The sequence below is a fragment of the Lepidochelys kempii genome, chromosome 10 (assembly GCF_965140265.1).
Source record: "Lepidochelys kempii isolate rLepKem1 chromosome 10, rLepKem1.hap2, whole genome shotgun sequence".
NCBI lineage: Eukaryota > Metazoa > Chordata > Testudines > Cheloniidae > Lepidochelys > Lepidochelys kempii.
This window is the reverse complement of record NC_133265.1, coordinates 1,610,163-1,751,723: the sequence shown is the minus strand read 5'-3', so window position 1 is coordinate 1,751,723 and position 141,561 is coordinate 1,610,163. Positions and strand designations below refer to the sequence as shown.

At 54.7% G+C, this 141,561-nt stretch overlaps 1 protein-coding gene across 1 annotated transcript; it reads right to left on the bottom strand.

The window, feature by feature from the left end:
* Nucleotides 1-46,902: 46,902 nt before the first annotated feature.
* HS3ST2 (heparan sulfate-glucosamine 3-sulfotransferase 2) lies at nt 46,903-133,054 on the bottom strand. Its single transcript, XM_073361597.1, has 3 exons — nt 132,214-133,054; nt 89,836-91,756; nt 46,903-52,555 (listed from the first exon to the last, which is right to left on the bottom strand). Exons 1-2 carry the CDS (start codon nt 132,726-132,728, stop codon nt 91,138-91,140), a joined length of 1,134 nt encoding a protein of 377 aa, XP_073217698.1. The 5' UTR covers nt 132,729-133,054; the 3' UTR covers nt 46,903-52,555; nt 89,836-91,137.
* Between the last annotated feature and the right edge of the window lie 8,507 nt (nt 133,055-141,561).

Below are 141,561 nucleotides of genomic sequence, written 5' to 3'. Positions count from 1 at the left end.
GGGGCTTGCTGCTGGTCACTACCAAGGCATTGTGACAGACAGCCCAGGCTGGAGAGAGTTCAGGGGGCCCAGCGATTCCACAGTCCCAGGCTGCACCCTGGGGATCCCATCACATGTTTAATCCCCTCTCCCACTCCAAAGAAAGCCGTCTGCCTCCCTGGAGCAAGCGCTGGGCCATTCACATTTCCCTCAGGATCACGTTTTGTCTGGTTTGCAGATATTTACACTCCTGTTTCCTCACTGGTTCGGAGGGAAAATCTGCTCCAGTTTGCTTTGGGTGAGGCTGGAGCCTTGTGCCAGGTCTTGGGGCTAACCTGGAGAACAGAAGTTTGGACTTTGTTCCGGGGCAGGTGCTTGCTTCTTATAGGGCCATGGCCTGCACTGTAGCTGGTGTCAACTTCGCAGCCGCCCTACCCTGGTAGTTACATGGAAGCGGGCGGTGCTCTGTGTGACGAAGTGGGCCTGTTCTTAATGTTTCCTCCGAATATTGTGGGGGTGCCTCAGTTTCCCCTATGCAGTTCTTAAGTATCTAGGGGGTGGGGTAAGGGTGTATGATCATTGCAGAGCCCTAGAGGGCCGGTGTGTGCAGGAGTCTGGACACAGAGAATGGCCGACACCCTGTTTCCTGGCAACTGATGGCCTGGGCCCTTCCCCCCTGCGAGGTGAGAGCTAAAGGGTTGGAGAACAAAGGAATCAGGTGACCACCTGGCCCGGGAAAGGAACAAAGCCCAGAGGAGGAGGGGCTGGAGGGAGTTTCAGTTTGGGGCTGGCTGGGACATGGAGTGAAGGGCAGACGTGGTTGTCTGGCTCACTGCCCCCCCAGAATGGACCCAGCTGAGGGGTCCCGTTCTCTGCACCTGCAAGCTCTGTTTTAGACCATGTTCCTGTCGTCTAATAAACCTTCTGTTTTACTGGCTGGCTGAGAGTCACGTCTGACTGCGAAGTTGGGGTGCAGGACCCTCTGGCTTCCCCAGGAGCCCTGCCTGAGCGGACTCGCTGGGGGGAAGCACACGGAGGGGCAGAGGATGCTGAATGCTCCGAGGTCAGACCCAGGAAGGTGGAAGCTGTGTGAGCTGTGTGTCCTGAAGACAGGCTGCTCACAGAAAGGCGACTACCCCAGAGTCCTGACTGGCTTCATGGGGAGCAGTTCCAGAGCATCGCCCGGGGACTCCGTGACAACTGGTGGCAGCGGTGGGATGTACTGCACCCCGTGGATGGCACTTCCTGCAGTAAGTGACTGGGGAGCAGTAACACGAAGGGGGATTGCCGAGGACCAGGCCTGCTGAAGGCTCGGAGAGGAGCGGTTTCGGGGGGCGGTTAACCCCTGGGAGTGTGTGACCAGCGAGAAGGACTGTGCAGTAACAGGGTTCCCCTGGGGATTGCAGCGAGCAGTCCAAGGGGCGGAGGAGTCTGCAGCTCGACCCTGGCAAAGAGGTGGTGACCTCGAGAAGGGCTGGCACACTAGGGGTTCTCCCTGGAAACCGTGGGGAGCTGAGAACACACGGGCCTGTGAGTCCACAACACCTTGGGAGGAGCGGAGTGATGGTCTGTCCCCGTCTCCTTAAGAAGGACATTGTAACCCTGTGCAAAAAGAGAGGGTTGAGCGTTGGAAAGTTCACCAAAGCACAGTTCATCGTGCGGCTGGAGGAGGATGACCGCTCTAAGGAACAGATTCCTGACCCCCAATGGGGCTATAGCAGGATCTGGGAGCAGCTGGAGTGGTAGCCAGGCATCGCCAAGACTCCTGTCCCCGACCAGACGGGGGTCTTCACGATCGGGTTCCCCATCGGGGGATCGGAGATGGACGGGATTGGAGCTGAGTCCGAGGGAGCAAGAGGACTGTGGGAGACAGCGAGAGCCCGAGAAAGAGCTGCAGAAGCAGCAGCAGCATGAACTGGCGGTGGTGGGGTGGAGAGGCCTAGGGGACCTCCCCGGGGTGAGTGGGGATAGACCCCGGGGAGCCAGTTCCGCAGGGAACCTCGAGACTAAATTGCTGCCCCTAGTTAAGGAGGGGGGGGTGTGGATGCCCACCTCACTGCCTTTGAGCAGGCTGGCGATTTGAACCAGGGGGACCCTGCGGAAAAGCCCCGGTGTCTAGCTCCCTTGCTGGGTCCCAAGGCCACAGACTCCATCAGCCAGATGGGTGGGGAGGTGGACACGCTCCCACTCCTGACCCCAACCTATATGTCTGTGTGGAGTTTCCTGGGGCCAGGCCCCTCGGACCCCCAGTGGGAGCAGAAGGTGATGGTCAATGGGGAGACAGTCCTGGGGTGGCGAGATCCTGGGACAGAGAGAACTGGTGTCAGACCCTGGGTGGTGCAGCCTCAGATGCTGAGGGGCTGCGTGAGCTGTGTGAGGGTCCCAGGGACGAAGCCCCTCGCCTTCCCTATGGTTCCAGATCCCTGTGCAGACCCAGGAGGGGTGGGGCTGGCTGGTCGTTGGGGTGCCCCAGGACACCAGCTGCGAGACCCTGTTGTGGGGTGACTGTGTCTCTTTGGGACAGGATCCAGGCCCTGTTCCTGTAACTGCCAAGGGTTTGAATTTGAATCCAGGGAACCAATCGGCGGAGAGGGAAATGGTCAGTGAAAATGCAGATGACCTGGCTGGCAGCAGGGAGGAGCCGCTAGGCTCAGGATACCTGCCTGCCTGTAACCAGACCCCTGGGGCTGGGTGGGACAGAGAGATGCTCCCTGCCCCCTTGCACACCAGAGTGGGGACTCTCGCTGGCTCTGATGCATTGAGGAAAGCAGTGGCCTGCCCCCACTGGGACAGCAAGGGCAGCGCTGAGCACAGTGGGAGCTGAGACCCCAGCAGAGTGGGGGGAGACACAGGCAGGGCAGGGGATCTGTGGGGAGTGGCAAGGTGCTTGGTAAGGAAAGTTTGGATGAGCCTAGGCAGCCTTGTGATCTGATGGCTGTGTCCAGTCAGCAGGGTGGGAAGGCGAGGAGAGTGGAAGATGAGTGTCCCTGGACCTTACCTGTTAGCTGGGTGGAGAATTGGGACAGTGAAGGAAATGGGTCTCTGTCTGTCAGGGGTATTGACTTGCCTATGGAGGGAGCTACCCTGATCTCCAAGCAGTTGTCTGTGACCAGCCTTGTGTGCTGGGACAAAGGGAATGAGATCCCAACCTGTGTGTCTGGTAAAGGAGAAAGTGTGTCCGGCTCTTCTTTGTCTGTGGAGCAGACAGAAGGGGCCTTTCAGCCTGTGATGGTTGAGGGTCGTGCAGTTGTCTCAGAGCTGGTTCTGGATTCAGCTAAAGCCCAGGAAGGGAAGGGTCCTAAGTTTCTGTTTGCTCGGGAGAATGGCCCTGTAACTAGGTCGCATCCAGTTAGGGTCTATGTAAAATCCCAGAGACCAGACAATTCTGGTGCTTGTATTTTGCCTGTTGCTAGTGTGTTGTTGGAAAGGGTGGAGCAACTCTGTCTAATCAGGGTGAGATCCTAGCCAGGGCACAAGGAGAGCATGAAGGTGTGTGATTGTGTTACCTACTGAGGGTGTGGAAACCTGTAGCAAGAAGGAAAAGATTCCTGAACTTGTGTGTGGCAAAGGGAAGGAGAATGCTTCTAACCTTTTATCTAGGAAGTCTGTAAGTTTGCCTCAAAGGGGATTATGTAGGAATCCACCGGATGGGCCAGAGGTGATTCTGGATGTAAGGGAGACCCAGAAAGAGTCTGTTGTTGCTCAGGAAAGTGTTCCCCTAGAGCAAGCCCTAGGTAAAGAGGGTAAGAGCAGAATTTCTGGGAGGGGTGAATTGTTGCATAGAAAAGCCCTTGGGAAAGGAATCCTCATGGAGTCTTTGCAAGCAGTTTACTGCAACTGAAGGGTGTGAAAATGATTTAATCAAGAAAGTTTCAGTTCCTAACAGCCAGAAATTTTCTGTTGTGAATGGATCCACTGACTTTCCTGTTGAAAGATCCAGTGTGGATAGCTTTGAGAAGGTCTCAGATGGAGTGAAAGCTGTTAAGAAAGGTACACCGTCCTATAACCAAGTGGCTGTGTTTGGCCAGCTTGTTGGGGAGACAAGGTTGTGGAGAAAGGGATGTCTCCATGCTAGTTCTGTAAGTGAACAGTATGTGGCCCAGGTCAAGATGGGGGCCCTTAACCAAGAGAGCCCGAATTGCAGCCCTCCAGACTGGAGCACTCGGAGAAAACCCAATCCCAGTTTGACCCCCTGGGGTTTTGGGGTGGCCAAAGGGCATGGGCTGCAGAAACCTTACCACATGCAGCCTGCTAGTGCTATCGACCACCCCCGACCTAAGGGAGGGCGTGAAACTGGAAGGGCCTGGTGTAACTCCTACCAAGGAATGGGAGAGATGCTGGGGCATCCATGGGAACATTGGTGGCTTCGAACTTCCCCAGGTCACCGGGTAAAGTGACCCCGCTCAGTTCGATCTCGAAGGGGGGAGAGATGTGACGAAGTGGGCCTGTTCTTAATGTTTCCTCCGAATATTGTGGGGGTGCCTCAGTTTCCCCTATGCAGTTCTTAAGTATCTAGGGGGTGGGGTAAGGGTGTATGATCATTGCAGAGCCCTAGAGGGCCGGTGTGTGCAGGAGTCTGGACACAGAGAATGGCCGACACCCTGTTTCCTGGCAACTGATGGCCTGGGCCCTTCCCCCCTGCGAGGTGAGAGCTAAAGGGTTGGAGAACAAAGGAATCAGGTGACCACCTGGCCCGGGAAAGGAACAAAGCCCAGAGGAGGAGGGGCTGGAGGGAGTTTCAGTTTGGGGCTGGCTGGGACATGGAGTGAAGGGCAGACGTGGTTGTCTGGCTCACTGCCCCCCCAGAATGGACCCAGCTGAGGGGTCCCGTTCTCTGCACCTGCAAGCTCTGTTTTAGACCATGTTCCTGTCGTCTAATAAACCTTCTGTTTTACTGGCTGGCTGAGAGTCACGTCTGACTGCGAAGTTGGGGTGCAGGACCCTCTGGCTTCCCCAGGAGCCCTGCCTGAGCGGACTCGCTGGGGGGAAGCACACGGAGGGGCAGAGGATGCTGAATGCTCCGAGGTCAGACCCAGGAAGGTGGAAGCTGTGTGAGCTGTGTGTCCTGAAGACAGGCTGCTCACAGAAAGGCGACTACCCCAGAGTCCTGACTGGCTTCATGGGGAGCAGTTCCAGAGCATCGCCCGGGGACTCCGTGACACTCTGCACCAGGGGCTCTGGGACCGAGAGCTCCAAGGTGCTGATAGTCACTCCTGAGGGAGAATGGGCCACTGCTCAGCTCTTCTGTCTCCCCCTGGATTGTGCTGATGGGCTATTCCCTCTGCTAGGTTCCTGTCTCTGTTCTCTCTCATGTTGGCCTGCCTTTGACAAGTGCCCACGGAACCCCTTTCAGCAGGCGTGGCAGGTGGCTTGGCTTTTCTGGGTTCCCCTCTCTGTGCCCGGAGCTAACAGCTCTTCCACTGTTATGTTCCACTTAATTCCACTATGGGCCCCTCCAGAGGAAAGCAAATCTTCACTCTTACCAAAGTGCTCCCTGTCTCAGTTTGAAGCACCCACTCTAGGCTCCCAGCTCCTTGGCTGTCACCAGTCTGGGCAGAGACCTGCGTCTCTCTCCCTCCTGACTGGTTTTTTTTTTTTTTTTAAGGCTGCACAGTTCGCTGCCCACACTGTGATATTCCCAACAAGCCAGGCCACCTGCATGGGCCAGCCTCTGTCCTTTGCTCTCTCTCTGAAGGCTAGGCCCAGTGCTTTGCCCCCAGTAATAAGTTACCACATAGCTCCTTCTAAGCAAGCACATTTATTCTTAAGGGGAAAGCGTTACAGAGAAAACATATTTAAACAATAAAAGAACCTACATACAGACTCAAAGCTCACCGGGGGTCACCCATGAGTCATATGGGCCCCTCATAGGTCATGTCCTTCTGCAAAGATTGGGACCACCCCGGGACAGAAGATCCTGTCTGTTAGATGGGTTAGAAAGAAGGCCCCGCGTCAGTTTACATTCAGGCTATTTATCCTGAAGTCCTTTTCTTGTCTGTTGCTCTCTAGATAATCTAGTTTGAACCAATACATGTGAGCCTTTCCAGTTTTGCCAGAAGCTGGGAATGGGTGACAGGGGACGGATCACTGGATGATGCCCTGTTCTGTTCATTCCCTCCGGGGCACCTGGCACTGGCCACTGTCGTTAGACAGGATACTGGGCTAGGTGGACCTTTGGTCTGACCCAGTATGGCCGTTCTTATATTCTTATGTTCCTGTATGGACAGACCATGGAGGCCAGGCAGGAGGGGAAATGCGCTCCCCCTGGAAGGTGTGGAACACTGTGCAGCAGGTGCCTGGTGTGAGGATGGAGCTGGCCTGCCTGGCAGCACGTGAGGTTTGGGCTATTTTCAAGAGGGCGAAGTCTCTGACTATGAGAATCACTGGTGAAAGTTTGAGGAAGCGGAGAAAACTCCCTCCTCAGCGAACATCATCTGCTCAGGATGTTTTGTGTCCTTCTCACCCTCCGCCTCTTACACGTTGCCCTAGGAATGGGCAGCAGGCACGGGAGGCTGGAGCATGGGACTCTGGTGTGGCTCAGAGCTTGGAAAAAACTCATCAAAATCTATTCCAGCCTTTTAAAGAATAGCAGGTGCCCAGCTCCCAGACAAGTCTTTGCTCAGACTACTGTTCTGATCATGTGTGGAGATGGAGCTGATCTCTGAAGAGACAAGAGCTTCAGGAATCCCCATATACGCGTGGTGAGGATGCTCCGTATTTAGGGCAAAACTCTCCTTTCAGTTGTGCAGGGCAAGATGTGCCCATAGATCCTTAAGCCTGTGCCCACTGGGTCACGGTTTCTATTCCAATTTGTAGCTTTCTGCCAGTTTTTAGCATCTCTCCAAGCATTTTTCAATGTCAGTGGTAAAAATAGCTCCAAATTTGCATTGGGTTTGATTATTTAGAGGCTGCTGCTTGGCCCAGTGACCTTTGATTCAGCAGCTCAGTTGTGTGTTCAGAGGTGGAGATACACAAGACTTTGCCATCAGACGAAGTCAGGTTCTGTCCACCAGAAAAATGACTCTTTCTTCCGCATGGGATCTCAAACTAGGAGATTATGGCAAGTGGACAAAATTTGAGGAAATTGAGCAAAATTACATCTTGCAAATATTTTTGCAACACTTGCGACATTCTGTGAAGTGTCGGTGGGGTCGTGCATTTCACCCAACCCTACCCAAGACTGAACCACTGAAAATTAGAAATGAGGTATTAGAAAGATAATAGAAAACAGTAGGGACTCAAAATGGTGCCCCGTACTTATGTCAGATCCCTACAGGGAAGCCAGAGCTGTAGCAATAAACTGACAGGGTCAGTGCAGACACGATTCCACCGTCTAGCAAATGCCACTCAATCCTCCCTGCAAGGGCCCTGGGGTTCTCCGAGAAAAACAATTTGGCCTCCTGGCAAGCAAAGGGCTTTTGGAAACGGGATGACAGTTTGCAAATGCCGGTGTGAGGCTGAGCTGCTGTGGGATAAACGCTGCCAACTTAATTTGTGGTGAAAAGTCAAACAGCTCCTCAGAGCAGCAGGAAAAGGACAGGAGTGGGGCTGCTGCTTCTTCCATCCGTGCCGACAGAAGGAATCCGTCTCACTTCCGCCCACTGGGCAGGGCTTGAGGAGCTCTTGGCTGCGCCTTGGCCTGCGTCCGCAGGGGAGCTCTGCTCCGTGCTTGTTCCCTGGTGTGGTTGTTATACGGGCTCTTGTGTGGAAGTGTTGCCCATAATGACCATTAGACGAGCTCCTTTTCTACCCTTCTCAGTGAATTGCAAAGCCTCCACGCCACTTAACGCTGCTGATTAGGAGCCTCCTTCCCGGCGCACTCGGCAGCAGCCCTGCAAGCTGCGGCCACTGAGCACTTAATATTCCGAGCTTCCCTGTGTCCCTGCAGGAACAAGGCTCTGGCTAAACCCTGCAGCCTCAAGTGGGGGTGTCAGAGCATTTGTAACAGGCTGACAATTCGCCGGGGCTCAGATTAAGATGTTGCCAAGTTCGTAGAGTGCGTTGGGTGCCCGGCTGGCTGTTGGGCTCCGAGGCTGTTGAGCAGGGGTGGGGAAGTGAATATGTTTAAAGTAACAGTGTTTATTTGACTTTTGTTTGGGGTCCAAAGGCTGGTCCTGGCCCCAGCTGGGCAGGGGAGATGGCTGCTTTGCTCTCCTGGCACCCTGCACTCCACTGAGCCCCTGGCCTTGCGGTCTCTCTTCTCTCCTACTCAGGGCTTGGAGCCATTACACGCCAGCCCCTCATCCTGTGCACTGAGTGGCCTTGCTCTCCTCCTTCAAGTCCGGGCTTCTCGGCACTGGTCTCTGGCCCAGGCCAGTGAGAGCCAAATCTCCAGTAGGGTTGCCAACCCTCCTGGTTTGGCCGGAAGTCTCCCGGAATTAGGCTTGATCTCCTGGAGGCTACTGAAGCCAATCCGGGAGATTTTAGGCCACTAAAAGTCTGGTGGCACAGTGGGGCTAAGGCAGGCTCCCTACCTGCCCTGGCTCCGTGCTGCTCCTGGAAGCGGCTGGCATGTCCGGTAGTGACTCCTAGGAGGAGGCGCGACCAGGGGGTCTCTGCGCCCTGACCCCACCCTGAGCGCTGACTCCGCAGCTCCCATTGGCCAGGAATGGGGAACTGCGGCCAATGGGAGCTGCGGGGACAGTGCCTGCAGGCAGTGACAGCACGCACAGCCACCTGGCCTCCCTGGCCTAAGCCTAGGAGCTGCTGCTGGACATGCTGCCACTTCTGGGAGCTACTCGAGGTAAGTGCCACCCGGACAGAGCCCGCATCCCGAGCCCCCTCCTACACCCCAACCTGCTGCCCCGGCCCTGAGCCCCGTCCTGCACCCAAACGCCCTCCCAGAGCCCTCCCCCCTCCCTCCTGCCCCAGCCCTGAGCCCCGTCCTGCACCCAAACTCCCTCCCAGAGCCCTCCCCCCTCCCTCCTGCCCCAGCCCTGAGCCCTGTCCTGCCCCCAACCTCCCTCCCAGAGCCCTCACCCCCTCCTGCACCCCAACCCCCTGCCCCAACCCGGTGAAAGGGAGTGAGGGTGGGGGGCTGGAGTGAGCAGGGGAAGGGGCGAGGCAGGGAGCGAGGCAAGGGTGTTTGGGTTTGTGCGATTAGACAGTTGGCAACCCTAATCCCCAGACACAGCGGAATGACAGATCAGGGATCCAGGAAACACACCCCTTAAACCTCCCAGCCCCTGCCATTGAGAAACTACTGCTGGAGAACTCTGCCCTGTTCCCCTGGGCCTGCCGCCTCACTCCCCCGCAGGGAGGCGGGGGGTGGTTCTTGGTTACTGGCCGGCTCCTTCAGGCAGGGACCTGGTCTCTGCTAATGTCTGTAAGGCACCCGGGAGCCTGCTTCTCCTACAGCTCTAACTGATTGCACCGGACTCGTGTCTTCTCAGCCCTTCTGTGGCACCAGCCCTTCCCCCCGCATTGCTCTGCAGCTCTGCCCATGAGACCTGCTGGGAAAGCGCTGGACGAAGCTTCACAGACGGGTTTTGCTCCCTGGGCAAAGCCGACTACATAAAGGCCCCTCCACGTTTGGAGTGGGGGACGTGATCCGCAGCTCATGCAGCCTCGCAGAGCTCACTCCCACTGAGCGAGCTCACTCCCACTGAGCGAGCGCACTGAAAATAGTCGTGTAGCCGCAGTAGCCCAGGGAAAATCAGGGCGAACCTCTCAGGATAGGTGGTGCAGGGCAAGACTTCTGCATTGGCCTTGTGCATGAGGAGACCTGGGTTTAGAGGGGTTAGGTCAGGAGGATGCGGATTTGAACATCTCTCTCCTGCCCCTAGTGGGACTCTGTACATCACAGATCCCTCACAGAGGCTGTGAGATTTGCCGTGTCTCTCACTGATGGGATGCAGAAGCCCGGGAGTGGAATAGCTGCGGGTGCGGTGGGTCACTATCGAGGTGCACTAGTAGGGCTGTGGGTGGGTGAGCGATGGGCAGGGCTGAAAGAACAGGGAGTGCCACAGATCTGGTGTCTCGGCAGAGACACCTCCAGGCCAGGATCGAGGCACGTCGGCAGAATTCTGCGGGCATGTTTGTAGGCCCAGGACTGGAATAATGGCTGCTACAGACCAGCTTAGGGCTAGGTTGGCCGCACGGCGGGCTCACAACTTGCAGAGCCGTGGCAGCTGCTGGTCAAAATTGGTGCATGAGCAGCGCTATCGTGGAGTGTCCAGAGCAGCTGCCTACACTGTCCCTGAGATGCTACCTCCTGCTTTGGGCTTTAATGTCGTTAGCAGAAAGCTTCACTTCCTGCCCTCCGCCCCAGAAGCTTCCCCAGACTATTCCGTGCAGACGGCCCAGTGCTCACTCTGCTTTCTGACGCAAGGCTCACTTTGGCTGGGGAGGCTGATGGCATTACAAGGGTGTAAGGAAAACCTGGAGCAGAGATGCGGGGATCCAGCCTCTCAAATGCTCTCAGGAAGGGCCTGGCATCTCTCTTCTCACCACCTGTGCTGCTAAGTATTGGATTCCTCGCTGCCTGATCACAGTGTAAACCAGCCACTTCGGCTGAGACTCAGACACCTGCCTGTGAACTCCTGCAGTTAACTCCGTCTGCCCTGTTCATGATGCTGGCTCACCGATCAATGAAGCCCTCAGTGGCTTGTCAGCTCTAATCTGCTCTGCCGCTTCCTCTGTAGGGTTTTGGGTTTTTTATAAAACCTAATCAGTGCTACTAAAAATTTCCACTAACAAAAACCCTGCAGCCTGCATTATTTATTCCTGCAGTTCAGCTAAGCTGCAAGCGGGGGGAAATTATAACTCCTCTTATTTCAGTGAGGCTCTTTCCTGTGTGAGTTTATGAAACAGGGCACCAGCCTAATTGGGGCTATTGCTGGCTTTGTGGCTAATTCTATTGTTTTACAGCAACAGGGCTGTGTTTCCCATTGATTTCATAGGTTGCTAATGGCTTTTTTTTGTACAATAAGAGGCTTTTGTGGCAACAACTTAATCCAGTCATTATAGCAGAGTGAAATTGCGCAGCTTACTGCTTTGATTTCCAGGACGTGATTTGCTTTAATAGGAGAAGTAGTTTTATCTAATACCCTTAATGCTCTGATATTTTTATGGCACACAGGATTCTAATTAAGCTTTGCGTCTGTATCGGAAATGTGCCGGGCAGGGTAGCTGCTGTGTGTGCATTTTACACAGTCAGGCGTGGATTCTGCAAGCTGCCCCCTGGCGGGCTTTCCTACAGGAGTGGCACCTTTGCTGACTCTCATGCAGCCCCGAGGGAGGTTCAGCACTGCACCCCACGCTGGCAAAACACAGATTTGCTACAAGAATGGTGACGTGTCTTGGCGCAAGTAGCAAATTTCTCTTTTGTGCAGAGTCAACACTTTGTTCCTCCAGGGGTTTGAATTTCCACTTTTCTTTTTCTTTTATTTCTGTTGCAAAAAACCTCTGCTTGTCAGGTGAAATGTCCAGTGCCAGGACTCAGAAAGTGGGTGGAATGTCCCTGCGTGGGGCCGACTAGGCAACCGCTGTCACCTGGGACACCCAAAACGTGTCTGGCGAAAGCCGTTGGAAAGGTGCGATGGGGCAGATCTGCCTGCCACAGGGGTGGCCTGGCCTGGATGAGTGAACAGGTCCAGACTCTGAGCTCTGCTGCTGTGTGATCTGTGCTGTACCCAAAGAGGGGGGGCACCTGGGAATGCACTGGCCAGTTACTGAGGTGGTGACACCAGGTTGGAGGCGCGAGTCCCACAAGAGTGTCTTGGGGCAGTGTGGGGCATGGCGTCTGGCAGCGGGACGTGTCTGCTGGGGGCACTTGCTGAGTTCTTTTCAGTCTCTTGAAAGTAGCAGACTGACCTTAGAGCTGATGGCTCAGTTGTTGTAATCCTGCTGCTTTGCCTTCCTCTCTCCTCTCCCTGCACTTCCGGGGCCCCTTTTCTTCAGTTCCCCACAATCCTGTCGCTGCTGGTCCCATGGTGCTGGCTCTCCAGGGCCTTTCTCGGCAGTGAAAAGCTGTTCTTCACACCCTCTGTCCTCGCTGTTGGCACCACTGGGCTGGGGGAGGGCGAGGCAGTGCAATCACGCAGCTTCTCCTGCGGCGTCGGCGATCCCTTGGTCTCACTGCCTGGCTGGAGGCCAGCGGCTCTGTGGTGTGGCAGTAGACGGTCCTGCAGGGGAAGGGAGTGTTTTCTGTCGCTCTGCAGAGACCCCCTTGGCCCGTGGTCAGAGGGGCAGCGACTCTCCTCGCTGGGGTCAGGAACACTGCAGGCAGGCTCTGTGGGGCTCTAGGTGCCAGCTGGCCTTGCTGCTTCATCCAGGTGGGTTTCTGCATTTATGACGGGCAGGGCATTGCAAGAGTGAGTCCTGTGGGTAAAGTCAGGCTTGGAGCAGAAGAGTCGTCTGAGGCCCTGGGCAGGGAGCGAAAAGAGAGCACAGGTATCCGCTCCTTTAAGCAGCACTTTTAGAAAGAGGGAAGCAGTTGGAAGGATCTTCCTGGGTCTAGAAGACTGAGAATGGGGAGTTCTGTGATGGCAGCCCGGAGGGGGAATTGGGCTTTGCATGTGCCTTTGAATTAAAAGTGCAGGAGATGTCTAAATGGATTGTGACTGGAAGGATTAAAGGTTAGGAAATTTCCCTGTGTATCTTATTTAAATGAGGACTAATGAGGTTTTCATGATTGCCTCTCATTAGCTTTACTGCATGTAGAGCGGATTTATAGCCATACGAGCTTGGACAGATGACGCGCACGCACCCAGGGTCTTGCCGCCATTAAAATGGGATTTTTTAATGAGTCTGCAGTATTCCAATTACCTATGAAATGTTTAATAAAAAGATTCTAGGGGGAGACAGGTACAAACGTAGTGTCGTTTGTTCAGTCTCGTCCCCCTCTGCAGGGATCCTTCCTGCTCAGTAACCCTGGGACTTGGCCTGAAGACGCCTGATCCCGTCACTTCTGCCCGTCGACGAGGAGTCGTGCGCTGGGCCCAGGGAATGGTGAAGCTGGGAGTCACAGACGCTGGATGATCAAACCCACGGGCCCCTCCCTCCATTTTGCTGGGAATTACCATTGGTCTGGGGAGCGGCTTAACGAACCCCCCCACAAGTACAGAACGTTTAAACCTTTCGGTTTTAATCAAACCAACGGCTGCGTTAGTGGCGGGGAGCTGCTCGGTCTCTCTGATGTTCGTTAGGGGCCAGACTGTCAAGCGTTAGTGGCGGTGGGGATGGTGTGGGGTTGCTGCAGCTCTCAGGGCTGGTGGGGTTGGGGGGGCACGCTGCTGGGGGCTGAGCACTTCTGACAGCCTGGCCTATCACTGTCACACTGACTGCCCTCCATGGGGTGTGGTTTTGCAACGGGAACACTGGCCCTGTCGAAACTGGTGGCTTTCCCCATGGGCATTACTGTTGTTCTATTTGATTTCCATGAATCCTTTCGCTCTCCTGGTTCAGCTCGGTGCATGGTACGGGACGATCACAGTCAGATTCTGCCCGTGTGGGCAGCTCAGGCATGACATCCATCATTAGCCGACGACAAACATGCCAGAGCTCCCCCGTACAAAGGCAGAAAGCCTGGCGTGACCTGCCTGGGGAAGCGGAATAAAGGAATGTGCAAAGCAGGACACTGGCTAGACCTCAGGTTAAAGCCCCTTGTGAATCGAAATGCTACAGGTGCGGGGGATCACTGAGGAAGGGCCTGGCGGACAGGAGAGAGTCCAGATACAGCTAGCGGCGTGGGTGTGGGCAGGGAGGGTGTCTAGGAAATGCTAATCAGAACTACAAGTGCAAACAGAGGAGAGAATCAACAAATAAAGAAGTCAGAAAATCCACAAAGAAAAGCATTCAGGATAAATGGGTACGGACCCCCACGGAGAGTCCAGGGGCATTTGGACAGAGGTGTCACAGTGACACACACTTCCCTGGATTCATGGGCCTGACGGTTCCCCCTCTGCCCCCAAACACCTCCTGTTTGCAGAGGGAAGCAATGTTCCTAGTGCCCCAGCTCCACCGCCTGCAAGGCCACGCCCTGCGTGCTGCCCGGGTCCCGGGGTGCTCTGACTGGGCATGCTCGGAAGGAGGGCTGCTAGTATAAAAGAGCCGCGTGCCGCCTGCCCCGGCCTGGAGCCGGGCCAGCAGGTGCACGGAGAGCGGGAGGCTGCAGCTTTGGTGCAGGCGCCGGCTCGGACCTGGCTCCCAGGGACGCGGCGTTAGCGGGGTGCTGGCTCTCACGACCCCGGTCGGCACTGAGCTGGCTGGTTGCCAGTGCCCAGGCGGGTCCTGATATTCTGCCTCTGCAGTGGATCCGGGTGGTGCTGTAGAGGCTCAGTTCTGCCTCTCTCCTCTCAGCTGTGAGTCCGCTTGATCCTCCGGGGAGTTCAGGAGGGACTCTGGGGAGAGCTCTCCTAAGCCCTACCAAAGGCTGCAGTTCCTCTTGTGCTGTGTGGGGCGAGGTCGTTCTCGTTGCTCCTCCGAGTTAACCTCCTGCTGGCTCCTGATCCCGCTGGCCAGGCTTTAGCAGGGGGCTGCGTGTGGGTAGCCGAGTCACTGAAGGTGCAGGCCTGCGTCTGCAGCGGGGGCGGTTGGCTCTGGGAGACTCTGCTGCACGCCCAAAGCAGGAGCTGCATGGCTACAGTAAACCCTTGGGTTGGGGGGCTTCTCTGTCGGCTGAGGCGAGCTGTAATAATGGCTGACCCAGAGAGCGAATTGTATTCTCTAGCAGCCTTGTGAGCTGGTCTCAGGCCTCCATCCTCACAATCAAATGACTTGCAGCTGAGAAGTGACGATTTGCAGCCTATTAATCCAAAATGCAAACCTGCTTCTTGCTTGTTGGGTTCCACAGGGATCCCCAGTTACTCCCTCTTCTCCCTGTCCTGCTCACCATCCTCAAAGGCCCTGGCCAGGGTTGCCCCCTGCAGCTGCCTGGACTGAATGGGGCTACAGTACTTCACGCCCTGGGGAGACAGCCTGTCCTCTTGCAGAGATTGGTTTAATCTAATTGCTCCTTGTTGTATTTTCTTGACCCCCAACCTGAGCAAGAGGTGAGTTGGCTGAGTGGTTCAGGCATTTGACTGCACTCCGGAAGGTTGGGGGTTTGAGTCCAGCTGGGTCTCACACTGAAATGCCACCTCCAGTTCATGCAGCTGCAAAACGGAGACCTGATCCGTCAGGCTAGGGCCGTGGAACCAGGCACCTGGATGTGGTGCTGGCCGTATCACTTCCTTACATCGGCTGCCATGACAGTGTCAGCTGGTGAGCAGTTGTGTGGAGTCCAAGTCCCCCTGCATCCGTGCATCACTCTCCACGGCGTTACCGATGGGTTTAATGGCTGCTTTAGCAGTCGTTTGGCAATCCCCATAGGGGTAGGGGGGAACCATCACTGACTAGTGGGGTTCTGCTGGCATCAGTACTAGGCTCAACGCTATTTAATGTTGTCATTAATGATCTGTCAGGATGAAATCATTGCTGACCCAGTGATGGCTGGATGACCCAGAGGCTGGGGCAGGCGGATGGGAAACGACAGCCCTACAGAGCGATCTGGGTCACTTGGCTAACTGGGCCCATTCAAACAAAATGTGTTTTAGTACCAAAGCCTTCCCAGTGCTCCTCCAGCTCTTGCTGCTGGGCTCTGAAAAGTCTGGGAATCTTTTCTGGAGAGAACAGTTTTGTTGAACCTGAAATGTTTTTCAGAAACGTGTTGATTTTGATGTAACTTTTGATGGGAGAAAGTCTAAATGAGGCATTTCATTACCAGTTTGTTTTGACTTTTACATTTAAAATATTGTGTGTGTATATATATCTCTGACGTGACTGAGATGAAACATTTCAGTGTTGTTTGAATAACCTCTTTGGACTTTCCATTCCGCTGGAAATGTTGAAGTACTGACTCGGTTCTGGTCGGCAAACAAAGCTCAGAATAGCTGTTTGGTATGGAACGTAAATTCCGTTTTCATCTCTAATGAGGAGAGCGCCGGTTACCAGGCTGCCTCCTGCGACCTCCTAGCACGGCTGGTATTTACTAGCGCCGCTGCATGGGGCTGAAACTTTGCTTCTCTGCCTTAACGTGCCTCCTTGCCCAAGTGGCTGGAGGCCAGGCTGGCAAAGAGGAGAGAATCACTAAGACTATTGTTTGTTTAATGTATTTACGTCAGGCCCACCAGGCAGCATCTGATGGCTGTGCAATAAAGTATCCTAAAATATTACAATCCAAGACAGAAAACAATCCCTCTGAATGGACACCCACAGGTGATAGAATCACAGAACCATGGGATTAGAGGTGGGCCACAAGAGTCATCTAGTTCTAGTCTGACCCCCTGCCCAGGTGCAGATCAGCAATTCTGTCAAGCGACCCCCACCAGACAAGAGCACCACATACCCAGTAGGGAACAGAAGGCGTTAGCCACATGCTGGCAGCAAGTGCAGATTCTCCTTCAGCTTGTGTGTGTGATGGTTTTAGGGTGCCCGGTTTGAATGCTCGCGGTGGTGGAATCTCTCCTGCAGGAAGTCCTGGCTTAATCCTGCTGTTTGGAGAGCTAGAATATTAACGTGCTCCAAGAAGTTCTCAATCGACTTCCTTAGGGCAGAGGTTCTTAACCGTTTTCTTTCTGTGCCCCCCTCTCCCTGTTGGGGACACTGGGGCATGGCCACTAGGTAACTCGAGGGGATGGAAGACCACGAGTGTTGATGAAGCCCCCTCGCACTAGGCCCAAGTGTCCTTGGCCCCCCCGCCTGGAGGCACTCGCAGCAGTTATGCTGAGGATCTGCAACAGTATGTTGCAGAGTCAGATTGCCTGAAACTAAGCAAGGCCAAACAGGGCAGATATGGAAGAACAATGCTGAATAAAGCAGCTTTATGTATAGTTTAACAAATGATACAGAGAACCAGGGAACTAGCTGGGAACTGGATTGGCTGGCTATATGGATACTTGGGGCAGCTTGCTATTGGATAAGTATGCTGGGAAAAAGGATGTATAAAAGCCTGTGTAACTTCCTGCTGTGTGTGCAGGATTTGAGATTTTATTCTCCCTGTACCTTTTTGCAGCTGCAAATAAACTTTTCTGCTTTTCCACCCCGTTGTGATTATTGGGTGTAGCACACTGGGTAACGAACCAACTCAAGCTGTTGTTCAGCCTCTCGGCACTGGGTGCCAGCAACATCCCCCACATGCTATAAAAACTCCACAGCCCACCTGTGCCACAATAACTCGTTTTCTGCATCTAAAACCAGGGCCGGCATTAGGGGGTAGCAAGCAGGGCAATTGCCCAGGCCCCACGCCATAGGGCCCCCAACAAAGTTAAGTTGCTCAGGCTTTGGCTTCAGCCCCGGGTGGCGGGGCTCAGGGTCCCGGGCTTCAGCCCCATGCGGTGGGGCTTCGGCTTTCTGCCCTGGGCCCCAGCGAGTCTAATGCTGGCCCTGCTTGGCGGACCCCCTGAAACCTGCTCATGGCCTGCTAGAGGACCCTGGACACCTGGTTGAGAACCACTGTCTTAGGGGACTCCTTCTGCGACTGCTCCAGGGGGTCTGAGGGCTTCCCAGTTGCAGTCTTGTCTGCAGCTCCATCAGAGAGCTGGAACTGTGACTTGCCGAGCACTAAACACACTGGCTTTTATGAAAGCTGACTTAATCCTTTCCTCTTGCAGAGGCTTTCTGGGGAGTGGAATAACTCTCTCTGCCTGTACTGCTGAGGAGAGGAGCTCTTAGGTGGTGGTGGGGGGGGGGGGGAGTGCGGGGGAGGGGAGACCGTCAGCACTGCCCGCTCGTGTTCAGCAGTCATGAACGAGGCCTCAAATCGCGAGATTTTAAAACAGTGATAAATGACTGGGTTCGTTCTTCTCGCTTCTGAGCTGGGGGGGTGTATTGGGGTCACACTTTCAAGCTCTATGGGGGCTAGAAACAATCTTCAGATGAAAGCTGAGATTCTCACGTAACCCCACCTCCTGGAGTCAGGTGGCTTTAAGAAAAAGCACCCCATATTGCAAGCCATGTGCTAACATTGTGAGGGTTGGCAGACTAATCATTTTGGGGGCTATATTTGCTGTATCCCTTCCCCCCCATCCCCGCCAGGTTACTGACATGGCTGGTCTGAACTCTCCCTGCGTGTGGAGCTGGTTGCAGGCAATTAATGCCTGTTCTCTCCTGAACAGAGGCGACTGGAAACTGGAAAGAATTTTCTGCAGTTATTTGTTTTTAATTCCAGAGTTAACTGTGTGTCTCCGGGGTTCCCAGCTGGCATTCTTTTCGCTTCCCGCAGACCTGCTTGAGGTCTCACTTCACCAGCACACGTGCTGAGTGTGAACTTTGAAAATAGTCGCTGGAAGTGACTTTCAGGTTTTAGCTTTGATGATGCTCTGAATGTGCAATTAATCAGGGAACAGAAACCTGTCTCAGGACAGCACCTAGCGCAAGGGGGGGCTGGTCCAGGGCCCGCCCTACAGTAACACAAACCATCTGTGACTGAGGTTGCTCGCCAGGCCATTGTGAACAGACAACTGAACCTTTCCACTGAACTGTCCTGGGGGGAGGGGCGGGGGGGGGGAATAAATCTTCAACAACTTTCAAATGATTGATTTTAAATGATGAATACACTTGTGGCTGTCCCAGTCTGCTCCTGGGCATGTCACAGACCGACTGAAGAGACATGCAGTGAATCCTTTCTTGGTACATATGTTTTGCTTGACTTTCCATCAGGAAGATGGGCTTGGTATAGTGTGGGAAGAAGGCACCAGGATGGAAACCGGTTCTAGAAACAGGATGGAGGAAATGGAGAAGAGAAAGGCGGAGGGTGAGATGAAGTGGATAAGAGAGGGGGGATATGTTGGGGAAAGAATTGGCTATGAAGCTTCAGTTTGACAGTCCGCTTCTCTGGCAGCGGCACCAGCTCTGCTGTGTCCTGCATAGGAGGCTGCTAAGAAACGTATGGTGCAAACACGGTAGGGCCACTCATCCCTGTAGCAAGGTGGCTCCACTCTGAATATGAATGGGAAGAGAAATGAGTAGCATTTGAGATGTTCCTAGAAAGTGAATTGCCCGGCGCTTATCAGTGAGTGCACGCTGCCTCCCATTAAATTATGCACGGGCTGTCAGGGGAAAATGCACATTTCAGAAAATGTCAAGTTTGCTTTATTTTCCAAAACCATTCTAGGAAGATGATTCTGAGCACAGCAAAGCTACGGAAGTAAAGCCAGAATCCACCCAATTATGAATGGATTTAATTAACCAGCATGTTCTCTTTATCCACGCTCTGGCAATGGACAGATTTACGTAGCTCTTGTCTCATTCCTCCTGGACACTTTGGCACATACTTCAAGGTGAAGGAAGAGATCGCTTGTTAGTGTGGCACCTCCTTCCAAATCCACCAGGCTAAGACTGCTGTTGTCTCCGATATGAATTGGCAGGAGGGTGTGGCTCAGCCCGGAGAGGAGTTCTTAGACGAGGGGGGCTAAAGAAATGCTCCAGAACTAACTGTCCCCCAGGTGCACAGCTGTGTGTGTGAAACCAAGGCACCCTGTTGGCTGAGCACAGGACTAGGATCAGAAACTCCGTTTCTTTCACTGGCTCACAGCGGGCCTGGGCCAAATCACTCCACCTGGCTGGGGCAGCGTCCTCCTTGGTAAAATGCGGATGCTGCTGCTCTGGGCCTTGCACGCACCTATGGGGGATTGTTTGCGACGTGCCGAAGAATGAGTGTCGGTGTCCGAAGAGCTTCGTATCTGGGCCTGGCTGGGAAGCAAGAGTTCTGTTCCCTGGAAAATGTTGGGGTTTGGGACTTTTGTTTTTGATTGTTCTCCATTGGAACAAAACTGAGCCCTCCCCCCCAAAAAAATTCTGGGGGAAAACCAGAGAGTGAAGGCTCCCCGTCCTAGAGCAGTCAATAACCCAGTGGAGAGGGCACTCACCTGGGATGTGGGAGGCCCTCCTTCAGAACAGGGACTTGAGCCTAGGTCTGCCCTTCCTGCTGAGTGCCCCAGCCACTGAGCTGTTGGCTGTTCTGGGGGAGTGTGTGTCTCGCTTCGACCAGAGATTCCACCCGGGACTCTTGAAACTGAGACATTTCTGCAAAAAGTTTGGGTTTCAAGGAACTGCTGTTCTCCCACTAAAGCTTCATGGGAAACCTCCTGGCCTGCTTCGCTCGCCAGCCCCGTGCGCTCTTGGGAGGGGAGTTGTTTTACTCTCGCGCCCCCCCCCAGCTGCTTCGTGCTCAGTGTCTCCGGAGGGAGCAGCGCTGGGTTGTTGGCTGTCTTCTAAGGTATTCCCTGGCAGCTGCCACCTGTCCTCAGGACCGGCGTAGCCGAGGCAGCGCAAACGGGAGTTGGTCAACGTGGCCCCTTCAGTCCAGGGCCTCTCTTCTGACCATGACCATTGTGATGTTGCACTTACCTAGCCGGAGCTGGCTTGAGAGCACCAAGGCACTTCACACACTTCACTGAAACACTGTCTGGGGTTGTGAGTGGCCCCTGCTAAACTCAGCTGGGTTTGAACTGTCAGCTCAGGTGTGTCAGGTTCCCGCCCCCTCCCCCCCCGCCCCCATTTACGGCTCTCGGCGCCTTGTTCTGGTCTCGCTGGGAGTTCAAAAACTGCCCTAAAAGCTTCAAAAACTGCTGGCCACGCGTGTCTGAAAACGAGACGAGACACAGCCTGGCTTCCACTGCCCCAGCACGGCCCCCAGCACTCCCCTCCCACCTACGCCACCCTGGGAAGGGCAGCGCTGGGGAGAGAACTGCTGCTTGGCTTCAACCAAATCTGTAACTACTAAAAATTTAATAAGGAACTTGATACTGTGCTAGTTGCCAGAGAACATTGTGCTTTCGAAAGCACTTTATTGCTGCCTTATAAATACCATTTTTCTTAAAATATAACAACTGCACAGCAGTTCTGACTCTAATTGTAGACAGGTACAAATTACAGCCCGCACTAAAACGTCTGAGGGAAACTAAGCAGGCAAGCAGCGGAAAGCAGCAGGGACGCAAGCGTGCACCGAGAGAGGTGACTTACCCAGCAGCTTCCAGAACCTTCGAATGCATGAGCTCGCAGAGAGAAAACGACTCACAACCTCTAATGGGCACGTGACACCCCAGGAGGGTTAAGTTGCCTGGAGCAGCTCTGCAGTTGTTAGGTGAATGTCTGTCCCAGGATCGCTCGCTGGCCCAGGAGTTTGTTGGCTGTTGTAATATTTGCAGGTTAAGATCCAGTGGTCTAGAGGCTAGGCAGAGGTCCGGGTTTTCCATTGAAGTCAATGGGGGCTGTCACCTCTCCCCTCCTTGTGTTAAACTCTGTTAATGGAGAGCCCATTACCTCTCTCACGCGCCGGTGGCCCCTTGGCCATTGCTGAAAACCCAGCCAGGTGACTGTCGATTTGGAAGCCCTGCCATTGGGTTACTGCTAGATGTGACATCACCTCAATGGCCAATCAGGGCGAACCAAAACTGGTGTCATGGCAGAAAGATCCATTTTTATGGATTTGCATATTTAGAAAAATTGCCATTCACAATGGGGGTGGCCACTGGTTTAGATGTGGGGGGCGGTGCCATCCAGTGGGTTTTCCTCGGGGATTCTGCATGCACCCTCCTCCAATGCTTGCCTGCTTGGGACATTTGGTTCAAGCCGTTGCCAAAGGCACAAACTTCCCACCGAAGTGTGACACGTCCCCGTTGTGCTGAGAAATAGGAGCTGTCGTCCTTGGCATGTGCGTGCCTGGGGCCGTGGTCAGTAGGCACCGTCCCTACCTCACACTCACTGAGCTCCCACAGGTCTGGTGGTGAGAGGTGCTGTGGGCACCTCCCTGCGCTCTTTGGGTACAGGGCGAGCTCCCTGAATGACTGGAAGTGATGTTCTTGGCCTCCCCCGGCCCCTCCCGCTCCTTCCGGGGCAGAACCCTACCGGGTGGGCACAGGTCCGCAGGCCGCACTGAGGTGAGGGGTGGCTGTCTCCGACGTGTGGACTGGCTGGCCGGAGATGCTGTGTGAATGAGCCCGCTCTCGCCAGAGCACATCACTGTTGTCAGGCGTTCAGAGACACCGTGTTGAGCTTCCTCACCTGTGTGTGACACAGACCCTGCTGGCCCTGCAGGCCACTGCTGCGGAGCAGGTGTGGACGAGCTGCCAAATCCCACTCAACAGATCTCGCTTCTGTACAACCTACCCCGATGCCACCTGGTAGCGGGAGGGGCGTGCTCTTGTCTTGTAAGCCGTGAGCCATAAGCCCTGCCTCCCGAGGGATTAGCGGCTCCAGGCGTGCCATGCGCCTTGAAAAATATCCCATAGACGTGACATGAGCTTTCACCAACCACTGAGCTGCCACAGTCGCTGTCTTCCTATATATTTAAATCCCAATGACTCAAATGTCTGGCAACTCCTGGAGACCGATTCCCACGGGTCATGCTGCCCACTCGGGATTGTCTTTCCCTGACTGGAGGAACTGCTGCCGTATTATTCCACTTGTTCAAACTAACCTCACTAGTTTGTGTCTCTGAACAGCTAGAGAGTCACTGCAAAACGGGGCATGGGCCTGGAGATGCTGGGCTGATGTCCGGCTATCTTTTCTCAGCCAGTTCCTCCTGTGGCTGCAATAGCATGCAGCAGCCGTTCAAAACCCAGCTCGCTGTTCGGTGGCTGATCTCAGTGCAGGCTAGAGCTCTGCGCCCGATGCGGACTCCCAGCACTGCAGAGGTGGCCCCGGAGACCCGCGGCAGGCTTGGTGCTCCAGGTTAGCTCTGTGGACTGAGGCAGTCGGCTCTGTCTGAACGTGGGCTGGGGTGTGAGTCCCCTGCACGAGTGTGCAGAATGCAGCTCGTTCCCACCACACTGGCGTAGTGACACTTAGACCTCACTGGTTCAGGAGCCACAGCAGCAGCCAGCATTACCCAAAAAAGCGAGAGAAGTGTGAATTTACCATTTTTATAGATAATAAAAATATCTAATTTATATATAAATAAAACAGTTATACAATATAATCCCCAGCACCCTGACTGGCCCAGTGTATCATTAACGACAGTTGGTTAAAAGCTAGTCCTACTGGGGGACTTTAGCCTCTAGACCCGTTCAGTCCGTGGTTTCCCTGCAGTCTGACACAAGGGGGCCGGCTCATACCAGGCTAGTTGTGATGGCTTCTATGATGTGGATCAACTTCTCCTTGGACAATGTAAGCACCCCAGCCAATCATTCCAGCTCCAGGCTGCCAAATAGCCCTCAGAAGGGAACGGCTGTCAGTCAGTATTGACCAGGGCCATATTTGAGCTGATGCCCTGGAGGTGAGAGGACCTGTGTTTCACCAAGCCATGATCTGTGATGGCTGGGGCAGATAATCTAAAATTACGAGTACAGAAAGCGAACTGCTATTATGACTGTCCTGGGGTGCATCACTTGGTACCTGGCTCTTTCTGCTTTTGCTGATCTAGCTTTGATTGCTCCTTGCTAGTTGCTAACCTGCCAGATGGTTGCAGAATGTAACTTCATCCCCTTTCCCTCCTCCGGGGCAGGAAGACACCCCCGCAGCTGGTAACACCAGGCCAGTGGTAGCTGTGCGTCTCCGGAGTTCATCTGCATTCACACATTGAAAATGGTGCAGTAGCCCGTCACTTGTGCGCAGTAACATGTTGCAATTTACATTATGGATACAACACCTGATGAATTTTCATGATCAGGAGCATGATCCAAAGAGATCCGACCCAGGAATAAAAGAATTCCACCCAGACCCTGGTCCTGACAGCCTGGTCCTCTCTGGGGAGGCTGAGCTCATGAGAATTAGACCTCACCTGGCCGTATGCAAAGCAGACTTCCAGCAGGCTGACGCTCTGGCCTGTGCCTGTCCTGCGTCCGCGGTGGCCGACGTAACTGCACACAGGCTGCTCAACCCACAATAAACCTTAGAGCACGTGGGTGGGTGCGTTTCACTCGCCAAGAATTCCATTCAGGTGCATTATTAAAACAGGCCTGATGTCCTTTTCTCTCAAATAATAAACTTCTTTCAAGAGCACAGCCATGGAAATGTGACTGCAGACAGCTTGGCCGCCCGCAGGCCTTCTGAATCAGCTGGTTCTCAGTGTAGCGCCCACACCCACCCTGCAGGAAATGTTAGAATGCTGAGTCAGTGTACACACACGCACACAACACACACACCCAACGCACACCCAACGCACACACGCTCTCTCTCTCTGCCTTCCTAAACGGCGCGTGTGATGCAGTCTTTTGGGTAGCCCCGGTGCGGCAGTGGCTGCTGGGAGCTCGATAGAGCGTTCTCTCTCCAGGAGCAGCTCAATGGGCCGGGAACCAACGGTCTGTCTCCCAAACCTCGTCAGCTCTAGAACTGGCCCAGGCTGCGCTCAGGGCCTTGGCTAATCGGGGTGGGGGGACGTCTCTCAGAGAAGAGGTGAAGCTGGTGGTTTTTGTCTTCCAGCACCTGAGCTTTCCAAGCTACTTTTTTCAAAGTCAGAGCGAGGCATTGCCCTTCCGGCTCGCAGCTCACACAGGGGACAGGTGCAGGGCCCTAGAAGTGTGTGGGATGTGTGGGGGGGGGCGGGGGGCGGGTGCGTGCCCATGCTGGGGCAGGGGAGGGGGTTGCGTGTGCCCGGACGGTGTGGGATGTGTGTAGGGGGCGGGGGGCGGGTGCGTGCCCATGCTGGGGCAGGGGAGGGGGTTGCGTGTGCCCGGACGGTGTGGGATGTGTGTAGGGGGCGGGGGGCGGGTGCGTGCCCATGCTGGGGCAGGGGAGGGGGTTGCGTGTGCCCGGACGGTGTGGGATGTGTGGGGGGGGGCGGGGGGCGGGTGCGTGCCCATGCTGGGGCAGGGGAGGGGGTTGCGTGTGCCCGGACGGTGTGGGATGTTTGTAGGGGGCGGGGGCGGGTGCGTGCCCATGCTGGGGCAGGGGAGGGGGTTGCGTGTGCCCGCACGGTGTGGGATGTTTGTAGGGGGCGGGGGGGCGGGTGCGTGCCCATGCTGGGGCAGGGGAGGGGGTTGCGTGTGCCCGGACGGTGTGGGATGTTTGTAGGGGGCGGGGGGCGGGTGCGTGCCCATGCTGGGGCAGGGGAGGGGGTTGCGTGTGCCCGCACGGTGTGGGATGTGGGGGGGGGGCGGGGGGCGGGTGTGTGCCCATGCTGGGGCGGGGCAGGGGAGGGGGTTGCGTGTGCCCGGACGGTGTGGGATGTTTGTAGGGGGCGGGGGGCGGGTGCGTGCCCATGCTGGGGCAGGGGAGGGGGTTGCGTGTGCCCAGACGGTGTGGGATGTGTGTAGGGGGCGGGGGGCGGGTGCGTGCCCATGCTGGGGCAGGGGAGGGGGTTGCGTGTGCCCGGACGGTGTGGGATGTGTGTAGGGGGCGGGGGGGCGGGTGCGTGCCCATGCTGGGGCAGGGGAGGGGGTTGCGTGTGCCCGCACGGTGTGGGATGTTTGTAGGGGGCGGGGGGGCGGGTGCGTGTCCATGCTGGGGCAGGGGAGGGGGTTGCGTGTGCCCGCACGGTGTGGGATGTTTGTAGGGGGCGGGGGGCGGGTGCGTGCCCATGCTGGGGCAGGGGAGGGGGTTGCGTGTGCCCGGACGGTGTGGGATGTTTGTAGGGGGCGGGGGGCGGGTGCGTGCCCATGCTGGGGCAGGGGAGGGGGTTGCGTGTGCCCGCACGGTGTGGGATGTGGGGGGGGGGCGGGGGGCGGGTGTGTGCCCATGCTGGGGCGGGGCAGGGGAGGGGGTTGCGTGTGCCCGGACGGTGTGGGATGTTTGTAGGGGGCGGGGGGCGGGTGCGTGCCCATGCTGGGGCAGGGGAGGGGGTTGCGTGTGCCCAGACGGTGTGGGATGTGTGTAGGGGGCGGGGGGCGGGTGCGTGCCCATGCTGGGGCATGGGAGGGGGTTGCGTGTGCCCGCACGGTGTGGGATGTTTGTAGGGGGCGGGGGGGCGGGTGCGTGCCCATGCTGGGGCAGGGGAGGGGGTTGCGTGTGCCCAGACGGTGTGGGATGTGTGTAGGGGGCGGGGGGGCGGGTGCGTGCCCATGCTGGGGCAGGGGAGGGGGTTGCGTGTGCCCGCACGGTGTGGGATGTTTGTAGGGGGCGGGGGGGCGGGTGCGTGCCCATGCTGGGGCAGGGGAGGGGGTTGCGTGTGCCCGCACGGTGTGGGATATTTGTAGGGGGCGGGGGGCGGGTGCGTGCCCATGCTGGGGCAGGGGAGGGGGTTGCGTGTGCCCGGACGGTGTGGGATGTTTGTAGGGGGCGGGTGGGCGGGTGCGTGCCCATGCTGGGGCAGGGGAGGGGGTTGCGTGTGCCCGGACGGTGTGGGATGTTTGTAGGGGGCGGGGGGCGGGTGCGTGCCCATGCTGGGGCAGGGGAGGGGGTTGCGTGTGCCCGGACGGTGTGGGATGTTTGTAGGGGGCGGGGGGCGGGTGCGTGCCCATGCTGGGGCAGGGGAGGGGGTTGCGTGTGCCCGGACGGTGTGGGATGTGTGTAGGGGGCGGGGGGGCGGGTGCGTGCCCATGCTGGGGCAGGGGAGGGGGTTGCGTGTGCCCGGACGGTGTGGGATGTTTGTAGGGGGCGGGGGGCGGGTGCGTGCCCATGCTGGGGCATGGGAGGGGGTTGCGTGTGCCCGGACGGTGTGGGATGTGTGTAGGGGGCGGGGGGGCGGGTGCGTGCCCATGCTGGGGCAGGGGAGGGGGTTGCGTGTGCCCGGACGGTGTGGGATGTTTGTAGGGGGCGGGGGGGCGGGTGCGTGCCCATGCTGGGGCATGGGAGGGGGTTGCGTGTGCCCGGACGGTGTGGGATGTGTGTAGGGGGCGGGGGGGCGGGTGCGTGCCCATGCTGGGGCAGGGGAGGGGGCTGTGTGTGCCCGGACGGTGTGGGATGTGTGTAGGGGGCGGGGGGGCGGGTGCGTGCCCATGCTGGGGCAGGGGAGGGGGTTGCGTGTGCCCGGACGGTGTGGGATGTGTGTGTGTGATGACTGCTGGATGCTGCCGCCCACCGGCTGCACGGGGGGAATTGCGACGTGCGTACCGTGGAATCTGTCGGGCTGGCAGGCCCCACATCAGCTGTGTTCTTCCCTTCTGCCAGGTCCCTCCTGTGGGGTCGGCGTGTGACGCTTTTGGGAGCGGGGCTCTTTCCAAGGGGAAGGCGAAGGGAAGGGAAGGAAGTGGGGAAACAACAACGCAGTCCTAAGACCTCAATAAAACGGCAGTGAATCATGGCCCAGTTGCTGTTACCCTGGACTAACTGCCATAAAGTGCAATGAGGCAGCACCGAGTGCGGCTTTTATTAGCTCCACTCCGCCGTTATTAAGACGTTGAGATAAAGACCATCGAATTCAGTCTCTCCACGTTCTTTAGAGAACCGAGCAGGGTGCAAGCAGCCGCCTGCTGGGGGGCCGTGCCGCTGGCCTGTTTCCCGCAGTTCGCCTGTTGCCTGGGAGCTGGGGGAACGGTCCCCGGGGCAGGAGTAGATGGAACAGTTCCTCCAGGCTCGACTGCACCGAATGCAGCTGGGGAGGCGTCAGGTTTGATGGAGTTTAAACGTAAACAAGTGTGGCTAAGGGACATTCCACCCCAGTCACCCCTGTTCTGGTGACACCACCTGGGGCTCGGGAGAGCTACCGCCATTGCGCAGGCTTCAGGAGCGCCAAGGTATTGACCTAGTGGTGTCAGCGGGGGTCCCGATCCTGAACCTGGCTTGGGTGGGGTTGTCCGAAGTGCCCGAGTGAGTTAGGGGCCCAAATCCCACTGGACTCTTGGGCCTCACGTAGTCACTCCTGCAAGCTGCTAGAGCAGAGGGGACAAGCTCCTTCCAGCACCGTGACCGGATGCAGGACTGACACTTGCTCCCTAGTGTAGACGGTACCCTGCTTCGGGCTCTTTGTTCCCTATTAACAGAATGAGATCTTTATTTATCAGGCATGAAGCTCCCTTGGCTTAGGTGATAAAATGATGAGCAGTGACTTGGTGCCTCCTTTGCAATGGGCAGCCTTTGGCAAATGCCGAGAGATGGCAGCATGCTCCAGAAGCGGGCCTGAGGCCTGAGCTGGCAGGAGTGTGCAGAAGCAGTGAGGATGGATGGGCAGGGCACTGATCGGCTCACTGGGGCATCCCTTAATTTAACTTTTTTCTTTTTTTGTTCTGTGGAGGGACAGTTCCTCTTTCCCAGCAGTGCAAACAGCCTCCCCTTCTCTCTGCGCGGGAGCTGGGTGCATGGGGCTTACCCCAGAGACAGGAAGACCAGGCCCTGGGGTGACCTACTCCTTGGTGGAACAGGATGTGGGGACGCATTATAAAAGTGAGTGAAGGACTATGGCTGATGAGTGCCAGTCAGGGAGCCAGCCAACTGTAGCCATACTTGGCCCCAATAAGGAGACCAACTTCCGGCTCAGTTCTCAGGGCTAATGATTCTAATGAGATGAGAAGTGCTCTCCCAGTGTCCCAGTGCTGAGGTCCAATTGGTACTGACTGCATGGAATCAACGTGCGGGGGGCAGACACACACTGCCCTGGCCCCACGTGGCTTCCAGACTGAGTTAGACTGTACAGGTCAGACCCGCTGCTCCAGTGACCACAACGGACCATTCGCTAAGCAGTGCTGGGCTCTTTCTTTCCCCCTCTCTCTCCTTTTCATTGTGTAGATTCTCTGAAAGCCTGCCTGGTAGAAGTGAGCTTGAAGGAGGGATCTGAGAGATGAGAGGGAGATAAAAGCTGACAGTACAGATGGAGGGTTTTGAGAGACGGGCGGAAGCCTTAACCTGGGGCTGCTGTCCTGGGGTTGCTTCTTTCGAGAGGTAGCATGATCTCCTCAGGTTTCCTACATGCATTCCAAGCACAGGGCTGGGGAATAAACTATCAATTCCCACAATGACTGTACAGCATGAAAAATTCATTTTTCTAACATCTTGAAAGTAAGAATTTCTAGCCCCATGTAAAGTTTCTTACTGGTGGTATTTAGAAATGGTAGAACAAGGACCATTCTGTGTGTGTAAGAGACAAATTAGAGGCAACTGCTAGCGAAACGCACCCTAACTTCCCAAAGCACTTGGAGTAGGAAATAGACACAGGGTCATGCAGACGTTTAGCTGCTACAGTCTAACGTTCAAAACTTCTCAGACTCCTAAGTACTCAGTTGTCAATTATTTTTAATGCATTTTTTTTTAAAGTTCCCTTCATCGTGTTCTGCAGGGAAGGCACCGAAGCCATTTCAAAGCAACCCCTGCTGCAGGGACTGTCCCGCGAAGCAGAGTGTCTTAAGGAAAATCTGTCTGTCTTGAAAAAGCAAAGTAGATTAAACCTTTTTATTTTTAAATTTCCACTTTCGTTGGACAAATGTCCACTGAGCTGACGAGCAAAAGGTAGAAGAGATTCAGCTCCAGCATTCACTCAGGCCATCGGCCGGACTAGCCAGCCAAGGAATTCCCGGGAAAATGTCTGTTGGCTCAGACCAGGTCTCTTCCAGCAACTCAAGGAGCCGGGGTCATTCGTTTGACGTCTTCGTTCCAGGAGGGATAGCTCTTGTAACGCCAGACCTTCTGTTATTTGCCCCAGATAGTTAAACTGTGTGCAAAACGCTAACCAATTCAGAAGCACTGTGGAAGTTCTGCCCTCCTGTTGTCCAGGGCTGAACTCCGCTGGCCTCACCCACCTGGCTGGCATAAAAACAGCGACAGTATCTGGTTCTGTGGGATCTGACTGTTGGGAGCGAGGGAAGTGCGACAGGTGCGAGACAACCAATACATTAGAACGAGCTATCTAGTGGTGGTCCTGTGGCACACCCAGGCTCCTGTGTGGGCCAGAACCCCTTGGGCTAAGCTCTCTACAGATACCCGATGCAGTCCCTGCCCCAAAGACCTCCCGCCCCTCCCTTGCCACCCTCCTGCAGCCAGGAGCAGAAGCTGAATTACTTTTCTGAAGTACCATCTTCCTGGCTCAGCCGCTGCCCTGGGCAGTCTGGGGGCTCTGCCTGTCCGTCTGCACTGCATTACCAGTGCCCATCTTGAGCGCCTGCCATCCAAGGCACTGTTCAGACCTCAGCCACCTTCTGCTCCCACGCTCCTCTGCAGCTGGCCAGCCGTTTCCCCCATTTGACGGGGGGGAAACATTAACTTCTGCTTTCTGAAGTGCTCACAGTCAGTGGGAGGTAAGCGGGGGACATCTAGAAAACAAGGCAGCTGGAGGGCTGAGCACCTGCAGTCCACTTCACAGCAATAGGAGCTGTGGGCGCTCAGCACCTCAAAATCCAGTGCTAGTCTGGCGGCCAAACCTGTGTGAGGGGTGAGCTGCCCATGGCCACCCAGTGTGTCTGCAGCAACCTCAGGAGGAGTCTGCCCTCACCTGCCCCTCTGCACTAACCGCCTTGCCTGCCCCTGCCCCGGCCTTCCACTGCCGGAAGTGAGCTGACTGGTGGGACAGAGGAGCGACCCCCCATGCAGGCTGGGGGTTGCGTTCCGGCTTGGCCTACCTGCCCCGTGCTAACGGAGGCCTAGAGAGCAGAAGGCAGCTCTGCACCCCGTCCTGCAGGGCCTAGCTCTAGGCGTTGTGGAGAGCCGTGAGCTGCTCGCTCTGTTTCCCGAGTGCTACGAGTGGGGCGCTGGTACCCCAACACGCGCCCTGGCTGGCTGCACTGAGGGGGTGCAGAGCCACGTGGGGCGGGGGAAAGGCAGGGAAGGCCTCACACGGGGAAACGCCATTGAGCAGCACTTGATTAACTCTAGTTCCCTGCCATTCCCAAGTGTCCGTGCTGCGCTGTCGAACGCCGGGGACCGGGTGCTCCGCCAGGCTGCCCATGGGCCGGCCAGACATGGAGGCTGCCGGTGAGGAGAGACAAGCAGCTAAAAGGCACCGGGGACTGAGATCCAGAGCAGCACTGTGGATTATGGACCCCCACACCCCCCCAACAGCTGCAGCTGGCGGGAGAGACTCATCCCTTGCTGCAGCGGGCAGAGCAAGAGGAATGGAGCCAGCTGGCCCTCCGGAGCAGCTGCCCCCTTACAGGTGAAGCAGGCGCTGGCCTGCCGTTCCCTGTCAGCCTGTGCATCAGCATCCCTGAGGGCTTGGGGTCCCTTCCTAGGAGGTCAGGGACACAGAAGCGGCTGGGGCCTCAGGGCCGTCTGAGCAGCTTGGGAGCGTCTTTGCTTTTCTCTTCCGGGGCAGTTTGTACGGAATGGGGCTGATGGTCCTAATGCAGCCCGAAGCTGCGCCGGGGATCAAGTGTCTTGTGTCCCCGGAGTGCAGGGCTCCGTGGGGAATGTGGCCAGGTTCTCTTGGCACAACAAGCCCTCGCGTGCTGTGGGACTGCTGGATCTACGGCCGGGCCTGGCCCTGGGCTCACAGAGTCCGAGCTGGGGGAGACCTCAGCCATGCTGGCACCGCTGTTAGGGCCAGTGCAGTCTTGGTCCCGCTGTAGTAATCTCGGCGCTTTGTCTGCATTAGCACTTCAGAGACTGCAGCCATGTTGGCCTAACTTCCCTGGCAGCGTAAGGGGTAAGCGTTCCACAGGCTGGCCCCCCTCTCTCTAGCAGAGTGGGATGTGTGGCCCCAGGCTGGCCCCTCCTGCGTTTCCTCCCCGTGGGGCCTGCCTGGCTCTTGTGGGAAGTGCTGGGGTTTGCAGAGGTTTGAATAATGCAGAAGTTCTCTCTGAGTAGCAGGTGGGGATGGAGCCTAGTGCAGGGTGAGGCTCGGCTGCCCCGCCGCCCGGTACAGTGAGCCTTAGTGGGAGACCCGGGGTCACAGCCGGGCTGCCTGTCGCTGCTTGTTCCTTTGCTATTATTATTTGTTTGCCCTGTCCTGTAGCAGCACCTGGGGCAGTTTCCAGGCACCCTTCTGAGAGCATGAACGGGCAGCAAATAGATTTGGGCCACGATACCACACGGAGTACAGATCTGGGCAGGATGCAAGGCTGGGTCTGCAGCTCCACTGAGACACTCCTACTGGGCCCAGCATGGCCCCGTGGGCACACAGTCCCCAAGCACCTTTGTGATAACGGCTGTCCCGCAGCTGGTGCCAGCTGGAGTTGAGGGGAGAAGTCCTGCACTGAAGAACTGCACCGGCTGTGACGATGTGACTCAGCAGGGAGGGGGGAGTGTTGACCTGGGAATGTGCCCTGGGGATGGGAGACCTGAGAGCCTGTCACCTGAGCCAGGAGGGGGAGGGGGAGGTGACACCTCTGCCCAGGAATGTGAACAGAGGCTGCAGCAGGGAACCTGCTGGGTGGGTTTAGTTTCAGTTTGGGGCTGGGTGGAGAAACACAGGGAACCCCAGGGCTGGGGTCTAAGCTCCCTGCTCCCCCAGAAGGACTTGACTGAGGGGTCCTGGTTGTACCCACAAGCTCTGTTTGGGACTGTTCCTGTTGTCCAATAAACCTTCTGTTTTACTGGCTGGCTGAGAGTCTCAGTGGATCCCAGGAAGAGGGGTGCAGGGCCTGGACTCCCCCACACTCCGTGACAACTGGTGGCAGCGGTGGGATGTACTGCACCCCGTGAACGGCGCTTCCTGCAGTAAGTGACTGGGGAGCAGTAAAACGAAGGGGAATTGACGGGGACCAGGCGTGCTGAAGATTCAGAGAGAGACGGTTTCGGGGGGCGGTTAACCCCTGGGAATGTGTGACCAGAGAGAAAGACTTTTGCAGTAACAGGGTCCCCCAGGGGATTGCAGCGAGCGGTCCCAGGGGCGGAGGAGTCTGCAGCTCGACCCTGGCAAAGAGTCGGTGACCTCAAGAAGGACGGGCACACGAGGGGCTTTTCCTGGAAACCGTGGGAAGCTGCCCGGCCTGCGAGTGGCCAGCAGGGAGATGTACGCTAAACGCCTGAAGAGCGACCTGGTGGAGCTGTGCAGGCAGAGGGGGCTGCGCATCGGGAGGTCCACCAAGGAACAGCTGATTGCCCAGCTGGAGGAGAGGGATCGCTTGGATGACCCGATCCCTGTCCCTGAGGGAAGCTGCCCGGGGGACGCAGCGTGGGCCCTGGGGCCTGACCGGGCTGGGAGGGGTCAGACTGCTGCTGAGGACATCCCGAGACCCTTCCTACCTATGTCCGGGGGAGGGGTTGGGGGAAGCCCAGCGAATACCGAGGGCACCCTGACCCCGGCACCCAGCAGGGGATCCTCCCGGCGGAGCTCCCCATCCCTGGAGCGGAGGCGGCTGGAATGGGAGAGGGAGATGAAAATGAGGGAGCTGGAGGATCATGAAAAACAACGTCAACATGAGCGTCAGGAGAAGGAGAAACAACGTCAACATGAGCAGGAGGAGAAGGAGAGGGAGCGTCAGGAGAAGGAGAGGGAGCGTCAGGAGAAGGAGAGGGAGCGTCAGGAGAAGGAGAAACAAAGACAGCATGAACTGGAGCTGGCCAGGCTGAGGAGCAGTGGGGCCCCGGCTGCGGCTGCGGTGAGTGAGGGGGGACCCAAGACGGCAAGGAACTTTGATAAGTGCTTCCTGGCCCAGCGGAAGGAGGGGGAGGACATGGATAGCTTCCTGACGGCCTTTGAGAATGCCTGTGAGCTGCACAGGGTTGACCCTGCAGACAGGCTCCAGTTTCTCACCCCCTTACTGGACCCCAAAGCCGTGGAGGTGTACAGCCGAATGACAGGGCCGGAGGCAGGGGACTATGAACTGTTCAAGCAGGCCCTGCTCCGTGAGTTTGGGCTGACCCCCGAGATGTACCGGAGAAGGTTCCGGAGTCAGCGTAAAACGCCTGAGGTCACCTACCTACAACTGGCCAACCGGATGCAGGGGTATGCCCGCAAGTGGACAGCTGGGGCCCGAGCTAAAGAGGACCTGCTGGACCTAATCGTACTGGAGCAGCTGTATGAACAGTGCCCTTCCGACCTGAGGCTGTGGTTGGTGGACAAAAAGCTCGAGAACCCCCAGCACGCAGGGCAGCTGGCCGACGAGTTTGTGAACAGTCGGTCAGGGGGTAGCCGGGAGGAGCCCCAAAAGAACAGGCCCCCCCCCGATGCAGAGAGAGAGTCACCAGGGGGCCTCCCAGCGGGGAAATAGGGAGAACCCCCTCCCAAGGGGAACGCCTGGCGTCGGGCCCCTCCGACCTGCTCGAGGGGACCAACGTGACCTGAGCTGCTATCACTGTGGCCAGAGAGGCCACGTACGGTCCCAGTGCCCCGGGCTCAGGGACAGACTGAGCAGACCCAACCTACCCAGGGTTAACTGGGTAGGGACCCAGCTGGACGAGGGGCAGACGACCCAGGAAAGGGGGGCTGCCAGTTTACCACCTGCTCAGGAGGGAAGAGTACCCCAGGCCAGCTCCACCAGAGGGCTGGAGGCTCTGGACTCAGGGTGCTCGGTTTACAGGGTGGGCGCGGGGCTGTCCCTCCGGAGAGAGTGCCTTGTTCCCCTGGAGGTGGATGGGAGGAAGGTCAATGGATACTGGGATACGGGCGCGGAGGTGACGCTGGCCCGGCCCGAGGTGGTGGCCCCAGATCGGGTGGTGCCCAACACCTATCTGACCCTGACAGGGGTGGGCGGGACCCCATTTAAGGTGCCCGTGGCAAGGGTACACCTGAAATGGGGGGCCAAGGAGGGCCCCAAGGATGTGGGGGTACACCACCATTTGCCCACTGAAGTTTTGATGGGGGGAGACCTAGAGGACTGGCCAAGCAAGCCCCAGGCCGCCCTGGTTGTGACGCGTAGCCAGAGCCGGCGAGGGGCACTGCGCCCTGACCTCGGGGAGGGTATCACACCGGAGGCGCAGGACCCTACCCTGGTGGGGAGGGAGGGCCGAGGGGCACGGCTTAGAGAGGCGGAGGCCTCAGACCTGGCCAGCGAGAGGGAACCGGGCCCCGTCCCTGCCCCAGCTGCTGAGTTCCAGGCCGAGTTGAGGAAAGACCCCTCCTTGCGGAAGCTCAGGGACCTGGCCGACCTCAGGGTGGTACGGACCATGAGGAGAGGCTGCCAGGAGAGGTTCCTGTGGGAGAAGGGGTTCCTGTACCGAGAATGGGCTCCCACAAGGGAAGTAGAGTCCTGTGGGATCAGGAGGCAGCTGGTGGTCCCCCAGAAGTATCGCCGCAGGCTCCTGTACCTGGCCCATGACATCCCCCTCGCAGGGCACCAGGGAATCCGGCGCACCCGGCAGAGGTTGCTACAGAACTTTTACTGGCCCGGGGTCTTTACCACGGTCCGGCAGTATTGCCGATCCTGTGACCCCTGTCAGAGGGTGGGGAAGGCCCGGGACAAGGGGAAAGCGGCTTTGAGACCTTTGCCCATCATAGAGGAGCCTTTCCAGAAGGTGGCCATGGACATCGTGGGGCCTCTCAGCAAGACGACCCGGTCGGGGAAGAAATACATTCTGGTGGTGGTAGATTTTGCCACCCGCTACCCCGAGGCAGTGCCCTTAGCTTCCATTGAAGCAGACACCGTGGCCGATGCGCTCCTGACCATTTTCAGCCGAGTGGGGTTCCCCAAGGAAGTCTTGACAGACCAAGGCTCCAACTTCATGTCGGCCCTGCTCCGGTGCTTGTGGGAGAAATGTGGGGTCCGGCACGACTGGGCCTCAGCTTATCACCCCCAGTCCAATGGGCTGGTGGAGAGGTTCAACGGGACGCTAAAGATGATGCTGAGAACCTTTATGAATCAGCACCCGCAGGATTGGGACAAGTACTTACCTCACCTGCTGTTCGCATACAGGGAGGTGCCCCAGGAGTCTACCGGATTTTCGCCTTTCGAACTGTTATATGGCAGGAGGGTGAGGGGCCCCCTGGACCTGATGAGAGACGAGTGGGAGGGGAAGGCCACTCCCGATGGAGAGTCAGTGGTGGAGTATGTCCTGATCTTCCGAGAGAGACTGGCTGAACTCATGGGCCTGGCCAGGGAGAATCTGGCCAGAGCCCAGAGGAAGCAGAAGGTCTGGTATGACCGCACGGCACGGGCCCGTGCCTACGCCACCGGGGATCAGGTGATGGTTCTCATCCCAGTGAGAAAGAACAAACTACAGGCCGCCTGGGAGGGCCCTTTCAAGGTCGTCAAGCAGCTCAATGAGGTAAACTATGTGGTGGAGCTGTCAAACCGGGCGCACCACCGCCGGGTGTACCATGTGAATATGATGAAGCCATATTATGCCAGGGGGAATGTGGTGTTGGCCGTGTGTGGACAGTGGGAAGAGCAGGGAGATGACCCTTTAGTAGATCTATTCCCTGGGACCAGAGCTGGTTTCCCCCTGGAAACAATTCCCCTCTCGGATCAGCTAACCCCTGCCCAGCAAGCTGAGGTCAGGGAGGTGCTGCATCCGTACCGACAGCTGTTTTCCAACCAGCCTGGACGCACTAATCTGACTGTCCACCGGGTGCAGACAGGGTCACACCCGCCGATAAGATGCTCCCCCTTCCGAGTCACAGGGAAAACTGCTCAGGACCTGGAAAGAGAGGTCCGGGACATGCTGGCTTTGGGGGTGATCCAGCCATCTGCCAGCCCTTGGGCCTCGCCGGTGGTGCTGGTCCCCAAAAAGGACGGGTCGGTCCGGTTCTGTGTGGACTATCGGAAGCTCAATGCCATCACTGTATCTGATGCCTACCCCATGCCCAGGCCTGATGAGCTCCTAGACAAGCTGGGAGGAGCTCGGTACCTCACCACCATGGACCTTACAAAGGGCTACTGGCAAGTGCCGCTGGATGCAGATGCCCGACTGAAATCGGCCTTTATCACCCCTCTGGGGCTCTATGAGTTCCTGACCCTGCCTTTCGGCCTCAAGGGAGCGCCGGCCACCTTCCAGCGCCTAGTGGACCAGCTCCTGAGGGGGATGGAGAGTTTTGCCGTGGCGTATATTGATGACATCTGTGTCTTTAGCCAGACCTGGGAGGACCACGTGTCCCAGGTTAGACAAGTGCTGGACCGACTCCAGGGGGCTGGGCTGACTGTAAAAGCGGAGAAGTGCAAGGTGGGGATGGCGGAAGTATCTTACCTGGGCCATCGGGTGGGGAGCGGCCGCCTAAAGCCGGAACCAGACAAGGTGGAGGTGATCAGAGACTGGCCCGCTCCCCACACCAAAAAGCAGGTCCAAGCCTTTATTGGGATGGCAGGATACTACCGAAGATTTGTGCCCCACTTTAGCGCCATCGCCACCCCCATCACGGAGCTATGCAAGAAGGGGAAGCCAGACAAGGTGGTCTGGACCGAGCAGTGCCAGGAGGCTTTCCGGGCGCTGAAGGAGGCTCTGGTCAGTGGCCCAGTTCTGGCAAACCCAGACTTTGACAAGCCCTTTGTGGTGTTCACCGACGCCTCAGACACGGGACTGGGGGCGGTGTTAATGCAGGAGGATGAAAAGGGGGAGAGACACCCCATCGTGTACCTGAGCAAGAAGTTGCTACCCCGGGAGCAACACTACGCGGCCATCGAGAAGGAGTGCCTGGCCATGGTGTGGGCCCTCAAGAAACTAGAGCCCTATCTCTTCGGGCGACACTTCACTGTCTACACCGACCACTCTCCCCTGACCTGGCTGCACCAGATGAAAGGAGCCAACGCCAAGCTCCTGAGATGGAGCCTGCTCCTGCAGGATTACGACATGGACGTGGTCCACGTGAAGGGAAGTGCCAACCTGATAGCGGATGCGCTGTCCCGGAGAGGGGGCCCCGAACTTCCCCAGGTCACTGGTCAGCGTGACCCCGCTCAGTTCAGTCTCGAAGGGGGGAGAGATGTGACGATGTGACTCAGCAGGGAGGGGGGAGTGTTGACCTGGGAATGTGCCCTGGGGATGGGAGACCTGAGAGCCTGTCACCTGAGCCAGGAGGGGGAGGGGGAGGTGACACCTCTGCCCAGGAATGTGAACAGAGGCTGCAGCAGGGAACCTGCTGGGTGGGTTTAGTTTCAGTTTGGGGCTGGGTGGAGAAACACAGGGAACCCCAGGGCTGGGGTCTAAGCTCCCTGCTCCCCCAGAAGGACTTGACTGAGGGGTCCTGGTTGTACCCACAAGCTCTGTTTGGGACTGTTCCTGTTGTCCAATAAACCTTCTGTTTTACTGGCTGGCTGAGAGTCTCAGTGGATCCCAGGAAGAGGGGTGCAGGGCCTGGACTCCCCCACACTCCGTGACACCGGCCCCGCGCCCACAGTGTGGATCCTGCATCCTTGGCAGGCCTGGGTGAGCCGGTCTGAGGGCGGGGGCAGCCCTGGGATTCACAACTGCTGCGGGGCCTTGGGATTTGTTACTGTTAGTGAGTGTGTAGTGGGGTGGTCAGCCTGGGGAGAGGGCTGCCCTGGGGAGCCAATAGTAAAAGCAGCCCTGCAGTTGGCTGTGGCTGGGGAAAAGCAGTGAGAGCACCTGAGTGAGTAGCTGACCACAGGTGTGGCCAGGTCAATCAGCTGGCCCTGAGAAGAGGGCTGTGGGCAGGAGCCTCACTCTAGCCCTGGAGAGGGAAGGACCTGGCTGCCTGGGAGTAAGGTACCTGAAGCAGAGCAGTGCTGGGGAAGGGCAAAGGGAGCGCCAGCCTGGTGAAGGCCTACTGAGGTCCTGGGGCTGCAGAGGCAGCTGGTCCAACCCCCTTGCCAATGATGAGTGGCCATGAGCTGCGGTCTGCCCCAGGGGAAGGGGTCTAGATGATGGCTGGCAGTAGCCACTGAGCCAAGGTGGGCTTAGAGGGTTGGGGGTTCCCCTGGGAGGGGAGATCCAAAGTGTGGGGGCACTGCCAGGGGGCAGCACCCTGCAGTAAAAGGGCACCGGGGACTGGGAGGGACAGGGGGGTGGGGGGAAGGCAGTGGCGGACGAGACGCTGTCCTGCAGCAGGCGCTCTGGAGCTGGAGCACTAATTCCCGAGATGAACAGGAGGAGGTGTTGCACTGGTGAGCCTCCCATTGCTACAGGGTGAAATGGAAACCACCCATCTGCATCTCACCCTCTTCGCTGCTATTTGCCACAGCTGCTCCTGTTCTCCCTTTGTACTAGCCACTGGGCTCGGACCAGCCTCCCCAGGGCGTGCAAGCATCTCTAAAGCAGCTCAGTCGTGCTGCTTGCTGGCATTGGTCCCAAAGGTGCACCAGGTCTCTTACATGAGAGGTCACTACCCCAGGAGGCCAGGCATGGACAAACAAGCCAGTGTGAGAGCAGAGGGGAGAGGGGCAAGGCAAGAGCCACCAGCCTGTGGGGGCTCCCTTTGTTCCTGTCCGTGTGCAAGTGATGTTTGTTCCAGCCTGTTAGCAGGCATGGGGCAGCATTCAGTGGATGAGTCTCTGGGCTGTGCAGGGGGCTGGTGAGATGGACACAGGGTCCCTCTGTGTGGGTAGAGCCCTGGGTCTGCATGGCACTCAGGGGAGCGCTGGGTCTAAGTGAAGAAGGATTTCTCTCTTTTCTCCCCTCCCACCTTTTGTTTTAATTTCATATTGAACTTAGCTCACGTTTATTCTCTGTGTGGCTAATGTCAGGTGCTCCATGCATACAGAGGGTCATTTCCCTACGTGCCATCACATCGCTGTTATTGCAGGTAATTTGCTCTGAAACACGTGACCGTGCACTGCATGCAGCTTTTGAAGTAAGGGGGACGTGTGACTGTTTACAGCCCTTTCCCTGGCAGTCACTAGCCAGGGCTAATGTCGAGCCCAGGCTGGCAAAGGCTTTAGCTCTAAGCAGCTTGTGCAGAGTCCCTGGGCTACTGGCTTTAGCCTAGCCATTTGTTCTGGAGCTTTGGCATTTCCCCTCCACAGCGCCACAATGGATCAGACTCCAGGCAGCATCATAGAATCATAGAATATCAGGGTTGGAAGGGACCCCAGAAGGTCATCTAGTCCAACCCCCTGCTTGAAGCAGGACCAATTCCCAGTTAAATCATCCCAGCCAGGGCTTTGTCAAGCCTGACCTTAAAAACCTCTAAGGAAGGAGATTCTACCACCTCCCTAGGTAACGCATTCCAGTGTTTCACCACCCTCTTAGTGAAAAAGGTTTTCCTAATATCCAATCTAAACCTCCCCCACTGCAACTTGAGACCATTACTCCTCGTTCTGTCATCTGCTACCATTGAGAACAGTCTAGAGCCATCCTCTTTGGAACCCCCTTTCAGGTAGTTGAAAGCAGCTATCAAATCCCCCCTCATTCTTCTCTTCTGCAGGCTAAACAATCCCAGCTCCCTCAGCCTCTCCTCATAAGTCATGTGTTCCAGACCCCTAATCATTTTTGTTGCCCTTCGCCGGACTCTCTCCAATCTATCCACATCCTTCCTGTAGTGTGGGGCCCAAAACTGGACTGCATCTGCACTTGTAGATTATAACACGGTCCCTGTGCTGCAAACAGCATATGACAGCTCAAAGCGAGTGCAAACCCGCTCCTGCTGCTTGCTGCCCCTTGCCCCAGATCCGTAATGACTTGTGCTGCACATCAAAGGAGACTGGCAAAGGGTCGGGCGCTCTCCTCTCCTTTGCTCTTTAGAGTGAGAGAGCTCCCCGGACTCCTGGTGGCTGGAGCTCACAAGGCAGGAGCCTCTGCTGCTTCTCCACCCCTGCTCGCTTTCCCCCTGGAAATTGTTTCTGTCAATATTTTAATTTCATTTGGGCTCTGGAAGAGGAGGTGGAGTTAGTGCATTGTAAGCAGGTCATTTTTCACCAGCTCCAGAGCTCTGCGGCATCCGTTGTACAGAGCCATGGAAGCAGCTTTGTGCTGTGTATAATTCCGCTACAAAGCATGATTGTGCAGGGGCAGGATGCTAACAGGCTTTTAGAGGCGTAGCCAGCTCAGGGGACTGGTGAGTGGGTATGGACCCCGTCCCCTCCAGTTGCCCAGTCAGATGTGATCCAGGCTAGCCAGTGCCATAGCTGTGTCCAGTTGATAGCAGCTTGGAGATGCGCATGAGGGGGTGGGGAGAGGTGGTCAGTTTGGTCTCTAGATGGACAGGTGACCTGATGGTAAAAGGAAGTACCAGGGTTGGCATTAACTGGCACCTTGGTTGGCAGTCTCAGCAGGGACGAGGGGACTGACTGTCCCTTACATACTGTGACTCTCCAGTGGGGGTTCCCCTGAAGTGGGGCACATCACTGGGGCAGTGACTGGTGGTAGGGTTGCTCCAGGGGGTGCTACCAATCGTGTCTCTCAGTCAGAGGATGGCTCTCTGCAGCCCCGCTCAGCTGGTACCAGCCACCAGCAAGAAACACATGAGAGAGCCCGCAGGCAAGTCACAAAATGCCCTGAGATGTGTTTCTCGTTCTGTCTCATGTCACCCATGGGTCCCCAGCTGTGGAACAAGCAGGTGGATCTATGCAAAAAACCCTCCCTGTCTCTTTCACGTCTCCATAATTCCAGCAGAAGGTATTTTCAGCTGGGGGGAAGAAATGAAGCCTAAGCATATGGTGGGCCTAATAAATGACACCGGGGAAGCAAGCTTGTGTATGCAACCTGCATTCCCCATCACATCCACTGCAAAGTGCCAGAAGAAATCTGTCTCCAGACTCATTTCAGCAGGCGAGATCTATTCCCATTTACTCCTGCATGTTAGAAGTTGCTTAAATGCATCCAGTTGGTTATGAAAGGCAAGGAGCAGCCAGGAGCTGCCATGAACCACAGGCACTGAAAGAAAATAAATTCGCTGATTGCACTCGGCCCTTCCCTTTGCTGGGGAGCCACAAGTGAGGAGGGCCTCCGCCGTTAAGTAACAAACAGAGTAGTGAGGAGAAGACCCACAAGGGGACAGCACCTCAGGAAGACAACTCTCTCCCTTTTGAAGTTGGGTCTCTGCTCTGCAACTTGGTGCGGGGGAGACCAGCCATTGCTGGTAACGGGATCCGCGGGCGCTGTTCAGCCAGTGCAGTGGACCTGGTGCTGGCGGGGATCCTGGGAGAGGTGGGGGAAGAACTGGGCTGTGCCGCCTCCGACATGCTGGCCATGATGCACTCTCTGTGCCAGGCCCACGCAAAGCAGTCACTTCCTAGTACTCCCGTGGGTCACCCCTCCAGCCACCTGCCTCCCAGACCCACCGAGCCCAGAACTGCTGCCTCATCAGGGCTCTTGGCAGCCCAGAGGCCCTGCCCCATCACGCCTGACAGCTGCTGGGCATCGCTAAGGAGCACAGGCCTTTCCCCCGCCCGGGCTCCTCCTGGGCAGGATGAGGGCACTGGAGCCATGAGGCAGAGGCATTCAGCTAGCCCCGTGGACATCCCTGGACACTTCTCCCAGACAGGATGACGGTCAACACAACCAGTTAGCTCCTGGTGGTGTCCGGTGCAGGCCAGGCGTGAGGAGGGGTGCTGTCCGTCAGATGATGGTGATTGATGGTAGCTACAGAAACCAGCCCCTGCTCCAGGTGTCCGTGTTCTCGGAGCACCGTGGCCTGGCCGCCAGGCCTGTCTGCCGCGTGGGTGTGACTATGTGCTGCAGGGCGTGAGTCCTGCAGGCTAATATGAAGTACCCTGATGTGCACAGAATAGCTCTGCTCCAAGGGCCCGGCCTCCCGCAGTAGTGTGGGAGACGAGGACGTTTGCAAGTCAACCGAATGTGCTGGCCGAGGAAAGGGCCTTTCCTTTGCTCTGGTGTGGAAGGATGCAGCCAATTTTTACCAGGTGGGCCCTTGTGATTAGCAGGGACACGCAGCCCCACCAGGCACTTCACAGGAAGTGCTGAGCCTCGGGGGCTGTAAACTCCCGTTGTTGGCCTGCACCGGGCCGGGGCAGAGAGGTGACTGAGCAGGAACCATAAATCTGTGGCAGGCCTAAATGTAAGTGAGGAGCTGCAGCTCCCAGTCTGGGCACAGCTTCCGCTTCCAGCACATGCCGCTTGCCATATAGACGGGCTAGATAGCCATACTGAGATCTCTGGCTCTGAAAACCTCTAGGGCTGTCAGGGGGAGGGACCCTACTTGGAGTCGGTGGGGAGGGGGTCATCCCTGAGTCAGAGGAGCAGGGGTGGGGTTCTCCCCTGCCCCCAGAGTCGGTGCGGGGCAGGGTTCTGGGGAGCATCCTATTAAACTAAGTCAGCTACTTCCCTGCTGTGTTTGCAGCTGCATCGCTGCCTGCTCAGGCTGTTACTCTTTTCTCTCCCCCCCAGCTGTGCCCAGCAGCCTCTGCGACAATGAAGGCTCTTTCTGAGGGTGTTTGGCCTGAGGGCTCCAAAGGCCTTTCCTGTTTTCTCAGCAATTAGCAGGTAGAATAACCCGGGGCAGAGGAATACACCAGCTGGCCCAGCTCTGCTCCTGTTTCTTCCCCCCACCTACACTTGGGAGCAGGGAAATTACAACGAGGCCAACTTGGTTTGGCCGCCGGCTCTGTGCCTGAGGTCCGGTCAGGACTCTGCTGGAGCCCCTGCTCTCCAGCGCTCAGAACTTCCTAATCCTTTCTCCCTGTCAGCCGAAATCTGCCAGGCTCCATCCCTGCTGAGAGGTGACTTCGTTTCCCCCTTTGGAGAGGCTGAGGGAAGTTTAGGTTTCGTTTGGAAGTTATGTGCTGGGGGGGGAATATTGAAAGTGGTAAAGAGACCGGGCCAGATCAGCAGCCAGCCACCCACCCAGGGGCAGCAGGTGTTGTCCTGCCTGGGGATGAGAACAGAACAGGACTGAACTGGGATCCTACTTCCCCCTCCCTGCAGGGGGATCTGCTGTTTTAGCCCCTTCCCTGCCCCAGCTGACGTCTCGTCCAGGCTGGCTTGGTTGCCCTGGCTGGTGTCTGGTGTAGTGGGGTGGCTCTTTCCACGTGGGGCACAACTAAAGTGAAGATCTGAACCCATCCTGCCACCCAGCCTCACACAGCGCCGGGAACGCGGCTGTTTACTGACACTTGCTGGCAGGCACCTGGGAGTCAGGACTCTGGGTTCTTTCTCCTTTCAGTTGCTGACGTGCTGTGTGATCATGGCCAGGCCACCTACCCACCCTGGGCCTCGTTTTCTCCCTGGTGCAATGTGGAGGATGATGTTAACCGACCCACCGGGCCATTTCTGAGCCGTGACAAAGCCTGGGGAAGTTCTTGGGGGAGACCCGAGAGTGCAGCTGCTGAATGTTCCCCTCCTGTGCCGTCACTGCAGCCTGGCCTAGTCCCGGCGCGCTCGCCTGGCTTTGCTGTCCCTTCCCAATCCCATCCTGTCTGGGGCCAGGCACAACTGCACAGCCTCCCCCCACTGCACAGGGTGCTTCCAATCCCGGCGTGATTCCACTGGGCAGTCGACTAAGTCACTGCTCCAGTGCGTCTCCCGTCCCCTCGCTGCGTGCTGGAGCGAGGCCGGGCTGCAGGGCTGCACCGGGTATGCTTCACCCACTGCCCCGGGAGCTCACCCTCCTGCCGCTAGCCTCGGCTGGGAAAGGACTAAGCCCCATTTTTCATTCAGCCCTTTTCAAGCTGGCCCGTAATGAATGCCAGCCTCTGGGTGGTTTTTGTTTTTTTAACCTCATCCGAGAGCTGCTGTGCCAAGTCCGTGGAAATGGAGTGGGTACCATTGTTTGCTTGGTCCAGAGCATTTCACTTCCCATCTCATGGGATGACCCACCGGGCTCTCTGGGGTCTGACTGCTGTGTCTGCCACCCACAGGGTGTGTAGTTCTTAGCTGTATTCACCACGCTGGTTGCTTGGTAGGGTTCTCTCCTCCCTGCTTCTGTCTCCCTCTCCCTCTTCTCCTCCTGGGGGTCTGTGGCTGCCATGTGCCCAGGCTGGTTTCCAGGGTGTGAAGCAGGCACTGGTATTGTCACTTTCAGACATTGGTTTTTACCCCCCAAATGATGCTGAATTAATCCATCACATCTTTCTGTATCTGCATGACTGCCCTGGGCGAGTGGGACTCCGGAGAGTGGTGTCATGTAGCCAGGGGACTCTGCGCTTTCAAGTGATCTGGAGTTCAGGGAATGAGAGGTGGGCCATTCCTGCTGGGATTCCAGCTGTAATTGGACCAAGAAATTGCTACGGAAATAATGTGACCATGAAAAAGGTTTCATTGAACCAAAGTACTGGACTGACACTGCACCAAAAAATGTCTGCCAAAAAGACAGCGAAGCTCTGTCTGAAATCTAGGTGCAGCATGGTACCACTTGCTATTTACAGTATTACTGGGCTGGCATGTCTAGTGCACGTGGCACTGGGGACAGATCAAATTGGAGAGGTTTCCTGAGGCTGCTAGGAATGTTGCCCCTTCCCTAGGGTCCTGTAGCCAACAGGAGTTTGTTCTGAAGATGTAACTCTCCTCGCTCCCATTCTGCTGGCCAGAGGAGTCTCCCGGGGGATGTCGTGCTGCACGTTTTGGGATGGAGCGGTCAGAGGGTGCCCCCCAGCCCAGTTCAGCTTCTTGTTCTTTCTTGTTCTTCTCTTGACTCAAGCGGTGGGGATGGGGATGAAGTCCCTGGTGGTTTAGAGACATGGAACATAAAGAGAACATGGCTTGTTGCTCCAAAGGCAGAGCAGGCTGTTCCCGCTGCCCGCCTGCAGTGCTGTGCAGCCTCCGGAGCAGAGCTTCTCGAGCTATCTGAAGTGGGGGATGGGTACTTCCCCCACCCCCCCACCCCCCCGTGTGCGCGCAGACCGGCAGCCGATGGCTCGCGGACCACCACTTTGAGTAGCACTGCTCTAGAGAATTGTCAAGTGGTTAGAGTGGGCGACAGGTGTCAGGACAACTGGGTTCTGTTCCTGTCTGGCACTGACTCAGTGTGTGGGCATCCTTGGGCAGGCCACTGCCCCATCTGTAAAACAAAGAGATGAAGAAAAGCTGAGCCCACGATGCAGAGCTGGAGTATTGATTTATATAAGACTGGGGCCTCCCAAAGTTCTGGTTTGGGCCATTCCAGAGATGGACTCAGCCCAGGATGTTCTGTTCTGGCTTGGAACCTTTCAGTAGTTTGAGGGTGTGGGGATTTGGGTCCATGGGCCCCTGCCCCAGGTGGATGCTCTAGGATAGGAGAGTGCAGAGCTGGCTGCAAGTGGGTCAGGAACGGGGAGGAGGGCACATCTAGGGCCCCCAGGCAAGGACGATGTTACAGCAACAATGCTGTAGCTACCGCTTGGGGCAGCAAGCCTGGCTGTGGTGGAACCGCGGCTGCGGAGCAGGAGCTGCAGGTCCCTGAGAGTCCGGCGACTTTCTGAAGCTACTGTGATCACACCTGCACATTTCTAGAGCGGCCCCGGCTGCCCTATCCAGCCTGAAATGTGTGAGAAATCACTCCTGGCCTGGGGGTGCAGAGAAGCTCCAAGAGGCAGCCCCTTGGTGCTTCAAAACAAAGATGTCGTAGTTTTTTTTTCTCGAGTATTAAATTGGTTTCTGTGGTTAAATGCTTCCTCAGTGAGCCATGCCTTTGGAAAAGATGTCACACACCATTATGTCCGAAGTGCAGTGGGGCTATGCAGGTCACTCAATCCGTGTGGCAGGCTCAGGAATACAAGTTACTGGTGCTGTCATCTCATCTGTGCCAAGCAATAGATTTAAACTCGAAAATCTTTTTTTCCCCCTTTACCCAACATCACCTAGACTTTTAGGAGTTAAGATTTTCTTCTGTGCCTCAGTGAAGCATACACCATTGCCTGCATCATCCACTAGGCCTAATATTCTGCTCTGCATGGGCTTTGTTAGTGCAATATTAAGAGCTAATAGGTAAATTAATTAAACAAACTAGGGATACGTTAGCCCAGAGAACCCCTGCCGGCTTCCTCTGGGAGGATGCTATACCATTGTGAGCAAACCTCTGCTGGATCTGACAATGAGTCACTTTCACTGCTTTGTCTAGCCTTTCCCAAAATCCAGAGAGTGTCCCACCCTTCCCTCTCTGTCCAGGCCACATAGCGTGTCTTCAGCTGTGAGGCTTCTAAGGGACAATGCAGCACATTGGAGGAGGGACCACTTCACAAGTGTGTGGTGTACCCACACCACAAACGCTCTAAAATCTACAGGAGCAAGGGCCCACTCTAGGATTATCCAAATGGAGGGCCTGGCAGGGCACTCTGCTGGAGAAGAGCATTTCTCCACTGCATTTAGCAGAAGGAGAAGACTGTGTGGGTAATGGAGAGTCCTGGACCCAGCCTCTGTTCAGCTCCCAGGCAGCAGTAGGGAAGCCTGTGCACTTCCAGCCCCAGCTCTTCCCTGCACTAACCAGTATTGTGCATGGTTCAGAGGAGCAGCCGTGTTAGTCTGTATCCACAAAAGAACAGGAGGACTTGTGGCACCTTAGAGAGTAACGCATTTATTTGAGCATAAGCTTTTGTGGGCTACAGCTCACTTCATTGGATGCATAGAATGGAACATCTAGGAAGAAGATATACACATACATACAGAGAACATGAAAAGGGGGAAGTTGCCATACCAACTCTGAGACTAAGATGAGTTATCAGCAGGAGGGAAAAAAACTTTTGTCGTGATAATCAAGCTGGCCCATTTCAGACAGTTGACAAGAAGGTGTGAGGATACTTAACATGGGGGAAATATTCAATTTGTATAATGACCCAGTCTCTAGTCAAACCCAAGTTAATGGTATCCAGTTTGCAAATTAATTCCAATTGAGCAGTTTCTCGTTGGAGTCTGTTTTTGCAGCTTTTCTGTTGCAGAATTGCCACCTTTAAGTCTGTTACTGAGTGGCCAGAGAGGCTGAAGCGCTCTCCTACTGGCTTTAGAATGTTATGACTCCTGATGTCAGATTTGTGTCCATTGATTCTTTTGAGTAAAGACTGTCTGGTTTGGCCAATGTACATGGCAGAGGGGCATTGCTGGCACATGATGGCATCTATCATATGGGTAGATGTGCAGGTGAACAAGCCCCTGACGGCGTGGCTAATGTGATTAGGCCCTATGATGGTGTCCCCTGAATAGATATGTGGACACAGTTGGCATCAGGCTTTGTTGCAAGGATAGGTTCCTGGGTTAGTGTTGTGTGGTGTGTGGTTGCTGGTGAGTATTTGCTTCAGGTTGGGAGGTGTCTGTAAGCGAGGGCTGGTCTGTCTCCCAAGATCTGTGAGAGCAAGGGATCATTTTTCAGGATAGGCTGTAAATCTTTGATGCACTGGAGAGGTTTGAGTTGGAGGCTGAAGGTGACGCCTAGTGGCGTTCTGTTATTTTCTTTCTTGGGCCTGTCCTGTAGTAGGTGACTTCTGGGAACTCTTCTGGCTCTGTCAATCTGTTTCTTCACTTCTGCAGGTGGGTATTGTAGTTGTGTTTGTCTCTGTCTGAGGGGTTGGAGCAAATGCGGTTGTATCGCAGAGCTTGGCTGTAGACGATGGATCGTGTGATGTGGTCTGGATGAAAGCTGGAGGCATGTAGGTAGGAATAGCGGTCAGTAGGTTTCCGGGATAGGGTGGTGTTTGTGACCATCACTTATTAGCACAGTAGTGTCCAGGAAATGGACGGCTTGTGTGGATTGGTCCAGGCTGAGGTTGATGGTGGGATGGAAATTGTTCTTGTCAGGTGTAGGCCTCCAGGGTAGTCTGTGCAGAGCCTGCCCAGGGAGCTCTTAAAAAGCTGCACTCCAGACAAAATGTGAGCATACAGGGAGCTATTTAGGGCTGCAGCCTGCAGTCCTTCCACAGGCAAAATTACCAATAGGAGCTTTAGGTGAACAAGAGCTACAACACTGGGCCCTGGCAGCGTAACACCTGGGAACCTCCCCCACCCCGAAGTGAGGGCTCTGTCCCTGGTGCTAAACTAGACAACGCATGTTGCCAGAACCAGGAGGACCAACTTTAGCTGCACTTCTGCCAGACCCCAGGGTGCTGGAGGCTTGCAGCGCTCCCAGCCCCAGTCAGCTCTGGGTTCCCCTCCTATCTCTAGCCGGGGCAGTGAGTTCATTTCTATGAAGTGCTCTCCTGTTGCAGCGCTATGGAAGCCTTTGTGCAGGGGGCAAATAACTTGGCCCCTTGTCTTAGTTTCAAGTAAATATCCCCCTCACACCATTGAGGATTCCCTTGTAACATACCAGCCTGGCTCTTCATCTTTCGCTGCAGATCCCAGCTAATCTGGAAGGGACCTCATGGGACTTGCTGGTCACAGAGATCTTGCTGGCAGTTACACGCTTTAGCTATTTATAGTCCTATAATACCTTAATCACGGGCTCTGTAATGCACAGTCTGAAAACTAGCAAGCTGTCTCCTCTCATTTCTCCCTTTGCAGCTCATGTTGCTTTAGCTGTTAGTTTGACTAATTGTGTTGAATTGATTTCTGATCGGAGGCAAGTCGGACTTTGGTGCTTTCGAAAGTCTGAGTGATTTCTGTCAATGCTGGTGTCAAGCTTGGGTGACAAGGGAGTGATTTTTTTCAAATGATCTGAAATTCACTTTGTTCACAGTAAGGCAGCACCTACACCTTGGTGACTAAGTGGTTCCTGGAAGCGTGTATTCATGGCAAAATGCCTCATTATTTCACACTGTAGCTTAGTCACCATATCTGACATTATCCAGTGAGGCATCCAGAGCGGCGTGTGTGTCAACTAATTGTTAGTGTCCGTTGCACTTTCCACCCAGTCTTCAAAGTGACTTTTTTCTGTGCCTCAGCTTTTGGGGGCCCAACCTAAGACACCTCAAATGGGCCTGATTTCCCAGAGATTGCTGGGGACCCACCCTCAGGAAATTCAGTCCCATTTAAGGGGTCTCAAGAACCGAGACACTGTAAAATCACTAAGTGGCAGCTGCTGATGGAGGCATGCTGTTCCACCTGGCGGGGGAGCATTCTTCCCTCCCTCCCTTGTTGTCACTTCCCAGTTCTTCTAAATAATCGCTATTTCTGGGGGGCCCCAGTGGGTGAGATTCTCTGCTCCTGCTTTTACTAAGCAGCTGAACCTGGACTGTGACAGCTGGGAAGGCACTTGTATTTATGGGTCTAAAGCAAAATATCCAGAATGACCTTCCCTGCCTGACTCTGCTTCCTCTTCGCTCTGGAGCCATTAACCTGCATTCCCAATCACTGGTTTCTGTTCAGAATACAGCAGTGGCTTCCAAGCAGGTGCCTCCATGGTTGTCCATGCTAGTTTAACCTTTATTCCCTTGTTTTGTGTCCTACATATAACTGCAGTGTCTATTTTAAAGCCTTTGCCAGACATATAGCTCTGTTGCAGTCTAAAGGCCTCCTCCACAGCCCACTGAAGTCAATGGAAAGACCCCTGCTGTCATCAGTGGGAACAGGAGCAGGACTTAATCCTATTTTATGTCATTTCTAAGCATTCTCTGTCATTTAGTTCCTTACAACCGTCACTTCCATACATCTCCTGGAAAACCTTCTTTGAAATGAGCCTGGAAAACTACGGACGGTTTCAAGTGTGGGGTCAAATCCCTGCACTAAGTCGGGGGTGAGAGATTTGCACTTAAATGTGCTTTCTGAATCACTCACTGTTTGGAAGAGGTGTGGCTGACAGGTCTTCTGGTGCTGACATGCTGCGTCTGCCCAAGTCTCATGATTGTACCTAGCAAGTGGGTTTACTGATGCCCTGTTTGACATGTACACTAGCGACTGTTCCCAGCACCACAAATGGTGTCACCCAGTGCCTAAACACTGACCTCTGTGGCACCTCCATTTAGGGAAGATGGTTTGTCAGATGTACCACATGCCACCTTGTGTCGCTCTGCGGGACTAAACGAAGAGTTCCCTCAGTACTGTGCGATGCCTAGGGCCCACCAAAGTCACAGCCATGAAAACACACCATGGACTGTGAAATCTGGTCTCTTGTGGGCTTTTACCCTACACTATAGATTTCGTGGGGGGAGGGTCCTGACCCAAAAGGGAGCTGCAGGGGGATTGCAAGGTTATTGTAGGGGCCTTGCAGTATTGACACCCTTACTTCTGTGCTGCCTTCCGAGCTGGGCGCCCGGCCAGCAGCCTCCGCTCTCCGGCCGCCCAGCTCTGAAGGCAGCGCCCTGCCAGCAGCAGCGCAGAAGTCGGGGTAGCAGTACTGCGACCCCCCCCCCAACTCCTCCTTTTTGGGTCAGGATCCCTGCAGTTATGACACTCTCTGAAAGTTCAGATTTAAATAGCTAAAACCATGACATTTACAATTTTTTTTAAAATTCTGTGAGCAGGAAATTGAACTTGGTAGGGGCCCTAGTGAGGTCATACACTCCAGATACACGAAATACCCCTGAGAAATCGCAAATCCAGGAGTGTCGATAGTTCTAGGGACTGGACCAAGGTGAGGAAATACCTTTTACTGGACCAACTTCTGGTGGTGAAAGAGCAGCTGCTGCATTTACACAGAGCTCCTCAAGGCTGGGACGGGTACTCAGAGTCTCTACACTTTAAATGCTACAGCGGCACATCCCCCGAGATATAGCTATGCTGGTCTAAATTCCCAATGTAGGCCGGCCCTCCAAGTGTCACAGCGAAATACACGATGGAGCAGATTATTTAGCATAAGGCGTTTACACGTATTGTAAGAGACCATTCCAGGTGAAGCAGGCAGCCCTTACCCAGAGGAGAAAGGAGGGTTAGTGGGGTATAAAACCAGGGGTTGTTTAGAGTCCATGATTTCTAGTGTCTAATAGTTATGAATTGACGCTCCCAGGCTCCTCCTTTCTATGCAGGTTTCCTTTGAGGCTGAGGCCTGAGAGATTTTTGTCTCTTATCATTTTCTTTGTGAGTTTACTGGAGAGCAGAGTGAGTGTCTCCTTTCACCCACGTAGTAGTTGTTGGGGCATTTATTGCACTGGATGAGGTACAGCACATGTTGTGACAGGCACATGTAGGACGCATGGATCTTGAAAGGTGGGCTGTGTGGGGCATGGATCATCCTAGCAGTGAGTAAGTCTGCAGCTTCGGCGTCTGTTCTAATAGGATCTGGTGCCGCTTTGAGTTGACGTGTCCTGGTCTGTGGGGAGCTTGCTTCTGATGATGAGCTTGGTGAGGTCGGGGGGCTTAAAGGTCAGAGTGGGTTTGGGAAAGATCTTTCAGGATGGGATCCCCAGTGAGTATGGGCTGTAATTGTTTAATGATACCCTCTATGGGTTCCAGTGTGGGAGAATAGGTGACAACTAGGGGTAGCTCTGTGTGTGTGTGTCCCCGTCCCCTGTATTGAAGCAGGTTCTCTTAGGGTATTTGGTGGCCCATTCCATGACGCAACCTATTTCTCTGGTGCAGTGTCCTTGTTTTGGTGTAATAAATATAATTTGTAATGTCTCCCTTAAAGCCTTCACTAGCCTACTGAAGTCAAGGGAAAGACCCCTGCTACCATCAGTGGGAACAGGAACAAGACCTAATGTCTAATTATAATGATGACTTTGGTGGGACACTTCTGAGTGTATCAATTCAGGACAAATCGCTTAGAGCGGGGCAGTTACAGCCCAAGGCTGGAGTTTCTCCACTTCTAAGGGACCAAACCAGCAGGACAGAGAGAACTTTTTTTGGTTTTACACCACTGGCTAACCACAAGTGTTACAAGCAACCCTTAGACACTCCAGTTTCCCAGTATCCCCACCAGTGCCACTTGTTATGGGGACAAATGGTTATGAAAACCAATACCCCAGTAAAAGGAAAAAAGGGTCTTTTGATCCCAAAGGACCAAGCTCCAGACCCAGGTCAATATACAAGTCAGATCTTAATAACAAATCATGCTGTTGCCAATCCTTTAGAATCTAAAGGGTTATTCTTAAGAAAGAAATATAGATGAGAGTTAAAATTGGTTAATGGAATCAATGACATCCAGGAATGGCAAAGTTCTTGGTTCAGGCTTGTAGCAGTGATGGAATAAACTGCAGGGTCAAATCAAGTCTCTGGAGAACATCCCCAGCTGGGATGGGTCCTTCAGTCCTTTGTTCCCAGAGCTTAAGCTTGTAGCAAGGTTCCTCCAGAGGTCAGAAGCAAGGTTGAAGACAAAATAGAGGGGTTTCCAGGGCCTCTTTTATTCTCTGACCTGTGGAAGATCACAGCAGCAAGAGTGAGTTTGGAGTCACATGGGCAAGTCCCATGTCCATGCACAACACTGTTTACATGTTAGTTTGAATGTTCCCAGGAAAGATCACATGTGGATTGGCGTCTCCCAAAGTTCATTATAGTTAAGTGTTTCTTGATTGGGCACTTATTGAGAATAGTCCTTTCTCAAGAAGCTGACCCAGTGCTTCCCTGAGGCTACTTAGAATCAAAGCACATTGAGATACAAGTACAGAGCCAATATTCATAACGTCAACTACAAAATGACAGGTTTCAGAGTAGCAGCGCTGTTAGTCTGTATTCGCAAAAAGAAAAGGAGGACTTGTGGCACCTTAGAGACTAACCAATTTATTTGAGCATGAGCTATTACCAGCAGGAGAGTTAGTTTGTGTGTGTGTGTGTTTGGGGGGGGGGGGGGTGGAGGGTGAGAAAACCTGGATTTGCGCTGGAAATGGCCCAACTTGATGATCACTTTAGATAAGCTATTACCAGCAGGACAGTGGGGTGGGAGGGGGTATTGTTTCATGGTCTGTGTGTGTATATAATGTCTGCTGCAGTTTCCACAGTATGCATCCGATGAAGTGAGCTGTAGCTCACGAAAGCTCATGCTCAAATAAATTGGTTAGTCTCTAAGGTGCCACAAGTCCTCCTTTTCTTTTTACAAAATGACACACACACATACACACAGATAGCATCATCATAACCAGCAAATCATAACCTCTTTAGAGACACCTCACACAACAACCTTTTGTACAATATTTGCTGCAAATATATAATGGTGGTTGCAGCAATGATCTATATGGTGACCAGTAATGTCACATTAATGGGCTAGACATACTGTCCTGATCCAGTCTCAGGACCTTATTGCTGGCTATTTCTGCCTGCCTACAGTAATACTGGTGTGTGAGGTTTGAGAACCACATCACTTCACTGTGTGTAGTTAACTGTTGGAAAAACCTTACCATTAACCAGGATGTCAGATACTTAGTGCAGCCACTCCAGCATACAGGTGCAGCTGTTCTCGGGAGTTTATTTGCTCCCTTTCTGCAACGTCTCAGGAAAAACAGAGCAATTCTTTTGTTCAAGGGAACATCTTTCTGGATTACCATAATGTTCCTCTCACACCCCTCTTGTGCACTCTGTGCACTGCGGGAATGGGCAGGAAGAAATCCTTTTCATTGCTGATTTTTCCCCAGACAAATATCTGGCTCCCTTCACCTTACACATCCCCGGGCATGTAATTAATCCGTTAAATGCTCGGTGTTTAGCAGGTTGCTCTGCCTCCCTCTGCAGGACTGTAAAGTGGGAGATTGGTGCAGACATATTAACCTGTGCTTTCAGGTACAGTAAATGTCTCTTTGCACAGTTGTTTGTTAGGGCTGTGAGACTAACAGATACAGTAATAGCCAGTAGGACAGGCCCTTTCATCACAAGTATTTATGGTGAGGTGTGAGGCAGAGACTGTTACCACCTTCTAATAACTGTCTGGTCAGCTCAGCACTTCGTCCCATTGTTACGATTGTTGTTTATATTATGTTTGCGTCCCAGGGTCCCAATTGCAATCACGGCCCCATTGCGTTAGGAGCTGCACTAACCCCGGTAAGACTGTCCCTGCCCCAAGGAGCTCTCCGACAACAGAAGCAAAGGGTCGGAGAAAGGAATGAGGTGAAGAACTGAGGCATAGAGACACTCAGTGACATGCCCTTGGTCATGCAGGAGGCCATCCCAGTCCAAGGCTGTAACCCAGAGCATCCATCCTTTGGAGGTAGGTTGACTTGGTCCCTGCGCTTTCTTTGTGGGAGTCTTGGGGTGAGATCTTACAAGTGATTTTAGTTGGGGATTGGCCCTGCTTTGAGTAAGGGGTTGGACTAGATGACTTTCTGAGGTCCCTTCCAACCCTGATATTCTAGGATTTAAGTGAGGTCCCTATTTTTTCCCCAGACAAGTGGAGGCGGTGGAATGGCTGCCAGAGGTAACAGTGGTGGGGTGGGGGGAGTGGTACTTTCAAAACGCAGCATGGACTGGTGCAAAGGATGAAATCCTCAAATGCCCCTGGGGACCTGGCTTTCACGTGTGATTGTGGCCGTTTCACACAGCTGCCCAAGCCAGCCCTCCGGGGGGGCAGGAGTTCACAGTATTTGAGATTCAGAGGCGTGTCAAATACCTGGACCGGGAGCCACATGCCTCTTCGTTCGTACACATTCTGCAGCTGCCCTGAGAGCGCTGGGAAGGCCGCGACTGCAATCTCCTGGCTGCTCATGTGGCCAAGCAGTAGGTGTCGGTGTGCATATTACCGATGCAAACACTCGCTTCTGCTAAGCCTTGCCGGCTGTGTTGCCCCAGATTCATGTCAAAATACAATTTTCTTCCTCTTAATCCTCCCAGCTCAACAGAGCTCCTGTGACTCCACCTTCCTTCCCTTCCCTTTGTGGCAAGGTCTCCACCAGCTGACACTGCTATCTGGGACCACGCCATCCGAGTGAGGCCGCCTGGGGGTTGAGTCAGCCTAGGAACACAGAGGGGCAGGAAGGGCCTGTTCACTTTTGGGGCCCAGGTCAGTTCCCATGGAAGTGGCTCGGTGCAAGGGCTCAGTACTGCCTGGCTGAAGTCAATGGGAGCCCACAGCACTCGGCACTTGCTCTGCAGGGTAGATCTGTTGGTGAGCAAACAGGACAGTTCTAGACTTCCTGGTGCTCCTCCACCCCCATCCTGTGAGAGGAAAGGTGCTAAACCCATGGTGGTGATAGCTGGAGAGGAGGGGCAGGGAATAGGCTAAGACATGCCCAGCAATGCCCCAACAGCTCTGGCAATCCTGATTTGTCCCTGGGAGCTGCCTTTTGGGATTGCTCTCCTAGAAGTGAAGGCACAAGGCGGCAAATCAGAGTCTGTGCCTGATGTTGGCCAACCCATGGATGGGAAAAGGGCAGCAGCTCTTGACATGTGGTTCTGTGAAGCTGACACAATGCTGCCCTTGCTAGCTGGCATGTAGGCCTACTGTGACTCTCTAGACAGGGGTGGGGAGGAATCGTAACATTAACAGCACAAAGAGTGCTTCAGGGCCTTCCACTGTGACCACACACGAGCCCCATATAACAGCTATGGCACTGTGCCCCAGTGGTCATCCAGAGGGCCATGGCTATGGCTCCTGCTGCCTGTTCCAAGAGCAATGACTCTTGACGACCCCTCCGCCTCCGTAGGTGGCAGCCGGAGCAGCAATGGCATTAAAATGCTGGTGTTGATTTGACACGGGGGCACCTGGAGACATTTTGCTGGGAAAAAAGGAAAATGGCAAAGCTCCCCATCAAAATTGTTATTACAGCACCATCCCTTCATGTCAACAGCCTGCTCACGAAAGCTCATGCTCTAATAAATGGGTTAGTCTCTAAGGTGCCACAAGTCCTCCTGTTCTTTCTGCAGATACAGACTAACACGGCTGCTCCTCTGAAACCTTTCCCAACAAGGGGAGTTTTTAATACAACTTGATGTAGTTCTGGCAGAAAGGACGCTACTAGACACAGAGCTTGGTAATGTGCGGGCTGTTCATGCTAATTACACGTTGTTTCTAAAATTATGCTCCCAGGCTGGGGGGCTGTGGGCTGGGATCAACATTAAGAGCTTTCTGTGATCAGATTATTTCTACTGTGATACACATTCGAATGAGCCTGTCAACTGAAATTTTCTGTCTGGTTAGGAATTGATTTTTCTAGCTTCTTGCTCATATGTAAACATTTTTAGTGGTCCTCAGCCAAAGCAGGAGCAGGGAAAGCAAACATCAGACCAAGCAAACTCGATCCCTTTAGGGAAATCACTGGCCACAGAAGGAAACAAAATGCATGATGGCTTCAAAAGACATCCATTAAACTGTGTGCTGAAATGATTCATAGCATGGGTACTTAAAGGTTTAATTAGATCTTAATCACATAATTTTATCTTTGTTTTAGAAATTAGTGCTTAATGACTGTATTGCTCTCATAACAGCACCGTGACAAATACGGCACTAACCCACGGGGCAGAGATGGGACAGAGATTGTGAGCTGTTCCTCAGAGCAGGATATTAAACACCCCTAAGCCAATCAGACCTGGCAGCATTTAGCAAGGACTCTAATAGAACCCTCTAAAAGTGGAGAGGAGGCAACGGGATCTACATGGCAGATACCCGGCCCCCTGTACTGTGGCCAGGTGCAGGAGCTGGCTGCGTTCTCTTGGCCAGGCCCTGAGGAGCACTAGCCTGGATGGACAGAGCTCTCTGCATGCCCTGGGGATCTCTGCTCAGACGCCTAAGCATGGACTTGAGCTCTGGGCTGCTGAGCTTTGCCCTTTGTTTCCATTTGGGCAGTTGAAGGGTGTGGGGAGCCTTCCATGGGGGGTGACACCTGCAGACCTGGCTTGAGGCAGCCAGCAACTCTGTGTTAGACTTAAATCTGGGCCTGGAAGGGAAGATCCGCCTCCCCAGAAGCTGCTGCCGAGAGCCAAATGGCCTTTGCTGTGCCCCATTGAGACTCTGGGGCTGGGGAGAGAGGGCCCCTCCAGCGTGCTGGAGGCCTGATGAGGTTGTGTAAACAGAGCTCTCCTTACAGGAGAACAGGGTTTGCAGCGGGATAGGAGAGCTCAGGCCAGCTGGCAGCAAGAGCCCGCTCTGACTCTTGCCCAGCCTTCCTCCAGGCCCAGGGGTGCTCAGGCCCCCCGCTCTCCCGACCCCTTCCCCAAAGCCCTCACCACCTGCTCTGCCTCTTCCTGCCCTCCCCTTCCTCCCGGAGCCTCCTGCGTGCCCCGAAACCACTGATAGGCGCTGGGAGGGAGGGGTGGAGCGGCCGGCAGGTGGGGGAGCCGCGAGGGAGAGCTGGCTGTCTGTGGGTGCTGACCACTCGCTAACCTTTTTCCATGTCGGTGCCCCTGCCCCTACCGAATAACAACCTAGCGACACCTGAGCTGCAGTGGAAGAGGAGTCACAAGAAGCCTGGCACCCACCTGGCAAGGTTCAGTCTCCCATGAGCCCAGGGGATCACTGTGTATGGGCAGAACTAAGACTCGGGAGTTTCACCCATCTAGGAAACAGGCCGATGTCCCTCAGGCCAGCGTGAGTGGGAGGTGGTTTAATTGAAATCTAGCTAATGAGCAGAGTTTCTTGAAGGTTGGTTAGAATCTGTAAGAAAACAGGATCTTACGTCTTCATCTCGTCCCCGGTTCAGTGCGATGCTCTATTAATGATGTCAAGAACTGTCACGGGGCAGCCAAAGGGCAGGGGCCTTGGAGGAATGGGATGAGGGGAAGGAGCCGGGGTGCTCTGGGGCAGTCTCCCAAGGGAAGTGGTGCGAGGTCAAGTCATTGTGGGGTATCAGAAGAGGGCTGAGCAAAGCACAGGAGTAGCTGCTGTTGGGGGGTCAGTCCTGAACTGGCCAAGAGAGGCGAGTGGTGACCTAATGGGCTCCTACATCTCAGCTTTGAGTCAGTGGATCGTGGCCAGATGGTGTGAGTGACAAGAACAAAACCCACAATACAATTCTTCTGCAGCTTCCCTTCTGGCGTGGCTGCCAGCCCAGTGCTTGGCTGGCCACGGGTTCCCCTGTGCTCCTTTCTTGGAATTGCCCCAGTGCGTTGCTCCTGGCTGCCCTGCTCCTGGGTGTGACCCGGTTTTATTTTCAGTGGGACATCTCCCCAGGAAGGGGAAGAGACCCCTGTCGCTTCTGGAGGCTGTGTGTGTGTGTGTATGCATGTGCACGTTAGAAGCATGTGTGTAGGTGCTGATTGATGCTGAGGGACTGGGGTGTCTGGTCCTGACATGCTAACTTCACGCATTGCATTTCCACTACGCGGTGGGAGCTGGCTGGCGTTTAGGTCTCCCTGCTCTTTCAGGTAGCGCAGCAGCTGTCCGATTGCACCAGTTCGGGGATGTGTCCGAGTCAGCCCTGTTTGCTGGGGATGCAGAATGCCGGAGACGGTGACATAGATTGGAGTGAAAGGCTGCATGCAGCAGGTTGGACCCTTCACAGAATAGGGCGACTGTCATTAATCTCAGTCACTGCTGGGCACTTGTTCTCCCAGGCTGCCACTTCAGGCACCAACAGAACCTTCAGTGCCATCACCGATTTTTGCATGCTACAGAGGCTGTGTTTGTGTGCCCAGTAATGTGGGGTGTGGTCTGCCTGGCATTTGCCACACGTCCACATGCTTGGCCAATACACACACAGACCCAGGACACTTGCGTTATGCTGCTCTGTGGAGGATCACGTTGGCAGTCTTCAGATATGTTAAGGGTGTTTATAAGGAGGACACTGATCAATTGTTCTCCATGTGCATTGAAGGCAGGACAAGAAGCAATGGGCTTAATCTGCAGCAAGGGAGAGTTAGGTTAAATATTAGGAAAAACTTTCTAATTATAAGGGGAGTTAAGCTCTGGAACAGGCTTCCAAGGGAGGTTAGAGTCCCCGTCACTGGAGGTTTAAGAACAAGTTAGACAAACCTGTTGGCCCTGCCGTAGCACAGGGGCTGGACTTGATGACATCTTGAGGTCCGCTCCAGCCCTACAGTTGTGTGATTTGTTGGGGTTTGGGGGTTTTTGTTTTTGTTTTTGTTTTTTTGCTCCATACTAAGGCTGGTGTTTCGTTTATACCTGCAGCAAGAGGAGTGTAGCCAGAGCTGATCCACATGCGTCTAATGCCTGTCTATTTTATTTCAATTCGTACGCAAAGCCTAGTCATATGCACGGGGCACCCTTGGCTGCAGTTTTAAAGTTTTATGCCAGATTTGTACCCAAATGTAACTATTGTGAAATTCCAAAGAGCTTGCTAAACACAAACTGAGCAAGGTGGCGCTCCAGTCACCCGCCCCGTTCTCATGTACCTGGGGAAAAAAAGACAAGCCTTGACTTTCTCCAAGTTCTGGGCCTGCGTATCCTGCAACAGCAAGATCGACAGGTTAAGTTCACATTGTGTCACGGGTTGTTTCCTTTGGTCAGTTCTTAAAATTGTTGCCTTTTAAAAATTCCTTGAGTTTGCTCTTGTCCCTGTACAGGGCAGGATGTAGAGCAGGTGCACGCCTGGCCCTTTCCATCCCTCAGAGTGGCCCTCATGATCTCATTTCGTGGCCCCGTCCTTTAACTTTATCCTCCCATGGGGGGGTTTTCTCCTGACAGAAAACAATGTTGCTGTGACTGAAGAACCCCTTAATGCCATCTGGCAAGGGGATTCCAGGAACCGATGAACCGGAATCGGCCCAAGAATGTCCTGGGCGGTCTTGACTGGGAAATGCGTGTACAAGTGCAGAGTTGGGAGCTATGTTCTTACTGCAGATTTGTTCTTGGAGGCGGTATCAAGCTGTGAATCGCCAGGAGAGGTGAAAAAGCAGGTTTTCAGTCAGCCAGAGCCATTTATTCACCTGTCTGTCAGATGTAAATGGAGCACTGCGAGCTGACACAATGGATGGCCATTTACATACAGAGTCAATGAAGAGATGTGACCCCAACAGGGAAGGATGGACCATGAGCTGTGCAGCCTAAGTAGAAGGCAAAGAAGCCACTCCTTATCCTGCACCAAGGCAGTAACCGGGCAAAGGAGGGGTGTGAGAAGAACTTCTGCAGACAGGAGCTTAGCCTGTTGGTTAAGGTTAGTCTCTAACAGCCATGTTATAATTGGAAACAAGAGGCAAGGAGATCGTAATTTATATGTAACCAACAATTCAAGTTATAACCAGTAATACACTTGTTGACTTCACTACAAATCTATCTCAGGGCTGTAATATTGGGCAAGGTGCTGACCCTGAGTTGCATCGCATGAGCTGCTGTGTACACAGGGTCTCTGAGGACAGCAGAGTTGGTATTTCAGTGGAGAAGGGGCTGAACATGCTTTAAAGGGGCTCGGGGCCTGGGATGCCTCTGTTGTTAACCAGCAAGGCATGGGCAGGCTGGGCACCCCTACGTGAGAGACCCAGCCTGGAGCGCTGCGTTGCATGCACACCACTGTTACTCGTGCCCCACGGGAGAGGGGCGTGCAACTTGTGCGTTTGATAGGAAGCACTGAATGTGTTTTATTAGACCAGATCGCTGCCCTGTGACTCCTAGCAGTGCAGCCTGCCCCCTCTCTGAGCTCTCGGGTTTACGACCCTGCCTCTCCAGCTGACCCATCTTGTTATTCCCAGCAACAGCCCTCTGACCATTCTGTTGATACGGCTGCATTAATACAGGACTTGCCTTTGATCCGCAGCATCTGGGAGGCGCAGGGAGATGCGTGCCCCTTCCTACAGCCGTATTTTTACTGGAGCAATAAAATCTCTTTGCAATTGAAGTGACTCTCTCCTTTATCCTTGAAATCCACGCTGCCCTTGCTGCCTATGGAGGCGGTGCCCTTCCCCACCTTCCCTGTCTGGTTGTCCTGCCAGGTGACCCGCTCGCACTCCTCGCTGCCCCAGAGTAGGGGCCCTAGGTCATAAAGCATCTTTGGACAATTACGAACCGGTTCCCTAGCAGGAATGAACTCCATCGAATCCCTTCAGTCCCTGGGTAAATATTCGTGCCTAAACTGTTCCAGTCTCCCTTTCATGTCCTCGGCTCGTGCAGCCCTCGGAGCTACAGCCGCAAAACGCCAGCGGCAACAGAGATGGCTGGCTGGCACTGGGCAGGGCTTCCTGAGGTGTAGCAGGGCAGAGAACTGGGGGGCTAACTGGGAACGCCTCTAAACCATGAGTAGGTCAATGGGGCTCTGTGTGTAAGGGAGGCCAGGACTGGGCCTGGGGTGTTCAGGGCAGCCAGGTGGGTCACCTTGCTTCAAAACCTGGGCGTGTGCGAAACTGTGAACAGGCAGAACTGTAGCTTGTTGCCGTGCATGGTACTCCCTCAGAAAGCCGCTGAGACAGGCGGCGGATTGTGATCAGTGCTGTAGAATTAATCTGAACCCCAGGTTGTCCTGAACTGAGCTGAAATCTCAAAATCAGGAGAAAACCAGAGCCCTGAGCATAAAAACTCCTGACCAAGGCTGGTGACCTCAGGATGTAAAAGTTCCAGCAGGGCTTTCTACCCCCCTGTGTGCCGCTGGGATCCGAGATCCCTTGGGATGTCGCTAGGGTGTCTAGTGCTATTTCCCTGCATCCCCTAGTTCTAAGCAGAGAGAGGCCTACGTGCAAAGTCTGATCTGAACTTTCCAAAGTTTGAGGTGTTTGGAGCCAGGGGTTTGGCTCAGACCACTTTCTAGATGTAGGGGTCAGCAATGGAGCTCACAGCAGGAGCCAAACTCTGCTAGCATTCTGGAGTGCTCGGATCTGGGTCTTGGGTTCAGTCCGGTTGGGTTCTGGGCCTGATCTCAGAATTTCTGTCACTTGGCAACATGGAGGCACCATCAGTCTGAAAAGGTATCCAAAGGCCAGTGCTCTGCTGGGCTTGGGCTCCGGGGTGGCAGTGGGTGTCACGGCCCTGCTAGGGAGGTCTGAACTTGCCTGATAGTCTGGCTTGTCCAGACCGTCCTGTCCTCGCTGCCCGCTGAGCCGCCCCGTAGCCGCATGCCTGTGTGGGTGCACTCGCGTGTGCAGCTTCCAGGGGCCTCCGCATGACACGGGACATCAGGACAAAGCAGCTGTGCTGCCCCTTCCACCAGTTCTGTGGCTCCCTGCCCCCAGGCCGGTGCCTGGCACGCCCCCCAGCACCCACCCCCAGCTAGCCATTGAGCCCAGCCTTGCACCATTCGCCTCTCCGGTGGAAAGAGCAGGTTTGCGTGTGGAGGGCCTGGGTGAGTCCTGCGGGTGTGTTTTGGGGAGGCAGCATCTCAGCCGAGTTTGGCTGCCCGCGCCCTTTCTGGTGCCGCCTGGCGCTTCCCCCTGCGTTGATCGCTGCAGTCCCACAGCTCCGTGCCAGGGGTGCCTTCAGGGGTCTTGCTGGAATTGCTTCTCTTGCAGTGATAAGAAGCATCGCTTTGCAGTCAGCGCTAGAATGTATTTGACAGGAGCCTTCACAGCCATCACTTCGCATGATGCCCAGCACCATCTGTCCACAACCCTTGGAGTAACTGACATCATTGTTCCTGAGCTGGACAAAATCTCAGCGAAGCTGCCTGCTTGCAGGGATCTGTCAGGGCTCTCCCTCCTGGTCTGATCTGCTGCCTGAGCTTGGCTGCACAGGTCACCTTAATTGGACCAGTCCTTTGATTAGCTGTCAGACTGTGAATTATGGGCAGATGCCACAAGTTCAGATCAGTGTCGATACGATCAGATCTTCCAAAAAAGGATAATGTAGGGATTTTTTTACTCATCTATTTTTTTTTTTAAGACGCGCACTCTCTCCAGATCAGTAAACTCAAATGAGGCTTAAAGGTGAACTCCAAAAACTTTTTAGAAGCAAATTAAATGCATTAACTGGCTGTGTAAGATCCTAACTTGGTGAGAAGACAGACGGGTGGACTCACGCAACTAATAACACATCCAGAAGCCTAGGAGGCGAAGATCAGCTCCTCCTTCATGTAGCTGCCAACATGGGCTGGGGGCCCAGCGTCTCCTTCACAGCAGGAGACGAAGCCATGGGCACCTGAAGTACCTCAAGATGCTGCACTGGCTCTGAGAGGTCTGGGCTCTGCAAGGGATGGTCACAGAGATCCTGGGCTCTGTGCCAGACCCATTGGCCTGGAGCTTCCCTCCTGCAGCGGGGGAGCCTTCCCACGCTCCTTTGGGGCATAGCTAAGGGAAAGGGGTTGTAAGCAGAGCCACTCTGCCTGCCAAAACCCCCTCTTGGGGCCTTCAAACGGCTCCCCTGCATGCCTGGGGACCAAGCGGGGAGTGCAAAGGACAACTTCGCATAGGGCTAGCAGTGAATGCGCTGTAATGAGAACCTCTGACACCCTCATCCAGTCCTCCTCCTTCCAAGTCTTGACCCCTCATGCTCGCCTCCACTGTGATTTCTCAGGGCTTATGGGGACTGTGGTCTCCTCCAGCCAACCCTGCTGGGATGCCGTTTCGCCAGTGGTGCGCACAGCGGTGAGTGACCTTTCTGCCGTACGCTCCCCTCCCAGCCAGGGCCTGATTTGAAACCCACTGATGTCAATAGAAAGACTCCATTCCTGTGGATCAAGCTGTTGGTGACTGACCAGTAGCCCTGCCTACGCACCCTGCTCGCTGGAGTCTGCCGTGGCCATGTCCAGGAAACCCTTCCGACCTTGCTGCCACAGGTATGAGTCATGCTTGTATTAGGAGCTGTAACATCTGTGCGTCTTCCTTGGAGAGTGGGCAGGGGCCAGTCAGCCCTGAGGACAGGGCATTTCTGTGCCTTAGTGCAAGGTCCTAACAGATTGGTAGGAAACGTGACCTCCCTGGACATAGCAAGACACCAGTGTGCAGCCTCTTGACTGCCGGGGGTAGAGCCTCAGGAAGGTTTCCCGCAGGGATGATATTTATTCAGGTGGGTGCTTTTCTAACCGACCTGCTCTAGGAATGATTTGGGTGAGGTTCTCTGGCCTGCATTCTGCAGCAGGTCAGGACGAGATGGTCACAGTGGTCCCTCTGCCCTTGGAATCTCTGACTCTGGGGCACAGCTCCTGCTGAATGGAAGGAGGTGGCGTATTATAAATATATGAAATCAGCGCAGAGGAGCTACAGAGAAATGGGAATCCTGACAAAGAAAGCTACAGACCACAAACTGCTGGCAATGAGAAGCCGAAAAGCGGGGGAAGAGACCTCCTCTGAAGTTGGGAGTCCAGGGAATCTGGAAAATGGGGTTTTATGATCAGAGTCCAGCTCTGAATCTGTCTTTGCAAATTACTTGGTTCTGAAGTGCCCTGAAAGCTAAAGGAAGCTAAAAAAGCATCAAAAAGGGGCCCTGAAATTGGATTGGGAATGTGTGGATTGTTTTAAAATGAATGAAACTGTACAGAACATCTGAGCTTTGGAGAATCTTGATTAATTTATATACTGTACCACGGCAGCTTAAATAAAAGAAAAATGAGATTTGTTTTTGTAACAGGACTCTGAGTTCCGGCGAGCGAGGATCCCAGGAGAGGCTCGGGTAATTATTGGGTGTACGTGTGATGCCAGTTGTCTAGCTACAGTGGTGCTAGCTTGTAATGGAAACACAGTGAGGAGCACAGTGAGGGGGAAGGTGGAGAGGAGGGAGTGAGAATGGGGATGGAGAGCAGTCTCTTGTGGCTAGGGAAGGCCAGTGAAGAATACCTGGTCCTGGTGACAATGTTAGTTATCGGAGCCTCCAGCACAGAAGGCAAGTTACCAGCCACCCTGTCTAGCCAACCATGAGTAGGTCTAACACATCACCACAAAGACCTGCCACTCACAGCCATTTCCATCTCCTTTTGCTTGGCAAGGTCTTGGAGTGGGGGACGATGAATAAACCAACCACTGCTTGGGCTGGAAAGAAATGTCTCTTACAGGCAGGTTCTTCTAGAATTTCCTATTGTGGGTGTTTTTTTTGCAACTTCCGTTGAAGCATTGGGCACTGGCTACTGTGGGAGGCAGGATACTGGCCTTGTCTGACCCACAACAGCAGTTCCTGCCTTCCCACAGGGAGAACAGAAGAGGGCTAAGAACAGAGCCTTGGGCCTGACAGAACAGAGGAGATTACATCAAACCTCTATGAGAAATGGAGCAAGGAGCAGGTCGAGAGACATCGGAGCTGGAGCTACCCTGGCTTCTTGCTCAAAAAGAATAGAGTGAGAATATCAAGAGCTGTGTGGAGATCAAATACAAGGAGAAGAGAATGGGATCTGTCATCGGAGGCAAAAAAGCAGAGACCTGTAGGCCATTAGCACCTGGCAAGGGGCAGAGCCAGCTTTAGGAAAGAGTAGGATAATGTTTGAACTAATGATAGGCTGGCCGTGAAAGGTTTAGTGCAGATGAGAACAGAAAGTCTGGGTTCTTATCTGCACGGTACCAGCCTCGCTACTCTGCAGCCTGGGGCTGGGAATCCAGTGAGATTTCAGCCATTTCCTGCATCCAGCTGCACTAGAAATACCTTGAGAACAACCTTCCTTAAGGATTTTGTCACTTGCATTTCCAGTATGACTTCAATCAGGAAACAGGCACTTGAATTGAACCCTAGTAGTAATAATTTAGTTGAAATTTTTTCACAGCTTGGGAAGGTGTGTTCCTGGCTTGGCTTGAGGGAGGAATGAAGCTGCTTATTCTATTGAAAATGCCCCAGTTTAGCTAACGTTTAGACCCAGATCCACAGTTAGTGTAAGCTGATGAAGTTCCATTGATTTTTATACAGAGCCGAGCCTTCATACCAGCTGAGGATCTGGGCCTTAGCTTGCATTATTAATAACTGTATTGATCTTTATTGGTCACTCTAAGATTTTAATTATAAACAGATTATGAAAGATTAATAAATAGTTTAAAAAAAACAGCTAATCTGAGTCAACCAGGTAAATAGGCCGCTTATCCCCTTCTAGAGCGTAAACCACTCATGTTTACAACATGCTTCTAACATGTACTAACAATGGATAAAGTTCTGTTTATAAAGAGTTCAGTATAAAATCTGACTGACCTATTTCTCAGGAGATGTAGGCTGACACAGCCCCACATAACAGGAGCCTTTCCCAGAGAAGTGCTGGGAGCCTTGTCCCCAAGACCTACAGTCTGAGGATACAGCTGGGACAGAAAAACCCGAAAGAAGTACACAGGAAAGGCGCAGGGAGGGGCATTGCAGTGGGAATGAGCCATTGCTGGGTTTTCAGGCCTGTTTGGCAGGAGGAGCGATGGCTCTTGTGGTCGTAGGAATTGGATTTTATAGTTACTCTCCAGGGGGAGTTGCTGCACGGATTGCAGCAAGCTGTTTAATTAGTTGATCCAAATGCTGCGGCTGGTGTGTTTAGAGACTTTGAAATTCCATGCTGCCAAGGACACAGACTGGTCGTTTTCTGACCATGAGAAGGGGTCAAAAGATGACAAAGCAGAGCCTTTACGGTTCTGTTCTGAGTATTCAGGAGGCCCTGATCCTGCTGCCCTCAGTAGCGATGGCAGGCTTGGGCCCTAAAAAGGCTTGCTTTGAACGGATCTGGCTCAAACTCTTACGGGAGCAGAACCCACTTCAGTTTACATTTATGCTGATTAAGTATTGAGGAAATGATGAATATTAAAGACCTTCCTGCTGGGGGTTCAGGCTTGAATGAACCAGTCTAAACATGGTGCACGCAATGGCCATGAACAAGCAGCTCTGCATGACTCTGGGGAGTGTGGGGATGCTCCTGGCCGTGGGCTGGGCGCGTTCAGGGGGATGGATGGTGGCAGCTGAACGAAGGGGTGCGATCCCAGCAGACACTGCCTGCCCTACCCCTGAGGTAGCTCAGCGCGAGCAGGTCACGCAATGCGCTTCACGTGCTTCCAACAGGCTCTCGGAGCCTGGGAGCTGCTGCAAAGGCTCGGTTTGGACTTGAAGGCGTGGGGCCGGATCCGTCCGGCTGAGCAGGAGAGGGGAACAGACGCTTCATTGTTCGTGTTTCAGCGCGTAGCAAGCGCTGCCTGCTGGTGGGACTGGACACCCCAAAGAACAAACCACCCTAGTCACAGACCACGCCTAGCCTGGTGTGTTCTCAACCAGGAGTCCAGAGGCACCTGGGGGGCCACAAGCAGGTATCAGGGGGGTCCTCCAAGCGGGGCCAGAATGACACTCACTGCGGCCCAGGGCAGAAAGCTGAAGCCCCACTGTATGGGGCTGAAGCCGAAGACAGTTTGCGGGGGCTCCTGTGGCATGGGGCCCCAGGCAACTGCCCTGCTTGCTACCCCCTCACACCAGCGCTGGATTTTATATGCAGAAAACCAGTAATTGTGGCACAGGTGGGCTGTGGAGTTTTTATAGTATTTTGGGGCAGGGGCGAAGGGAGAGGCTCAGAAAGAAATAGGTTGTGAACCTCTGCTCTAGGAAACCAGCACGTCTAGCATCTTGCTCAGGCTCCCGGCCCTCTCGTTAACGGCTGATGTTCTCTAAGTCATTAGAACAAACCAAGACACACTGTGCTACAGCATTCCCTCTAATAGCTGTTAGGTGTGTTCTTGCCGTTGTATATTTGCGTGGCTTGTCTAGCTACACGTGTCTCTTGTTTTTGTGGTTGTCTGTGCTGGCCTCGTAACTCAGAGTTTGACTGTAGCGTCAAATCCCAGGGCTGCCCCTGGAGCAATTGTTCTGGGGGAGTGATGACACCCTTATTACCACTGTCCCGCCCCACCACTCTAACGCCAGCACCCTGATTGAATCTGTCTCTGCTGCACTGTGGTTCCCGACGTGTCACGCCACTCCTGATCTGTCTACCCGTGCCCTGCTAACTGCTCCCACAGGCGGCTACCCCTGCTCCCTGGAGTCTTTGCATTGTGGTTACTGCTGTGCAGTAGAGGTCAGAACAATGTTCTTCTACTCAATGGTACAGTGAAGCAGAGTTGCCCCTTGTCCGTGTGCAGGTCTTCACACAAGGCTCTAAAAGATCCAGCCGTATCCAGCCAGCTGTGCTCCATCTGGGAGGTTTAAAGTCAGAGCTACTGTGGGTGAAAACTAAGCAATGTCTTGTGGGAGGAAGAAATAACAAAAGGTCTCGGACTAATTAGAGCTGGCAAACGTTTCCCAGGTCTGACTTGCGAACCTTACAGTGTTTACATGGAGATCACATTTAATGTGCAGCCAATGCCCTTGATAAGGAGGAGAGAAAACTTCTTCATTTAAACAGGTTTCAGAGTAACAGCCGTGTTAGTCTGTATTCGCAAAAAGAAAAGGAGTACTTGTGGCACCTTAGAGACTAACCAATTTATTAGAGCATAAGCTTTCGTGAGCTACAGCTCACTTCATCGGATGCATCCGATGAAGTGAGCTGTAGCTCACGAAAGCTTATGCTCAAATAAATTGGTTAGTCTCTAAGGTGCCACAAGTACTCCTTTTCTTTTTTCATTTAAACAAAGGGCCGAGTGTCTGTCCCTTCCTGGCTCTCGAAATATTTCTTAATTATACGTCTCCTTCTCTAACCTTGTGTTCCAAGTGCCAGGTGGAGGAGATCAGCATAATGAAAACCATTAAAAACACTCTGGTTTCCTTTGCGAAGCAGCACAGGGTCCAACCGGAACAGCCGTGCCCATGTGTGCTTTGTGTCAGGATGATGGCACGCTGCTCTGTCTGTTCCAAAGCACTGGATGGGGTGGAAGGAGAAACCATCCCCGGATGGGAGAGCCCTTTCTTCTAGGGGGATGTGTTGGTGGCATAGAAGAATACGGTGGTGCCATTTCGTGCTGGGGTACATAGATTTTTCAAGTCTTTGTTTTTATGTGTGCGGTGGAGCGTGAGTTGATGATGGGGCGGGACAGGTCACCGGTACCTCCATTGCGGAGAGTAATATTGTGCTCGTGTTAGAGCATATTGGGAATGGACCCTTTGAATAGAAAAGGGGAGTTGACTCTCTCCTGATCATTTTGTCAGCTTGCGAGGTGTTTGCGGGATGAACTTGCAAACACAATGAAATGAGATGGGCCCACAAAATAACCAGGAGGGGTTGAGGCAGCGTCCTTACAGATCAGCCCAGGAAGGGCATTGCATGCGTAGGGGACAGCATGGAAGAAAGTACAGGGAGGGTGTGGGAGAGGTGGACAGCACAAAGCCTGGAGGCTGGTAGTGTTGGTGGAGAAGCAGGGAGTGACAAAGGACAAGGCTGGGAAAGTGGGAGGGGCAGGGCCCTGGAGGTGAGGAGGAGAGGGTTGAATTGGATGTGTTGGAAAAGGGGGAGCCAGTGACTCTGTGTCAGGATTTGTACAGGACTCCTGAGCAATGTGTGCTCTGGGGCAGCCGAGTCCCAGTGCTGCCGTGGGGCAGGTCAGGCTCTGGGGCCACACTCACTGGGTGCAGGGGAAGTGAGCGCTTGGCACTACTCTCGGGAACCTCTGTCCCTCACACCCAGCCAAACGGGGAGGGGCAGACCAGGGCTGGGAGAGCGAGTGTGTCTGGCATTGAGCCTTTGAAGAAGAGATGGCGTCCACCTGACCAAGAAGGGGAAGGGCATCTTTGTACACTGATTAGCCAACCTAGAGAGGAGGTTCAATAGGTGGTCAAAGCACAGAGTATAAATGGGTGACCCTAACAGAGGGTTAGATGTTGGGGGTACACATGGGATACTCTAGTAGGGTCAAAGGAACAACAAGAAGATCAGTGGGGGAATCTGATCAACATTTTAGATGTCTGTACACAAATGCAAGGAGAATGGGGAATAGACAGGAAGAGCTGGAAGTACTAGTCCATAAGCTAAGTTATTATTTATTTGGCATCACAGAGACTCGGGGGTGGGGGGGGGGGAGAGGAAGAAGTCTCATGACTGGAATAGTGGTAGCGAGGGGGATAGCTTGTTTAGAAAGGACAAGCAGGATAACAGGGAGGAGGGGTGCATTGTACATAAAGGATATAGACACTTCTTCTGTGGTCCAGAAGGAGGTGGGAGGCAGACCGGGTGCGAGTCTCTGGGTAAAGATAAAATGATTAAAGATGGGGTGACATCAAGGTGGAGGTCTCCTATGACCACCCAATCAGGAAGAGGAAGTGGATGAGGCATTTCTAAAACAAATAACAGAAATATCCAAAACACAAGACCTGGTACTAATGGGGGACTTGAACTTCCCAGACATCTGTTGGGAAAGAAATATGGCAAAACACAAAATTTCCAATCATTCTTGCAATGTGCCAAGGATGACATTTTGTTGCAGAAAGTGGAGGAAGTAACCAGGGGGACAGCCATTGTAGATGGGATTCTGACCAACAGGGAGGAATTGGTAGCAAATCTGAAGGTGAAAGGCAATTTGGGAGACCGAGATCATGAAATGAGAGATTTCATGATTCCTAAGGCAAGGAAGGAGTGAGAGCAGCAGAACAAGGATAATGGACTCAGCAAATCCGACTTTAACAAAATCGGAGAACTGGTGGGTAAGATCCCATGGGAAGAAAATCTAAGGGAAAAAGGAGTTCAGAGGAGCTGGCAACTCCTCAAGGAGACAATATTAAAGGTGCAACTGCAAACTATTTCAGTGCAAAGGAAAGAGCAGAAGAATAGTAAGAGGCTCATACGGCTCCATCGGGAGCTATTTAATGACCAGGAAATCAAAAAGGAATCCTACAAAAAGTGGAATCATGATCAACTTGCTAAGGAGGAGTGAAAAAGAACAGCGCAAGTATGTAGGGACAAAATCAGAAAGGCTGAGGCACAAAATGAGTTATACCTGGCAGGGGACATAAAGGCAAGATGAGGAAGTTCTTTAAATATATTTGGAGCAAGAGAAAGATGAAAGAAAGTATAGGCCCTCTACTTAGTGGGGAAGGAGAGCTAATAACTGATGACATCGAGAAAGTGGAGATACTTAATGCCTATTTTGCTTCAGTCTTCACTAAAAAGGTTAATGATGACAACACAGTGTTAAGCAGGGGGAATAAATGCAAGCTGAAATAGTTTAACCTGTTCCTTCCCTATCTTTAGATAAATTAGAGGTATTTAAGTCAGCCGGCCTGATGAAATTCATTTGAGGGCACTTAAGGAAATAGCTGAAGCAATCTCAGAGCCATTAACAACTCCTGGAGGATGAGAGAAGTCCCAGAAGACTGGAGAAGGACAAACACAGTGCCTATCTTTATAAAGGGGAACAAGGAGGACCTCGGGAATTACAGACCAGTCAGCCATACTTTAACACCTGGAAAGATATTGGAGCAAATTATTAAACACTCAGTTTGTAAGCACCTGGAGGATAATAGGGTTACCAGGAAAAGTCAGCAAGGATTTGTCAAGAACAAATCATGCCAAACCAACTTAATTTCCCTCTTTGGCAGGGTTACTGCCCTAGTGGATAGGGGGGAAGCAGTAGACACGATACACCTTGATTTTAGTCAGGCTTTTGACACAGTCCCCCATGACATTCTCATAAGCAAACCAGGAACTGTGATCTAGATAAAACTACTATAAGGTGGGTGCACAGCTGGTTGAAAGACTGTACTCAGAGAATAGTTATCACTGGTTTGCTGTCAAATTGGGAGGGCATATCTAGTGGGGTTACAGGGGGGTTAATCCTGGGTATTGTACTAGTCAATATTTTCAGTAATGATGTGGATAATGGAGTAGAGAATACGCTTATAAAATTTGCAGCTGACCCCGAGCAAGCACTTATGAAGACCAGGTTTAAAATTCAAAATGACTTTGACAAATTGGAGAATTGGTCTGAATTCGAAAAGCTGAAATTCAATAAAGACAAGTGCAAAGTACTACATTCAGGAAGGAAAAACCAAAGGCACAGGCTGGGGAATGCCAGGCTAGGCCAGGCTGTAGTACTGCTGAACAGGACCTGGGGGTGTTAGTGGATCACAAACTGAATGAGTTCTCAGTGTGCTGCAGCTGTAACAAAGGCTAATATTCCTGGGAGTATGAACAGGAGCGTTGTATGTAAGACACAGGAGGTAATTGTCCTGCTCTGCTCTGCTCTGGGGAGGCCCCAGCAGGAGGATCGGGTCCACTTCTCGGCACCACAGTTTAGGAAGGATGTGGACAAATTACAAAGAGTCCAGAGGAGAGCAACAAAAATGACCAAAGGTTTAGAAAGCCTGACCTATGAGGAAAGGTTAAAACAACCAGGCATGTTTAGTCCTGAGAAAAGAAGTTTGAGGGGTGACCTGATACCAGCCTTCCAATATCATAGGGGCTGTTATGAAGAGGAGAGTGATCAATTGTTCTCCCATCCACTGAAGGCAGGACAAGAAGCAATGGGCTTAATCTTCAGGAAGGGAGAGTTAGGTGAGATATTAGGAAAAACTTTCTACCTCTAAGGGTAGCTAAGCTCTGGAACAGGCTTCCAACAGTGGTTGTGGAGTCCTCATCATTGGAAGTTTTTAATAACAAGTTGACAAACATCTGTCAGGGACGGTCTCGGTTTACTTGGTCCTGCCACAGCGCAGGGGGCTGGGCTTAAGGCCTTCTCGAGGTCCCTTCCAGCCCTGCATTTCTATGATTCTATGAATAAAGGAGACAAAATTGCAGAGGGTTCCAACCCAGCCCTCCCTTCCCTGATCCAGCCAAATGTGAGCATTTCCTTGGCCTTTGCTGCAGTTAAAACGTGGTAAATAAAACCATTCTTGGTCATTTTCTGCCCTTCCTGCAGACAGCAACAATGGGACCTTGACAATAGAAGCAGATGGTTTTGCACAGGATGTCTGTTTCCCATCTAATTGACGATTAGAGCGAAGAGCACCCCGCCTTGTCATTTGCATGTTGAAAAGCAACACCGATGATATGAAATCACACAATTCCTATTCGTCCCAGGGCCTGGATGTTGCTCCCTGGTTGGAGCAGTGCCGTTTGGGCACCGCTCCAGATTCTTTATTTCAAATAAGCCCCTGAAGTTGCAGTGTTTCTTGGTGGCCACCCTCGCTGTGACAGATGTCTTTCCGAGCACTGTTACAATGACGTAGCTCACCTCTTTGCAGTGCAGGCTATTTCTAGCTATCAAAAGAGAGGCCCGTGTTTGTGAGACGTGGGTGCAGATGAGGGCCTCTGTTGGGATCTTGAACTCCAGGGCAAAGCAGGCTGTCTTGGCATCTAACGGTTTCCATTATAAGCCAGCTTTGCAGAGCCTTTGAAGCTGGCTCAGTGTAAAGTGACTCCAGGTAGAATCATGGAGCCAGAGGGTTAGAAGGGCCCGCAAGGGTCACCTGGTCTAACCCCTTGCCAAGATGCAGGATTTGCTGGGTCTAAACCACCCAAGACAGATGATTTCCAGCCTCCTTTTGAAAACCTCTAGTGAAGGAGCTTCAGCAACCTCCCCAGGTGTCTGTTCCATTGTCCGGCTGTTCTTACGGTTTGGGAGTTTTTCCTGAGATTTAATCTAACTCGGCTGTGCTGTAGTTTGAACCCATCACCTCTTGTCCTGCCTTCTGGGCCGGAGAGAACAACTTTTCTCCATCCTTTTTGTGGCAGCCTTTCAAATATCTGAAGACTGCTCTCATATCCCCCCTTAATCTCCTCTTTTCCAAACTAAACATACCCAGTTCCTTCAGTCCTGGCACAGATGGCTGTACCTTCAGGTACAGCCCTGGCTGTCAAGGGCCCACCAGGCAACTTTAGCATGTAGACTCATGGACTTTAAGGCCAGAAGGGACCGTTTTGATCATCTAGTCTGCCCTCCTGCACATTGCAGGCCACAGAACCCCACCTACCCACCCTATAATAGACCCCTAACGTCCGGCTGAGTTACTGACGTCCTCAAATCATGGGTTAAAGACTTCAAGTTACAGAGAATCCGCCATTTACATCAGTTTAAACCTGTACATGACCCAGGCTCCAGGAAGGTGGAAAAACCCCAGGGTCTCTGCCCCTCTGACCTGGGGGAAAATTCCTTCCTGACCCAAATATGATCAGATCAGTTAGGCCCTGAGCATGTGGGCAAACCATGCCAGGCAGATACCAGCATCTCTCTGGTTCCTACAAAACATTTCTCTCTTCCCAGTCAGTATGGGGGTCTGGAGCTTCAGGTGAGAGCGAATCTAAGGGAAGCTCAGCCCAGACCTCAGGGCTCCAGCTGGCTTGGGCTGGAACCATGTGAGCTCAGGGATTTGTATAATGCCAACTCACACATCAAGCCAGGTTTGTCTGAGACTGGGACAGGTTCCAGTGGGAGACCTACTGAGAAAACCTTGGGATAAAAATGGTCCCAGACCCAGATCTGTGATGACCCCTGAAGCCAGGTGAGCTCTGTGAGGCATCGGGCTTGATCTCAAACATTTTGCTACAGCTCAGCATGCCCCTTGTCCCTCTGTTAGAGCCTGGGTGGCCTCATGCCCATAGGTAGCACTCTGAAGGTCGGTCTCTCTTGCAGAAATGACCCATGGAGAGTCTTTGGTGATGGAGGAGTCACAGTCCATGGATCCGGGGTACCAGCCACCAGCTCAGCAGCTGCTGCGAAGTCTTTCTTACAGCTTGAACTGCTTGGTTTTTAAATGGATATTTTCCTCCTCTGTTTAGCACCTATAACTACAGGTCATAATGAACTGGAGGAAATGTTAATCACGTTAAGGGACTGCTCTAACACTGCAGGCGAATTAGCAATGGGGCTTAAACTCTTTGCCCTCCTCCCACCAGTGCCTGGCTACGACGTCTAGCTGTCCGCAAACCCATAGCAGAATGAGCCAGGCTAGGGATGGTGTTTGAGTCTTCACCTCAGACATCCCCACTTTCTGGTCAGAGCCTTTACACACACTGTGCATGTGGTTTGCTGAGGTTTAATATAACTCATGGCCAGCGCAAGGCAGCTTTGTCAAATTCCAGCGGAGCATGTGTTCATACCCATGTGTGCACCGGGCAGCCCCGGAGGGAGGTAGCTGGCTAGTCTATATTACAGTTACAAGGGCAGTGCTATTTGACTACAGGCTGAACTTTAGTTCTGACATCCTATTACTGAAATCTCGTCCCCCCTCGCTGTGCAATCGGGCGTTAGCATTTTGGACTTGGCATGCACATTAATCACGTCACCGAAAGGTCTGCCTTGTCACCATCTTTGGACATTTTCATCAAGTCTTCACAGTATATTGGAGCAAAGCGCACTGTCTCCCTTACCAAGTAAATAGATGGCTTCAATTATCAGAATTGTACACTGGCCATTACAATTTATATGCTAGCTTATAAAATCCACACTCAAAGAAAATATTTCCCCGAAACTATCTCAGTAGTTAAACAGCGGGGAAGCTGTTTGGGGCCGCAGTGTCCTACCAGAGGAAATACTGAACAATCAAAAATAATTGGCTTTGAAAAAGGGAAGCCCAGCTCTCACTTAGGGGCAGGACTGAGTCTTGTCTGAGAGAATGCAAATAACCATAGACAAAAGCCCTATTAGCTCAACTAGCCCACCCCCCTCAGAACCTGGATTGGTCCCTACTGCACATTTACTAGCATTTCATCCAGTCCACTTTTACGTCTGCCAAATAACGGGGTTTCTACTGCTTCCCATGGGAAACTGCCCCAGCCTAGCACACCTCACTCTCACCCCCTTTCCTAAACGTCCCCTTCCTTAACTTCATCACAGGATTCCTAGTTCTACCCTGTGTACACGATGCTAAATAAGTCCTTGGTGTTCACCCCCCGTTATCCCCATGCCCTCCTGAGTTGCGGGGCAGCCAAGCTATATAGGGTTAACTCTTTTAAATTTCCACCCAAGTCAATCCCTCTGCCTCCATGGTCCATTTTATTGCTTTTCTGCGAGCTCTCCAGTTTAAGATGTTTCTGGGAATGAGACCCTTGGAGCTGAGCACAGAATTCCAGAAGTGGCCACACCAGAGCCATGTATTCGTGCTACTGCCCAGGGCACCATTATTATTTCTCCCTAGAGCTCACCAAAGCATTCCACTGGAACATGCAAAGACCCATCTAGCCTGGTATCCCGTCTTCCGACAGTGGCCAGTGCCAGGTGCCCCAGAGGGAATGAACAGAACAGGGAGTCACTGTGTGATCCATCCCCCTGTCACCCATTCCCTGCTTCTGGCAAACAGAGGCTAAGGAAATCCAGAGCACAGCGTTGCGTCCCTGACCATCCTGGCTAGTAGCCATTGTTGGACCTATCCCTCTAGGAACTTATCTAGTTCTTTTTTGAACCCCGTTATAGCTATGTAGAGAGGCCAGCATATTCTAAAGTGGCCACTCTTGTTTGTTGGCTCAGTGTGTGAGTGATTCCATCTGAGACAGAGGGGCCGATTCTCAGAGGTGCTCGGCACCTGCAGCTCCCAGGTACTGTACCGGGATTTGTGGTGCTCAGCGTCTCTGAAAATCGGCTGTATTGACGGTATCTCCCAACAGTAGCTGCCCCTTTTGAAGATATTGGTCACAGTGGCTGTTTTTACCTTCCAAACAGCTCCAAAGCTGCCAGGCAATCTGGAAGAACAGGGATAATTTAGTGGTGTCTGAGGGGGTGGGGGGGGGGAGCATATTCAGAGTTGAGGGTTCAGAACACGTGGCTTGGGGGCGGGTAGTGAGAACTCAGCCAGAACCCTGCTGTCGTCCCCTGCTAGTGTAAGAACACTGTGATTGTGCGCGTCTCCCCCTGCCCCACCAGTGAAAAGGGCTCCGGTTGGTACCCCCTCCGTATCCCCCTCGCACTGAGAATATTGTTACCACGCCGACGCTGGGGACAAAGAAGCAACCACCTCCTGATTTGAATGACTGAGCTTTTCTGGGTCACCAGTGACTTCACCCATGGGTAATGTGACTATGTAATAAGCAGATGTTTGTGTCCTTTTTAACATCAAACATATAGGAAAGACATAGACCTAATGGCAGCTTCTATGGGCCATGCGGACAGTCCCATTCATTCACTAGAGGTTGTGGTTGCTGGGTTCAGAAGTTGCTCTCTCTGGTGTAGGACGAGTTGCCCCATTCCTGACTAACCCAGGATCCTCTGAGCAGCTCAGTGTTGAGCCCAAACCAATATGGCTCTACTGAGGGCCTTGCAGCGCATGATCTGGGGGAAATGCCCGGGGAGTGGCAGGGGCCAGTGGCCTCGGGGGCTTTATAGCTTTGGAAAGATGTTATTGGCACATCTAGCAAAAGGGAGCAGCCTCTTAATTCGGGGTGGGGGGAAGGGGGTAGGAAACTGTTACCAGACCAGTGAGTCAAGAATGGACGCTGGTGATTTAAGTGCCTCCCGATTCCTTTTAAGTCTCATTCAGCTTCTGAAGCAGCCATCAAAACTAAACAAGATCTCTCTCGAGTGCTAGCTTTGAACAGGTTTAGCTGCTGGGAAGAGATTCGTCTAGCTAATCTAGTCAGTTTAAAACTACGCTCGTCACCAGGGGGCCCAGCTCCTCAAAGGTGTAACACCCATTGATTTCCATTTGGTGTCTGTCACCTTGAGGGCCGTGGCCTGGATTCCTACCAGAAAGTACCAGAGAAGCTTGACAATTGCTCAGGGATCTGTAGGGATCAATAACAAGCCCTTGGTTGGCATGTAATGAGTGCCATATGAGTGCCCCAGTGACTGACTGGTCTAACCCGAGATGTGAAAGGAGCTGAGCCATGGTTAATTCACCTTTCACAGTAAGAGCTGATGTTCAGCATGTCCCAGATCATTAACTGCCTCATTCTTTGGAGTGTAAAACGGAGCCCAGCAGGATCTCTGTGTCCCCGGTGAGCTCCCCTGCTCAGTAGATGCCCCTGGCCTTGTGCCCTCCGGGGAAGGGCTCGCGTGGGAGGGGGAAATGGCTGCTTGCCCTTGAGGCGTGTGTCTGAAGTCCCAGTACCAGCCTGCTACTTCTGGGTTCTGCATAGTGCAGCCTGTGGGGATAGGTAGGTAAGATACAGGTGTGGAGTAAAGCGCTAATGCAAAAGCCAATAGGTCTCAAGCCTGTAAAGAGAATAGCTCAGCCAAGCTCAGGCCCAAGGCCTAAAGTTTTGACATAAGACCCAACCCAGAAATGACCCTACAGGATGGGAAGCTGCAATACACAACCGGACTAAACTGCTGACAGGTTGGCAGAGGATGCCAGTTGATATCCACTTTAGATATTTTAAGTTAGAAACATCAGCAGACTTTTGACCACAAGAATGCCATGGTGACTAATTGACCTATATGCGATAAGTCTGAGGCGAAAGGCTTAGTAACGTAGGGGAGAAGGGTACCCCAGCATTCGCAAGGTGAGGAAATACAGATAAGGGTAAGGGGCTGAAACCCCTGCTGAATAGGCTACGTGCCGTGGGAGGAGCATTGGGGTGGTGACTACTCTGGATTTTTCCCCAGGGAGGATGTGAGTACGTGGATGCTCAGGCGAGGGATGTTTTGACTGTGCTGTACTCTCTCAGTCTACTTTGCTGGGTTGGAGAGTTTGTACTTTTGCTAATGGTGCTTATAAAAATATTACAAGAACAGACAGCCTTTCCAAAGTGTAACGGTCTGTCTTGTGCACACTGGGGTCCTCATAATAACTCTAATATTTCTGGCTCTGGTCACGAGGCAGAACCCTGCCAGACTACAGAATGTTAATTGGTTTTGCTAATTAAGCAATAGAACTAATATAAAACCCATAGCTATGCAAATCACCAGTGTTTTAGGGTAGACACCCAGCTGGCTTCCGGAGGTGATGTGGTTTGGAGGAATGAGCACAGGCTGCGGATTCTGGCTGACTTCGGTAAATTGCTTCACCTTTCTGTCTTGATTTCTGCTTCTGTAAAATGGGGGAGGGAGGTTTAATAATTTTCACTCCCCTACCTCACTAGGGGGTTGTGAGGATCAATGAGTTCAGGTCTGTACATGGCTTTGCACATAGAAAACTATATAATACGATAATATTACTCAGCATTTACGGAGTGCTTTCCAAATGGCTCAGCGACCAGAGTGGTGAGTGCAGTGTAACTGGTGTGCAGGACCCCAAGCCTCTGCTGCACTTGGACCATGCATAGAAGAAAGACACTTCTGGGGAAGCCCATTTTGGCAAGCAGGAATCAGGTCTTGTAGCTGAAAACTTCCAGCCATAGTGAAGGGATATTCCAGGCACCTTCTACACATCCAGGCTCAGATGCTCAAGTGGTGTAAACGGGGGCAGCTCCTTTGGGGTCAGTGCGTTTGGAAGGCTTGGGGTGTAGAACCCACTGAAGTCAATGGTGCTGTGCTGATCTGCGTCACCTGGGATCGGGCCATCAGTCTACAATGAGCAATGTGTCAGGAGGTTCCACGCACGCACACAACCTCCAGCGCTTTAATTCCTGTCTGCAGCCATTTCCATGGCCTCTGTCATCCCAAGCTACCAGCTGCCCAATGTGCCCCTAGTGTCAGGGGAGACTGCAGTGACTGGGTGTGGGAGGTCCCTGGCCCCAGCGAGGGAGGAGCACACAGGGCCGGAGAGCCTCTGCTGATAGACCAAGGGGGCAGTTTGCTACTAAAGTGAGTCCAAGCCTCACTAAACAAACAGCAGGAATGGAAGGGTGAAGCACATCTCATAACAATGCGTCACAAGCTCCCTCTGCCGTGCCCGGAGTAACGAGGACTAGCTGTGTGCATTCTGGGCTTTGCAGACTCGTCCATTTACCAGGCAGTGACGTACTGCATAATAACCACAGCTCTGGAAACATTTACATGCCTGGCCTGGAAGATCTATGGCCAGAGAAGGCACTTTACTGAGGCTGGAACAATCCTGCTTGGACTGCAGCTGATTAACAAGCTGCCGAACAATGGCGGGCACAGGAGGGTCTAGCTCATTGGTGCTACGCACATTATAGGCTTGAGGGCTTTCTGGCTCGCAGAAAGTGCTGTGTGAGGATGTGTTGAGACACAAAATAGCCCAAGCAGATGCTGGGCTGACCTTCACTCACTGCAGCTTTGATTGCCTTTCTCCAACCATCGCAAGCGTCCCTGAAGGTGCAACTTTAACCCTTTGCTTCCGATCCATCCTTGCACTGCATGCCCATGGTCAATAATTTATGACAGACTTCTCTGTGTCTATCAGGTATTCTCTGTCATATGGCATGCAGCCCCACAAAGCCCTGCATGTCTGCACTGTGCCCGATCCCACTGGGGATCTGCCCCCGGACCAGGACATCACAGGCATCAAACAGGAGAGAGCCAAAAAGCAAACACGCAAACAGGTCTGCCCAGATCCACGCTAAACTCTTTATTTGAGCAAAGGAGGCAGCAAGGCCTGGAGGTTAAACTCTTGGCATGGTAGAAGCACTGGGCAGAGCAGAGTGTCCAGTAGCAACACTGCTTGATCCATGTCAGAGAGAAGAAATAAGTACAGGTTTGGAGCGTGATCCCCCCATGTGGCTTTGGCTCATAGCCTGTCACCCCTCTGCTCCCTTTCTGGTCTGGGGCGGTCCTGTGACCCCAGGAGGTTGGAAAAGTTCAGGGAAGTTTCGAAATCGTTGGCTACGTATTCAAACTGAATGTTTGCAATGTGTGAGGTGTTTCAAGATCCTGGCCAGTAAGTCTGACTACACATGTCGCCTAGCAAGAGACTTGCCCAGCTCATCCCGTGTTAGGTCAGTCTCTGCTCTGTCACGTCATCACAAGGGAGTTTCGTCCTAATGCAGTTACGGTTGCTCATAATATGGCAGCGACGCATTAGGCCTGATTCTGAGCCACACCCAGATAACACTCTATTGATTGAGCTGGGTAGAGAAAGGTAATTCCATTTCATGGAAGATTTTGATATTTTGACATCTGATTTCACTCCAATTTAGAACAAAAGGGAATGGAGCCCCTGTTTCAGGGCAGTCTGCCTGCTGGGCTGCCCCAGACCCAAAGACCTTGGAAACTTGCGGGGGGTCCTTGATGCAGAGGCAGTTCAACAGGTGGGCTGTAGAGGAGCTGGGTGGGTGAGCTGCCCGCAAGTTTCTGTCAGAACTTCGTAGAAATCGAACTGTCTCTGAAATAGGTTTTGATTTTGACAAATCAGCAAATTTCGATGACAGAATGTGACATATCCATTGACTGATGTGGCGTTACTCCTGATTACAAAGCATGTGTCAGAATCAGACTCACCTGTATAAACCCCGAGAGAGCTCTCATTTGAATTCCTGTGAGAATAACTGAGGTCCAATGTATAAATCAATGGCTAATTTGAAGGTAAAAAAGGAACAACAGTATAATTTAATGCTTCAACAAAGCCTAAAGGGATTGGAGCACAAAAAACCTAGTCTTCCATGTTTAGCTTGGCGTGGTACTTTAAAACTCACACGGTACCTCCGCAGGAGCCATTTCATCATTGGGGTGAAATTACAGCGGAGAAGAAATTGCCATTCTGTTCTGTGATATCCCTCAGCCATCTGTATTCGGGCTAAACTAATTGGATCCAACCATCTCTCTCCATCTGGAGAAGGAGCAGTTTCCTTCTAAGGCCTTTTGCATTTGGAACAAGAAAAAACACCAGTAAGAATATTTTATGTTGTTCAGTCTGAAGGATCCGTTACAAAGGGTCATATATTCAGAGGAGAGCACGACCCAGTTGTCACTATGCAAACAATAATTCCATCTACAACAAAACTGACATGAACAAGATGTTCAGGCTGCCTGGCTGAGTACTCAGGTTGGGAAATGCTTGATTTAAAGCCGCATGACTAGTTTGTATGCATCACAATAGCGCTTCACTCCCAGGATCTTCTGTTGTGTCTCATGCCCTCTCCTTGTACATGCTTCGTGTAGCACCGCACACCACAGTGTGTCTGCCAAACCAGCTGTGAAAGTCACTCGTATGCATGATGCCAGTGTGGCCATGATCAAAAGCCACGGAGGTCAAGGGGAGTCTTTCCATGGACTTCAGTGTGGTTTGGTGGGGCTCATGTTGCACCCGGCCCCTTTCCCTGTGTGCCTTACAAGACAGGTCTCACCCGGAGGTGGACGACCCTGCATGGTATGATCTAATCAGTATTACTGGACGCGTTCTCTGAGAAGCAGTACCTGGCCATGCACTAGAGCTGGTGTCCTAAGACAGCTAAGGAAAAGAGGCACAATGAACTTGGGCATTTCCTTGTCTTTTGAATCTTTGCCGTCTTCATTTTTTTAAATAAAGGTTTTTGATGGAAATTCCTAGGTGTTTTTCCTTAATCCCCTCCCCCAAATTAGAAAAAAAGGAAGGATGCCTTCCCCGCTGAGGTTCATAGCAGGGAGCACCTGGCCTGTGCATTGTGTGAGTCTATCCTACAAGACACCTTCCCAGGGACAGTAAATTCTGTTCCATGCTGCTTGTTGACTGAACGGCTGGTCCTGCTCCCCGCCAGGCAACCTGGGGGCTGTGTCCCTCGACTTGCAATGCTCATAGGTGTGTCAGGCAGAACTGTGGGCTGGTAGAAGTGGGCTGGGCTGGACAGTCTCTTGTTCTGGGCAAGAATGGCTGGGAATGACTGTGTCTGCCAAGTGCCAGCTGCATCCTGCTATGACCCTAACCGGCGGGTAGGGCCTGCTGTGCTCACATCGTGCCTTTTCTGAACTACCCCTCTGGGCACGTGGGCAAAGGCTGCATCATATGAGCCAGGCAGGAGCTCTCCTTGGCCCGGCTGGCTGGAGCAGTGCTGAGCTGGTCTCTACTGTGATTCCCCTCTGGCTATGAGGGGCTCGTCCCAGCTGGAAGCCTCGGCATCATCTCACTAGCTTTGCAACAGACTGTTAGCAACCCCGGCTCGCTCTGTGCAAAGGCCTCCGCTTGAGCCTTTTCAATTTCTGGCACAGCTCTCTCGAATGTCTGTCGTCTACACTAATGCTTTGAAGCTGCATTTTAAGAGCCCCTAATGTGATAAACATTTTCCGCTTTACAGCCCTTCTTGAGCCCTCATTTGCTGACCCTCTAGAAATCTAGAAGCACACGTCTGCTCCCTCCCTTTGTAAGGCCAAATGTAAAGTAACCGTCTGATATTGCAGCGCGTCCCTCAGCCTCAACAGGGGCCCCGCGGGCAGTTGGGTCCTGTTCCCTGGGGGGTGTTTTCAGTGAGTTCCCACGGAAGGCAGGGAATCACTGGGAGCGGGCAAAGCAGCCTGGGCTGTAACATGCCAACAAGCACGTGGCTCCTGCCTTCCTGCCAACCCTGGCACTGCCATGGGCACTTCATCCAGCCGTGGGCCCAGGAGCAGCGTGAAGTGCTCTTGGCCTCCCCTTGGGCGTAGTGTCTGGGCCGCCTTACAATGCAGCCATCGGCTGTGTTACCGACTGGATCAGTGCCCCTCTGTGTGATGTATCGTCTGGGTCCGGCCCCCCAGCCCGGACACCTACACCCTGACTGACGCGGCCTGGTGAGTCGATGCTGCAGCGCATTAGGGTTCTAGCCCTGGTCTGCAAAGGGGAGGCAGGGAGGGAAACCTCTGAAACCCGGCTGAAGGTGCCCTCAAAATGTCTCCACAGCTTCATGGCAAGAGCTCGTTGGCACGTCCTGCCCTAGAGGGCTGGAGTGTTACAAACTGCTGGCATCGCCGCATGGTGCTGTCACAGCCTGCCAAGGTGTTTTCGCCGCACGAGAGCAAGGTTTGCTCCTTCGGGGGCACGGGGCTGCTAGCTCTCGTTGCGCGAGGGTGGCTCTGGAGGAAGGGAGCTGTGTGGGCAGCAGAGTTTTACAGTCGGTTCTGGGGGCAGAGCTGCTCTCCAGGAGCTTGGCTGAGGCGCCTGGAAGAAGGGACTGCCCTGTGTGCTGTGGGCTCTGGACTGGTGTGTAGGCACTTAAAGCAAGTGACACTTAGAAAGTGCTCAGGCTCTACCTCGCGGGCGGCTTCCCAGTGCTGGAGAAAATCTTCAAGGCCCCAGTTGCCTGCTCCCCCTTGGCAGAGGAGGGGCAACAGGATTCTGTTGCCGTGAGCTGATCTACGGCTGCTGCGTTGAGTGTCGGGGTGGAAGCACTGCAGTGGTGGGTAACTTCGCCTTGTTTGTCTAGTCTAAGATTACGAGGTGCTTCTGAATCCTTTGGGGGTGAAGTGGCCTAGGGCAGCATAAGCTCGTTCTCACGGATTGTCTGTTGTTGCTATTTACGGACCTAGCTGCAGATGGACCCATTGGGGCTCCAGTCCTGTTTTCTAGCCTGCCCCACTCATCCACCAGCTGCCCTCTGACTCCCATCTGACTGGCAGTTCTGGGGAGGGGGCTGCAGGCAACTGGACAAGTACCACTTGCAAGCAGGAATAAGCAGCCTGAGCTGGGCATGGGAAGGCAGCTTTCTCCTCAGCCTCTTGTGCCCTGCTCGGTTCTGGCCTTACAAACGGCAGTTTAACAGCTGGTGGGAGCATCTTGCTCCTACCTGGTTTAGGAGGGGCTGGGGAGCCGAGGTTTATACACGCAGCCGCTGCGATTCCTTTGGCACCAGGAATCAGTTGGGCGTTTCCTGGCCTCCTGTGACTCCCCTGGCCCCCCAGGGGAGAGCAGCTCAGTGGTTTACAAAATGGTACTTTAAACTATTTTTACAGTCACACGGAGGAGGCTGGAAGCAGCAGCCACTCCATTGTGATTTAGATGCGAGTGGTAAATTGTAACCTTTGACAGAAATAGCTGAGATTTACTAGGGAAATCAATAGATGACTCACACAGGCCAGCACTCCACGAGGCAAATAACACTTCACCACCATGCCGGCAGGCGTCCGCCTTGATAGTCAGTGAAGGGGCCACTCGTTCCAGCAGCTGGGCACAGGCTAGTGAGATGGATTGCTGCAGGAGGGGCTTGGGACAGGAGTGTGTAATTACACAAGCCCCTCTCCCTTTGTGGTGCGTGCCTACAGCCTGCCCTACAGCCACATCACCAGGGCAGTCTAGGCTCCAAACCCACCGCCAGCAACCCTTCACTCCAAAGCCAGGCTGGGCCAGCTCCAGCCTCCCTTTCCTGAGCTGCGGCTGGTTCCCAGGGAACACATGCACCATCCCTGCCAGCTGGGCGGAGAAGACTGAAGCCAGCGGTCATACTGCCCAGCGTTTACAGATGGGGGTTTCTATTGCCAAAACATACTCCAGACTTTGACCAGGAGCCCAGATATCCTGGTGACGGGTGTGGTCTAATGACCTGAACAGAATGGACTAGGATACACCACCCCCATGGGCTGGAATTTGTTCTGAATCCCAGTTTTGCAGGTGGGGAAAGCAAGGCATGGGCTTGGTCAAGGCCACCCCAAGGGTGGTGGCAGAGGTGGGGGTTAAAACCGAGGAGCTCCTGGCCCCCCCTCCTGTGCTCAGCCCTCTCCTCTATTGCTGAGTGCCCCATAAAGGAGGTTGGGAGATTCCCTGGGCGTGACTGACTCATACAGGCAGGTGACTAGCTGGAGAGGAGAGGAGAGGTTAGGTTATTTCCATTTGCAAGCTGGGGTGCTGGAAACCCTGCTGTAGTCACCCCAGGTAGTGGTGTAATGTGCTCGTTGTCAAAGAGGCCAAATCAATGAGCCTCTGTGTGATGGGAGGGGCCCCAGGTGTGACTGGGCCCCTTTGCCCTGCTGTGGCTGGCAGGGCGTAGGTGAGGAGTTAAGGTCGGCGTTTGTCCTAGACAGTTAACAATACAGCAGTTCATTTCCAGGGGGCCCGGCAGGGAGCGGGACTGCTCAGCACTCAGCTAGCAGCACGGAGACAAGGCGTGTTACACCCCGGAGAACTGAAAGAAGCAACCCCATGATCACGAGCCCCTTCCCTCAGCCCCAGCCCAGCTGTCCTGGGTCTGGTTCTCTCGAGGGCTCCAGCAGCTGCTTAGTTCATTTACCCCTCATTGCTTTTTGAAACGCCCAGCTGGTCACGGCGCCCACCGCGGAGCAGGTGACCCGTGGCTGGTGGGGCCTTCCCAAGGGGGATTGAGGTATTTCCCTGCCCGATAGGGGGCAGCTCGTGTTGTTTGTGTGCAGGGGTCTGCAGGCTCGTGGAAAGTTGCTCTTTCTTTGGCCATAGCTTTCTGAGCCCCTCTGTGCATCTCCAATTCCTGGGGCATGCAGGGCAGGGCTTGGCTCGGGGGCGAGCGCTGTATCCGGAGGGGTCTAACCCCACTGGCCTAACCCCACTTCCCCGCAGAGGGATGAGGCAGCAATGTGGCTCTTTCTCCTCCCCCGTGAGCTTTTGGGCTGCTCTCTACGCAGAGTGCCTGTGGCCCCCACCACCTCCCCCCACTCTCTGGGTAACACCCACAGACCCCAGGCGTCGGCGGGCAGGATCGAACCTGGGACCTCTGGAGCTAAATGCATGAGCCATGTGGCTCTTAGCTAAGGCTGTAGCGGACTCATTAATCTCTAGGTGGTCTCGGTACCGCCAGAGGGGACAGAGCACCACACGCAGGAGGTGTGTGGGTTACACCTGCCCTGGCCGTGGTGCAGGGGTGCCTGGGTCTCTGGGAACTCGCGTGAGCCGCCCGGCAGCACAGAACAATGTGGAGCACGCTCTGTCACTGGATTTAGAGCGGGTGGAAGTGCTGCTGAGTGACGGCCCTGGACAGCGGCCTCCTCTCCGACGCAGCCTGGGCAGCGGCTGCACTAGCTTCCCCCGTTTGCTGCCCCTGCCTTGTCCGTGGTTGGGGCTCCATGGCCCATTTGATTGGTGGCCTGAGCTGAGAGGCTGCCAGCCTTGGCACCTAGAGCCCGGGGTGATGGGTGCGTCACAACGGTCAGCCTGTGGAACTCCTTGCCAGGGGATGTTGTGAAGGCCAAAAGTATAACTGAGTTAAAAAAAGAGCTAGATCCATTCATGGAGGACAGGGCCCTCAATGGCTTTTAGCCAGGGGGGTCAGGGATGTGACCCCTGGCTCTGGGTGTCCCTAAACCTCCAACTGCCAGAAGCTGAGAGTGAACAACAGGGAAGGGAATCACTTGATGATGATTCCCTGCTCTGTTCATTCCCTCTGAAGCACCTGGCACTGGCCACGAAGACAGGACACTGGGCTGGATGGCCCCTTGGTTGACCTGGTCTGGCCGTTCTTATGGTCTTAAGGTTTAAAATACAGAGGTGGCCAGCATGCCAATTTACTACCAGTTGGGGTCTGGACCCCGGGCCAAGGCCACCAAGCAGGTCTCACCCAGAGCATCGGAGCCACGGGGCAGTGACGACTGACCTGCTGCCGGGCTGGAAGCAGCGACCCAGGGTGCAGGTGGGAGCTCCTGTCCTGACCTGTCACGTTATAAGTCACAGGTTGCGCATCTTCCTAGTGTCCCTTTGCCCATGGGGGAGGAGAAAGGGGATCTTTCTGGTAGGGGCCGCATTAAGGAAAGGGTTGTCTAGGAGGGGCCTATGCCCAGCACTGACTCTTCCTGGGTAAAACAGAGGGTGTCTGGGGCATTAGCTGGATGGGGAAGGAGGTGCTAAACCAGGGACGTGGCAGGTTTGTTCACTCTTGTGGGGCAGGTTTCTACACCCCATGTGGGTGCTTTTTATCCCTGCCCTGCTCTAGGCCCTGGCACAGGCGCAGCCCTACCAAATTCACGGCCATGGAAAACGCGTCACGGGCTGTGACATCGGGTCTCCCCCATGGCATCTGCCTCTGGTTGGGGGTCGCCCTTACTGCTGTGCGGCCTGAGCTGGGCGGCCGGAGAGCAGCGGCTGCTGGCCGGGAGCCCGGCTCTGAAGGCCGAGCCGCCATCAGCAGCAGCACAGAAGTCAGGGTGGCAGAACCGGGCCCTTCTTACAATAGCCTTGCAACCCCCCACCCTTTTGGGTCGGGACCCCCAGGGTTACAACGCCGAGATCTGATAACATGAAATTTAAGATTTAAAAAAATCCTATGACTGTGAAATTGATCAAAATGGACTGCGTCTGTGGGAGGGCCCCCGCCACCGGGGCGGCGTTGGGTGCTTTGCCACTTTGGCCCGTGTCTCGCCAGAGCCGAAGGCATCGTGAGCCTCCTCTGTGGGTTCTGCATCCTTCTGACACAGCAGGGCAGGAGGCCGGGGGAGCCGGCCAGACAGTGCTCACTGCAGAGGGAGTTTCTGTGGAGTCCCTCGGGCCATGTTAAACGATCGGGGGGAAAACAAACCATCTGGTCCAGGCTCTAGCTGACAAATTAATTTGGAAAACACAGACATCAGTGTCTGTGTTGCAGCGTCTCCTGAGGAAGAGGATGCTCCGTCACCCACTGCACGTGCTCCCGCCAGGTTGGATCAGCGCATGGGTTGTTTGAATGCACTAATGCAACAATACCTAGGGAGGTGGTGGAATCTCCTTCCTTTGAGGTTTTTAAGGCCCGGCTTGACAAAGCCCTGGCTGGGATGATTTAGTTGGGGATTGGTCCTGCTTTGAGCAGGGGGTTGGACTAGATGACCTCCTGAGGTCCCTTCCAACCCTGATAGTCTATGATTCTAACAACTGCCCAGAGCGGGGCTGTAACTTTCCTCTGTTCCCCCCCACCCCCCAGTGGATAGTTACACACAGCAGCATGTGGGAGATTTGGCTCCGTTTCTCTTTTCAATGAGAGCAAGGGGCCCGGCGCAGCCCAGAACCAGCCCAAATGGGCCACGGGGAGGAGAAGGCGGGGAGGGGATTTGAGTGAAAGAATTAATATGAAAAAATGAACTACGCGGTGTGAATTGTTTGGAGACACCATCCAGCAAGAGTCATGGCACTTGACACAGTTATAACTGTGGGGTCTTATAAAACATCCCATTAAGTGCGGCCATAACTTACTAGTGCGTGTGATGCCCTAGTCACTAGCTAGTACCTGGCCTAAGGAGAAGGAGTTACCAATGGGACCTGTGCCTTGGGCTCGTTCTTCAACGACGCATTTAGTCGCTATAGGGCTGACCCTGGACGCCCTGCGGGTAGGAGCAGGGCTCCGGCTGTGGCAAAGGCCTTGTCACCTCTAGTCCTGCATTGGGCTTGGCCTGAGGATGGGGCACAGAGAGACCTGCCTTGACCCAGCGCTGGCTCTGTTCGTCCTAGGCCAGGCAAAGCAAATAATTTCCCTTTGCCGGTGGGGCCCCCCCCCGATTGTCCATGTCTGAGCTATTCCCGCGCCAGGCTCTGGAGGCGCGTCACGTTCAGCGGGGCGCCGTAGGAAACCAGGAACAGGGAGGGCTGAATGGAGCTGGGTGGGGTTAAGTGTGAGGCAGGTGTGTGCTATGCAACCCCCACCGCTCTGCCAATGCACCTCGACCCCGACCCTTAGCCGCCCCCTGCTATGCCAGGCCTGGGCACTACCCCATCTCCCCCCCGCCCCCAGCCAGCTCTGCTGGTGCCCCTCAATCCTGACCCATGGCTCCCTGCTCTCCCAGCGCCCCCTTGGCCCTTCTGCTGAGCCTCAGTCCCCACCCAACGCCCCCTGCTCGTCCAGTGCTGGGCGCCCCACCACACAGCACCATGAGCCTTGCCAGGCCTGACAAACAGTCACCTCTGGCCACGCCTCAGCTGGGGCCTTTGGGGTTTGGGAGCCTCCCCTCAGACAGGCCTTTCCCTCCCAGCACATGGAAACCCTCTGGCAAACAGGAGCTGCTGGGGCTAGTCATGGCTTGTCCCACTCAAGGAGCAACTTGCCCCCCAAAGTACAAGGAAGGCCTGGGTGAGGCGCTGGGCTGGGAGCGGCTGCCCGGTGCTGCCGTGCGCCCTATGGGGCTGCTTGCATGAGACTCAGCTCTGTCTGGCGCTTGGGTCACTCTCCTGACTGCGGAGGCCAAAGTAAGGGGCCCTTGGGATAGCCCCAGGCGATGTCCCAGGTTCCCTTTTGGGAAATACGGCCACCCCAGGCCAGCAATAATCTCCTCTGCCAGAGCCACACAAGAGCCTTGAACATGCAGATTTCTGCATCAGCCAAGTTCCCCACAAAACCCCCAAACAAGAGTGAGGGACCAGGCTCATAAATGTGCTGGGTGCGCCTGCAGAGCCCATCCGTGATGCTAAGAGCGGGCCAGGCAAAGAGAGGGTCCGGGCCCAACGACAGGAGAGTTTTATACCTGTTATCAGTCGGGCTCAGTCGGTGCCTCATCAGTGTGGAAAACGGCAGCTCCAGCAATATCCCCTGGCCATGGAAACCTGTCACCTTTAAAGCCTGAAAATGCTGACTTTCCTCTGACTCCCTGCCACCTCGGGGTACCTGGGGACTGCTCACCCTGGTGTCCATAGGCTGTGTCAGCCCATCCCATGTGTGTCACATCTCAATCCACCCTGGGTGGGACGGTTGGGATCTGTCCCCTCCTATGTGCTCTGAGAGCACTGGTCCATATGGCCTGGTTTTCTCTCGCTTGCTTGTTCCTTCTCTGGCCCCCGTCACTGCGGAATCCGGCCGGCGCCTGATGCTTTGGTGGTTTTGCATAGTGTCTGAGGGCGTTTGAACACAGACCCTGTGCGGGGTTCAGGGCCAAACCCGCTGTGGAAAGACCATTCCTAAGAAAAGTACTTTAATAAGGACCAGTTCTCTTCATCTTTATTTCATAGGGAGTCACATGCTGAACAAGAAAACTAGTGGCCCTAGAGTACCCGTACCAGCAGAAATCTGTGCTTTATTCACAGGACAAAGTATCATCACAATGTGTTTGGAAACATTTTTTTTCAAGCATACACATCACCATCTTCATGGGTACATTCTTCGCTCAGGTGACAAAAGGCAAAATGGAGAGGCCCACCCCAGCCTGAGATGCATGGCTTCCTATGGGTCATAGAGCCCCATGTAGGCCCCAGCCCCTGCGGGCGTGGGACATTCATCCTAGTCCTGGTGAACTGGATGAGGAGGCGAGAGGCTGACCCACCCAGAGCCTGGGAAGCTTTAGCCAGGGAATGCTCCAATTGGTGGTTATTTTCGGAACATGCACAAGGTACATGCCAGGTAGACGCTTGAGCCAGTTTGCGCATGGGCAGCAGTGTGTATCGACCAGCCATTATTAAAAATCAGATGGCCTGTGGCCTCCACACAGCCCCTGGGGCCCTTTTCTGGCTGCTCAGGGAGTGCCCGATCACAGTATAAAAACCAAATGCAAAACAAGCCCCCCAGCTGTTGACAGAAGCTGGTGAGGGCTTGGCTGTGTCCAGCGGTCTCTGCCTGGCACATGTTGGGCTGGGGACATAACTCCACATCCTCCTTGGCCTTTGGCCTGGAAAGACCTGGCCTCCCACAGGGTCTGGAAAGCCGCTCTCACCAGCACCCGCGAGAAGGGACAAGATGGCCGACGGAGGGGGTGGCTCGCACGTTGGCCCCCAGTTTACCACCCTCATGGAAGACTGCGGCAAGCTCACCTCACCACCACTCTGGGCCTCGACATTTATTCCCACCTGAAGTCCTGCCCGACGGTTTCATAGAATTTAATATTATATGGTCTATAAAAGTCCCGGAGCTGCTCTATCACCTCAGGGTCTATCTGCACATGAGTTCTCCCTTTGGACTTGCCCAGACAGCGTGGTAAACTGCTGCTCTCTGTTTTCTTCAGGCAAGGAAACCCTTTTGTCTTGTTGAAGTAGAAGTGCTTGTCCGTGATCACCCGCTTGATGCCCAGGAAGTCCTGCACTTTGCCCATCTCCCCAGCCGGGTCTGTGATCAGCCTTTCCCCACTGACAAAGTGGATCTGGGAGAGGGGGAAGTACTGGAGCCAGCTGTCCAGGTGCACCACGTACATCCCGATGCGGATGGCGTTCCACGAGGTGTCCACCAGCCCCAGGCTGCGGTTCTGGAAGGACAGCCCTTCGAAGGTGGGGATGTCGGGTTTCTTGGAGAGCGTCTGCGTGTAGTCCGAGATGGCCCTGGTGACTGGGTTCCGCACCACCACGATCAGCTTGGTGTCTCTGGACATGTTGAAGATCCGCCGTGGGGCCTCCTTGGTGACAAAGTAGCTGGGTGTCTTTTCCATTGTGATCTGGCTGCTGAGCGTCCTGGGCATCAAGCTTCTGTAAGCAAAGAAGCGCACAGGTGAGGACAGGAGCTGGGACCCACACGAGGCGCTTGCAAACACAGCCCAGGTGCCCCATTCTCAGAGCCCAGGCAGCTGGGGACTGCCTGGAAGGGCACCGATAGGGGTTTAGCTCCCTAATAGTCAGACTAACACGCACCAGACAAGAGACTCATTCCCATCCAGATGGGACCACGCCACTGAGAGGCCAGGAGAAGACAGGAGCCCCCAACAGTTAGCTGTAGCATGCAATGCCAGATGAGGGACATGGGAAACTTTCCCTGCACTGTAGCTACTGATGGGACAACTGCCATAGTCTGGCAGGTTCAGAGAAGCACCCAAGAGTTCAGGCACCCTTCCTCACCTGACCGAAGGAGTGAAACCGCCATTGCTTAAGTCATCTCACTGACAGGACAAAGCCCCAGGGAAGGCACTCTCGGGATTGCTTTGGCCCCAGGGAGATGGATTATTGTTCTTCTAAGGCTTCCCAGCTCTTGGGCTCAATGAAAAACCCACCCAGGTTTTTCTTCCAACCATCCAAGAATGTTAATCCCACATTCATAAAGTTTCAGCCATTCCCAGCCTCCCTGTTGTGTGCACTTGGGCTTTGTAAGGTGGAAAAGGACTTGAGTTCAGACAGACAGCCGGACATTTAGAACATCTGTCTCAGAAATAGAGAGAGCCCAGCTCAAAGTCCCCACCATGGAGGTGGGCCACAGGGACACTAGCCAGGCTAGTGCAGGGACTGAAAACAAGACGGTGCCCGATTGAAACTTCTGGAGGGATTGAGAGAGGCCCAGTGGAATTGGCCAGGACTTGGGTTATCACCCCTACTCCTGTGAAAAGTCTGAAGGGACCTTCAAATGACCAGGCCCTCAGACCTACAGCTCAGCAGCGCACCTCCGGCACGGCAGGGCCCCTAGTACCAAAGCGGGGTATCGGCGTCAGCACTAATGTGACCTACTGACTCACCCACATCATTTCCTGCTGCACCGGCGTGTCGGTGTCCCTGGGAGGGCTCCCACCCAGGCACTGATGCAGCCACGGCAAAACCTGCCCAGCCCACAGCACAAGGTTGTGTTGCTGCCCGAGAACTAACCCCTGAAATGGTAACCTGCCGCTTCGCCCGGGGCGGGTCAGTAGCACGGCGTTCTGGCTAAGGTTGCACAGAGGCGTCGAGGAGAAGCTGGCTTTCCACATTACAGGCAATTATCCCGCTCTGGCAGACTGCAACAGGGAAGCTTATGCACCCTGACATGGAAAGCCCTGGGTTTTGAATACAGAGGAGCTGGCCACACTTGCTCCCTCCCCACCCCCTCAGCTAGGACATGTCGCTGTTCAGACAGCGTAGGCTTCAGACACCGACGATGAGGTGGGATATTCACGCACCCGGGGCTGCTCCCTCTGAGCGGCTCATGGAGACAGACCCAGGCCAGAGCCATGCTGCAGAGTGAGCATCTCCTGCTCTGCTCCTGAGCCAGACAAGCTGGCTGAGGTGCCAGCAGCAATGTGCGAGGGCGTCTCCGAGCCCTTCACACTCACACCAGCTCCAGCCGCAAACAGAGGCTGGGCCGGGGTGCAGAAAACAAACACAGTAGGAGACGGTCATGCCGTTCTGCCACTGGTCTGGGCACCACAAGCCAGACAGTCTCTATGTAAAAGAATAAATGGACACAAATCAGACGTCAAGAATTATAACATTCAAAAACCAGTGGGAGAACACTTCAATGTCTCTGGTCACTCGATTACAGACCTAAAAGTGGCAATTCTTCAACAAAAAAACTTCAAAACCAACTCCAACGAGAGTCTGCTGAATTGGAATGAATTTGCAAACTGGATACCATTAACTTTGGCTTGAATAGAGACTGGGAGTGGATGGGCCATTACACAAAGTAAAACTATTTTCCCAGGTTTAATTCCCCCACCCACCCCCCACTGTTCCTCAGACGTTCTTGTCAACTGCTGGAAATGGCCCACTTTGATTATCATTACAAAAGGTCCCCCCCTCCCCCTGCTCTCCTGCTGGTAATAGCTCACCTTAAGTGATCACTCTTGTTACAGTGTGTATGGTAACACCCATTGTTTCATATTCTCTATGTATATACATCTCCCCCCTGTATTTTCCACTGAATGCATCCGATGAAGTGAGCTGTAGCTCAGGAAAGCTGATGCTCAAATACATTTGTTAGTCTCTAAGGTGCCACAAGTCCTCCTTTTCTTTTTGCGAATACAGACTAACACGGCTGCTCCTCTGAAACCTCTCAGGGACAGTATCTCTGCTGACAATCTCTCTGCTGCAGAACCAGCCCCTCGCAACCACCAGCAGAGTCCCCAGGGGCGTGACGGGGAGATCGCCCCCTTGCTGAGGATTACCACCAGGGCAAGGTCTTGCTGTCTGCTAAAGTCAATCGCCCTGCTGAACAATCAGGGGGTCCGGGGGTTCCTGGATTTATTGGGGCTTGGCTCAGTCACACGACTCCTTGAAGGTCCTTTCAGTCCCTTATAGCCCATAGCATGGGGAGATTGTCGCAGAGGCCTGGGGCTGTGAGAGACGCAGAGCTTCCCAGTGAGACCTCAGCGGTGGCTTGCTGCTACAGGGCCCCATCTGCCCTTGAAATAGTCATGATGGTATTTGTCCTAGTGTCACTGGCCCTGCCTCCAAGCAGCCAGCCGCCCGAGACGGGCATGCAACTGAGATCGTTAAACAGACCCTGAGAACCCGGGCAGGCCCCAGACGTGAGCTGTTAGTGGTGGGGAAAGTCCGGGGCTCAAGCTCAACGACAGCTCTAAGGAGAGGGGCATGTGCTGGGTATCTGGATGTGCCGTAGCACTGTTCACAACTTGGGGCCACAACTGCACTGCTGGGCTGCACCAGGGGCCAGGAGGGTTGGAGACTAGCAGGAGGAGGGCCATGGACATACGCAGACGGGGCGAGTACCCCACTGAGCATCACTGGGCCGGCGGGATGGGGCCAGCTGAGCCTGCCCCCTCAGCCACCAGCCTGGGCTGCTCCTCTAAGCACAGATGCGTCAGCTAGGGCCGGTCCCCATGAGGGCCTCCCAGACCAGCAGGAACCATAGCATGGCAGAACAATGGAGACAGGGACTGGTAACCTCATGGGCTCCAGGCCACCGGTGCAGCCAGTAACTTTGTCAGTGCCTAGGATGCTTGTCTTCATAGCCCCCTGGCTGTGGACTGAGGTCTGGCTCATCCAGGCCCAGGCCCTGGGGCTGGAAAAGCTTTTCCAATAACCCTACAGCGTATCAGGTTCAGTCCTAGCCCAGCGTCCGCCTACTACATGCATCCCACTGGCAGGCAGGAGCCATGGCGCCGGGCAGGAAGCTGTCATTGCTAAAGGCGCTGGACGCACCTAGGCCATGCACTGCAAGCAGGCAGCCTGCCTGCTTCTCCTCTGTGTGAACGTGTGGCCCGCTCCTCCGAGAGGCTCTGCCAGCAACACCCACCTGAGCCGGCACCCAAGCCGGGCTGCGGGGAAAGGATGGTGCAGAATTAAAACCACTGGGGGACGGGGCTTGGTTTAAAGTCACATGGCTTAAAACCCAGCATGCAGTACTGATGCCAATTGCTCTCCATCCTCCCAATGGGCTCTCTCACCCCCAGGCTGCCCTGGCAGCCCCTGGAGAACAGGCACTCAGGAGGAGACGGAGCGGAGCTGCCCGTGCTGCGTGTGACCGGGCAGGGGCTAGGCAAGGAAGAGGGCTGGCACCTAGCCCTTCTGTGGCACTGGGGGCCCTCGCTCAGACCTCTGCCCAGCGCCAGCCCCAAGGGCTCTAACATGGAGTCAAGCCCCCCCAAAATCTGGAGCCTGGCTTGAAAATCAGACCATTTAAAGCCACGGTCCCTTTGTCTGCTCTGGTCACGTTTTCCAGCCTTCTCCAGAACCACGAGGGCTAGAAATCTTCCTCTGCTGAAAGCCGCGCACCTCCCAGGCATGGGACTCCAGGCCCCAGGGCTTTACCCCAGGGCCTTGGACTAGCGATAAAATCACAAGCGCTCACAACGCTGCCTCCGTGCCGGAGCAGCACCAGGCGGCACTGGGGTGGGCTGCCCAGGTGGCGGATACTGGTAGCTCCTCTGCGCCCCGCGCATGGACTCAGGGCAGTGGGGCAGGATTAGGCCCTTGCAACAAGACCAGAACCCGGCCTGCCGTGCCGGACCCACATGCCCCCGCTTCCTCACTTGGCCTGCAGCACGGGGCCCTGGCAGAGCCATGGGGCATGCAGAGCGGCAGCAGGAGGGGGCTGCAGGTCAGGCCCGAGGGGCATGGGCAGCGCTGCAGAAGGAAGCCTGCGCTGTGGACTCGAGCCCGGGCCGCTCTCCCTTCACCTTCAAGCAGTAAATTGCTTTGCAGGTTTAAAATAAAGCAGCTTGAACCGAGCCCAGCACAGCGTGCCAGGCGCCCGCGAGCCATTCTGCTCGCAGACCCCGCGCCACTCACCACACGCCTGGCTCCACAAGCTTTCCCCCTTTGTTACTACAGCACTTCTGGCATTTGCAAAACAAATTGCAGCTGGCGCCATCTGGAATGATTGCCATTGCATGGGTTCACTGCGCCTTGATGGCATTAACGAGCGCTCTGGCCCGCAGCCTGCCCTTCTGTGGAGCACAGTGCCAAAGACGCACCAAGCGGCCTCGAAGGGTCTGAGACCATGGCAGGAGCCACAACCCAGCCACTGAGCTGGGGGCTGCACAGCTGCTAGCCAGCAGTGCAGCCCGGGAACCCCGTGCTAACTCTCAGGGCCCCCCCAGCCCAGCTCTATTGGCCAGATCAGTGCTGCCTAGATCCAGCCCAGCAGCTACTGCATCCCCCTCCGTCCTTGGGCCAGCACGGGCCAGCTGTGCCCGTGGTAGGTGCCTAGCGAGAAGGGGCAGGGCCTGGCCCCAAGGGGCCGCTCCTAGGAACCCAGCAGGGCAGCAAGGCACTACGGACTCTGGCAATAACCCTGCCCCAGGCAGTTCTTCGGGGCAGCCCATTCTCTCCCACCTCCGTGTCATTCGGGTTGTTTCCAGACGGGCCGGCTCCAGGGAGCCGCACTGCTGGAGATGCTTTGTGCGCGTCCCGCGGGCTGTGGTGCCTGGCCCGGTGCTGAGCCTTTTCTGTAGCACGTGTGACCCACAGCACCAGAGCCCTTCAGCCTGGTGCTCGGCTGCCCCTGCCTGTAATGCCCTGGCCTCACCCCTGTCCCCCTGCACGATTCCCATGCCTGTCTGGCACTCTTCAGGCTGTGACCCGGGGAGGATGCCTGAGCCGAGAGGGGCACTCCTTGCTCCTCTCACACCCCACATTTTCCCTGCTGCAAGGTGATGCTGACTTCTGCATTGGGCCCCAGCTCCCACTTTCTCTGTGAAGCCAGGAACCGGCTTGCTGGGTAAAGGAGAGATTTAATTTCAGCTGCCTTGTGCCCTCAGGCAATGCCCATGCCCCTTCCTCTGCTTCAGAGCAGGAAGTCAGAGCTCACCGTGGCCCCTTCTCCCTCGACACACGCGTGTGTAACTCCCTCAGCTTTACTGGGTATGTCTACACTGCAGTACAGACCCATGGCTGCCCCCCACTGGGAGGGGGAGGTCCCACAGCCCATGCTCCAGCCCAAGCTCAATGTCTACACAGCAATTTGTAGCCCTGCAGCCAAGCCCTGGAAGCCCAAGTCAGCTGTCCCAGGCCAGCGGGTCTCTTATCGCAGTGTAGACGTACCCAGTCTGGCTCCTGCTGCACCCCGAGGAGCGTGTGCACGGCCCCTTCCGACAGAAGGCTGAGGGTCCCCAGCACAGGAGCTGGGACCTGGGTCTCCTGCTGCAGCTCTTCAGGGAGCGTGGGTTTTGGGACAGGACAGACCAGCTCAGCAGATACACTTCTGTTATCCCAGGGTCTCCGCACAATGGCAGGCTCGCGGTTACGGGCTGGAAAGTATGTTTCGTGCTCAAAAGCAGCTGCTACGTTTCCCACTTTGGGGTGAGCGGGGGACTTTCCTCAGCGAGCAGCTTTGACTTGCGCTGTGCGGCGGACCCACACAAAGGAGCACGGCCACTCAGGGAGCTGCCTGGGGCGGATGCTGCTCTGGGGACCTGGGAAATGTGCCTCCAGGAGGGGCTTGTTTAAACCAGAGTCCGGCCGTGTAACGGAACCTGCTGGCCCGGGCCCTGCACGGAGCCCATGGCAATTCCGGACGGAACTAGAGCGAGGCACAGCACAGTTCCCCTTCCCTGCCCGCACTGGGGCCCTGGCCTCGAGGAGACCAAGTACTGGGGCAGCTTTGGCCCCCATCACCGCTAACTTTCACTCTCTATTACAATTTATTGTGCAATAGCCCTTAGACCCCCGCAGCCGCGGTCAGGGCCCCCCTGGGCAGGGGGCTGCATAACCACAGCCCAAGAGACAGACCATGGCCCCCAAGTGATTAAAATGTAAATAGAGAAGCCAAGCAAAGGGGACCCGGACGTGAAGCGACGTGTCCAGGTTTACGCGGCTGGGAACAGACCTACGGCCCCTGGACCCTGCTATCGGCTCAGGGGACAGAGCTTTAACTGACCCTGGGGACTGCTCCTCGGGGACGGGGCAGCCGCACCCACAGCGCCAGAAGAGCTGGTCACGGGGTGGCAAGTCCAGTGAAGGCTGCAGAGACAGGACGTGCCCGGAGCCAGCATTTTAAAAGCGCAGTTTGCATGTACTCAAGAACTGCTACCGCTCAGGGAAGCTTAACTAGCTGGATTCAATAGCTGTGTCTGTCTGTCATGCTGTCAGTCATCCCCCCACGCCTGGTCCCCCAGCTGAGATCCATCCCATCCCATCACCTTGCTGCCGGGTTCACAGCACACAACACTAATTATGGGGACTGCGTCTGCTGCAGGAACACTAGGGTCTGAGGAAGGGACTCCGGCTCCCAGCAATAGGCATAACAACTCATGAACTCCACCCTGACTGAAATGCCCTAGGTGGTAATGGGAAGGAGACAGATCTGGGGAATGGGTGGGGATGGTTCAGAGCTTAATTTGTAATGAGAGAGGTGCTGGGGCTCAAGCAAGTTTTTTACTTTCGTAACTGATGTGGCAGGCCCTTGTTGCCAAGAAGGCCAATGGCATATTGGGCTGTATTAGTTGGAGCATTGCCAGCAGATCGAGGGAAGTGATTATTCCCCTCTATTCGGCACTGGTGAGGCCTCATCTGGTGTATTGTGTCCAGTTCTGGTCCCCCCACTACAGAAGGGATGTGGACAAATTGGAGAGAGTCCAGCGGAGGGCAACAAAAATGATCAGGGGGCTGGAGCACATGACTTACGAGGAGAGGCTGAGGGAACTGGGTTATTTGAAGAGTTGCTGAAGAGAAGACTGAGGCGGGATTTGATAGCTGCTTTCAACTACCTGCAGGGGGGTTCCAAAGCGGATGGAGCTCGGCTGTTCTCAGTGGCGGCAGATGACAGAACAAGGAGTAATGGTCTCAAGTTGCATTGGGGGAGGTTTAGGTTGGATATTAGGAAAAACTTTTTCACTAGGAGGGTGGTGAAACACTGGAATGGGTTACCTAGGGAGGTGGTGGAATCTCCTTCCTTAGAGGTTTAAGACCTGGCTTGACAAAGCCCTGGCTGGGATGATTTAGTTGGTGTTGGGCCTGCTTTGAGCAGGGGGTTGGACTAGATGAGGTCTCTTCCAGTCCTAATATTCTATGATTAACTTATTAAACCCCAACACAGAGAGGGGATTTGGTTCCCCCCAGAGTCCTTCACTTACACCTGGCTGTGGGAGATTGAGCAGGGCTTTGCCGGTCACTCTGTAACCCTGCACTCCGCCAGGCCTGGCCAGGGCAAAGGCTCCTGTAAGCGTCGGTGCCCGTTAGCACAGCACAGAGTGCTGCTCGCACCCACCCTGGCCCCAGCCCTAATGGGCTTATCCCCCACCCAATACCAGTGTAATCCCAATGGGCCCCATGCTTCCCCAGATACCATTGCAAGCCCCGTGCACTGTTTGTATCATCCTCCCCTGGCCCTGGGCGTCACGCACTCGCCGCTCTGATCTGATCTGGCAGCATTCACACAGGCGGTGGCGATGGGACAAGCTGCAGGGCAGGGCGAGCCAGGTCCCTGGGCTCCAGCGAGGTCATTGTGGCAGCCAGGCAAAGGAGGGTCCCGCCCTCCTGAGGAAGCCTTGCACGTTGGCTCCAGCACAGCAAACCTATTCCAAGGCTGCAGCGAGGCAGAATTAGGCAGCCAGGACGCTGCCCTCCGGATTCATTTACACTCCGGCAGTCCCCGTGAAAGTGACAGCCTGGCGGATTTCAGGACATGCGGGGAGCCAGCCGCTCTGGGAGCCGGCTGCATTAATGCTGGCACTAACAGCTCGTGAGGCCGCGAGCGTGCCCTCCCCTGCAACGCTCAGCTCGTGAAGAGTTAATCGAATGGGACAGTTGTCCCAGCTCAGCCGTGCAATGTGCCACGTCCCTTGCAAACGCGGCCTGGCTGGATTGCTGACCAAGGTGAAGTTCTGCAACTGACGTGCACCCCCCTCTCCCCCTGCTTCCCCCCTTGGCCCCAGCGAATCTGCTTTACTCTGCCCCCCTGATCCTCCTCGGCAGCACGGTGCTGGCCTAAGCACCGCCATTTGGACCACCGCTGGGTCAGCTCCAAGAGACTCACAGATTAATTAAACCTAATGATGTGCTCCATGGAAATTCTGCAAGTGCTGGGGAAGAACAGTGGAGGTTCTCAGGCAGTCCTGGCGTGAGATCCCTCTGGGAGGGAGACCACGGAGCAGGGCAGAGAAGGACCCAGAGCACGAGTCATTTTAATAGATGAGCTCTGGTGCTGTGCAGTCTGACCGGGATCAAGGCTGACAGGGAAAGCAACGGCCGCAATGCTGCCTGCGATTATTCGGTGGGAGAGGGCCACACACTGATCTCTTTGTGGGGATAAGCCCCAGCCAAACTCTTACAGCCATGGCCCGCAGATAGAAAGAAAAGCATTTCTAGGAGCTACACCCCAGGGTTGGGGTTAAGGGCGTGATCCTGGGAGGTGCTGAGGGCTCCTGGGACAGGTCAGGCACCATCAGCGCCCACTGAATGGATGGGAGTTAAGAACACTGAGAACATCGCAGAACTTGGCTCTCCGCGGACAGACCCATGGGCACTGGGTTTGCACAAGGGGCATCTCAGCAAAGAGTCCAGGGAAACTCAGGTTTAGAAAAGGCTTCTGCTAGAGGGACCAAAATCCCCCAAGGGGAAAATGGGGCCCCGCATGGAACTGGCCAGAGCCCTCCTCCTGCCCGGGCGGGGCCGGCCCGACCCGCTAACCCAACCCCTGCCTGCCCCCTGCGCGAAACTGGGGTCACAGGTCACTTGAGCCCGACCCGAGCCTGATCTCCCCTGCTGCACGGGGCTGGCTTCACTGCTCGCCCTCGGACACCTCCACACGTTCCTCCACACACCACTTGTTTGACGAAAGTGGGCACGTGTCCCGTTTGCTCTTGTCAGCTGACCAAGTCAGCAAGAGCAAATGGGCCAATGCCTGCTTCGGTCAAAAAAGTCAGGGAGGCGGGGACGAGGCTTAGAAAAAGGACTCTCCTGCGAACATGGGACCTATGGTCACCCGAGCTTCTGCCCGGAACCTGCCCCGCTACCTGGCTCTGCCCTGGGGTGTCCTCCTGTGAGCAGTCCCGCCACAGGACAGCAGCACTAGGGTCACATGGAATTACTGCCAATAAACCAGCCTGCCCCTCGTGCACAGCTGGAACGTTCTCACCGCTGGGCCAGGAAGGGACATTTAATCTTGTTTGCAAAATTCTGCAGAAAACGTAAATTGCTCAAACCCTGAGTCGGTTTTGGCGGATATGGACCCGTTACCTACCCAACTGGGCAAAGCGGAGCATAGCAAGCTGGGTGCTCCCACCCGGACCCCACCCCAGCACCCCATGCAGACATGTGGTTGCAGGGGCTTTTGGGGAAGAAACACCAGTTGGTGAAAACATGACATTTTGCAGATGGGGGAACTGCCCAGAATTAAAAGGTGCAAATTTCTGTGAGAAAAGTCCCTCTTTGAGCCAGCTCCATTCACTGCTCTCTGGGCCTTTCGCTCCTGCGATCCCCCATGCATTGCAGCCATTATTGCAGCTTGGAGGGGCCAGACACGCAGCAGCCATTAACCGTTTACAAATAAGTGGATGGGGGACAGCATACCAACTGAGCAATCTCTGCCATAGGCTCCCCTCTAATCCCCTGATGCAGGGTTCTCAGGCACCTGGCGAGGGGGGGTCTAAGCACTGCCCACATCTATCTGGTTTTCACTAAGCATGTCCCGGTGACTGCATCTCCTTCAAGCAGCCTGCAGCCACGTGGCCAGCATGCTCAAAAAGCCGACCGCCACCGTCAGCAATTACTGGCCCCCAGTAGTGCAGACACCCCTCCTCCTTCCTGCACCAGAGGGCTAAGGCCCGGGGACAGCCGCAGCAGTGTGGGGACCTGCCATGCCACCGCTTGTGGGGCCCTGGCTGCTGCACTGTTGCATTCAAGCATCTTTCACGAACACTGAAAAGGAAACAGCCGCGTGGGTTGCTGCAGTGCCCACAGGGCCCCTTTGCATCAGGGACAGCTAAAGGGCTGGCATAACCTGCACAAGCCCCTCTTTGGCCGACCCATTTACTTCAGATATTAGCCCCACAGACACGGTCAGCACTTCCATCAGCCCCTAGGGTTGCCTTTGCCATGCGCCAGGCCGGTCACCATAGGCTCCAGCCAGCACCCCCCAGCAGGGATTTGCAGTATTTCTATTGGTCTGTGCAGTGCCCATTCGCTCTACCAAATTTCTCATTAGAAAGAGACCCAAGTAATTAGTTTGCATAAATTAATAGGCCTGTTCTACATAGGTACCAGAGCATGGGCCTGGCTTAATTGGCCTTTCCCACTGCCCAGCTTTAGACCCCATAAATCCAGGTTATGAGTCCTATTGTTTAATGACTGTCAGAAAATGCTAATTTACTGCCAGGCCCCACTGCTGCTCTCTCTAGATCACAAACAAGTTTTTGTCATAAATCAGTGCAGGGCAGCTTGATAAGCAATTCACCATTACGATCTATGGGCAGAGAATCATAAAACTGCTGTTTCGTTAATGGCCCATCTTCAGGGATGTTAGAGTTTCATTACGTGAGCTATTAGGTCTATGTATTTAAAAATGAAATTACACGTTCTAATCAATTATGAAAAATACAAAATAACAGCATAGTAAATTACTGAAATGAGACAAGAGGATTAAAAAAAAAACAAAAAAAAACGGACTCCTAGTTCTTGCTGCAACGGAGCAATGGAGATTGCTGAGACAACAAAACACACCCTGACTGGAGGCATAAATCACTCTGAAAGCAGGCAAGGGGGAGAAGTGTCATCCAGACTTCATCTTTAGGGTAACGGTGGGATCCCAGGCCTGCAGGGGCTGGAACATGCATTGCAAATGTAATGACAGTTTACTTTAAAATGATAGTTCTGGACTTCTGCATTGGCAGAGTTATTTGCATGCAAGTAGCAAGTCATAGTCTTCAGCTTTATTTTTCATGGATGGTTTAGATTTGAAACCTTTCAGTGTCCTGCTCCTTGTGCAACACACTGAGGACTCACAGCAGAGATCCAGCTTTTGGTGCTTGTGTGTGGTGGGAACGTGCTACCGTGTCAACGATCCCCGGTGCGTTACACAAGGCTACCCGGGCTCATGCTAAATGAGCCCCTCCCAGGAGCGGGTCCGAGTTAAGGGCAAACATGGGTAAGTCTTAATGATACTGAAGGGAGTAATGATCGGGGTCAGGGAGATGCATTAGCCAGCCAGTGGGCCGTGCAAGGGACGGTGAGGAGGAGGGGCTGACCCTGCGGTTTGGGAGCAGCTGTAGAGAGGAAGCAGGCTGGCCAGTGGAGTTGCTTTCCTCTTCATATTGCTCCGCACTGAGGCTGGAGCGCAGGGAGAATGTTCAGAAGACACTGCTCCTGCCAGATACTTCAGACCAGGGCAGCCCAAGGGAAAGCCAGGTTTCTCATGGTTCTCACTCGGGTCGACACATGGGCCAAGAGCAACGGGTCCAATCCTGCTCTGGCTGCCCTCCCTGCGCCGCTGGAGACTGAAGGCAGGATGGTGCAGCACGCCGGCCGATGCAAGCTCCTAAGGAGTTCAGAACAGGCCTGGGAGGGCGGAGAGCCTGATTTCAGCTGGACCTGCGGGTGCTCAGCCTTGCGGGACATTCGGCCCGAGTACAATTATGCCTCAATTGTGGAGCTGTTCATAACCGTCATCATGGAAATGTCCAGGTCCAATCAGACTCCTCTCCAGGATCCTCAGACCCCCCAAAGCTCTGGGACAGCAGGTGCACAAACGTCCTGGGGATGGGCCTGGAAGAGGAAGGACTGAAAAATAAACCAACATATCAAGCAGCTCAGCAGCACCTTGAGCCACCTTGGAGCCGATCTGACAAGCACTAGGCCATTGTACAGCCCCAGCACTGCCTCCGGGAAAGGGCAACGACACCTCGGAGAGGAGCCACAGGGCGTGCGCTGTAGGATGAAATGGTTCGCCTGTGGCCCAAGTGCCCCGCCAAGAGATCTGAGCCATTTAGACGCCTCTAGTCCTGGCCCCTCCCGAATGAATAGCTTGTTCTCTTCATCTGAGCTTTTCTTCTTGCCCGTGCACAGTCTCAGATTTTCTTCCGTTATAATGCACCAAGCTGTGCCAGTGAATCGACACCTGGATCACACTGGTAGTTACAAGTATTCGCGGTCCAAGTTCTGGGCTGTGAACGGACCCACTGGTCACACGATGCCGCCTCTCTGCCCCGACTGCATTAGCAGAACTGCCACCATTCAGCTTCTGCATCAAACACCCGATTTAGGCAATCCGGCGGGGCTCTCCGGGAGCATTCTCTACACCCTGCTGTGTCCTGGACGGCTCCTGACAGTAAACGCCTTCGCTTGAGTGCTCAGGGAAAGTGAACATGCAGGGCCATGAACACAGCACAAGTCGCTGCATTGTTTTAATGGCGTGAATATTCGTGGAACGTTTCTGTGTATTTCCCCAGCATTGGTGCTGGGAACGCAGTTTATCTGCCGCTCCTGGCACCTGCTTTTCAGCATCTCAGACTCTCCGCTTCATTTGTTTCTCCTCATTCTTCCCAAGAGGCTAAAACACAGATCACCAGAGGTGTTTTAACTGTCGGAAGTACCGGCGCTGTCCAGGCCAATCAAACTCTCTGGCTAGGCTCCTGTGAATCCACCCAGAGAAAACTGTGTCCAATAGCACGAGTGTCACACACGGTTAGAACACATGTGGCGTGCGTGCGATGCCGGCCTGTGCAGAGACATCCCAGGTCTGCACACGTTGGGGCCTGGCAGGGGAAACAGCGGGCTCCGGGTCTCACAGGGTGCATTCTCCCACCAGCTCAATGTTGTGTCTGGCATTTAAATCCAGCCAGACTCATTTCCCGTTCCCTGCCACAACAAGAGAATTTTAGGCAGGAAAAGGAGAGTACTGAGAGCAGAATTTGGCTCACCTTTATCGAGTTCTCTTTTGGCTCAGAAGTTGGGAGGACTGGAGCTGGGAATAAGGCACAGCACAACACACCGGGGTATCACCCGAGATCTCCCGGGGACAGCCGGACAGGCCTCCTCCAGAGAGATGCTAGGTTCTCAATGAGCAGAGGCAGGGACCAGCTGCCTGATGGGCTCCTCTCCAGCCGGAACGTGTCAGCTTCCTGAAAACCACATCGAATCAAACATGGCCCACTTGCTGGCGCTGCCCAGCACTGCCCCCGCCTTTGCTTTGGCCTCTCTTTGCCAACGTGCTCTGCCTTCCTCCTAGCATGGCCACAGATGGGCCTCCAGCCCCAGCGCTCAATGACACCAACCCACGGACTGCAGGGGGCACATGGGGAAGAGCCCAAGGAGTTTCCCTCTTGGGTTTGTGTCTAACTTGGGGAGGGGGGATTTTCTGACACTGGCGAAAGCCCTGGTTAGACACATTAATCTGGCAGCCAGTGCAGCATTAATTTCTCTTGAATGAGAGGTTATTTTTTACGATAGTTACTCAGCTTCTAAAGCCTTTTCGTGCCATGCATGAGCAGTAAAGCTCTTCAAACTTTGAGATTTCAGGACTGCGTTTGGCCATGCTACTGGAATGAGCAGAACAGACATGTCCTCCAGCCCAACGAAGAGTAATCAGAGAGAAGCTGCCCATGGTAAAAATTCCTGGGGTGGACGGGAGTCTCCACTGAACTCACTGGGGCCAAGATTTCACCCTAGGTGGCCCCAAATCAGCTGTCAGGAGCCGAGCCTCCCCCCCGCCCGCCCTGACTGTACTGCACAACCCAACAAAACCCGACACATTCCACGGACAAGCCAGACCTGGGGCTTGTGGGCAGGCACCTTCCCAACCTGCTCTAGATCAAAGTCACACGCTGCACAGAGTGCAGGGCTCAACCCTCTTCCTGGGACATGGCTTTATGAACAAACAAATTAAGTCAGCTCACACTCCTCCCCAGGCTGGGCTGCTCCTAGGGTTTCTTGCCAGGAATGCTCAGCCTGCCCCTTGGTCCTCTACCTCTAGAGAGAGACTCCCACCTCCCCTTTACAGCCAGGTGGGGTAAGAGCCACCTGCCTTAAAGAGTCCACACAGGATCAACACCTGCTAACAGGCCTGAAGTGTCTCAGGTTAACTTGCTAGCCTGGAACAGGCCTACTTCACCGCACGGCACAGATGACAACACAGGTTCACAAGTAGATTCTATTTATTACCTTCTGCAGCAAGCAGAGACACCGTAAAGCTGGTCTGTTCTATCACGCGTGCTAAGCAGTGTTCACGCAGCTCTGCCTCCTGCATGGCAGCGCGCGGGAAAGGAGGCTGAAGGAATGAAAAGCCGGACAGGTGGCTCGGCCGGCCGGGATAATTCCCTATGCAGTCACTGCCTGGCAATTCTCCGCAATCTCTGGGCCTCAGTCAAGGCAGCTGCTCTGTCCCGGGTCTCTCTCAAGCAAGTCCACAGGCAGGGGCTGGAGTAGCATGGAGAGGACCCGGCCCAGTACACGTGTTCGCTACAGAGTCCCCTGCAAAGTGGGTTCCTCAGCAAGGGGCTCTGGATCCACCCAGAGGGGTGCCGGGGTGAGGTGGGGGGTCACTACTGCAGTATCCCCAGCTCTGCACAGACATCGTGTCTGCCTGGCGGGGGCTGGTGGAGAAGCAGGAAGGGGGGGCGGGGATGGATCTAGGCTACAGAAGAGCTGGGTAAAGGGCCCAGTCTTTCTTGGTACCTGGCTTTCCTGTGCCCTCAGGTTGAGCTAAAGAGAGCTGCTTCCAGCCAGAGAAGGGGCCAGGGCTTCAAAGGCTCCTACCTGACTTCTAAGCGGGAACACACACACCCCCCACACCCTGCCCCCCCAACCCTTTCCTGGGCTTCGCTAGCAGAGGGAATGCTGCATTCCCTGCCGATCCCAGGGAGTAAGATCCCACATCTGCCTGTTGGCAGCAAGCCTGGCTCATCGGCCTCCCCATGCGCATTATGGCCAAGCTGGCATTCCATCAGCGCACGGCTGGAGCCGCCCATACAGCGGGCAGACTGCCTCCCACGGCGCCCTGCCAACTTCCGTTGTGCTCAGGGGCACTGCTGAGCCATGGACGCCCCAAGACGGAGGCTGCCGTTTGTATAATCACACCCCATGTCTGCATTGTCAGGAGAACACATAAAACATGGACACAGAACCATCCTTAGGAACCACCTTACCAGAAATCACGAAGCCAGGCCACGTGCACGGGCCAGACCTGGCACCGCGGCTCAGGGACTTCTCGTTTATACCCTTCGGCCTCGTCTACGTGTAAAAGCGCGGTCGACCCAGCGGTGGCGCTCGGGCTGTGAAAAATTCCCCCCCCGCCCCGAGAACCACAGCGAGGCTGACCTAACCCCCGGGGCAGACACAGCTGGGTCAACGGACGAATGGTTCCAGCTGCCTAGCTGCCGGCGCTCGGGGGCAATGGAGAGCTCCCCGCCATCGCTGTGGGAACGTTGACACTCGGCGCGGCCGAGGCATAGCTAAGGCACCGTGCTTAGGCCATGGCCTGACACCGTTATCGAGCACAGCACCACAGCAAGCTTCGCTGATGGGAAGTCAGAGACTCAAGCAGGATTAATAATGCCCTGCACCTTCTGCCATGGGGCCTGGTCTTTCACACACCAGCCAACGCTGATTCCTAGTGTGTCTAAGGCCACCAGAACGCGAGCTCCTGCCTGCTGTTCTCCAGCACTCGGGGGAGCCCCTTGGACCGAGGCATGGCCCGTCTCCAGCTATTTAGTCTCGTGCTCACACAGCCTGTAGCATCAGTCCCTGAAGGGCTGGGGAAAGCAGAGGTGGCCTTGGGAGGAGCAGCTGCCTACCTTTCCCTCCCAAACCTGCATCTTGAGTCACACGCTGCTAACCTGGCCAAGCTGCTCTGAGCAAGGCTTTTGCAGCCTGCCTATCGTGTGGCTTTTGCTGGGCACATGGTGTTGCAGCCCAGTGCGTGCTGTCACTCAGGCACTGTCAGGGCTGGGGTGCCAGGGTCCTGGTCACTTTGCCAGGCTGCCTACATGCCAGTGAATATTGCCCTTCACCCACAGGTAGCCCACTGGGCTGGGTGGTCGTCTTTCAGCAGCCCCACAGCCAGGCTGCAGCTGCAAAGGATCCGAACACAACACGGTTCGGACAAGGCCCTTTACCCTTCCTGGCAGCAGAGCACGGCTGTCCGGCTCACTCGCTGCAGGCAGACGAGGGGGGCGGGCGGGGGGAGGTGGAACCAGGACTGCTTTCTTTCAGCTGGTCTCGTCGGAGCACGCTGCTTTGTGCTACTGGGGAGAGCTGGGCCAAGAGAGGGCAAGGTGCAGGTCAGGTGGCTGGGAACCCAGGCCCTTGAGGGAGCGTCCCACAAGATGAAGGCTGTTGTTTCGGTCAGTGACTCGGAAAACACGTACCCATCAGGCTCCCCTCACGGGGTAACGTTCCCTGCCTAACAGTCACTGCTCCACCCGGCTAGGTCACCCAGGCTGGGGGTGATGTGCCAGAACGTGACCACCCATGTCTCAGGCCTGTCTCTGGCAGATCCTCCTGTGAACTGCCAACTCCTCCAAGTGGGCAAGGGGCACCCGCTATGGGCACCGCGATCACTGCCCCGTGCTGCAGACCCACACTCCTGCCCTGCAGCAGCAGGACACACCCTTTTGCCAGCTGCAGTCACACGGCTCAATGGCCATATTCCACCTCCCCCCCGCAGGCGTGACACTGGGATTTGCGAGGGGGAAGAGAGGAGGCATTCACTACAGGTATTGAAAGTCAGCCCCATGTTTGTTAAACTGGTTCAGCCCTCAGGAAGAGTTAATTCCCCAGCAGCACCCTTCTGAGACCCTGAATTATTAATTTCTTTATCATTTGTCTTCAGGCACCCTATGGCCTGTACAACACTCCCACACAAAGAAACATACGCTCCCTCCCTGGCTGCATTGCTTTGATGTCGGGGAAACACCCTCCCAGGAATCAACTTGTACAAAAATGCATCAGCTGATGGAGCTATTGCTGATAAGCATGTGTGTGTCACGACAACCTGCATAATCCCATTACATCTCGGCTTCCTTCGGTGCAGAATGGAGTTGGGGGGGAGGCTCTTCAGTAAATATTTGCTCCTGCAGCTCATTGTGTACAGAGGATTCACAGGGCTGACAGTTGACTCTTCTCAGAGGCGATAGACTGAAGTGTGTGTGATCCTAGCCACATGCAGGCATAAAAACAAACTGTTTAGTTTAGCAAAACACCAAAGGTGAGCTCCCCTAGTGATGACCTGCCTCCTCCAGCTGCTGGCACAGCTCCGTTGCTCGTGTTTAAGAGATCTTCCAGGACAGTGGAGCTGGGGAACAGAGGGACAGCCAGGGCTAGTACTGAAGAGACAAATTTCTTCCCAATACAAGATGAGGAATGTGCTGATATCGCCTTGAGACCTGCACCATGGGGTGCTGGGCCTCTGAACGCCAAGGCTGGGAGGCAGCAGGACTGAGGTGGAGCTTGCAAAACCTGCATGGAAAAGGGAATCTACAAAACACAAAATATGAACTCTGGAGAGTTTTAAACGTCAGAGACGACAACAAACACCTTCTGAAATGCACCTGCGCCTCACAGCTATTAACGCTGCTCAGGGTTGCACCCAGCGGGAGAAGAGACAGACAGCTGGAGTGAACTGTAGATCATTCCCTATTGCAAGTGTGAGAACAGCGCCCCTGGCCCAGACTATTCCATAGGCCAGAGCGTGCCCGTTCCCACACTCCAGGCAGCAGCTTGTGCTGGTACAAAGCAATAGTGATGGACGGCTTGCACAGAGAGAGATCCCAGTGAACAAGCCAGCAGTCACTGCAAACAGCCTCCCTCCTGCTCATCGCCCTTGGCTCTCCAGTGCTTCAGGACAGGGGCGGTCTTCGCATTGGGCCGTGCTGGGGCCTCAGCACTGCTTCCCAGCTGGTGCCGTTCCCCGTGACACCGGCTGCCCCCTCCCACAGCAGCTAAGGCGGGTCACAGCAGCCAGGCAATGCCCATGTGTTCAGTCATTCAGAACCAACTGGGACTCAAGTCGACAGTTCCCATACTTGGCCTGCCCAAGGGAGAAGTGTTTGGCTTTTTAAATGAAAGTTTGAGCAACACTGGGCCAGGCTTCTGGAAGTCTGCGCTGTATGTGTGTGGGGGGGACTTTCCCTTGCAGAACCCTTCGATACAGGAATTGATAAATAATTAGCAAGCGTTCATGCAGTTAAAGACTAATTGTGATGTGTTCACACATGCAACCTTACCAGACTCCTGGGCACGGACCTGTGCTGTCTTAGTGCCCTCCCATTGGGCATGGGGTGGGTTTATAGTGGAATAAAGTGATTCAGGTTTCATCCACCTGGAGGTTGGAGGTTTTGGGGACTGTGATTTTGGTTTGGCCCATGGGGGTCATAAGGCCTATCTGTGGAGCTGAGGCCCAGATCCAGGTTTGTGCAGGGAGGTTCTGATCCAGGGCTTTGCTGTGGCTCTGATTCTAGATTCAGAATCTCCGGCCTCAGTGCTAAGAGAGGCTGGAGTAGTTACCAAAGGATTAACTCCCTTTAATAAATGTTTATGTTCAAAGAATTTACGAGGGTGCTCACAGACAGATAATTAGGGACATTTCGATGCATGCCAGCAGTGCGAGCACAGTAATTAACTTTGTTGCCGATTCATTTTTAATCATTTCAGTGCTCTGGAGACGTTAAGTGTCCTTTGAGCCCATAACTTCTCTTTGGTGGGGCCCACGTCCTTCATGCCATGCACACATGCTCCTAATTCCTCTCCTTCTAAACAGCTGGTCACTGCGAAATTAAACCGAACCTGGCACAACGGAGCAGCAGCGAGAGGAACCTGGCAGGCAGAACCAGCCTGGAAATGGGGTGGCTACAGGCAGCTGTGATTGCCTTACATCACACTGCACAAGCCGTACTGACAGCGTTCCAAGGACAGGCATTGCTAACACCCCCCATCGGGGAAATCACAGGCCTGCAAACAAACGGCTAATCTGCATATTTTGAGCGGCCGTCACAGCAGCCATGGGGTGACACGTGGGTGTAGGGCTGCAAACCCAGCAGGGCTTACAGGAGGAAAGGTTCAGGCCCTGAGTTGACCACAGGGGTGCGCAGGGAGGGACACTCATTGAAAGACCTGATTCACATCAGAATCGAGTCAAGAAGAAAGAGTCAAGTACCAAGAGTAGAGGAACCCTCCTACCTGCCACACGCTGGGGACGTCCCTCACCAAAGACGCCCTGGAAAACGTGGACAAGTCAGGCTTCATCTGAAGGCCAAGCAGGGCAGCAGAAGGGGGAGCCAGGGCTGGGACATGTTCCCTTGGCTCAGCACCATCCTCTTATTCAGTTTCATTCCCTGTTGCCGTCAGCGGCTCTCTCAAGCCTTCATCTCCAGCCTTCTCAGGGACAGCTCTAGCTAGCCAGGCTGGGGAGATGAGCCTGGCTGGTGCAGGCCCTGCTTTGGGGAGTACCAGGTTACACAAGAACCTACGGTTTTGTTGCTGATGGACTCCAAGTGACGCACAGGCAGTCACGTGGCTGAGCAGCCCCTTGGAAAGGGCAGTGTTTGCCTTCTGAAGCTCCCTGGGAACGTTTCCTTGCCTGCCAATCTGACTCCCCCAGAATTGCTCCATTTTTGCCAGCGGGGAAGGTTTTGGTCTCCCAAAGTCACGACTGCAATCGCTGTCCAGCTGTTGCGCTGATCCGTACGCTGCTCCCTGGGGAGCTCCTGGCCCTGCTGCCTTCAGGGCACTGCTGCTGCTCAGTGCCACAGCGGGACGATTTGCCTTCCCCGTGCTGTGCCAGCACCGAATCAGAGGCCCCTCCTGCTGGGAGCCTCTGCACCGATACAGCTGGGACTTGCTGAGAGCTGCCCTGTTCCATCAATCCCACCAAGCCCCCAAGCAAACCAGGGGCCTGCATCTCAGCTCCAGCAGCTCCCACATCCTGCTCACTGCTAATACAGCCTGACTTGATATTCTACTCCTGGGGGTATTCTGCGCCACTGCGCATGCACAGAATTCATGTCTTCTGCAGAAAATACATTCTGCCCGAGAGGCGATGCAGTTACGCCTTTTGTCCACCAGGGGCTTCTGTGGCACCCGGACAGAGGGCAGCCGGCTCAGCCAGCCATGGCAACGAGCAGCCAATAGGGAGGAAGAGAGGGAGTTCTTCCCAGTGCCCTGCCAGGTGGGGAGGCACAGGATGAGGGGGATGGACAGAGGGGGGCTATGACGAACCGGGACTGTTCTTAATGTTTCCTATGAATAGTGTGGGGGTGCCTCAGTTTCCCCTAGGCAGTTCTTAAGTCTCTAGGGGGTGGGGTAAGGGTGTATGATCGTTGCAGAGCCCTAGAGGGCAGGTGTGTGCAGGGGTCTGGACACAGAGAATGGCCGACACCCTGTTTCCTGGCAACGGATGGCCTGGGCCCTTCCCCCCTGCAAGGTGAGAGCTAAAGGGTTGGAGAACAAAGGAATCCGGTGACCTCCTGGCCTGGGAAAGGAACAAAGCCCAGAGGAGGAGGGGCTGGAGGGAGTTTCAGTTTGGGGCTGGCTGGGGACATGACGTGAAGGGCAGACGGGGTTGTCTGGCTCACTGCCCCCCAAAATGGACCCAGCTGAGGGGTCCCGTTCTCTGCACCTGCAAACTCTGTTTTAGACCATGTTCCTGTCGTCTAATAAACCTCTGTTTTACTGGCTGGCTGAGAGTCACATCTGACTGCGGAGTTGGGGGGCAGGACCCAACTTCCCCAAGACCCCTCCTGGGTGGACTCGCTGTGGGAAGGGCACGGAGGGGCAGAGGATGCTGAATGCTCTGAGGTCAGACCCAGGAAGGTGGAAGCTGGGTGAGCTGTGTGTCCTGCAGACAGGCTGCTCACAGGAAGGCGACTGCCCCAGAGTCCTGCCTGGCTTCATGGGGAGCAGTTCCAGAGCATCACCCGGGGACTCTGTGACAGGGGCACAGGGGGCTGCTGGGGGAGGGTCACCGATGGGTTCAGAAGGGCTAATGGGGAGGACAGATTTGGGAATGAATGGGAATGACAGGGGCTGAATGGGAGTGGGGTGCAGGACCACATAGGGCCAGGGCAGATGTGACTGAATGAATGGGTGAGGCTAGGGGTCAGCCAGGGTCTGCATGGGGGAAGTTCCCCAACAATACCTCCCACAAAAAAACCCACAACAGTTCCACATCTCTCCCACCCACACCCAACATCCCTCCGGGTTCACTCCCAGGCTCCTTCCCAGCAATTACTTCCCTCTCCCTCAGCTCCTCCATGAGCCCTGGCCCCCCCAAGCCTTTGTGCTGCTTCTGAGGGGTGCAGGAAATAGGTTTCTGTAGTGCAGTTTAAATGAATTATTACGCAAAGTTCTGTATTAATATGCCTAGTAAAGAATTTATTTGTCAAAAAAACATTTCCTGAATCTTTTTTGTTGTCTGTTGAAATAAATGACCAAAATAATTGAAACTGGTGTGAGTATATTGTGTTATTTTGATAAATAAACTATGCAAAATTTTAAAATATTGTACGTAGAATTTGGAATTTTTTGCACAGAATTCCCCCAGGAGTAAGACTCCCCTTGTGGGGACTCAGGCTTGTCTCATGCCCCAGCGTGGGCCTGGCACAGCCTCCTGGACCCCGCACCACACACCCTCCCAGTGCACTGCTTCTGGTCAGCCCCTGGCCCCTGTCGCCTTCCCTAGCCCTGGCCTCCCCTTGCTAATGCCCCCACCACCGAGGTCTCTCTTCAGACTTCCTATCCCAGCCTTCCCCAACCTGACCTCTCCTCACTGAGCCTCCGCTACCCACCCTGACCCCAACTCTGGCCTCGAGTAAGTCACACATTTAAATCCAGAGAGTGACTTCAGGTAGCAGGCGGGATCGGAGGCAGGGTACTGAAGGTGAGCGATGAACAGAGGGGCCCCATCTACGGCGCTCTCCCTGTTGTACTTTCCCCTGCCCCTCCCCTGACTTAGGTGCCTTTGCTGCGTTGAGCCTCATGGAGACTAGGAGCTCCTTGGGACAGAGCCTTGCCATGCACCTTGCACAGCCCCTCGCACACATCTGCCTCCATGGGAGCAGCACGGAGCACGCGTCACCCCCTGTGGGGAAAGGAGACCCACTGACGCCAGACCCATGGGCATGGGCAGAGAGCTGCAATTCCACCCCTTGAGTGGCCCAGGCCGCGCGCCCGCATTGCCGCTCCCCCAGGCAGCTCCCCAGTCTCTCGTTGTTCGGGGTTTGCTCAGAGACCAGGGAAGCTCTCGGGAGGGTAAATCGATGCTGGGCTGTTGCCAAGAAGCTTCTTCTGAAGCGGCTGCAAGGCTGCAGCCTTGTGCTCCTGACCAGCGCCACGGTAGATGCTGACGGGAGACAGCCAAGCAGCCCTTGCCAGGCCCCCCAGGCTAAGCCGTCCCAGGGCTCCCAGGCAGGTGCACCGGGGTGAGCTACGCTCTGCTGGAAACGTTCACCAGACACATGGACAACAGGGAGCTGGCTGCAGCAGCGGGCAGGTCTGGGTCCAATCTCCTGGGGGGAGGAAAGCACTGGGCCAGCTGGGGGAATTGGGCCAGAAGGCTACAGCATGGCAGAGAATAGCAGAAACCTCTGGATTTGGGAAGCACCAACACAAAGCCTCAAATTGCCAGCGGGCTCCTGGCACCTGGCTGCTGGGGTGGCGGGGGACGGCTGCTGCAGAGCAGGCTGGGTGGGTGGGATGGAGCAGCGCCGGGCTTTCTGCCCTCGTTTTGTAGGTCAGCTGAGCGGTCGCCCGTGTGTTCCCGGCTGCCTTGCCAGCCCAGCGATGGGCCAGCTCCTGAGGCGGTGATGAGCCACGCCGCTCCCCGCCCCCCCTCAGGAGACGCCACCAGACGGCTAGACACGGAAAGCTACACCCCAGGCTCCCCAGCACGGCCGTCGCTCTTGGCCCCAGGCAGCGCTCCCTGGGCATGGGGGGGGGGCAGCAATCGGGACCCGGGCACCGTTGCTGCCGGCACCTGGGGTGCATCTCTAGGGCTGGCTGGCACCATGACCGCCCGGGGTCTGGTTTCTCTTAGCAGCGTTTCCTAGTGGTGGGCCCAAGCCCTGGCATAAGGAAACGTCCTATCCCTGCGTGGCTTCCCACATCGTCACGGCTTCCCAGCAAGGAGGAGGAAAACAATTCCCGGCTGGCAGTTGACACTCATGGAAGAGCTGTTCTTGACGACACACAGAGCGCTGCAGCCAAGAGCTGGCGCCTGGGGCAGAGGAGAGAATTCAAACCCAGCCCAGGTGGGCAGGCAGAGCGCTGGTCTGAGTAATGGTTTCAAAGCGAGCTGCCAGGTGTGGCTTGTCGTGGGGCATCCACTCTCTGCGCTGTGCGGAGGGCTGGCCCTGGCAGACTTCCTTCGTTAACCAAACAGCCCAATGACAATAGCGAGGGGCGTTCCCATCCCCTGAGGGATCTGCTCGGCTGGGAGGCCACGTGCTCCTCATTAGGCTACTGCCAGATTTGAAGCACTAAAAACCAGGAATCAATTTGAGCTCACAAGGTCAGTGTTGGAATGAATTTCCCTGAGCCCTCCAGATGTCAGAGCTGCCAGCCAAAGGATGGGCAGTTCCCAAGGGCAGCCAGCAGGTCTGTGCATGGCTATGGGACCCCTATGGCCAGGATGCCCTTGGGCTCACTGTTTGCCAGAGCAGCCCTTGGCTTAGCATGCTGCTGCTGTGTATGCTCCCAGCAGCTAAGCTGGGCGAGCACTGGAGTGAGACTTAACCCCTGGAGTACGACAGACAGACGCCGACTTTAGCTTCTGGAAGGCACGGCCTCATCTGCAGGTGTGAGAAGAGGAGCCACCAGCCTCAGCAATTGGACTGTGCAGTCGACACGTCTCTCTGCCCCCTTTCGATCTGCCAAGAGGTCCAGTAAACTCTACAGCAATTTGTCCCCTTTCTGCTCCGCAGGCTCTGTACAATCCCCCTCTCCTAAACCCTGGTCTACCGGCCTATGACTTGCCCTCACCCAAAGAGCCGTTCCCACCTTCGCTGCTGAGCAGCACCTGCACCTGGCTGGAGAAGTCCGGCCAAGACATTCCCAGGTGTGAATAGGCTATAAACAAAACCACCGAAGTGCTTCCCGGGCATGCGCCGCCCCCACTCGCTCGAAGGCTGGAGCGGGTGAGCTTCATTCCCAACCAGACTTGGCAGAAGCCAACAGGAGCTGCACCAACACGGGCTCCCAGCGGGGGCTGAAAAGCTTTTTACCTGTCACACAAACACTCACCAGACAAAGGGTCATGGACACTTTACAAGTAGACGTCCCTTTTCCAGTTCACAAAGGTCATCCGCCAGGGAGCAGGGACAACGCCACAGGATCGACCAATCGTGTGGTGCAAACAATAGCAAATACTCCTGGTCACTAGGCTGCAAACAATCTATTGGCTCCAAGGGGCCCATGCAAAATATTTACGGCAGAGCAAACGGAAGTGTAAAACTCATGACCAGTCTGTGGGTTGTTTTTGGGACCAGGGTGAAATGAGCAGAACGAAAAACTTTTCACTACAGATCTGACCTGCTCTTTCCCTCAGGCCTGGTCCACACTATGAGTTGAGGTCGAATTTAGCAGCGTTATCTCAATTTAACCCTGCACCCGTCCACATGACTAAGCCCTTTTTTTCGACTTAACGGGCTCTTAAAATAGATTTCTTTACTCCATCCCCGACGAGAGGATTAGCGCTGAAATTGGCCTTGCCGGGTCGAATTTGGGGTAGTGTGGATGCAATTCGACCGTATTGGCCTCCGGGAGCTATCCCAGAGTGCTCAGTTGTGACCGCTCTGGACAGCACTCTCAACTCAGATGCACTGGCCAGGTAGACAGGAAAAGGCCCGCGAACTTTTGAATCTCATTTCCTGTTTGGCCAGCATGGCGAGCTCACCTGCACAGGTCACCATGCAGAGCTCATCATCACAGGAGACCATGCAGTCCCAGAATCGCCGAAGAGCTCCAGCATGGACCAATGGGAGGTACGGGATCTGATCGCTGTATGGGGAGACAAATCCGTGCTGGCAGAACTCCGTTCCAAAAGACGAAATACCAAAATATTTGAAAAAAAAATCTCCAATGGCACAAAGGACAGAGGCTATAACAGGGACCCACAGCAGTGCCGCTTGCAACTTAAGGAGCTCAGGCAAGCCTACCAAAAGCCTACCATTCATGGTCACCTGGTTGAAATAGGGTGCTTTTCTTAAGGGGACATTCAGAGGTGCCTGTTCCTGTGGTTGAACGGAAATCTCCCCTGCTGTTAGCCACGTGGTGGGGGGAGGGGTGAAGCCATCATCCCAGAGAATTGGGCGTGTGCGCGGGGGGGTTAGTTGGGTTTCTGCTGCACGTGAATCTGGAAACCGCAGCCCCTCCTTTTAAATTGCCAGCCCATTTTTAATGGGCAGCCCAACGGCTACTTCATATGGGAAATGAGGGCGTTGCTGTTTGAAACCATTCCCACGTTAGGAAGGTTAAAGAAGCCAAACGACTGTGGCTTACCATGGCTGCCTGCAAGCCGAATTCTGCTGCCCGGCTTTGTGTGAGTGATCTCTCACACCAAACTGGCAGATCCTCAATAACGGGCAAAATGCGACCTTGTAATGACAGCACATGTGCTATGCAGTGTTAACAGCAAGGTTTACCGTGAAAGAGTCTACCCCTTGTTCTATAAAATGTGTCTTTTTAACTACCACTCTCTCTTTTTTCCCCCTCCACCAGCTGCATGTGTTTCTCCTTCCCAGAGGCTAGTGAAGATTAGAAGACGAAAAACGCACTCGCGATGAAATATTCTCTGACCTCATGCTGTCTTCCCACACTGACAGAGCACAGCAAAATACGTGGAGGCAGACAGTCTCAGAGTGCAGGAAAACACAATATGACCGCAAGGAGAGGTGGCAGGCTGAAGATAGTAGGTGGCGTCAGCTTGCTGAAAGAAGGCAGGAGTCAATGCTCAGGCTCAAACTCACATACTCCAGCATATGGCTGAGCTGCAGAAAAGGCAGCAGGAGCACAGACCGCCGCTACAGCCCCTGTGTAACCAACCACCCTCCTCCAAGTTCCGTAGCCGACACCCAAGAACGCGGTGGGGGAGCCTCCGGCCACCCAGCCACTCCACCCCAGAGGATTGCCCAAGCAACAGAAGGCTGGCATTCAATAAGTTTTAAAGTGCTGTGTGGCCTTGTCCTTCCCTCCACCCCCACCCCTCCCAGGCTACCTTGGCAGTTATCCCCCTATTTGTGTGATGAATAAAGAAAGAATGCATGAATGTGAAGCAACAATGACTTTATTGCCTTGGCAAACGGTGATCGAAGGGGGGAGGGGAGGGTGTTTAGCTTACAGGAACGAAGAGTGAAACTGGGGGCGGGGGGATATTCCATCAAGGAGAAACCATAGCCTGGCCAGTCATGAAACTGGTCTTCAAAGCTTCTCTGATGCACACCGTGCCCTCCTGTACTCTTCTAACCGCCCTGGTGTCTGGCTACGTGTAATCAGCTGCCAAGCGATTTACCTCAACCTTCCACCCTGCCGTAAACATCTCCCCCTTACTGTCACAGATATTGTGGAGCACACAGCAAGCTGTAATAACAATGGGAATATTGGTTTCGCTGAGGTCTAACCAAGTCAGTAAACTGCGCCAGCATGCTTTTAAACGCCTAAATGCACATTCTACCACCATTCTGCACTTGCTCAGCCTATAGTTGAACAGCTCCTGACTACCGTCCAGGCTGCCTGTGTATGGCTTCATGAGCTATGGTGTCACAGAGTCCCTGGGCGATGCTTTGGAATTGCTCCCCATGAAGCCAGTCAGGACTCTGGGGAAGTCTCCTCTCTGTGAGCAGACTGTCTGCAGGACACACAGCTCACACAGCTTCCACCTTCCTGCGTCTGACCTCAGAGCCTTCCGCATCCTCTGCCCCTCTGTGCGCTTCCCTCAGCGAGTCCGCCCAGGCAGGGTCTTGGGGAAGCCAGAGCGTCCTGCACCCCAACTTCGCAGTCAGACGTGACTCTCAGCCAGCCAGTAAAACAGAAGGTTTATTAGATGACTGGAACATGATCTAAACCAGAGCTTGTAGGTGCAGAGAACAGGACCCCTCAACTGGGTCCATTTTGGGGGGCAGTGAGCCAGACAACCATGTCTGCACTTCACTCCATGTCCCAGCCAGCCCCAAACTGAAACTCCCTCCAGCCCCTCCTCCCCTGGCCTTCCCCTTTCCCAGGCCAGGAGGTCACCAGATTCCTTTGTTCTCCAACCCTTTAGCTCTCACCTTGCAGGGGGGAAGGGCCCAGGCCATCAGTTGCCAGGAAACAGGGTGGTGGCTATTCTCTGTGTCCAGACCCTTGCACACACATGCCCTCTAGGGCTCTGCAAGGATCATGCACCCTTACCCCACCACCTAAATACTTAAGAACTGCATAGGGGAAACTGAGGCACCCCCACACTATTCAGAGGAAACATTAAGAACAGTCCCACTTCGTCACACATGGCATTAAAGGGTAGAGGCTGGGTCCCCAAGGATAACTATAGGCATTTCAACATCCCCAATGGTTATTTTTTGGTCTGGTAAGTAAGTCCCTTGCTGCAGCTGTTGAAACAGACCAGAGTTCCTGAAGATGCAAGCGTCATGCACCTTTCCCGGCCATCCCATGTTGATGTTGGTGAAACATCCCTTGTGATCCACCAGAGCTTGCAGCACTATTGAAAAGTACCCGTTGCGGTTTATGTACTCGGCGGCTTGGTGCTCCGGTGCCAAGACAGACGGAACCCATAGCCCTATTGCCCCACCACAGTTAGGGAATCCCATTGCAGCAAAGCCATCCATTATGACCTGCACATTTCCCAGAGTCACTACCCCTGATATCAGCAGATCTTTGATTGCGTGGGCTACTTGCATCACAGCAGCCCCCACAGTAGATTTGGCCACTCCAAATTGATTCCCAACTGACCGGCGCTGCAAGCTTCCACAGGGCTATTGCCATTCGCTTCTCAGCTGTGAGGGCTGCTCTCATCTTGGTATTCTTGCGCTTCGGGGCAGGGGAAAGCAAGTCACAAAGTTCCATGAAAGTGCCCTTACACATGCGAAAGTTTCGCAACCACTGGGAATCGTCCCAGACCTGCAACACTATGCGGTCCCACCACTCTGTGCTTGTTTCCCGAGCCCAGAATCGGCGTTCCACGCCATGAACCTGCCCAACTGACACCATGATGTGCACATTGCGGGGGCCCGTCCCTTGTGAGAAGTCTGTGTCCATGTCCTCATCACTCTCGTCACCGCGCTGACGTCGCATCCTCCTTGCCCGGTTTCACTTTTCTTGCAGGTTATGGTTCTGTGTATCCTGCTAGATAACGCGCGCGGTGTTTATAGGCTCATAATTGCCGCGGTGATCTGAGCGGGCTCCATGTTCCCAGCACTATGGCATCTGCGCTGAAAAAAGGCACAAAACGATTGTCTGCTCCCTCTGACGGAGGGAGGGGTGACTGACAACTTGGCTTACAGGGAACTAAAATCAACAAAAGGGGTGGCTTTGCATCAGAGAAACAGAATGGCCCCCTCAAGGATAGAACTCAAAACCCTGGCTTTAGCAGGCCGTTGATTTCACAGAGGAAGGGAGGAGAAAATGAATACAAAACAAATCTGGTTTATTTCTTGTTTTGATCCACTTCATCTATCTTTATACATCTTGCTGGCAGCAGACGGTGCAGTACGACTGCTGGCCATCGTCATCGCCTGGGTGCTCGGCAGCAGACGGTGCAGTACGACTGCTGGCCATCGTCATCTCCTGGGTGCTCGGCAGCAGACGGTGCAGTACGACTGCTGGCCATCGTCATCGCCTGGGTGCTCGGCAGCAGACGGTGCAGTACGACTGCTGGCCATCGTCATCGCCTGGGTGCTCGGCAGCAGATGGTGCGGTAGGACTGCCGGCAGGACTGAATTGCCATGAGACGAAACTTAAAAGGGAAAGGACCTGGCTGAGTCACTCCCATGTCTGCCCAGGCGCCCCTGACCGACCTCACTGAGGTCGGCTAAACGAGCACCCTGGAGTATGGCGACGATGGCTACCAGTCACATTGCACCGTCTGCTGCCAACAGGCAATGAGCTTCTGCTGTGTAGCAATGCAGTACCATGTCTGCCAGCACCCAGGAGACATACGGTGACAGTGAGCTGAGTGAGCTCCATGCTTGCCGTGGTATGGCGTCTGCACAGGTAACCCAGGAAAAAAGGTGTGAAACGATTGTCTGCCCTTGCTTTCACAGAGGGAGGGAGGGAGGGAATGGGGGACCTGACTAAATGTACCCAGAACCACCCGCGACAATGTTTTTGCCCCATCAGGCATTGGGATTTCTACCCAGAATTCCAATGGGCGGCGGAGACTGCAGGAACTGCAGGATAGCTCCTACAGTGCAACGCTCCAGGTGTCGACGGTTGCCTCGGTCCTGTGGACACACTCTGCCGAGTTAATGCCAACTAAATGCACTTAGAGCATTTGTGTGGGGACACACACACAATTGACTGTATAAAAATGCTTTCTACAAAACCGACTTCTATAAATTCGACCTAATTTCGTAGTGTAGATATAGGAGACGCCAGATTACAACAGTCCCAGCCACCCATCGCCTGTCATACAAAACCGTGGAAATCAAGGAGAAGAAAAGACTCATGAAATCTCCTTCCTCCCCAGCTCCTGTTCCATCCTGCCAGCGCACACTGGTCTCTACAGCACATGCTCCCCAGGAATAAGAAACCGGGCACAACACAAGCCCTCAGGACACGATGGGAATCCCCTGAGTGCTGGACAAGGCCCACAGGCACTTTGCCCAACCAGAGCCCCATGGCGTGCAGTAGGGCTCAGCGACAGAACTCATGGGATGTGGAGATGTGGCAGCCAACAAGGAGGGTCTCTACTTCCCAGTGGTTTGGGCGCTGGGGATAGGAGAGCAGCAGCTGTTTGCCTTGTCGTCATTAGGCCAACATCTGCGAGATTCCCTTTGTCCTCAGCCCCATCAGGATCTGACAGATCTGGGCACCAATCCCCCAGGGTAGTCTGCTCAGTTACAGGGAAAGAGGGATGATGAGGCCACGTGTTGGGGGGCATCCTGGAACTCCCCCCTTGCTTGCCCCCACCCCATCTTGAAGGGCCAACTGCCCCCCCATTTCTGAGCAATTTTTTGTAGGTGAAACAAACATGGAAAATTAGAATTAAAAACCACATAAGCAGCTACAGCTGCTGTAACTATTCCCTAATTAAAAGCGCATTTAAGAGATAAGTTAAGTTATCTACTCAATGTAATGTTCCAGCACATGCAAATGCACATGGTAGTGGTTGGCAAGGGGTTGTACAGAGGAAAGTCCCCAGACAAGTCTGTCACCAAGAACACAGAGCTTTCGATGTTAAACGTGCCTTGCCCAGACAGCAATGGGAGGGGAGTGCCTTGCCCACCCCAAAGGGCAGCTGCAGCTCCGATCTTCCTAATAGCGGCCAAGAGTCCTGTGGCACCGTATAGACTAACAGACGTGTTGGAGCGTGAGCTTTCGTGGGTGACCACCCACTTCGTCGGATGCATGCATGTATTCGCCTACGAAAGCTCGTGCTCCAATACGTCTGCCAGTCTATACAGTGCCACCGGTCTCTTTGCCGCTTTTACAGATCCGGACTAACACGGCGACCCCTCTGATACTATCTTCCTCACGTGGCCGTCAGGACAGAATCCCCTGCCCCACGCGTACAGGAGCATCCTGCAGTTTGCTGAGGCCTGTGGACGTGGTCATTAGCACAGCTGAGGCAGACCTCCAGACACATCTGCACCCGCCATGGGTACTCGTCTGCTCGGTGCGTTCCTGAGGGAGGACAGGTATTCGCCCATCAGCCAGTAAGCGTCCAAGGAGGAGTTCTTGTGAGGGAGAGGCTGCTGGCCCAGGGGCACCATGGATACAGGGCTTGAGGGCCCGCTGGTCTATTCTGGTGCGGCAACTCCTGAAGTCAGAACATACACGGTTGAATAAAATCTCTAGACGGAATCTGCTGGCAGGAACAGGATGACGACGATGTTCTGCAGCTCTGGGTAGTGCCAACTGGTTATAGTTCAAAAGGTGACCACGTACCAATGGCACCTTCTGACTCAACAGCCCGGCTCCCTGCCTGGATTCAGAGCCACATCTGCTGGCACAAGCGGGAAACCCAAGCACTTTGCCCGACAGAGCCAACGCAGTCACCCGGCTTCTACTCTGACTCGCACACCATCCACAGAACATTGCATCAAGTCCTAATCGTGCAGGCCTTGTTACTGGGAATGCTGAAGCCAGAAAGCACACAGCTCGCCTTTCAGAAGCGGGGTGCGCATGCAGCCTAGGCTGCTAGGAAACCCATCTCCTAACACACACATCAGCTGGAGCATCTTGCATGTTCAGGAGTCACAGAGAGGCAGACTTTGAACCCCATAATGCCAGAATTAAGAGTCTCTGCTCCACGTATAACTGCAAATTAAATGGCACTATCTTCCTTGTGTTCTGGGAAGTACTGAAGGTTATTGGCCTGCTACACTTGCGGCAGGGAAATAGATATTTTGACCAGGATTGGTAATGAATTAATATTCCCCAGTCACTGGCTATTTGGTTTCTGCTGTCTTAACACTGATCTTTCAAAAATACCGCTCTGGTATTGAATTTCTGGCTAATGAGGTGGATTAAAGAGGCTGATGGGAATTGGGAAGGGCGTGGGTGCAGCAGATACGGAGTCATTAGATAGACAGCTCTGGTGCATGTTAATACAGCGTGGAGATTTGGGGCCACAGGAGAAGGGCAAGATCTGGATCAGGGTCAAGTCGACCTTACATCCATTCACTGAAAAAGACACAGAGAAAAGGCTGCCTTTTGTGAAACAGGCCGCAACGTGGAACTAGCTGGTTTGGAGAAGCAAGATTTCTGGTGCCCTCTGGGAGAGAAATATCAGGAGTCTAATCCACCACACAGATTTTGATACCTCCATCTCAGACTGCACTAGGTGGAGGCAGAAGGTGGATGGAAATGAAAAAACAACTGACCCTTTAGGGGTCTCATGGAAGGTCCCATGTCTGGTTCTTGTTTTCATTAGAGCCATCTGCTCCTCCTTATCAAACCCCATTCTGGGTCATTTACACCAGAGGGCCTGAAACCCAAAACAAATGCTTAGGCACCACTGTGGCAAGTGTCATGGAAATGCCTTTAGAAAGACAAACCTGTTAAGTAACCTATAAAACATGCTGGGTGTGTGGATGAGAACCTGACATCATCTACTTTGCTATGAACAGTGTTGTGCTAAATAGAGAGTAGCCCAGGGAAGGGAAATCAGACACTCCTGTTAACCCTTCTCATAATAAAAGAACAAGGGAGTCAATTCAATTGAAAGGCAACCAAAGAATAGATTGAAAATGTGTTTGTTTCTAAACATGGCACAATTAGTTTATGGAACTCATTGCCCCAAGATATCAAGAGGCCAAGATCTTATCAGGATTCAAAGAAACGGATTAGAGTTTTATATGGACAGCAAAAACATCCACAATTATACCACATAAGATGAAAAGAGATAAGGCATTTAAAGCTTCATTTTTCAGGGCACAAACGAACCCACTAAGTGCCCAGGGTCATGGTGAAATTTCCCCTATGGACACAAGGGTCCTGTGGCTGCTGCTGGCCACTGCTGGGCTAGATGGATGCAGATCGAGGGGTCTCTCCATTCTGTTGCAATGACTTGGTCAAAAGGACGCAACTTCTGGCCAAGACCTGAACAGTCCAGCTTCCGCCAGCAGGGATGACATCCAGCTCAGCCAGCATGGCCAGCCAAGACCTGCTCAGTGCAGCTCCTAATGATGGAGCAAGGGGGGAGACTCCCAGCTGAGACCTAGCCAGTGCAGCTCATGCAGCGGGAGGCAAGGCTTGGCTACCGATCAAGCCCCGGAAGAGCCAGCTGGGGTCTCAACTGCGGTTAGATGCATGAGACGCACCTGGCCTGGCTGCGCCAGATGGGAACCCTGCTGGCTAGTGAAGCCTGCTCTAGCCCCCTTCTGACAGTCATGATGTGTGTGGTCCCCACAGTCTAGATTGTAACAGAGGCTTCTCCAGACCCTCCCCCACCCCACGTAGCACCCTAGCCTAGGTGCTACGAGTCACACTCACAAGGCTGTGCCAAGAGGGGCATTATTTCTCAGGGACGAGGCAGCAGGCTAGCAGCTGGTGTATTCCAAGAGTCTGGGAGGAGCGGCCTCCTCCATCCCCAGCCCCTTTGTGCTGGATCAGCACAGCCCGCCGGGGCTCCCAGGTGAGGAGAGCTGCAATATCCAAGGTAATAAAGGACGCTGGACTGGTTAATTATATTAGCGCTGTGCTTCTCTGGAATCCAGCCGTCAATATGAAATGTCCTATTAGCTTCCCTGGGTTTACTGGCAGAGGAAGGGGAGCTAATCATGTCGCTGAGGTTACAGAGCTCACCGAATGGGCCTACTTAATTGCTTCACTTTGAGAGTAAAATCAATCCAGCATTTTATACTTTAGCGAGCTGTGCTCTTACGTTTTGGCACATATGTAAGATACAAAAAGAATCTAATAAAACCCGGGAAGTGTCATTTAATTGTTTTATCTGGCGAGATCTCTGCATTGATCCGAGCACAAACCCAGACCTCTGGGCAGCAGTTCAGCCGCTCTCCCTGCACAGTTAAGTCACATTCCTCAGGCAGGCACAGAGTTGGCACTGCCCGGCTCAGCAAGTCATAGAATCATGAATAGAATATCAGGGTTGGAAAGGACCTCAGGAGGTCATCTAGTCCAACCCCCTGCTCAAAGCAGGACCAATCCCCAACTAAATCATCCCAGCCAGGGCTTTGTCAAGCCTGACCTTAAAAACCTCTAAGGAAGGAGATTCTACCACCTCCCTAGGTAACGCATTCCAGTGTTTCACCACCCTCCTAGTGAAAAAGTTTTTCCTAATATCCAACCTAAACCTCCCCTACTGCAACTTGAGACCATTACTCCTTGTCCTGTCCTCTTCCACCACTGAGAATAGTCTAGAACCATCCTCTCTGGAACCACCTCTCAGGTAGTTGAAAGCAGCTATCAAATCCCCCCTCATTCTTCTCTTCTGCAGACTAAACAATCCCAGTTCCCTCAGCCTCTCCTCATAACTCATGTGTTCCAGACCCCTCATTTAATTAATTAAGTGCCCATCACCATCCTCAGAGATGGTGGTGCTAAATTATTAACACGAGTCTGTTCCCTCTGTGACAGGCTGGATCACAGAAACCCCCTTGGGGCTGCCAACTGATGCACTGAGACTACCTTTGAGCCAGTTTTCTTTGTTAGCTTGGGACATTAGAACCCTACCTTGTTTGAGCCAGACACGCTCGCCTGCTGCAAACACAGACCCAGGTCTGAACCACGTTTCACAAACTGCAGGTTTAACTGAAAACAGCTTAAGAAGTGTTCCTGCCTCCAGCACTTAGATGCCCAGCTTTCAATGGGGTTCAAACCCTAAATAAATCCGTTTTACCCTGTATAAAGCTTATACAGGATAAATTCAAATTGTTCGCCCTCTATAACACTGATAGAGAGATATGCCCAGCTGTTTCTCCCCCCAGGTATTAATGCGTACTTTGGGTTAAATAATAAGTAAAAAGTTATTTTGTTAACTACAAAAAGTAGATTTTAAGTGGTTCCAAGTAATGACAGAACAAAGTGAATTACCAAGTAAAATAAAATAAAACTCAAGTCACTGACAGATTCCCTCATCACTCGGATACAGAAGCAGACACATGCAGACAGTGGCTTCCAGCCTGATAGGAACATGGATCTGCAGGTGGATTTAGGAACACAGGCCATAAAGCTGGAAAGGACCTGCTGGGCCATTGAGTACAGTCCCTGGCTATTTCAGACAATCCCATCATATAATCCCTTTAATAAATTTACCAAGCTCCAGCTTCAAACTATGTAGGGTATTTGCTCCCCACTACTCCTGTTGGGCAGTTGGTCCAGAACTTCACTCCTCTGAGGTCAGAAACTTTCTTAGCATCTCCAGCCTAAACATATTCCTGTGTTCTTGTGCCAACACGGTCTTCTAGCTTCAGCAGCTCTTCTCACTCCCTGGTGCATTTATCGAGAGCAAGCAGATCCCCTCTCAGCCTGCGTAGGGCAAACAAGCCAAGATCTTTTACTCTCCATTCCTAAAACACGCTCTTCCTTCCCTGATCCTCTTAGCAACTGTCCTTAGCACCTGCTCCAGTCTGAATTAATCTGTCTTGAACGTGAGTGACTAGAACTGTGCACACGATTCCAGAAGAGGTCTCACCAGTGCCTGATACAATGGCATTAATACCTGCCTATGGCTACTGGAAATAGCTCGCTTGATACATCCTTGGATCACACTTGTTTTTGACTTGAGACAGGCCCTGTTTTCTTACCATCCCGTCCCTTGTGTTGCAGGGCAACACTCATTTCCTGCAGTGTTAGAGCTGGGCAGGAAACGGTTTCCCCACCTTGTGAAAATGTTATTTCAAAACTAGCCTGTTCTTCACCAGGATGGAACAGAGACCTTTTGAACTTTGCACTAAGAGATCAAGATCCCAGAATAGCCAACAGCCATTGTGTGAATGTCTCCCATTTTGACCAGAAATTCCATCCTGGGCCTCAAATCGTTCTCTACAAAATCATCATCAAAACTGGTACGTTTCCCACACTAAAAAGAAAAGGAGGACTTGTGGCACCTTAGAGACTAACCAATTTATTTGAGCATGAGCTTTCGGGAGCTACAGCTCACTTCATCGGATGCATACCGTGGAAACTGCAGCAGACTTTATATACACACAGAGAGCATGAAACAATACCTCCTCCCACCCCACTGTCCTCCTGGTAATAGCTTATCTAAAGTGATCATGAAGTTGGGCCATTTCCAGCACAAATCCAGGTTTTCTCACCCTCCGCCGCCCCGCACACAAACTCACTCTCCTGCTGGTAATAGCCCATCCAAAGTGACCACTCTCCCTACGATGTGCATGGTAATCAAGGTGGGCCATTTCCAGCACAAATCCAGACTCTCCCATTCCCCCCCCCCCGGAACACACACCACACACAAACTCACTCTCCTGCTGGCAATAGCTCATCCAAACTGACCACTCTCCAAGTTTAAATCCAAGTTTAACCAGAACGTCGGGGGGGGGGGGGGAAACAAGGGGAAATAGGCTACCTTGCATAATGACTTAGCCACTCCCAGTCTCTATTTAAGCCTAAATTAATAGTATCCAATTTGCAAATGAATTCCAATTCAGCAGTTTCTTGCTGGAGTCTGGATTTGAAGTTTTTTTGTTGTAAGATAGCGACCTTCATGTCTGTGATTGCGTGACCAGAGAGATTGAAGTGTTCTCCGACTGGTTTATGAATGTTATAATTCTTGACATCTGATTGTGTCCATTTATTCTTTTACGTAGAGACTGTCCAGTTTGGCCAATGTACATGGCAGAGGGGCATTGCTGGCACATGATGGCATAGATCACATTGGTGGATGTGCAGGTGAACGAGCCTCTGATAGTGTGGCTGATGTTATATAATGTCTTCTGCAGTTTCCACAGTATGCATCCGATGAAGTGAGCTGTAGCTCACGAAAGCTTATGCTCTAATAAATTGGTTAGTCTCTAAGGTGCCACAAGTCCTCCTTTTCTTTTTGCGAATACAGGCTAACACGGCTGTTACTCTGATCCCCACACTAAGAGCCACTTTCAACAAATCTGCATTTTCTAATGAAAAACAATGTCAAGAAACTCCTGAGCAGCTGTACACAGTATATCACCCCTGCGGCCAATCTTCCAGACTCGGAATGGGAGGGTGTGGCAATGCTCATCCTGTGCTCCAGGATGAGCTTTCACTGGAAAAGACAGAGCGCATCTCCAGCCCCTAGGGCTGTGGAGAAACCCTTCAGAACCTGGCCTAAGTACAACCTAATGCAGCAATGCCTGGCCGAAGCTGCAGAGAGCCTGGAATAGCTCTGAGGGTGAACCGCCCCATTCACCCCATGGGGCATTAATTCAGCTGCCCAATATAAGTTTCCGCTCAGCAATTAGTTGTTTCACTGCTGATCAATACCCATACGGAAGGAGCGGGTTTGGTTATGAAGCTCTAGCTACACAAATGACTGTGTGAGACCGCTCATGCTGGCATGGTGAGCGCGTGGGAGACAGCCCTACTTATCCTTCCCCCCAAGCCCGGAGCCCAGCAGAGCCCATGTGACCATATTTTAAATGTCAACACTATCTCCTGAGAGAGGCATATCATTTTGGTACCACAAATGGGTGGGCCGTGGAAGAATACCAATAGCTCCAGGCCCCCATGCGACACCCGAGCCGTGCCTGACAGCTCCTGGGGGCTTCTTTCCATTAGTGACTTGCTGGTAGGGCAGGCGTGTGGGACTGGAGCGGGGCTGCCCGCCCACAGGGCCATTGCAAAGGCGGCTTCCAGCCACCTGGCTCCTGTAGGCACCAACTAGTGCAGGGAGCTCTTCCCTTCTGCATGATTCGTTAGCGGACACGGAGACCACAGGCATAGCCCTCCCCACAGAGCCAGAGAGAAGACTGCAGGGGCTACGTGAACACAGCCCCACCGCAGTGACCCCCTGCGGGGTCTCAGAAAGGGACGCCCTGTGCAGCAGGTACACGACACTGAGCTCCCATCAAAGACGCTCACCCCCGAAAGCATGAACAGCAGCCTGGCAACCGTCCAACTGAACGGCAGGGGCCTGTGCTGGCCTCTGAACGCAGAGGAGAGGGGTCACACCCACACACAGGCTGTTCTTATCCAACACCCAGAAACCGAACTGCTTGGTATCTCTTAGAGCCTCCACATTTTACAAGAAAGCCTTTTATTTAAATTACATTTCCCCCCCCCCCCCCCCGTCTCTTCCTGGAGATGCAGGGACTACCCTCTAAGGGTTGATTTATTAGAGATCTCAGCTATTTTACATGCGTTTGATTTCAGAAAGCGGACACAGCACCCGAGAGGCTGCACTTCTGTGGCACCAGCAGCAGCTGGTTTCAGGGCAGCTCGAGGGCAAGTGACAGGTGGTAGACCGGTGGCCACCGAGGCGGTGGAGTGGTCACCTGGAGGGCAGTCTGTCCGAGAACGGCCATACAGGTTGTGAAGGCCCCTTCCCCTTAGCACGAGTTTACAGAATGAGCTGGGCATTCCATGTTTGCTGGCTGGCGAGGGCCCCAGCCTCCCCACACAGCCACGGGGTGTTCACCCAGACAAAACCGTCAGGCGCCTGGGGGTGTGGCTGGTGTACCTCACGGCTGGAAACAGACATAAGCACAGTGGGACTTTCTGATCCTCCAACAGGCAGCAAAAAGAGTGTTACCCCTAGCCAGGGTCAGCGCTTCTTCCTGACACCACCACCTCAGGGAAGTCAAGCAACAGACCGATCAATTATTAGCACAAAAACCGGGCCAGGGCAGCCGCTTGCATGGCTGTACATCCTGTTGCTCTGCCAGTCTACGGGGGGCAAGTCTTATAAAGAAAGCCCACAGGCAGTGATCCATGTGCTAGGCAGAGTCCCCCCCCCAAGGATAAACCACCCCCCCACCCTCCTGGCTACATGACAGCCCTCCCAGGGTCTCAGAGGCAGGGAGAGGCACTGGCCGGGAGCGGGGGGCAAGGGAAATGAATCGGGTGCAGACTGGCCCTAGGGAGGCCGCTGTGAGGAGCAGGAGCGGGGCAGCAGCTGATGGTCTGTGGGGTAGGCAGACACGCCCCAGCTAGGAACCCAGGGGCCAGCCCCTCACGTTCGAACATGGGCCTGAGGGATCCAGCCCGACCCCCACTCCAAGCCCCCTGGGCTGCCCAGCGCTGTATCTCCTGCGGGCTCCCTGGGGGCGACAGGGTCACTCAGGCCAGGCCCCCGGCCGTGCTGCGCACCCCCCTGAGAGCCCAGCCTGAGCCCCCCGCCTCTGGCAAGGGGCAGCACCCTGCGCTGGCTGCTGGGGAAGGGTGGGCCAGGACTGGGCTCTCCCAGCGGGCGCCCAGCAGGATTTGCCCCCTGCCCCCCCCAGCCTGGGGAACCGGCGGAGGGCTAGGGGCAGCGGGGCTGGGATGGGGAGAGTGCGGGGGACAGGGCCGGGTCCCCCCGTCTCAATCCAGCACACGCGGGGCCCCAGTACAACGCCCCCCCGCCGCCTGAAGCCCACCCCCGGGCTCGTCCCGCAGGGGGTCCAAGGGATCCAGCCCTCGCCCAGCTCCAGGAGCTGCACGGACCCCGTTTTCCACGGCCACGGCTCCCGAGCCCCGCGGCTCCCGGTGCAGCGGGCCCAGAGGCACCCCGGGCTCGGCCCTTTCCGCGCCGACCCTGGGTGCTGGAGGGCAGGGCGGGTCGGCCAGCGGGGCTACTCCTCCAGCTGCCCCGGGTCCGGGCAGGGGGCACCGGGAGCCCAAGGGCCGTTCCCCGGGGACCGAGCAGGACACCCGGGCCGGAGCGAGCGGACCCGTGGCCACAGGGGTCGCTGGGCTCCAGCGGGACGGTCACAGGCTTGGCCCGGGACCAGGCTCCCTGCTCCGTCCGCGGGTCCGGCCCCGGGGGGGTTGGTGGGGGGGGGGAAGAGTCCGCGGAGCCACCAACTCAGACCTTGGGGGGAAGGGGCGCCCGGCAGCCGGCCCCGCAGGGCCCCTCCGCCGCCCCTGCGCGCAGCCCCAGTCCTGCCGCTAAGCCGCTGGCTGGACACCTCCGTCTGCCCTGCGCCCCTGCCCTGCGCCCCGGGGCCCTTCTCCGCCGGCCCCCTGCCCTGCGCCCCGGGGCCCTTCTCCGCCGGCCCCCTGCCCTGCGCCCCAGCCAGCGCCCCCCGAGCCGGGCAGGCGCCGCTCACCTGTACCACTCCAGCCCGCGCCCGTAGTGCCGGTCGAAGAAGTGGGGCTCGGTGCCCACGGCGCGCACCTCGGGGTGCACCCGGATAAACTCCAGCACGGCGCGGGTGCCGCCCTTCTTCACCCCCACGACGAGGGCCTGCGGGAGCCGCTTGCTGCCCAGCTTGGCGGGGCCGGAGCCGTTCCCAGCCGGCGGCGCCTCCTGGCCCGCGCCCCGGGGGCCGCTCCACGCCGGCTCGCCGCTCCGGTCGCGCCCCCAGGGGCTGGCGGCCGCGCCCCCCGGCTCGCCGGGCCCCCGGCCGCAGGAGCGGGACTTCTGCAGAAGTTTCTTGGCGCCGGCGCTGCGGGCGGCGGGGCAGCGGCGCTCGGGGCCGGGCAGCGGCCCCCCGGCGCAGCGGAGCAGGCTATAGCACAGGTAGGTGCCGGACAGGGACAGCGTGAAGAAGAAGAAGAGGAAGCGGCGCGTCAGTCTGGGGGAGGGTGGCCCGGCCCGGCCGCTCAGCGCCCGGCACGCCATGGCTCCATGGGGCCGGGGAGCGCGGCGCTGCGCTGCCGGCGGCGCATGGGGCTGGGGCCGGGCGGCGCGCAGCGCACCGAGGCTGAGGCAGGCTCCGTGCCCGGCTCCCCGCGGCTCCGGGGAAGCGGCGGCGGCTGCCCTGGCATGTCCCGCTCCTAGGAAGAGGGGCGGCCCGGGGGGCTCCGCACGCTGCCCCTGCCTGCGGGCGCCGCCCCGAGCTCCGGCTCCGCAGCTCCCATGGCCGGCTCCTGCAGCCCGGCAATCTGCAGCGGGCGCGACTCCGAATCCGGGGCCCCGCGGCCGGCTCCGGCTCCGGCTTCCTCTGTCCCCGGGAAATGCCGGGGCAGCGCCGGTGCCGCTGCTATTTAAGGGGCCGCCTGACGTCAGCGGCTCCCGGAGCCCCCACGAACCGCCGGAGCCCGAGCCGCCGGGAACCCGCACCCCCTGCCCGGACCCCAACCTCGCACCCCCACCGCAACACCAGCCCGGAGCCCGGACCCGGAACCTGTCAGCCCAGAGCCCGAAGCCCCCTCCCAGAGCCCCCTCTTGCACCCCTCAACCCTGGCCCCGCCCCAGAGCCCACACCCGAACCTTTCACCCCCAGCCTCACCCCAGAGCCGTCACCCCCCGCCCACACCCTCAGCCAGGAGTCCGCACCCAAAACTTCCTCCTGGACCCACCCCAGAGCCCACATCCCAAGTCCCTCACCCCCACCCCAAACCTTTCACCCTGACCTCATACCAGAGCCTGCACCCTCTACCCCAGAGCCCCCCGTGAACCCCTCAATCCTGGCCCCACCCCAGAGCCTGCACCCCCTACCCCAGAGCCCCCCTGTGAACCCCTCAATCCTGGCCCCACCCCAGAGCCTGCACCCCCTACCCCAGAGCCCCCCGTGAACCCCTCAATCCTGGCCCCACCCCAGAGCCTGCACCCCCTACCCCAGAGCCCCCCTGTGAACCCCTCAATCCTGGCCCCACCCCAGAGCCTGCACCCCCTACCCCAGAGCCCCCCTGTGAACCCCTCAATCCTGGCCCCACCCCAGAGCCTGCACCCCCTACCCCAGAGCCCCCCCGTGAACCCCTCAATCCTGGCCCCAGCCCAGAGTCTGCATCCAAACCTTCCACCCCGGCTAGGGTGACCAGATGACCCGATTTTCTAGGGACTGTCCCGATTTTCAGGTCTTTTTCTTATATAGGCTCCTATTACCCCCCACCCCGTCCCGGTTTTTCACATTTGCTGTCTGGTCCCCTACCCCTGGCCTCACCCTAAAGCCGTCACTCTCAGCCCCTCACCCTCTCCCATACCCCCAGCCCAGAGCCCACAGCCCAAACTCCCTCCTACACTGCAACACCCTGCCCTACCCTGGAGTCCTCTCCTGTACGCTGAGCCTCTCACCTGGCTCCACCCCAGAGCTTGCACCCGAAGCCTGCACTCTGAACCCCCTCCTGCACCTCAAGCCCCCCACCCCAGGGCCTGTACCCTCCTCCCACACCCCCAGCCCTTCCTCCCCCCCAACACCTCCTGCAGCTCTTCCTAGGCTGCCCCAGCTAGGTGGCCCTGCTCCCCACAAGCCACCTGCAGCTCCTTGGGGAGGAGGGGTCAGGTGAAGATGCTCCCAATTTGGCTCCCTTCTCCGGGCAGTCCTGGACCCCAGGAGCCTCCACTTCAGCCTCTCTGAACCCTCTGGGGTGTGTCTACACTGCAGTTAACCCCCCTGCTGGCCTGGCTCAGCGGACCTGGGCTGTAACATTGCTGTGTAGACATCTGGGCTTTCTAGGGCCCTCCCCCCGTGAGGTCCAAGGGCTTGGGGTTCAGCCAGCCCAAACGGAGCAATGCTCTTGCTCCACACCCAGCCCCGATCAGGCCCAGGAGACAGCCTGGGTTTAACTGCAGTGTAGACACACCCACCCACACCTTCTCCAGCAAGTGGGACACAGCAGCTGCTAGCCTTGGTGGCTGTCTGTGCAGGCCAGTCCCTCTGCAGGAGGTGCATGCAGGGCTAGTGTGGTTTTGGGTGTGTCTCTGTCAGGGGGTTGGCATGGTCCGGTCTGGCCAGGCAAGGACACACTGTGCCTCAAGGTCTGTTGCCGCTGTAACGTTAGCCCAGGGTTAATAACACTCCAGCTGGCAGACCTGGGTTTGTTAACCTGGGGCTTCAGTGTCTACACAGCGCTCTGCAGGCTGAGCGAAATCATCCCTATTCCAGACCTCCGAGCGCGCTCCCAAAACAGGGCTGCTCTAGCACTTGGTTCGCTGTGCGGCGTGGGGAAACTTGACTGTCCAGAGGAAAAGGAAGGTGTCCCGTGGGATTGTGGGGTCCCAGAGCATGAGTCCACTGGGGCTGCATCCACACCACAGAGCAATAGGGCTTGACTCCTGGGCCCGGCTTGACCCATTGTGGGTCCTGGGACTATGGGTCTGAGCCGTGGGTTAGCATGATTTGTGAGTAGATGGAAGAGGGGCTAGGCTTGAACGTGAGCTCAAACCCTGGCTTTTCTGTGCAGTGTAGACACACCCTGAGGGTTGCAAGCAGCCTGTCACCAAAACACACCCTGTTCTGCTTTGCTCAGGCGCCCTCTCGTGGTGGATCCGGGCTCCTGGGGAGTCTGAAGGAGGGAGCCCGGAAAGCCTCCTGCAGAATGCACGGACAAGCGGGGGGCTCCTCAGCCTGTGCCAGGCACAGGGCCTCCCTCCAGGGAGCAGCGGCCCTGCTGCAGGTTCAGGGCCAGGGTTGCTTAACAACTTGGTTTTCTCCCCCGTGCGTCTGGAGTTGCTTTCCCAGAGACAGCCCGGCAAGGCCTCTGCCCAGCGCTCCCGCTGCCCTGTGTGGGGAGATTGGGGGTGTGGTGCCATCGGGGCAGACGCGGCAGAATGCCCATGGGCCCCCTGGAAACTAGCACTCGGCACATCTGCCTTGCCCTGCACCAGCTCCAGGGGAGCCTCGTGGCAGCTCCCAGCCTCCAGAGCTGCCGCCCAAGCTGCCCGCTCCGGAATGGGCAGCGCGTGTCGGGCGCGGGGTTGGCGAGCGCGCCGTGCACACAGCTCACGCTCTGAAGAGGGGTTTTGGCTGTGTTAAGTGACCCTGAGCCTCTTTCCACCTGGCTGTCCCTGCCTTCCAGCCTGCTATCTCTGCCCCTGCCCAACTGTCGGCGGGAGATTCCCTGGCAGCCAGAGTAGCAGAGGGGCTGGAGAGAAGGGGGAGGCCAAGGGAAGATGACCACGGTGCTGAGAAGTGAGAACAAGTTTGCTCCGTAAATACCCATGTCAGGGAGCAGGTGGTAGCCGTTAGACTGGCAGCTAGAAAGCCTGCAGCCACTCAGACTAGATGGCACAGCAAATGCGGGATGGTTTGTGGAGCCTCTCTCCTGTGTCTGTATGAATCTAGTCCATGCCCCATGTCATGGGGGGGGCGGGGGCAGCTGTTCAGTGGCTTATCTGTGATGAGTTTGAGAGGTCTCAGTCTAGTTCCCAGGGGACAGGTCTCTGCATCAAAAAAGTCATCACTACAATTCCCTCTTGCTGGACCTCTTGGAGGGGCTCGGTTTGAACGGATAACGCAGTCCCCTGGATCTGTGGAGCCTGGGTGGCAGCGTGCTAGCAGGTCAATGCACGCGATGCTGCGTGGGCTCTGTGCATAAAGAGAGGGCTGTCAATCCAGCACCTTTCACCAGCAATACGATCACTGCAATGAAGATGAGGCAAGCCGTGAGTAGAGGGGTGTGTGAATGAAGCTCTCACGCTGTGTTTAGACATTGTGTGCTACAGACCTGCTCTCCCAGCACTTTCCTGTTGGGCGTCACGATTAGGAGATTAATTGAGTGGAATAGATCCCCGCTGACAGGGATTTTATAAGCCAAGATGGAGCCAGGCTGCGTCCTGGCAGATGTTTGTCACTGTAACTGGCTTTGATTTCCTGGACGCAAAGCCAGTTTTGTAGACGGCAAAATGGAGACTTCAGACATCATGAATGGCAGGGCCAGGTGGGCTGGCGGGGGGCACTATGCCATGCCCTGCCCCACAGGCGTGCTGGGCAGGCTGTGAACACTGCAGAGGCCCTGGCGAAGGGCTGGCCTGCTGTGACAGCTGGAGGTCAGTGCTGTAGGGGTAGTTTGCAGCCTTCTGCAGCTGCATGTGCCCTTCTCAGTTAGGGCCGTATATCCTGGAGTGAGTGGGGCTGGCTCCTGGGCATTTCTTGATTTAGTGTCCTGATCTTTCCTCCCATGTAACATAAGGCAAAAATAATGCCTGCAGTGAGAGTACTCTGGAAAGCAATCTGTCCCTCCCATCCACTTTCCATCCCGACAGAGCTTAGCCAGGGTAGGTGCAGGCCTAAGCAGGGTTGACATAAATAGGTGACCCGGGAATAACGGTGTCCCAGGAACGTCACAAGTAGCTGGACTGGCTGATGTCTTGCTACAGAAGCTGAGAAGCTCCCCACTGGACTGCGTTACACGTGCTGGGCCCCTGTGTCAGCTGCCACCACACAGCTCCGGAGCGCCGAGGAGCAGCCCCACGGACCCATTTCTGAGTTCTACACTCACCGTAACAGCTCACACCAGAGACCCAGACATCACTGTGGGCAGCTCCCTGGAAGCCTCTGCGCAGTCTGCAGAAAAGCAAATGAAATGAAAGTGGATGGGAAATGATTTCCCATCCCTGCAATGCTTTCCATCCCCCTCCAGCACACAAGTAGCCTGTGGAACTCATTGCCACTAGATATCATAGAATCATAGAATATCAGGGTTGGAAGGGACCCCTGAAGGTCATCTAGTCCAACCCCCTGCTCGAAGCAGGACCAATTCCCAGTTAAATCATCCCAGCCAGGGCTTTATCAAGCCTGACCTTAAAAACCTCTAAGGAAGGAGATTCTACCACCTCCCTAGGTAACGCATTCCAGTGTTTCACCACCCTCTTAGTGAAAAAGTTTTTCCTAATATCCAATCTAAACCTCCCCCACTGCAACTTGAGACCATTACTCCTCGTTCTGTCATCTGCTACCACTGAGAACAGTCTAGAGCCATCCTCTTTGGAACCCCCTTTCAGGTAGTTGAAAGCAGCTATCAAATCCCCCCTCATTCTTCTCTTCTGCAGGCTAAACAATCCCAGCTCCCTCAGCCTCTCCTCATAAGTCATGTGTTCTAGACCCCTAATCATTTTTGTTGCCCTTCGCTGGACTCTCTCCAATTTATCCACATCCTTCTTGTAGTGTGGGGCCCAAAACTGGACACAGTACTCCAGATGAGGCCTCACCAATGTCGAGGCCAATATCACTGAGGCCAATACCCTTAGCAGGATTCAATAGAGGATTGGACATGACTGTGTGTAATTAGAATTTCCAGAGTTACATTAGTATGGATTAAAAATCCCCAAAAGGCAACACACACAAAAAGGCCTTCTGCTTCAGGGCATAACCAGTCACTAACTAATGAGGGGTAGAGAAAGCTGTCCCTGGGGCAGGTTGCTCTATACCGCCCATAATGGGGTTTCTGAGGCAGTTGGCATGGCCGCTGTTGGTGCCATGAGGTTGAATTAGAGGGATCCCTGTGTGCTCCCTGCTCCCCCAGAAGGACGTGATTGAGGGGTCCTGGTTGTACCCACAAGCTCTGTTTGGGACTGTTCCTGTTGTCCAATAAACCTTCTGTTTTACTGGCTGGCTGAGAGTCTCAGTGGATCCCAGGAAGAGGGGTGCAGGGCCTGGACTCCCCCACACTCCGTGACACCCTGCTCTGACCCAGCCTGGCCATTCCTATGTTCCCTGAAGGCAAAGATGATTCCGCTAGAGATGAGCCTGAACGAAAGACCCAGATTTTAACATTGAATCTGAATCCAGAGCTTGCAATCTTTTCATGTGACCCAGTTCCAAACCACCCCAAATTCCTGAAACCCAGAGCTGATTCCTAGTTTTGCAGGTTGATCCATCTCTGTTTAATGGGTATTCAATGCTGCTTCTGTCTTCACACTCGAGGACGTGGCTCTGAGGGTGTGTTTCTGTAAACGCTGTTCGTGTTCTGTGCAGAGACCTTGTACTGAAGAGAAATCTGTTGTGTGCCTTCCAAAGTGTGAAAACCAACCCAGTTCCTTAGCAAGCTCCCAGGCAGCCTTTCCTCCCCGTTCATTTACAGGTAGCAAATGGATGAATATCCAAGGTTGTGCCTGTTGTGATAAGAGACGTGAGTGCGCACAGCCATAGCTAATGTGAATGGACACAGAGGGGCAGTGGAGCAAAGGTCTGGCAGCTCCAGGTTGAAGTGGGGTTCTGGGCAGATGAGTGAGAGCTCTGCCTCTGTTCGGAGAAAGGGGCTTGATGCGGCACTAGGGAGAAGCCTTGGAAAAGGAGTGCACTCTAATGACGGTACAAATGGGCATTTTGGGCCTCTCTTGCCCTGGCCTGCTTGTGTACGGTGCCTGGAAAACACTCTGAGCCAATGCAACTGCAAAGTTATTGATTGTCCTGAGATTGCCCACTGTAGGCCTGGCTTGACCTGGGTACCTGGACATGGGGAAGGCTGCACTTCTTGGGAGACAGGATTAGGGAGGTGGATGGACCAGCAGGCTGATCACAGAATGGCTGCACTAGCTAAGCTAAGTGGGACACCCAGGGAAGCATTTACAATGGCGAAGGGCAGTCCGGAATGGAAAGATGAGGTAGTGAGTAAGTCGGCCGTGGACCGAGCGTGCTGTGCAGGGGTTGGTTCCTGCAGTGGAATCAAGCCAATCCCCAAATGTGGCCTGCAGTGGAGCACGAACATGTGTAGAGTGGCAGAGATGGACTGTGTGATGTGTGGCATGCCCTATGCCCACTGACACCCCCCCCCCCGTCTGACCGCCTCCCTTCCACACACCTGCGGGGTTGTTTCTCTGGCTGCTGATGCTCAGCTTGCTCCTGCTAGACCGGGACGGTGTGCAGAGCCAGTTTATCAATAATCGTTATTGCCTCGGCTTTCTCAGCACAGAGAGCTGCTCAAAACTACCTGCCCTGTTACCTGAGAAGAGGGATGATAACAGGACGAGATAGGGCAAAATATGCCAGCCCAACACAACGGGATGCTGCCAGCTCCTTGCCAGCCCGTTGTGGGCTGGACGCTGCAGCTTTGTTTTATGGAACGTTGTCGAGTTCAAATTTAAAGAAAAAATGTTTCCTGAAAAGCACCATTCTGTCCCTGTGTTCGGATGCAAGGAGTGACCCAGGAATTTGATGGGGATTTTGCAAAGCGGTTATTGAGGAATAAGAATCCACTCGCTCAGAAGAGTCCTGGACCATAGGACAGGAGCCCGAGTCCCTGTGGGACAGGTGTCCTCATGTGATCATTAGGATCCCCAAAGAGCACTCGGGTCTGGGCCATTTGGTCCATTTTTGTTTTGTGCATTCTCAGCTGTTGGTGACTGGAAGAGGGCCGGGGTGGCTGGTGAGAGCTGCCGAGTGTGAACGTGGTGGTGACGTGTAAGAACAGACCCACTGTGAAGCTGTGCTCGCTTCAGAGCGGCTGATCACCTGTGCTGTCAGGCAACTGTGTCCGAGTCTGGGTGTGGCAGTGGGGGGTGGAGGGGGTGGGGGGCAAGAGGAATTAGACCTCTGGGACAGGTGCCCAGCTGGGGTAGGTCAGTCTAGTTTCATTAATTTCAGTTGGTAGATCTCCAGCTGGGGACCTGGCCCATTGGCTGCAATGGAACTATCCCCGTTTACACCAGCTGGGGATCTGGCCCATTGGCTTCACTGGAATGACCCACATTTACACCTGCTGGAGATCTGGCCCTGTATAGTCCAAACCAAAGTGCGATGCAGAAAGCCTTGAGGAGGCTTGCCAGTGACTTCCAGCCCCCTCAGCGGGTGGCATTCTGTCCTGGCTTTCTCCTAGATGCTGAATGGGACAGGTGCAGACCTGGGGGATGTTCTGAGCAACATGCGCAGGAAGCAAAGACAGGATCTGCTACAAAGAGACAGATACATGGCAGGCTCTCCCTGTGCAGTCACAAGTCTCTCGGCGGTCCTGATCTCATAGCATGTGTGTGTGTCTGTCTGTCTGTCCTCACTCCTCACCGTCACATCTCACTGCTCTAAATCCAGACCCTGGTGTCTGGCCCGAGTTGCTGAGGTCTAGTACTGGGGACATAATGGGAGAGCAGGTGGGCAGGCTCCCCCGTGCCTTGGCACAATGGCACTGCCTGGTTCTGCTGCAAGGGGCTGGGATTGGCTCCTAGGGGAGGGCAAAGAGGGTTTCTGTGGCCTGTAGCAAGACCAGACCGTAGCTCTCCTCCTGCCACACCTGGCTGCGGGAGGGCCCCGCGAGCGGGGGAGGTGCTCGCTGACCCAGCCTATGGAGCGTGCAGACGTGCAGCCATCCCGGGTACAGCTCGCTGTGTGCAGACAAGGGGGCGTTAGTTACATTAGCCATTCGGGGTACAGAGGGGCCACTCGCAGCCGCTGATTCGGGCCAGCCCCTTTGCTGCGGCAGCAGAAGCCAGCGTGGGTCATTCCAGTCGTTCCCGTTTCCGGACAAGCAGCCACCATGAAGCTGCAGAAAAGTTGGTTTTCCCACGTTGAGCCACTTTGTTATCTCCATGTGCTGATAAGCCTCAGCACCAGACACGCTGCTTACGCACCGGAACATTAGAGGAGCCTGGATAAATAAAGCTGGTGTCTGTCGCTCAACTCCCCCGTTTCCCCACTTGCAAGGGGGGAATGTTTCCTAAAGTTGACAATTTTGCTTTCAGTCTTTGTCTTCTGCAGGGTTTTTTTCCCGTGACATGTTTGCAGTTTGCCTGAGACATCACGCAAACAGCTTTGGGGACCTCCTGCGCATTTCTGACCCTGGCTTTTGTGCTCACAGGAGCC

Excerpts from the sequence above, each read along its gene's own strand:
- HS3ST2 (XM_073361597.1), bottom strand. The coding sequence starts at position 132,728 with ATGGCGTGCCGGGCGCTGAGCGGCCGGGCCGGGCCACCCTCCCCCAGA. Across the intron at positions 91,757-132,213 it reads CGCGGGCTGGAGTGGTACAG|AAGCTTGATGCCCAGGACGC; the intron begins GTGAGCGGCGCC and ends CTTTGCTTACAG.